The 101,093-nt window shown below is 28.6% G+C and overlaps 6 protein-coding genes and 1 pseudogene across 11 annotated transcripts; 3 read left to right on the top strand and 4 right to left on the bottom strand.

Moving 5' to 3' along the window:
- Positions 1-1,814: 1,814 nt before the first annotated feature.
- Ggamma30A (guanine nucleotide-binding protein subunit gamma-e) lies at positions 1,815-21,079 on the top strand. The gene is made up of 3 exons (XM_089220143.1): positions 1,815-2,027; positions 8,708-8,987; positions 19,593-21,079. The coding sequence occupies exons 2-3, from the start codon at positions 8,875-8,877 to the stop codon at positions 19,696-19,698; spliced, it is 219 nt and encodes a 72-aa protein (XP_089076269.1). The 5' UTR covers positions 1,815-2,027; positions 8,708-8,874; the 3' UTR covers positions 19,699-21,079.
- Positions 21,080-29,592: 8,513 nt separating this feature from the next.
- LOC149058734 (uncharacterized) lies at positions 29,593-30,868 on the top strand (annotated as a pseudogene).
- Positions 30,869-42,039: 11,171 nt separating this feature from the next.
- On the bottom strand, positions 42,040-47,742 carry Rab40 (RAS oncogene family member Rab40). The gene is made up of 4 exons (XM_015512620.2): positions 46,675-47,742; positions 45,259-45,452; positions 42,953-43,175; positions 42,040-42,856 (listed from the first exon to the last, which is right to left on the bottom strand). Exons 1-4 carry the CDS (start codon positions 46,823-46,825, stop codon positions 42,540-42,542), a joined length of 885 nt encoding a protein of 294 aa, XP_015368106.2. The 5' UTR covers positions 46,826-47,742; the 3' UTR covers positions 42,040-42,539.
- A 1,137-nt stretch (positions 47,743-48,879) lies between these two features.
- On the top strand, positions 48,880-56,295 carry LOC107164715 (ADP/ATP translocase 4-like). Its single transcript, XM_015512639.2, has 7 exons — positions 48,880-49,098; positions 49,186-49,715; positions 52,954-53,076; positions 53,563-53,712; positions 55,212-55,479; positions 55,560-55,720; positions 55,797-56,295. Exons 5-7 carry the CDS (start codon positions 55,218-55,220, stop codon positions 56,070-56,072), a joined length of 699 nt encoding a protein of 232 aa, XP_015368125.1. The 5' UTR covers positions 48,880-49,098; positions 49,186-49,715; positions 52,954-53,076; positions 53,563-53,712; positions 55,212-55,217; the 3' UTR covers positions 56,073-56,295.
- Positions 56,296-58,308: 2,013 nt separating this feature from the next.
- LOC107164714 (plexin-A3-like) lies at positions 58,309-64,828 on the bottom strand. 3 transcript variants are annotated; one of them, XM_015512636.2, is made up of 4 exons: positions 64,622-64,828; positions 63,162-63,288; positions 62,667-62,755; positions 58,309-61,260 (listed from the first exon to the last, which is right to left on the bottom strand). In XM_015512636.2, exons 3-4 carry the CDS (start codon positions 62,742-62,744, stop codon positions 58,999-59,001), a joined length of 2,340 nt encoding a protein of 779 aa, XP_015368122.2. In that variant the 5' UTR covers positions 62,745-62,755; positions 63,162-63,288; positions 64,622-64,828; the 3' UTR covers positions 58,309-58,998. The 3 variants fall into 3 exon arrangements, with proteins under 3 accessions (XP_015368122.2, XP_015368121.2, XP_015368123.2); XM_015512635.2 differs by having other exon boundaries at positions 62,667-62,758; XM_015512637.2 differs by lacking the exon at positions 63,162-63,288 and having other exon boundaries at positions 62,667-62,758.
- A 10,085-nt stretch (positions 64,829-74,913) lies between these two features.
- LOC107164707 (uncharacterized) lies at positions 74,914-84,371 on the bottom strand. 4 transcript variants are annotated; one of them, XM_015512623.2, is made up of 4 exons: positions 84,198-84,371; positions 81,286-81,638; positions 77,148-77,252; positions 74,914-76,797 (listed from the first exon to the last, which is right to left on the bottom strand). In XM_015512623.2, the coding sequence occupies exons 2-4, from the start codon at positions 81,439-81,441 to the stop codon at positions 75,124-75,126; spliced, it is 1,935 nt and encodes a 644-aa protein (XP_015368109.2). In that variant the 5' UTR covers positions 81,442-81,638; positions 84,198-84,371; the 3' UTR covers positions 74,914-75,123. The 4 variants fall into 4 exon arrangements, with proteins under 4 accessions (XP_015368109.2, XP_015368108.2, XP_089076690.1 ...); XM_015512622.2 differs by having other exon boundaries at positions 74,914-76,803; positions 84,198-84,370; XM_089220564.1 differs by lacking the exon at positions 81,286-81,638 and having other exon boundaries at positions 84,198-84,370.
- Positions 84,372-90,561: 6,190 nt separating this feature from the next.
- On the bottom strand, positions 90,562-97,376 carry LOC107164706 (plexin-A1-like). Its single transcript, XM_015512621.2, has 3 exons — positions 97,022-97,376; positions 93,394-93,507; positions 90,562-92,800 (listed from the first exon to the last, which is right to left on the bottom strand). Exons 2-3 carry the CDS (start codon positions 93,478-93,480, stop codon positions 90,704-90,706), a joined length of 2,184 nt encoding a protein of 727 aa, XP_015368107.2. The 5' UTR covers positions 93,481-93,507; positions 97,022-97,376; the 3' UTR covers positions 90,562-90,703.
- Between the last annotated feature and the right edge of the window lie 3,717 nt (positions 97,377-101,093).

A 101,093-nucleotide genomic window follows, 5' to 3' on the forward strand; every position in this document is an offset into this window, starting at 1 on the left:
TAAGTTAGAATATTTAAATCAGTTGACGCCCTAATTTTATTATACGTACTATTGTAGTCAATTTCATAAACTACCTATTATAAATCACAAAACAATTCTAATATGTGTAGACTTGATTGACTAAGAGACAGTTCCTCAAATATTTTTCTAAAATTCTATCATAACTACTTTTTTAGTTACAACACATGGGAGGGTACTTAAGCTATAATAATTTAAATTGTTTTTCATATAGATTATGTTAGTAATTTTATACACAGAAACGTTGACATTTAAGTCAATATTTTGTATTGTTATATTATGTAAGTACCTAGGTACATACCTATATTTATCGATAGTTTTTATTTTTATTTGAAAAAATACTTTAAAGTTTAATATCATGTATTATAATAATATTATGCTATTATACCTAAATAAAAATACTAAATTATATAAAATACACGATTTATTGCTTGCATTTTATTAGCATTGTTTGTTATTTAACATCGATTTTTATTCTACTCGTATTAATGAAAATAATTTTATATACTTAATACATGGACCACCCAGGCGGCAAGATGAGGTATTGTCCCCAAGAATTTTAAATTTTTTTCCAAAGCATTATCTGTAACGCTCTAATTTAATACTACTTTTAAAATGTTGGTAAGCATAAGATACATAAAACAAAATCTTAATTTACTTTTAAAATTAATTTTCCCCTTCCCTAAGAAAATTATGAGACCGCACATAGGTTAATCAGTGGCCTACTTATGGAGGGGAGGTCCCAGGTTTAAACAGGGTTTTCTGATAATTGAACGATGTAGAAAGTTACGTTATTTTGGTGTGCGTTTCAAAATAAGATGAAACAAATAGATAAGCTTTATCATACAATTTTTAAAAATTTAAACCTTCCCAAAAAAAAAATATATACTTAATATAACATTATTCAAATAAACATTATTATATATTGAATGTATTACAATATTAATAATTTATTGTCTTATTTTAAAATAGATAAACTTCATGATATAAAAGGTCACAAATCAAAAATAAAATAATTATTTTAGTGTCAAAGGTATCAAGTCAATTCAAATTACAATATTTTGCTTAAATGTTAAAAGTGATTATATGAGTCCGACTAAATTTTATAAAGTATTTAAACATAATTATGTGGTAAAAATAATATTAATAAAGAAGGCAAAAATGAGTTTATTCTTTTTCCTAAAAAGTACCAATTTTTGACTTGGGCCCCTTCTCACTAAAATCGTCCGACATAATATGTGACATTACAGAACCTGAGAACGTGTTGCTTAGAACAACAAATTAAAAGAGTAGCATTACCTAAAATATGTGCGGGGCAAGACGGAAAAGAATGGCCTATAATTTCCGGTATGCGAAAAAAAACGGAGTAGTATGGGCGTATGGCTGGTCGTTGACGACCGCATATTGTTTATTAAATATGTTACACAATCATTGTCGAGTACCTACGACGACGGCGGCGACGACGACGACAAGGGTAGGGCTTCTCGTGTCAATATTCGATATTCCAAGTACAATAGTATGTATAATAGTAGTGCAAACGGTCGTATATTATATTATTATTGTAGAATAAGTCGTGAGGATAGTATCGACCGTCGTCGGTTGTTCGGCCGTTCGTTTCTTTTGTACGCTTTCCACCTCCGCTAGCCCGCACTCAATTATATATCATAAACAATACTTAATACCTACTTGGTGATTTTATTTTTTCTAATTGGATTTCGCTTGTGACGCATAAGTAAATAATAACAATACTGTCAGCATTACCTATTTATTTTTTTTCGATACAATACTCCGCAAACACCAAACCTACACGTATTGCACTCCAACACGGCAGTGGCAATACATGTCAATACATATTATTGCCATATAGGTACCGAAAACGTTGTGCGCCTCCGTTATAGGAAACATCGCAGACCGTCACACACCAAGTAGTCGCCATCGTCGTCGGATAACGCCGTTGTAAAGAATTTGTCGTGCTGAAGACTTACGACGGGTCAAATTTACGACTACAAGTAAACATAACAATATATATTACCTCTAATAGTGAATACTTCAATTTCTTTAACAATAATAACACATACCTACACAGTGCACATCATGTTTAGAGAAAAAGTATGGCATGATTATTTTTAGATCTAAATATATTTTTTCTCATCACTGGACAAATATACTAACCTAGTATATAGTAGTATGTTATAATATACCAATATGACATACAATGATTGTGGATTACTATTTTTTTAGATAACTACAATTTATGCTATTGCCTAAAGTAAAATACATATCTGAATTGAAATGCGTTGTTCATACAATTTTAGGGATGATATAATTATATAAGTTTATAGCTTAAAACGTTTTTTGGCATACAACAACGATAAAAACATTTTTTTAATTAAAATTAAAACGTACTTTATAATTATAATATAGGTACAAGTAATTTTATTATAAGTTTCGAACACCAATACCAAAAAAATTGATTTTAGATTAAGACAAAAACAAAATGTATCATTCATTCTCTGTGAAACTCGATATAATATATATAAGTACTTGATGGTTTAAAAAATAAGCTATAAGCTCACCTACTGAGTAAAATTCTTTTTAAATATCTTCCGGGTAATTAATTCCGATAAAATCTATATAGAATTTATAAAAAGTCCAAAGTATGCGTAAGTAACCTTCTTCAGAGTTGACGTTAATTGTAACGTATGATAGTGATTAACGATAGAATAATTATTTGTGGTAATTACCAAATTTATAGAATATTGATAATCATTGAAAGTTTGTTAATATCCAATATTTCTAACATAATTTAACTATAAGTACAATAAAATGTGTCTTCCGTTTCCAATAACAAAAGGAAACTTTCATCAGACAATATAAATATTATTTTAATAGGGTACAATTAAAATTATAGAGGGGGTATCAAATTAGCGTTACAAAAATGTAAAATTTATTAATACCTTAATTCGAAAAAAAAAATACTGTTCTACTATATAACATTGAGCCATTTTAAACAAACATTTGAGCTACACCTCTCTCATACTCTCAGCAAGTGGTTTTAAGAAATCAAAAATTAAATTCTTGGTTTTTTCTTACTAAAAATGGTGCTTACTTCCAAATGAATACGTATAAGTAATCATTTATCGAAGTATTTTATCTATCACTTTGATTACAGCCAGTTTTATCTCAGGTTATATAACAAAAGAAACAAAGAGATTACTAAAAAAAAGCTGGTAAGCTGTGCATGTCGCTTTGCTGTACAGTAGGTTACAAGTGGGTTACTGTAATGGATGTAATTGAATTTGAATCAAATGATATTATATCATTGTATACGAAAAACGATTCTGAACGGAGATGGTTTATCTGTCTAAGATAGATTATTAAAAATTTTCAAATCTTAGATTTAAAGGAAAATTTTTTATGAATTTCTGGCTTAAAATAATTTGAGAATTTTCGTGATTTTTACGTATGTTATCAAAATTCAAACTTTAAATGCTTATAAAAAAAAATTGTCTCCTATTTCTTTTATTTTTCAACTGCTATTGTAAAAATATGATAAGAGTCTTGTATAAAATTTTCAAATCTTAGATTTAAAAAGAAAAACTTTTATGAATTTCTATCTAAGATAGTTTAAACATTGCCGTAATTTTTACGTATTTAGTCAAAATTTGAACTTAAAATGCTTATAAAAAAATTACCTTTCTAATGTACCAGCTCAAGAACATTACCTTTCAGAAAAGATGCTACACTTGATACTTATAAGCAAGTTTAGAGGAAAAAATAGTTAACAGAATAAAAAAGAAAAAGAAAAAAAAATAAACATCATTGTAAAATCAATAAACTTTCTCCGCTCAGAATCTAAAAGGTTGTTGTATATCTAACTTTAAACTTTCAAAAGAAGTCTGTTTTATCTGTCCTATTGGCAGCAATATTCACATCCAGCTATCCAAGAATATTCCTTACTACCTAAACAATATTCTCGAAGTCAAAAATTAAGTTATTTTTATTTTCTTCATTATTTAATTAATAGTGTTTACCTAAGCTATTACCTGTTACTTATTACTTAATGTTCATTTCTAATAATTTAAAAAAAAAATCTATTTAGATATTATTATTTTAGGTTCTAAGTGGAAAGTAAATGTAAAATCAGTAAAACAATTATTAAGACATAATATCAACTTTAAATATTGACGAAATTGATAATTAAACGAAAAGTAACGGTTTTAGCTATTTGATTGTAATTCAAGAAGTATTAATTGACTTGAAACTTTCATCACTACGAATAATATTGATTAGGTAGCTGACTATAAGCCATATAAATTTCAAGATATTTAAATTAATTGTAAGTCATTTACCACAATATTTCATTTATAATTATTATTTATTATTATGTTATATGAGATGAGTTTTTGGAAAATATAAGTTAAACCTAATAATATAAATATGTAATATTTTATCCATTGTCCATAGAAATACGGTCAGACCGTCTATGTTCTGAATCGTTTTTCCTTGTACCCAGTTATTTATTTTTGAATACAAATTTAACTAATCCATAACATTAACATACCCATTGACTGATTGACTACCAGTAACTTTTGACATCTATGATATCATACAATAAAGTAATTTCCTCTTTTTTTGTGTTAATATTTTGGTTGTTTTCTCCAAATTAATGTGTACACAATATAAAACTGTATTAAAAAATGTCACCGTGACTGATTACTATTTGGTTATTAACTTATGAATACGGTTCTAATAATTTATTCATAATTTGTGTATAAAATGTTTTTGGAGCGTAATATTATTTTTTCGTTTACAAAAATTACTTCTTAATCTAACCAGCAGGTAAAAAAGTAGAATTTGCAAACAACAAATAATTTTTATTTTTCACTCATCTGTCATCAATCAGACCTTAGCGAAATCCAACAAAAAAGTGATTCATTTTATAAAGATTAATTTCATATATTTCCAATAATTTTACTGAGTAATTAATTTTTACAAGTTATATGTCTATTGTCATATATAACAAGCAAATACACATTTTTCAAACACAATAATTTTTCTTAATTTAAAATTTAAATGAACGGCTCTTTGATTTTTCTATAAATCATTAATTTAATAATTTCGGAAATACCACAATAAAGTATAATATTTTATATGAATAATATACAATCACATACGTTCAGACGTAATGCGTTTAATTTATTACTAAATTAATAAACCAGGGAAGTCACTTTGTTGTACAGTAGGTGCCGAGTGTATTTCTTCGTTACTCATTAGTAAGTCACTGCAGTGGCGCCCTATCATATACTCATGTCTTGTCAGTGACTGTCACTGGATTGCCAAGTCACATAAATCATCATATACTATAATTAATATGATTCTGAACAGGTCCTGCAAGTCCTCCAGCCTTAATTTCTAAGAACATTTTATTCTATATTTTTATTGTTGTAAGATATTTTTTTATTTTATTAATAACATAGGTTTAAATTCTTTTTGCGAAAAAAAAACATATATTATTTCACATAGAAAATTTTATATTATTTTACTTAATTCCCGTTATTAATTTATAAATTAATAGCGTATAAGATGTAAATACGTTTGTTGAATAAATAGCTGAAAGTTAATTTAAATATTTTGAAAATGTAATTGTGTTATCAATAGTATACGTATCAATAGATTATAAAATTCTTTATATTATTTTTGAAATTACAACAAAATAACTTGGACTAAGACATTTTTTTTTAAAATTATTATTTGTATTTTTGTAAATTTTACGTTTCAAAATTATAAAATCAGATAATTAATGTAATAATAGAATGTTTCAAGTTTCTATGAATAATAACAAAATAACAAAAATTGTTACTATCACAAAAAAAGATCAAAACTCTTTTGAAAATTAAGTAAAATAGTATTGCTGATATAAATGTTTAAAAGTGTAAATAATTATTTTAAATTATCAAGCCTCTATAATTATTATTAATTTTTGAATAGCGACAAAATAGATTTTGACTTAAACTCGTATTGTGTAAATATTCTTATTTTCCCGTTATCCCATTTTTTGTTGTTGTGGTTTTTACAATTATTTTTGAAATTCTATACTTTTGACCCCTCAAAGTACCAATTAGATATAACTTGCTACCTACTTGAAACCACCATCAAAATCGAAGCATTTTATTGCTCTTAACAGTGTCCAATGTCTTCCACAAACAAATGAAAAACATACATCGATGTTAACCCAATACATTCACGCGTCGTTCAAAATATAAAATAGTAATTTGAAAAATGGCATTACCTATTGGCTATTCCTCATGGTGTATAATAATGGTATAGTTTATTTTTATGTTTGTTTTCATATAATAATTTACTAAGCATTTATAGTTTTAAATGTACATTTAGAAAACATCACCTTCATCCATTAATCATTAGACACTCACACTCGGAATTTCAATCATAATACTTATAAAACATAAACCATTTGATATTTTTATGAAATATGTGTAGTCTCATATATTAAAATAAAATATAAAATTGATTTAAATTTAAATGTTTCATGTAATAAAATAAATTATAAAAATACATTTTAAAACTTCCTTCATTATTGATGTGGATATTAGTAACATAATAACTAGGTATAATATTAAAACTAAATTTTCAATGTTTTTAATAATTTTTAAATTTTTTTAATTTCAAACTATAAGTGCACCTAAAATAATTATTGAATATTATATATTATAGAATGCAGAAATACTACAAATTAGATTGAATGTATAAGATAATTTAGAAGACAGTAAAGATTTATATTGAGGTTACATTGCAAAAATTTAATATTAATTTTTCAATGCAAAAATAAATGAAGTCAAAACAGTAAAACACCATAACAAATGGTAAAATAATCATTTACTTCCGCAATCAATAATTTATTGATTCGCTTTTAACTAAATAGTTACGTAAATGAAAAGAATTTTGTATAAAAATTAATATGATTTTTAAGTAAATAATTTTTTTACATTTCATGTGTTTAAATCCTAAAAATTTTTTACTTTCAATTAATACGCCTATCTTTTTTTAAAATACTAAACAATGGTTATAAAATTTAACAAATCTAAAAAATGTGTCTAAAATTTACTTAAAACGATAGAAAGAATAAAATTATTATTTCTTAACACCATTTTTTTAATACGTGTACAATGAATATAAAAGTTAAACCTCTTGAAATAAGTAATAATTAAATTAAATTTATAATTTTATAAATATATTTACTACGATCGCGTGACTTATACTTTTTCATAAAAATTTTGAAATACATTAATTATACTAATGGTTCTCGCTAAATGTGCATGTGGTAAATAATACGTATCCAAATACAGACAGAATAATAGGGAAAACCAAAGTCGGATTGACTAAATTTACCGTTTCACTCGATTTCATTCGTATAATATTGTGTATACAAATCACAGACTCGCTGAACGATTAAATAATAAATTCAATTAATACTCAAATAAATTAATATTGCATTTAGCGAAAACGATATATAAACAACGTTGGATGGTAGAGGTCTGCTGCAGGTAGTCGAGTAAAAGTTTACATTTCAATAAAATAGGTATTCGTTTAAACCATTGGCGGTAGCTGAGGATTGATTTACACGCGTAACACGGGGCTATGCGCTTTTCAACCCGTGAAAAAACAAGAGAAAAAACCCACCGTCCACAAGGCTTATCCCTTTCGTATCGTAAATCGAGAAGAAGGAATACTAATACGATGAAAATAGAAATGTCAAAAAAAAAAAATAATTTTTGCTTTCTAAACGCCAAAAATCTTACGACTAACAATATAATAAAATAAATAGTAGGTAGATATAGTAACAGGTACCAGCTCGTAATACCTACATCGCACAATAAAATTTTTTTTCATTTATTTTATAAATTAATAATTTTTTCCAAAATCTAACTAAATATTTTTATAAAGTTCTTAATTTGCAATAAATATAAAATGTATAAAAATGAATAATCAAAGAATTTTTTGTTGATTGTCTGGTTGGTCTACGAAACAGATATTTTGTATAGTAAGCATAGTTTTGGCCTAGTTTTAGACCTTTATATGATATGATATTATAATATCCGGTTCCCTATCATACCCTGCATGGCTGTAGGTACTTACAAATATTATCATTACATACACATGAAATAACTTTTTTAATACGCCCGCGTCCACTTCCCGACGTGAGTATATACCTATCCGTGACCGTATAACGCGTATCAGCTATCTCATGTGACGACGGTCACGAGGGTTGTGTCAGGGGGTGGCGCCACCTTTCTGTAAACATAATATAATATATTATAATAATATACACATAGGTGTAAAACAGTGACGAGAAAACCGAGTTACCGGAGTGGCGGTGTTGCCGCGCGGTTTGTCAATGGATGGGTCGGAGGAGTGTGGGGCGCAGTGGCGGCGTTGTGGGTGCTCGTGGGCCACTGTGTTCGTTCACGCACACACACCGTGCTTGAGCACTGTCTGTCGCGCGCGTTTTCGGCTTTGATAATAATCGATATCATGCCGGGTGTGCTGCGGCGGGTAACGGCGCGGCACGAGCGTGATGGGGGAGAGCGTCGGTTGGGTGGGCGGGTCGGGCGTGTGTGTGTGTGTGTGTGTACGTGTACTAAGCCGTGTGCGCGTGCGTTTTTCGCAGACCCGACGAACGGACGGCGGACGAACGAACGAACGAACAAGCGGCGCTGGTCGACGGTAGCGGCGGCGTCTGCGACTACCGCGGTATAAGGTCACTGTATATACGTATATACTGCGGCGGCGGCGGCGGTGACTACGACATACGCGGGCGCCGGTGGCGGCGAAGTCATGGACCCCAGTGTGCTTTCAGCGATGGACCGGGACGCGCTCAAGAAACAGATCGAAAACATGCGCTACCAGTCCACAATGGACCGATGGCCCCTATCCAGGAGCATACAGGCGTGAGTACATTACTACCACCATAACGCATAGTAATATTATATTCTGTAGATTAATAGAATTGAAATTCACACGATGTGTTTTAACATCGTTAACTTGTAATATTACTGCAATAATAGTGTCTATAGTATATATATTATAACGACCATAGTGCGCGCGTCCGAATCGCACTGCACAACAAACGCGGCTGAACAACACATCATTTATTATAGTATTAAGTTTTGTCTTTCGCCGCTTATAATATTATTGTGTCTTGATCGTCGTCGTCGCGCGTCGTAGTCGATGGATCGCTCGATCAATTGAAAGCGATTTTGTGTAACAAATTTAATATTTATCTCATCGTCGTCAAGCGCAAGTTTAAAAAACTTTCTCTTACCCTTTGAACCTCATGTAGGTGCACGCAGATCGCAATAGTAATATAGGTACATATTTATGTATACTTGAGTGCATTTTATAGAATACTGTACCGCCCATGACAATATTGTTGTACTGAAACAAATTTGATAACATGTTTACTTGTTGTTACCGTCGACGCCTGTCGTTCCGGCCGTGACAAGTGTTCGGCGTCCATTCGAGACGGTTGACGCCGAGTATAATAGGTATATAGATATGACGGAGGCAGTGAGGCATACTTTTCGCGTGCCCCGTCACCAGCGACGACAGTGGCGACGGAAGCATTTTTTTTATTCAACCGCAGACGTTTTCCGTGATCGCCACGCTGTAACTAAAACACACACCGGCTACATAGGTGCCGGCTTTGCGATACATTTTAGTGTAATACGCGCTAAAAAAGTGTGCCCCTCGATATTGTATAAATTTTATTCTTCAAAATGCATTACAACAATTACGTACTTACACGTTGTTATTATGCAACGATTACGAGATAATTTTCTGTAGCCGGCACGATAGCTTACACGGACCCCCTCAGAATTTACTATACTCTTCAAGCATGTAATGTCGCATTCATATCTTCGGTTTTAACTATATTTGTTTAATAATTTTAATATATTATGTTAAGTACGATTTGAATTTACGTTTATAGAATATAATTATATACATACAACAATGATATGTATGGCAAATTATTTAATATTAGTATAATATAATGCACTGATTGTGTCACATATTTGGAGTGAGGGCGTCCTCTGAGGTGATATGATTCGGTCACCCCCTCATCCAACTACTTATAAAGAGTTTATACTACTTATAACATAATCTAAATATTACATAATATGATAAAATTATTGCATTTATCTTTTTTGCATATTGATCAGTTTCATCAACTTTTCTCTGACTTTCAAAAATCTTAAATACGACATTTAATTAGAATACTTGGAAAACGCTTATTTTTCCGAATAACGTCTTTCATGACAGTATAGCTATTTCTCATTTGTTTATATTCAAACATTTTGTTGATCTCCAGATAAACTAAATTTTAAATAAAATGCCAGCTCTAAACGTATAATATACACAAAATAAATAATAAGTACCTAGGTAGGTACTTAAAATATGTTGTTTACAATTGTAACTTGGTATCAAAATAAATTGTGAATTTTATTCATAGACATATCATGAAATTTTAATAAACAAAACCAATAATAGAATCTAGATTATGTATAATGTGTACAATATATTCAACAAACCTGACAAAAAATATTATTATTTCAATTGTCTATTGAATTGTTGAGTGTATAAACTGTTCTTAATTATCTAAGCAGGTAGGTAACATTAGTCGACACTATTATACAAATAATATTATGAGAATATCCATAAAAGCTTATAAATACCTTTTGAGATTTAAGATGATTGTACAGTTTATTTCAAAGTATTTTACTATTGTTAAATTTCTTGAAATATTCTAAATTAACAACATACTTACGACTTGTTCTCGTATTATAGTATTATTATACAACAAAAATGACTTGTTACTGTAGTGTAATTGTTATTATAGATACTAACTATAGTCCTTATACTCTGTATTATAAATTTTCTCATTCTGGTCTAACATAATAAGCAAGTTGTATAGGTAATAGATTGTCGAAGAATAAAGTATGATATGTAAATCAATACCAAAGAAAAATAATTTAAACGTGGAAAGTTTTTTTTCAAAACAGTTTTGGACGAAATTTTTGAATATTTGTTTTCTCTTCAAAAGGTATTACTCAATTTCTATTACCTTCGTCTATATATATTATACAGACTCTAGCTGTATAACCCGACTTTACCAGGAAAAAAATGAAAATATAAAATACAGTACATATATAGGTGTATCTTGTTTTAGTGTACCTCAGTTCATAAGCAAATCAGCGTCAATGTACCTCTTTTTGTGAAATAATTCGATCAAGATGGATGGTGGAGTGGATATGTTACTTGAAATATTTTCAAACGTGGTTAAAACTGTTTATTACATTTTCACGATAACTCTAACTTTTAAGAACGACCTCTATTTTTTTTCAAAACTGGATGAGTAGTTTTTAAGTATATAAAAATTCGTTTGCTAATAAGAAATTTTAAAAGATGTTATTAAAATACTTCTTTTCTCATTATCGTATCATTAATTATATTTTAATATATTGATATATTATTTCTGTAACATATCAAAAGAAAATAATGTTTAAAATAATTTCAAATTTCAAATAATCTATTACCATTCACTATCCATGACAAATACTAAATATATAAGAACTATTGCAACAATTACTAAACACTGTAATAATAATGTTTAATTTATTTGTTTAATAACTTATTAAATATTTGTTCATATAAAAACAGTATTTTTAAATTGTACACTTCTGGTAAATAATAATAATTGGGATAGGTATTCGTTAGATAACTATTAATTTTTTTATAATATGCCTATTTTATGTAAAATAGCTTAGTATTTAGTATGTTTCTACTCGAGTGTTTTATTTTTTTAAATTGCATATTTATTTAACTATTTAAATGTAATATGTATATTGTAATACAATGCGTAAATTGATAAGTAGATGTGTATGTCATAATATTTATGGGTACTTTTGGTGGTAATCGATTTAGATAAAAAAAATTGTATACATAAAAAATAACTAATGGTTCAGAAAATGTTCTTATGAGAATAGATAGTCATTAATTATTATTTTAACAAGTATCTAAACTTAGTACCTATATCGTGTAATACAGATACACTGCAATATTCAATTTTATAAATATATTATAATGCATAGACTAATGTTACCAACATCTTTGTACCCTATTCAGCTATATTTTATTTCCTATTAAGAAAAATAAATACACGTGTAACACATTAATAAATTATAGAAGCTTAAATTTAGGTTGGGTAGTTCCATATTTGTGGAATCAAATATTTCGAATCAACAAAATTCAAGCATTACAAATTATAATGTATAACAAATTTTAATAAACGTAATACGTATTTAATCTAGTTTATTTAGAAAATAGGTAGATAGGTACACTAGGTAATAATGTATTTTCCTAAAATTATCCTAAGTTACATTAATATTATTATTATTATTCAATAATTAACAATGAGGAGTAAATTAGTTTGTTTTAAAAATAAAGTATTAATATGGTTTAAAAACAAGTATTACTTGATTTGTTGTTAATTTTACTATACAAAGTCATCTAATGATTTTTAATTCTATAAAATAATTCTGTTATCTTTACTTAAACAGCATACAATATCTTGCTCAATAGTTAATATAGTAGGTAATAGCACAACGTGTGCTATATTATAGAATGTATGCCTTAAGATATCACAAGACTAGTAAGTTATTAATAGAGTGACACTCCAGTACTCTAGCCAAACCTTCACCCCCACCTGAGAAACACATGTTATTATTACCATAAAATATTTAACAAAAATAAAAATAATAATTTTTATATTTTGTACTTTTTTCATTTAATATTAAAACTATCAAGTGATTTAGCTATATTACGGTAAAACTATGTTCTATAAAAGTAATAGTGTACATATATTATAGGCTATAACATATTAGTTATCACATGTATTATATTATTATATTACGTGATATTATTTGCACAAGTAAGTGTAGTGTGACATGGCCATCAAGTAAAATACACTTTATAAACTGTTGATTAGCGGGATAATATTTAAACTTTTTTTTTTTTTGAAATATCACTTGAAATACGATAGGTATTCTTTTTAAAAGCAAAATATCAATATAATATTCACGACTCATATCATCGTAGTAGCATCGTAGTAGGTACCTACTTACTACATGCAATATTGCTTTGACTAAATTAACACTACAATTAATATTTTAATAATACTTTCTATTCGCCCTATTTGGCAAGTTAATAGAATCAGACTATTTAAAAAATTTTAAATGTATTTTTCAAGAGTAAAAGAAAATAATTAATTCAACTAATTTATAGTTTTTAAAGATCCATGTTTTAAAGTTACAGTTATTAAACTATGCAAATTGTATTAAATGAGATATGAAGAGTTTTTAGTTTAAAACTATTTATTTTCACAACTCGGTTTTATTAATATAATAAATTGATAATTGCTGTATAAGAATAAAATACTTAACGATTTGTTTATTTTATAAAAAAGGAAGTATGTTTAAAAGTAGTAACTATTTAAGATATGCTCCTATTTAATAACATTCCACTTGTTTAATCCATATATATTTTGATTCTTATACCAATTTACTGTATTCATAAATAAGTAATAATCCATAATAAATGTCTAAAATATTAGTATATAATGATATGATCAATCAATTTAAAAAAAAAGTTGATAATATCACAAAATGTCAGGAAAAAACGTTATGCCATTAATACATTTTCAAATCAATGTATTTAATATAGGTTAGGTAACTATAGGTTTATTAAATAGGTACAATATACGTTGAAAAATCTGTATACTAGGTGTTAGGTAATGTATTTAAAATGCTGTTAGTTTAATTAAAACTTCTCGATCTGTGTAATCTGTGCGCTAACTATTAATTAAAATTAAATATTAAATTTATTTAGTCTATATAACCTAAACGTGTAACACAATAATGTTTCATATTGAATTTTAAACATAGTAATAATAATTTCCGTGATAAAAAGCGTGTATATAAAGATGATGTAATGTTTATAATCTGATTATAAGAATAAAAAAAATATAATAAATCAGAATTCACAATAGTACCTAATTGCTAAATTTACATTAATTTATTGATCAAATTGTTCATGAAAATGTACGTTTTTTTATCCATATTTCTATAACCGACTGGGTAAGTTTATATTATAGTTTATCTAGCTATCTCTTTTAAGAATAAATTAAAATATTAAATAATCGTAGGCGTACCTATTATAAACAATAACAGTATATGACACGTCTAACTCTACGGATCCATGTGTGATGTATATAATGTATAAGTCATTATTTTAATTCAGGTTAATGTTAGTATAACGCTGGATATGTGTGATAAGTGATAATCACATATTATGTGTGTATGAATAAGACTCCGAGAAGCATCATTGTATTGTATATATATATATATAACAATGATTATGAAAGACTGTTCTTATATAATATGTACATTATGTAAGTATAATAATAAATAATAATAGGTATCTATATAATATCATAATAGCATATAATATACCCCCTGCGTAAGTATACTTACTCAGTGCAGCTATAAGTTATTACTGCTAAGTGCTAAAAACAGATAGGGGATACCATAAGTTGAAAATAAGGGAGGTGCGAGAGCTTAGATATTGCGCTACGTAATTTATTTCAGACCAACTTTATCAGTGGAATTATAATAATAAGATACGTAATATTGCTCGATTATCTTACGGGTGCTACGATTAAGAATAAAATCCAATGAAAATAAATAGCATAGCGTAAAGTCCGTTGTACTACAGTGATTTTCGACAACACGTCAGAGTGTGCATATATACATAAGGACACGTTGTTGTAGATATTTACAATGATAATGATTAAAAAATATATTACCTCGCAAACGGAGTATATAAATATAATATTATTATTATTTCGGTGATTTGGTCGACTTTACGCATACGTATATACATCTGAGTACTTGCGTAAATGATCATTGTCGTTATTTCGTATCAATACAACTATCACCATCATATTGAATTAATACAAAATTATGATAGATGATAGATATCTTCGCTATACAAACCGGTACCGGATGTCATTATTGAATGTTGTGGTAGTTTTGATTTTGATCTGCTAATCCATAAAAAGATTTACTCGCTGAATATAAACGCAATATACCTTATCAATAGATTTCCAGCATAATGTATATATTATAGGTACATATCACACATTAATATATTATCATTGTTCCCTTTTTATCGATAAATATAAGTATAATACAATGCAATATAAAATGTTCTACCCGATAGGGTTGATTTTTATAGTCTGTGTTATTGATACTATTGTATACTAACATGTATAATATCACTTTATTCGCCATCTTTATTTTGCGAGCTAAATACTTATAACTCTATTATAAAAATCAGAATAAGCAATATTACAAACAAACAACAAATTAAAAAAAAAAATTAGATAACATTTATTAATGTTTTAAATAAAATATTACACATTAGTGTTGTAATGCCTTGTCAAATACAATATTAATTGATTTCTCTTTTAATTTGTATACTTAAACCTGATTCGCCTGCTACGACTTTTACATCGTAATAATTCAACATTTATAATTAATTATTTGTAAATATATAGTAGCTTTATAGGTAACAAATAATCCAACTGTCTCACAGATTTGTCCCGGGTACTGTAGGTGTTTGCAGATTTCCCCTTTTCATTTTGAAATACAACATTACAATATTGACATCATTCTGTCACATCTCCAATATCTGAATATTCGCTCGTTTTTTTGCTAGCTATTTAAATTTTGTTTCTTTGACTTCTTCACGTTTTTTTCTGAATTTTTTTATAGTAATCTTTTTTCGTAAAAATTCAGTTTATGTCATATACATAAAAGTCATTGTCATTACATCTTAAAATTATCACTATTATTAGAAGCTGAACCTATGTCACCAAGGGTTAATTCCTGTTCACCACGGCTATGTTTTCATCGATTTTCCAAGGATGTGAGTTGGATTTAGAAAATTATACTTAGGTAACTAACTATATGCTCCGTAGAAATTTATTTAATTAAAAAAAAAAACTACTTGACAATAATATAAAAAGTTTCAGGGAAAAATAAGCATCACTTTTCAATATTAGTGGTTATATTTATAGAAAAAATAACTTGTGCGTGTGTATGCTGGCTTCTAATATAAGAAACCTCTGTGGAAAATTTCAAATACCTAGACCCAGCGGTTTGGTATATGCGTATATAATATGTTCAAGTTCAACTCTACATTCAATCAATAGTTTTCTTCTTTTGTAATATTATATCAATATTATAAATTATAACCTATATATAAGATTTCAAATCCTTAATATTAATTGTCTATAAATTAAGATGAATATCGTTGTTTTAATTGCTACCACAACAATTTTTTTAAATTGTACAGTCATAGAAGGATAAATTAAATAAATATTACTGGGGGTAGTCAAACAAAATATATACATTTGTTGTATTTATACGAACTACGAACCTATAATTAGTTTCATTATTATGTTTGCTTCGAAAAATTGTAATATTGATTTGAATTTATTATTTAGTCTAAATTATTAATAGTGAAGATAAAGTAAAATCTTAAATATAATTTATAGTTTAAATGTAAATTAAACATTTTTTTATCAAAACACTAAATATATCGAACTATTTTGCTATCGAAGGATCTGTAGAAATCCTGGATGTAATATAATCTATGCATGCATAAAATATTTTACATGGTAGATGAACATGGTTCATCGCATCTTATAATTAATTATTTGAACTATAAATGCTAATTGTTCAGAAAATATCAAATGAATGTACAAGTACCTACCTATATTATTCTAATAATCGTCTAATATAATAAAAAAACAACTAAATTCCACATTAATCATACAATTTGTGAATAATTAAGTATCACTCTACGTCCCTACCATTTTAGATTCTGAACGAAGTGATGAATGTATTGATTTTACAATTATGTGTTTTTTTTTGTGTGTGTGTGTGTGTCTATGTACAGCATAACTAGTCGAAATAATGTTTCGATTTCAAACTTTGGGGGTGGTTTCCGAGGTAAAAGTGAATATCCTTGGTGCATTATAAAAGTCAAAAGTAAACATTTTCCAACAGTTTTCAAAAAACTCGAGAAAAACAAAAAAAAATGACAGAAAAACTGGAATTTTTACGCAAAACCAGTTTTCGACCAAATCGAATTTTTTATATGGTTGTAATTCAAAAACTAATCACTGTAAATACTTGAAATTTTCACCAAATGTTTGGATGACCAAAAAAACTTGAAAATTTAATACAAGGTTCCTAATAAGTTGTTCTTATTGTAGCTAAAAAAAAATTAAAAATCGTTAGTCAGAATTTTTTTTATAAGCGGTTTATAGTTCAAATTTTTACGAAATCTGTCGGAAATGCAAAAATTTGCAAGTAATTTTGAAGTTGAAAAATCATAAAATTGTTTGTGTTTATAACTAAGGATTAAAAATACAACACTATGTTTTCCATACGTTTTCCATGAGTAGCTACAGAGAAAACTCGAAGCAGTATTATACGAAAAAATTTAAGTGCGTTTGAATTTTAAATTTTTACGAAATAGCGTAACGCTAACGATTTATCCTCAAACGATTTTAAATATTTGTTATTATTCAAAAAGTATAAGTCGTAGATACTTGAAAATTTTACTAGTAATTAAGATTGGCATTTTCTTAACATTATTTAATTTTCAAAATATTTTGACTTTTTTTGAGATATTTATAGACAACTGAAAATTTTTTTTTCCCTATCAAAATACTTGAAAATTTAATACAAAGTTTTTTATAAGTTATTCTTATAGCGATAAAAAAATTATAAGAACACATATGCACAATTTTTTTTATTAGCATTTGAAGTTCAAATATTGACAAAAATTCGTCAAAACCATGAATATTTGCAAATTATTTTGTAGTTCAAAATTCATAATATTGTTTGTATTTATATCGAAGGTTAAAAAATTAAACACTAAGTTTTACATAAGTTTTGCTTCAAATAGCTATAGGGAAAATTTGAAGCGTCATTATTGGAAAAATGTTTTGAGCGTTTGAGTTTTACATTTTTATGAAATCAGGTATATGTATTTTATTTATGATAATGTAAGGTATTATGAGTTATGATAACTACATGCAATGTTTTTGGAAAAATTGATTAACCATGTCTTATTCAAAATGCGTCCTATTTGAAAAATAATATATTTGTTTCATAATAGAATATATAACAATATTTAAATATAATATATCCTAGACTGACAAATCATCTCCGTTCAGAATCGTTTTTCGTATACAATGATACCTATCATTGCATTTAAATCTAACCTACCCTAGTCAGAGGTGCACCCCACCACCTAATGTACAGCAGAGCGACATCCACTTACCCGCTTTTTTAAAATACAGAAGCACATTTCAAAGTGTATATATTTTTTTTCTAACACTATGTCTCTTTGTCACTCACTTTCACTGTACCTATAGGCTATATCTATACTTACAAATTGCAGATTGTAAAAGCAAAACACTTAATTTTAAATAGTTAAATTGTATACAAAAATAATTACGAATCGTATTACATAAAATCCTATGTTTATAGACATTATTCATGAGATATTACAAAGTATGCATTGTCACATTGATATTATGGACGAAACGTATATACAGCATTTTAACGGTCTATTAAATCATAATTTATTCTGTCAGTGCATCGGTCAGTTTGTTTTTTACCACACCCAGATAGCTGAATAGAAAATCATTGAGTATTTAAGTTAAGTTCAGTTTGTTGGTATTTAAAAATAATGGTACACACATTTTTAATAAAATAATATTTTTACGTGCACTATAGTACTTACCTTTGTATCAATGCAGAATAATATTTTCACTACATTGATATTTTCATTTGTTTCAATCTTACTAGTTATTATCGATTACCAAACAATGTATTATCGATGTCTGGATAAAAAAAATTTCAGTCGTATCTATGTAGATAGCCCTAGATATTTTATTGTTGAAATAATGGTTTATAGATTCTATGTACAACTTACATATAAATAGGAAATAAAATTAGGAAGGTATTTATCATTGAGTTATTGTGCTGTTTATTAAATACCTACAAATTTAAGATTATAAAAGAAAGTAATCTAGGTGTAATATGAGTAGGTATAAATGGTGAACTGGTGAATGACGGCAAAAAATTTTTAGTGAAAACAAAAGTCAAACTGAGAAAATATGATTGAAAAATATATCTGTGTACAAATTCACCAAACCACATTAAATACTTAAACATAACATACGCGTGTTGTTGTCTAACTGTATAAGTAAAGACGTTCAAAGTCATCATATGCGATGAAAACTGTTGTGACATATTTTTATTTTTAAATTTCTAGGTAGTAAATATCTACCTAGTAAATAATAATATTATAAATATTGGAATTAAATTTATTTTGTTTATTTTAATTGTTCGCAGAATGAGAGAGTTCGTTGAGGAAAACGAAAAAACCGATCCATTAATCCATGCTCCAGATAAAAAGAACAACCCTTGGGCGGAAAAAGGGAAGTGTGTAATAATGTGAACATTTTTTTTTACACACTCAACTCGGCGTTGCCGCCGCCACCCACCACGCCGTGCCACGCTGCCCTGTCGGCATTGAATCCGGTCAAACTTACATTTTCTTTACATTTTATTAACGCAATCATTTATTTTTTATTTGATGAAAAATATAAATAATAATTGTAACATTTCCAATATCGTGTATTTTTTCGTTTTATTTTGAATTATAAAAATACATTTTTAATAAAAACTAAAAAAAAAAATATAACATAAAAACGAGTATTTTAAGGGTAATTATATAAGCTCAATAAAATATAAAAATAATAGTCTTGATTTCAAAATATATGATAATTTATTTAACTAGGTAGGTCAATAATAATATGTAGGTAGGACGCGTGCGCGCCTTAACGTTATCAATTTCTGTGTGAGTACTTAAAAGATAAATACGTCTTCGTCTTCGTCTTATTTATTTGTTTGTTTCTTTTTCTTAATTTTTAGATTATTTCTTATACTATATGATTTTTATCTTTAGTCACATTATTATTCTAGTCACTGTAATTAAGCCCATCTCAGGTATATTATTTATATCTCGTATACCTATATATTATTATAATAATTATAAATATTTATAAACATTAAATACTATATTATACATGTATTATACTTTTATTAATAAAATAATTTATAGCCAAGCATCAACAATCATTGTATAATGTCGGCCACTTTTTTTTGTAATCAATATTGCAATAAACCTGTAAGGCCCACCGAGGTTACTATACTAATAATATTATATTATAATATACACAATTAATGTTTTATCCGAAATATATCCTAATCCCTCCCCCATCCGAGCTTAATTATATGAAATTTCGCGTCGTGACGTTTCTATAAGATTTTATACATTTTTTTTTAAAGATAAGCCTGTCTAATATTTGTATAAATTAGAGTGTTAAAAAAAATTTTTAGATTACTGTAATTATTTTTCTTTTTATATAGTAGATTTTTCTGGTAATATTTATGGGCACCAATTACGTTGTAAGTTTAATATTTATTATCTATAACAAAAACGTTGTTTTATTTTTTGTTGTCACTATATATATTACATTAAAGTATTATGTCATTCGTAACACGTACATATGTTATATACATAATGTATTATATTATACATGTAGCGATGATTGAATGAATCAATGTATAATATATATATTTATATAATATACAAACATAGCAGAGTGATCGTAATACTACCATATTGTTATGTATTCGTGGGAAATAAAAACAACAACGATTCAGCATTTGATTTGATTTTTAGAAAACATTATTTCGATTTTACTATTATTATAATATTGTATTGTCAAAAATGTCTGTAAATATAAATATAAAATATAGATGTTTTTGATCGATTTTCGATTTTTAATTTTGTTTTGTCATCGCTGTTATTTTCGTGTTTTAAGTATTCCATCGTGTTAACCTGCACACACTTTTGTTGATAAAACGCATGCTTACAGGGCACGATGGATTTTCAACAGGTACGCACATACAACCATCGCGCATTGCACTGCACCTATTATAATCAATAGCCTTATCATATAAATTACTAAACTAAATTTCCAAGTCAATTTTTTTAATTTTAAAATATCTTTATTCGACTTGAACTACTTATTTATATACCTAATAAAAAAATTTATTTTTGCAAAAAACTAAACTAAATATATTTATTTATCACAATTATCTTACAGTTTTTTTTTGAAGGAAGACGTTTCGAGGATAACTTTTAAATTTTGAGAGAATTTTGTATTTTGTTACTGTCATCGCGGTTTGAAACAGTAAAAATACTTCTATTTTAAACTTTAAAAAGGAATTCTGGTTTAAAAATTAGATATAATTGTTACTTTGAGGAATTAAAAACTCAATAGTACATGTAGATATGATCTTTTCAAAATAATCTGGAAAAACTAAAACAACAAATTATTTAACATAGGTAAGCATCGTATTACAAATAGCGAAAAATATAAAATCATTGAATTAAAATTGAATTTGACACATTCAATACAGTGACCTACTCAGCGTAGAGGTACCCACTATTGAAATTTTGTATATACAGCAAAATTACTGTTCTGGTTTTTTATATTATTTCAGTCATGGTGAAAAATGTTTAAAAAAAAAAGATATTTTTTATCGAAATGTAGTACCTATACATATGTATATACACTTAGAAAATTATAATATTCTATCAATTTAAATCAATCGTCCAACTTACCTATGATCATCACGTACGTTTTTACATTTTATGTAAGAGTTTCTTCATTTATTGTCGTTGTTCACTTCACTTTAAGTATCACATATTCACATCACGTCTGAGTTTCATAATATATTATATACGATGTTTTATAATAATTGTATTTTTACGTTGATTGACGCGCGTTATACGTAGTACGGTAAGGGCCAGTTGTACCGTCTCTGATTAAAGTTAACCGGAGTTTAATCGGCCGAATTTGCACGGTTAAATATCTGTTATCAGCTGATTAAGCGTAATCGAAGTTTAACCGTAGACGGTACAACTGGCCCTAAGTATAGTATACCTAGTGCAAATGAGATAGCAATTCGATACAATCAAATACCTAATTGTTTCTATCGAAAGTTATTTAATTTAAGTATGAGAAGCCTAGATTTTTGAAAGATTGCATATGGACAAGTGACCATGTGATCTTCAACTTTTTAATTGTTAATGTCAGTTGCTTGTTTACCAAGGGAAATGATTAATGAAGGTACATAATTTTCTATAATTGAAAACAGGAATACTGTAATAGATATTATCATTGATTAAATTAACTTATGTACCTACCTAATATATTTTTAAGAAAAAATATTTTGCAAATTATCGGGATTTAGTCGAATTTCGTAGATATTTAAGCTTTAGATTCTACAAAAAAAAAAAAAATGTTTATGAATATTATTTTATTTTTAAATCGCTATAAAAACAACTTGTTTGAAAATTCGTGTTAAATTTTAAAATGTTTGATATAAAAATATAGTGTTTATTTTATATCAATAATATGATATGATGAACTTTATTTTCCAAAAACATTGTAAATAAATTAATTACAATGTAATATCGTATAAAAATTAATATTATTTATTTATAATCGCCTCCAAATTCACAACATATAATCACCAAATCACCTCATGACCAGAAATGATCGCTATATATCAATATAAATTGCGAATTATGTAGAGTGGATTCCACAGTCAAATACATATTAATTGAATGTTTAAAGTTTGACAACTCAAGAAACAAATATCATATAGGTACCACAACTACTATAAAAAGTCTTATATAACTCGACCAATAATAAATAATAACATCAGAAACTTCTCAAAGGTATTCAAGTTATATGTATAATCTAGTATAAGCATAAACTATAATGTAAACATTGTAAACGGTATGCAAATACAATGTAAATTATCAATTAACAACTAATGACCTATTATAGCCGATGTAACTAATACTATAAAATCGAGAAAAAAAGTGAATACTTTTTATTAACTTATAATAATAACGACGTACAGGTGCTGCAAATATAAACATAAACTAATAGTGCTTATACCATACAGGAAACTGAATGGGTGTGAATTGTTAGACTACAACCAAAATTACATTTTTTTTTTATTTATATAAGAACCGAAAAACTTCCAGAAAAAAATCATAAATTTTAGTATTTTACAATGGTAGGTTATTTTTATCAATAACATACATTGTATTGGTTAAATTAAAGAGATGGTTCAACCATTTTCAAATAATGTAAAATAATTTTAGACTGTGCACATCGGTGTTGTACGATTGAGAACGATTGTCGGCAGTTCAAACTTCAAAGAAGCAGTATTTTGTACCTTAAAATCAAACGATTGAGAACGATTTTTCGAGCGACGTTGTCATTTATCTTAACTTTTAGTTATAATTTTTAGGGCTGGGATTTTGATCCAAGGGCATATTTTTTTTTGGTATTTTGAAATGTTGTTGATTAAAACTGACTCTTTTTTGCATTTCTTGATAAAATTCACCTTAAATTTGTTTATAAAATGGACGAACATTTTTGCGATTACATAAGACTTGGCATGTTTGCTTTTGATTTTTTTTTAAATTTTAATTAACTGCAAAATAAAAATATAAATATGTTGTAAATAAATATTAATTTTTTAAATTTTGATCTTAAAAAAATGCCATAAGCTGGCAAAAAATTAGTGATAAATGTATAGATTTTACAATGATGTGTGATGTGTTTATTTTTATTTATCAAATTTAATTCCACGTAAGTTTATTCTGTAACCAAAAACTCAAAGAAATATAGTAATTTATATCTATTGTATAATTTATTTATATTTTATATTTTTAATTAATGTGGCAACGTTGCATAAAAGTTATCAGGTAAGAACGTTCTCAATCGTGTTCTAATTTGCTCTCATATAGCTGGGGATTAACTACCTGGCTCTGGCTACCTATATAATGAACGTAATCATTAAAATTAAATATATGAATTACTATATTGATATTATACATGAATAGTACCTATATGTATCTATCCTAATGAAGTACCTAATGAATAATAATTCATTATGAATCTGGTAAGTTACAAAAATGTCTATCATTTTAACCACGGTATACTATAAATTTAAATTATAAACATCAATCTCCACCCCAGTGGATCAAAATCCATTATTAGGTATTCAAAAAATCAATTAAGGGCCACCCGACGAAGGATTAATAATGACCTATACTTTAAGTCGAACAAAAGCTACCACATTAAACATAATATCTTATTAAAATCGGTTGAGTAGTTTCATTAGCATTGGTATTTTTTTATTATATCATGTTATCTGACTTAAATGAAAATATAAACAGCATAATATTTATAAATACATCACTAGGTACCCAAAAATATATTATCTGCGTTACAATTAAAATATTCATTTGACAATTTAACGCCTGCACGGACCGTTACGTTATTTCTATAGTATACCTATATTGTTATACACAAAATATAGTGAACGAGTTAATTATTATTGCTTATTGAAAACTACAATTGTCTGGGTTTCAAGATGAAGACAAAATCATTTATAGCGCTAGGAGCAATAGCCGGTATAGGATTGGTATGGATGAGCAGGCGATTTTTGAATAAAAAAGCAAGAGAACTTTTAAAGGTACACATAAGACATAATTATGCCGAATATGTCAGCATAATTGAAAAGATAAATTAATTTTTTACAAACGTAGAAGTTAAATACATTTATACACGAAATTAGGTTTTATAAAATATTGTGACTTAAACTTTTAGAACGAACAAGATCTAGTAAACGTACAGAGTACTTCGGCTGCTCAACTAACTCCATACTTGGTCCGCAACCTCATAACGACTGATAGAGTAATATGAATATAATTAATTAATATGTCTTTTAAATATATACGCAATTAGGTTTTATGAAATATTGTGACTTAAACCTTTAGAACGATCAAGATCTAGTAAATGTACAGAGTACTTCAGCTGCTCAACTAACGATAGACAACGTCCGCGACATTCCAACGACTGACAGAGTAAGATTAATATGTCTTTTAAATATATACGCTATTAGGTATTATAAAATATTGTGACTTAAACCTTTAGAACGACCAAGATCTAGTAAATGTACAGAGTACTTTAACTGCTCAGCCTGCAAATATAGACGGCGGCATATCAACAAATGATGATTATGTAAGATGATTAATTAATGTCTTTTAAATATATACGCAATTAGGTTTTATAAAATATTGTGACTTAAACCTTTAGAACGATCAAGATCTTAATAATTACTGGATAAAATTTTAAGACATTTTATTAAAAAAAATTGATAATCTTAAGCATTCATGTGTTAAGAGGACGCCACATGGACAATTGTTGCCTTCGTCTTACACACATACATTTCAATTACTTAGAAATTTTTAACTTTTAATATATTTTAGTTGAGTTTGATTTTATATTGCAAAATATGCTTGTATTGGCAACATTTATGTTCATTAAATTATACAGTTTAATGCTCATTTTTACACTAGATATAATAGTAAATATTATAACTTAAACCCTTTACTTTTAGGTGATGAACCACTTTGAATACAAATTGAAGTACCGACCAATTCTCTTTTTATATTAAATTTATCCATATATCAACTACACAGTCAGCTTAATAGCGATTTCTCCGCCAGTGATAATGGTGGATGTGTGTCATCAATGGTCAATCTATTGATGCACAAAGTAATATTTTTATATTGTAGATATTGACAATTATTTTAATATAAACTATAATTTAATTTCAATATTATATTTAATTTAAGTTTCACTTAGATGTGATGTATGATTTTTATATGATCACTTTAATATGTACAATAATAATATAAACGATTTTCTATCGAAAAATTAATGTCGAGATTATCTTAATCTAAAAAACAAAAAATGTCTATTTAAGAAAAGAAAAAAGGATTATTTACGACAAATATTGGTTGGATTAATAATAGTATTGATATTTAAAATCGTTAAAACAATAATCACTAATCACTTTTATCGTTGCTTTTTTATGTAGGTTCTTCAAAAAAGGACGCCAAAAATATGCTTGCCAACTGGGCATTGAAACATTTTTGCGAAAATGAAAGTTATAACGGCGCACATACACACGAGCGCGTAAAAAGGTCTTTTTCAAGACCAACAGTGTGTACGAAACCACACGTTGACAATTTAATTTCACACTTTTGTCAGGGAAACTTGATTGACGAAGGTGGTTTGTAAAGAAATAAGTTACAAGAGGCTAATGAGGGGAAAACGCACGCACCAATCAAGTAACCCGCACCACTGCAAAAGTGCGACATTCTCTCGTCACTCTTAATAAACTCAACCAACCGGCACCGGAATTCCCCATAAATGCATTATACCTATATAACGGTGCAGCTACAAAACTTAAATCAGTCTTCATCCTAACCCTCAACTGGCTCAACTGTCAAAACATAATAGTACAATCAGGTGCCACCAGCGGCATACCTGAAGCGTATCCCGATTGTTATATATTATTATATTATTGTCACCAAGTGACATATATAACGGCCATTTTACGACCGATCCACTTAACTGCAGACTTGCTGCACGACGTTATCGTTTCTGATGCCCAACCACGACGACAGCCAGTTGTCAACCAGTTGCACACCAGCGACACACAACCCTGAAGTCGACTCAATGACCATCCGACGAATACCCCGCGCCGATTAGGACTAGTCTCCGTGGAACCAAAATTGTCCTTTTCAGGACAACCTCTATATTGTTTAGGTCACACTTATCCGAATGAGCTCACTGAACGGATGCCACTTTCATAAGCGGCTCCGACGTGATCAGATCTCGTTCCCCACCCAATTTATGTACATACTACATAGCTAGTATTTTTTATTATATGTTGTAACAATGTAACACGTTGTTCCCATGTTTGTTCAAGGTTTCGAAGACCGCTACGCCATCGGTCCCCGATTCCTCATTTTTGTATATAATATTATATTTACACAGAAATAAAAGGATTATTATTTACCAAATACCAACGGGTTGATTTTTACGAGACAGCAACGCATTTAGCGTGCGTGTCGTATCATAGTTTTAAATTAATATTATTGATTATTATAAGGTATTAACAGCATATAACAATTCAATTTAATTAGATAAAATAGATACTTTGGTGAATGATATAAATACATGTAACCAGGCTGTGCCGTTAAGATTTGGCGCCCAGGGCAAAATTAAACCGTTAATACGGTAAGTACGGTACATAAAAAAGCTTTTGTTGCACGAGGTAATTTTTTATATTGTAACATAATACTTATATTAACAACTAATATTTTAATACTTTTTTACATTCCTTTAAATATTTCATATAATGTAAACTCAGATAAAATGTTTATAAAATAATCAGTTATTATTGGTATTAATTTATACTTTACAGCACCAACAAAAAAAGAGGCAAAGGTAAAAATCAGCATTATGGCCCTAAATTATTTTTATGGGTATGATTATTTACGATATTTATTAATTTCTATCTTTTTCATCAATAAATACATAGCATTATTTAATTTCAGCTATGACCATTTCCTTGGAGGACAAGAAAGATGGACATCGCCAAAATTATTAAAGAGAATTCGTTGAAGAACATAAACAATATTAAATTAACCAATTGTTTAATTTATTTTTACACCTATTATCCGTCATACCTACCCAGTGACTTAGGCACTCAATGTATAAGTTATCACTCAATACCTTTATTATTTTCATATTATAATAGTCTAATTTTTGTCATATAATATATTATATTTCCAAATTATATACACTATACTTACATAATTGTTATATTGAAAATATAATATATATATGGCTAAAATTAGACTATAATATGAAAATAATAATGATATTGATTGATTACTTATTCATCGAGTTCTTATATCATTGAGTTGTGACGGTAATCTGTGTAAAAAGCAATGATCGGATTGGTTAGTTAAATGTTTTTATACATATTGTTACTGTTTGAAATAAATAATATAGTTAACATAATAACAAATAAATATTTACATTAAAAGAACTATATAATAAAGCTTCATTAATAAAAACTTTCATTAACAAAAAAGATTTTAAAACGTATAATATTTACAACACTAGAGGTGAAGATAATGGTAATTTGCTTATTAATAAACCTAATACAACACTAATGCAGAATTATTATATAACTAGAAGTATACGATTATTTAACCAGCTTCCCTTGGACATTAAATTAATAGGGAATAGGTACATTTTATTTTAAACTAAAGCTCCGTGTGCTATTTATGCAATATTTTGATTATCGTCTTCGTTTATTTACATTTTATCTTTATGTTAAGTCTAATTATTTTGTTACTTCTTATATTTTATGTTATTAATTGTATTGTTTATTACTATTATCATAATACCCACGGGTCTGTGTTGATTAATTGTGCACTTGGAACGCTGTTTTTAAATCGTTGGATTGAGCTCCTCTACTTAATTTTTCCCAATTCGAGCACTGCTATTATGTTATTATGTTATAAGACTAATTATATTATTACTGTTAAAAGCATGATTAACTATCTTAATTAACTAATTTTTATATTATATTCAGTAGGTACAGGAATATTAGTTAGTATATAATTGTTAATTGAACAGTAAATTATGTTTTTTTTTAGTTACTTAAACTCCCTACTCTCAACACAAGCTTTTGCTTATAGAGAGTAGGTATCAACTTAAAATGTATGTAAATGCTTTCTATATTATACATATATAGTTGAATAAAAAATAAATAAAAAATATAATATTATTATCTCCCTAATTCTCATGATGTAAGCGTGGGTTACTAAAATTTGCGTGTGGCCAAGGACAAATTTCCCAGTTGACCTTCCCTAGGGTCGGTCCTGGCTAGATATAGATATTATATAGATATTGATCATGAAATCATGAAATCATTTCGGTTCAATTATGTCAGTACAACGATTCTTTAAGCTAAAAATGATAAAATGGGCTCGCGTCATAAGTTTTTGGTCGAAATTACACCAAGACCAAGCTTTAAATGTTTTAAATATTGAAACAAAACAAAAAGAACATTTATTACTATTAAATAATGAAAAAGAAAATATTATTATTTTGTCATGTTACAAAATTGTTGACTCCAGTAGATGATACTGTTTATATGGATAGGACATTTGATTATTGTACTCACTTTTTTATGCATATGTTTACTATGCATGGCTTCCAAAACGGCAACTATTTTCCACTCATATTTTGCTTATTACGAAATAAACTAACATCTTCCCTATGTTTTTGCACTTCGTTATATTTATCAAAAATGCAAAGATATGAATTTGATTTTTTCCCCTGAAAATGTGACTAATATTGATTATGAAAAAGCTATTTTAAATACTAAAGTTTGGCCAAAAAGTAATATAATTTGTTGTAGATTTCATTTGACTAATTGATGGTGGAAGAAAATATAATATTTTGGTTTATCAAATAAATATAAACAAACAAATTCCGAAATCGGTAAATGGTTACGACACATATATTTTGGTATTTTGTTTCTTGATGCGCAGGAAGTCTCAGATTGTTTTACATGCGATTTTACGATGAGTGATCGTCCTGTCAATAAACTATTAACAAAATACTTCGGCTATTAAGCTATTTAGTATAGATATAATTATATAGGAGACGATTGAACTTACCCTCCATCACTGTGGGCTGCATTATCAGCAAGTTTAATTATTAGGATGACGAAAGCGTGTGAATTATTTCACTCTGTATTCAAAGATCATTTTTATAAACGAACACCAGTTTACACCACTAGTCACTACATAATATATTACCATGGATTACTGCACTTATAGAAAATATTCAAACTAATGTCTATGTTACTTTAAAGAGTATTTATGAATGTAAAACACCTTGTTAGTTATACTAAGTGATCTAAGTGAAACACCAAGAAAAAATATGAATGATAAACGTAAATGAAATGAAGAATTAATTTCAAAATACCAACGAGATGAAATCACTAATCAGTAGATATGAATTTGTAAAACTGATATCAAACCATTATGCCATTTCAGACCTGACTATTTTATGTAATACTATAAAGTTTTTTTTTATAAAATATTTGTAGTCATGTATCCAGTGGATACTATCCACGAATAATTTAATCCAGGTTTGAAAAAAATCGGACAAATATTGAAAGACTTACGGATGGGTACACCATAGTGTACCTTGGGATTTAGTGGAAAGAAAAAATATTTTTAATTTTCACTTAACAAAAAATTAGTGATAAATGTATTGATTTTACAATGATGTGTGATGTGTTTATTTTTATTTATCAAATTTAATTCCACGTAAGTTTATTCTGTAACCAAAAACTCAAAGATATATAGTAATATTGATATCTATTATTATATATATTGTAAATTTTATATTTTTAATTAATTTGGCAACGTTGCATAAAAGTTAGCAGGTAAAAACGTTCTCAATTGTGTTATTAAAAAAGGTACACCCGATAAGGACCGTTCTCAATCGTGTTCTACCCGTGCACCTGTCACAAGATGTTCGTGTGAAGTTGTAAATGATCCTTTTGAAAATATAGTATTGTGAATACAAAGCTACAGTCTACAATTAATTAAAAACTACTGAGTAATGAATGTAGGTACAGGTGCATCATATACCCATGTATCAGTTGAACAAAAACGGTTGATAATCAGTACAACTATGATAAAAAGTACCTAATAATATATAACAGGTACCTTTAATTGAATAGTTTGAAGTTTAAATAATTTTAAATGACTAACATTTCACATAATTTTTGTTTAACATTAATTAAAATACATTTTACTTTTTTGTTTACTTATATATTGTTTATACAATTTTTTGAGGCTGTGTGAGGAAAAGTGCGTTGTCAAAAAAAATGGTAGCTATGTCTGTACGTACGTCTATATACATTTTTCAATGACTGAATATGTACATGTAGGTACGTTATACACATATTCAATGAAAATATTGAAAAGTTAAGATGGCAATCTACATCAATAATACTTTCCAATAAAAAATTAACCACTGGTATGTATGTTATAGAATATACTATATAATATACATTTTATATTCCTCATAGAATTTAAGTGAGCATGATTATTATTTTTAATTAAATTAGATATGTTCGCCAACGCGCACGAAGTACGAATAATAAATATAAGTACCTACTATAATTTAATAGGTAACCATAGGTACTCGTATATAGCGGTTAAAATGGTTAAGTGGTTATTATATTGCATACGATGTTATGAAGGCTGATATTCATAAATAAGAAAAAGTTTTAAGTTTAGGTCGTAAAATATTACAACAGAGACGGATGGCTGCTGAAATTTACAGCTACACTAAATATATAACTTAATGTGGGTGTTGAAATTGCAATGTCCCGTTAAATAAAAAAAATGTATAGAAATAAATATGTATATGTATATTATATTTATAATACTATAATACTAATATAATATCGTTCAAACGGTACCTATGTATAAATATGACATATGTTAGTTAATTGTTACATCTAATAATACTATGTAAATAATACTTAAATGCACCTACTTTATTATGATGACTACAACTCGTTTGCTACAAGAGAACGCACACCGTTTACTTTTCCTATTCCTGTTCCTGTTCCAAAAAAAGTTTAGTATATTCACCATATTTTTGGTGACAACCAAAGTTTTTTGTAACTGAAGTTTTACCATCCATAAAAACACAAAATATTACAATCGTATACAACTGAATAAATACGCTTTAAAAAACTGCAACGATTTCTATGACATTTGCATTTGATACGTGTGACAACTGACAGATGGTGTTTGAGGATAAATACATATTTTATATTAACAGTGATGGAAAACGCCACCGTTTATGCTTTTATTGTTTTGTGATGCAACGTTAAAAAATTAAATCCACAAGTCGTTGCAAGGTAGATAAAAATGTATTGAAAACATCAATTTCAGTTGAAAATAAAATAAAGCATCTACACAATTTACACTATTAGAAATTGTGATATATGAAATCCACTAACTGGATACACACTAAAAACTAAGAAGGCTCAATTTTTATCATTATCTATGAAGTTAGTCTCCGCTATAATTATAATAATATGCGTATACTCCATAATATACACTGATTAAATTAAATCTACCAAATGTCCAAATTTAATCTTGATCATATGATATACGGAATTTATGGCATTATAATAAATTGATTACTAAGTTTATTAGATCATCCAGCATTCCAATAGTGATATTATACAGAGCCAGTTTAAAGGGAGGTCTCCGGAAATGATGAAATTGTCCGGAGGCGTCAAAATTATCTCAGATCAAATAAATAAAAAAATTAACTTTTCTTTGTAAAGAAGAAGATTAAAATTATTATACATTTTATTATTATTATTATTTTGATTTTTTTTTTTTATGATTCATATATAATATAGGTAGGTACCTACACTTTTTTGTTCTACCTATATTAAGTAATTTTGAATCAAGAAAAATAAATGTTATTAACTAAGTTGTAAGTACCTATAATTACTAAATATTCGTTGGTTTTAACTAGTACCTACCTACAACGTAGCATAGCCACATGGACTACTTGGACTAATTAAAGCGTAAATTTTCAATTTTATTTTTAAATAATTGACTTATTTTTGTTAATGTTATGCGTCGTTTCACGCTGATGGACGTGTTATCATTAAAAAAAAAATAATATATTTTAGCTATTTCAACTAACTTTTCAAAATATTTAGCAACATGTATTATGAATTAAATTCATATAACGCTTTGAAAATCTATTTATATGTTTTCCCTAGATAGTCAACGACACTTTAACGGCTTATCAACTATAATATTTTGTCCATGTTTTGGACAATACTCCATCAATTTTCAAGTAGTAACTGCAGATAGGAAAAAGAAAGGAGAAAGGACTGAAATATATTTCACCTAGAAGATAATTATTATCCCTTTATAGTTTATAAAATATAGTTTTAACGTATATACATTTGCCTATTATGGCGTGTTGTACCTACGCAAAATGCACAATAAGTACCTACCTTATGATAATACTATCCAAAATTATAATAATCGAAAAGTAAATACCATTATTATAATACATCATTAATGCACAATAATAGCAATTATTTTTTACTGTCTAAGCTGTATATACAATAATACATTATAAATAGGTACCTATGGTTAATTTAGATTTGGATTTTTGGATTCATTGTGAACTGCTTAATGAGGAACATTATTGTATTCAAATTACAAATCTTGTTTATACAAATTGAACACATTGTAAATTTTAAACATAAAACAGTAATTATGATGAATGTTATAAAAATTCAAGCTTAAAATTCTTATAAAATAAAAACGTAAAATTGTCATTAAAATTTGAATCCCAATAACTATAAAAAAAAAATGAATGTGACCGTTCAGTAGATATTCGTTTTAAATATTATAAATATAAAAATAAATCTTTTTATGAATTTCCAACTAAAAATAATTTGCACATTTTATTAGAATTTCAACTTCAGACATTCGTAATAATTGTTGTGAATTTACACTCAATTTTTTTTTTAATTGCACTAATAAAATCTTATACGGAATCTTGTGTACGATTTTCTGTTTTTTAAAGCTTTAGGAAATTCCTGATTATCGATAATATCTAATTGAAAAAAAATCCTATAGATAAACGTCGCATGCTCATAAGTGGATTCTAAAAGTCGAAATATTTTGAACATTTTATCGTGTATAAAAGTTAACATTATATATATATATATATATATATATATATATATAGACAAGTAATGTATAGAAAAAAACTCGTATTGCGTAACTGTGAATTTGTAGTTTAAAATTCACGTCACAGCACACAATATATTAATCGACTAAAATTATCAACAATATTTGTTTCCCTCCGCTTTTATATAAGGAAAATATAATATTATAAGATTTCAATAATTTTGTTTCTAACAACTATAATAGAGTAATATTGATAATCTATTAAATCGCAGATGGTAACGAATAAAGTATTTAAATAAAGGTATTTGATTTCCAAATACAAACACGTAGAAAATAATATTTAAATATATTTACTTAAGTTTAAGATTTTTTTGGTTAACTTTTCGTGGGCAATCGCACATTGTACAAGCATGTGTAGTGTATTCCATTATTCTGTTGAAATAGATAAAACTACAAATACACGCTTAGTACGTAAAAAGATAAATATTATTTTATTTTATTTGTGGAAAATTTTAATTTTATTCAATAAATCAAAAGTTGTTCAACAAAGTATGTACTCAATGTCATTATGCACATACTTTTTAGTGCAACTGCATATTATATACAAAAACATTTTTTTTAATACTTAATATCCGAAAAAAAATCTATAATTAATGTCATAAGACTTTTTAAAATTTGAAAAAATTCAGAATTATTGTGAAACAGATATATGACTCAAAGAGTGTACAAAAATATTTAAGATTAAGAATGAAAAAGATAGAAAAATAATAAGTATATGAGGAAATGATAATAAAAAAAAAACCATCCAGACAAGACACTGTGGTGTAAAAGTTCCGGGAAGTGGTAGGTACGTGATGACAAGGTGTGCAGTGTATAAAGCAACATAAGACAACATAAAAGCTACACTATAGCGAGGGCCTTTATAGTCACCTCCATACGTTATCGTGGTCGATTTCGTGTGTAGACGAGTACTGTTAGTTACTGGTGAGTTGCAGGGCACTCTGATAGTATAGGGCCCGCTGATTCACCAGATGGTCTCTCGTGCTGACTGACATGCGAACGCACAACGCTGGCAATCAAGATCACGTCACACCACGGGAGGAGGAGGGGGGTCAGAGAACGTATTTGGGTAGCTTACCGCCAGAAGCCGTATAAAAGTGTTCTTTCAAATACTATTCACCACGTTGCCGCTGTCTTGTCCAAGTGTTCTTCAGCTGAGGAGAAGGGAGTGGGAAAACTGCGGATTTCATTCCTTTCGGCAGCAACCGCATATAATATAGTAACAAACGTTTCACGCCTCTGCACGCGGCGGCAAGATATGCCTCGGCCGATCACGCAAATATTTGCTCGTTACTTGGGTTGTCACAGGATCGATCCTTTAGCCTGTCCAGTTTCGTATCGTCCTTTCCTGCTTCTTGCTTGCCCTCAGTTGGCACGTCTTCTTAAGTTCTTAGTCGTCTACAACGTCACCACCGGTCAGTACTATACGGTACAACCCTGCAGAGTGCAGACATCTCGGAAGACGCCAGTACTGTTTAAGTGCCTTCCAGCACGCTGCGGATGTTAACAACATTTGCCTCGATGACCTCAATCACGTCTTCATCATCATCTTCGGTGTTAAGAATCAATCGTTTCTCTTTGCCTTGTTGAAAATTACCATCCAATTATCCGGGTATAGTGCAGAACATTTGATTCTATAGGGTCTCGATCACTAATTCGTGGACAGTGGCCATTGATTTTGACGTGTATGTCAGACTTTAAATTTCAAATAAGTTTAAAATGCACTTAACAGTTTATTCGAAAAATTCAAACATTTATCAGACAATGGATATAGGTACAACGACGTTTATTATACGAGTCAGCGATAAGTAGTCGGTCATCATGTATAAAATAACTAGAGTTAGGATTTCAGGCTTGTCTATTTTTCCAAAAACCATTACTATTGATAAATAGCAAAAATACGCGTGGCTACAATATTACATTATAGTAAAATATTTTAAAAATACCAGCAAGAACGACAAAACACCGGATTGGATACGACCCTCGACATCGCATTGGGTTTCAATGCTGTGAAGAACAAAAAGATGATTCTTTTTTGAAGTCAACAGGCCTATTTAATTTAATATTATTTAATGATTCACAATTGTTTCCTCCTTATTTTGTTTTTAAATACTAAGAAACCATTTAACCATACTGTTATTGTAACCCCTTAAAAAAAAATGCTGTTAAAATCTTAAATCTTACAAACATACCATTACTGTAACTAATGACCATGTATAGCTGCCAAGTTTTTATTTGATCAATAAAAAATAAATAAAAATATTTTAACAAAATTTTTCATTTCGATTTTTACTACACTCCAGTGAATACTTTCAGGTGAAATCCTTTAGATTCTGAGCGAACGATGAATCGCATTGATCTTATAATAATGTGTATGTTTTTTTTGTGTGCATATGTTCAATAAGTTTTGTTAAGGGAGATCATCAAATCGGATTTAATTGGATCCCATTAAGTGGTCAATATTAAAAATTCTTACCTAAATAACGATAATAAATACCACACGAAATTATTGATATATTATCTATCTATAATAGTATGATAGATAGACGAAAGGTAGTTAATTTGTTTAAATAAAAACAGGCAATGGGTAAGCGCAAGCGGCTACACACGACAAAAATATAACTAATAAAACAAATAAAAATAATAAAAATAAACATGTAATAAATAATACAATATAATATGATTTAATGATTCATATATATATTTTATAGATACATAATATTATATAATGGGATCTTATCTATGGCTATACTCTATTCCCAATAACATTTGAAAAGTCTAAATTTTTAACAAAATAATAAATATATCAGACATATTTTTGTATTTATTTTTATATATTTTTACTCATTAGTTACTTAAATCTATATACCATACATAAGTTTAAGTTAAAAAATACCAAGTTTTGGATTACAAAACAAATAACCCGATAGTGAACTCGGATAAAAAGTGAATATACATATAGATTAATATTTAATTCATCTTATGAATTTCATAAATTAATTTTAGAATTATTAGTCAAAACGAACGATCTATAAAATAAACTATAAAAACCTAAACTTTATTTAGTTGAGCTTTATTCCCGTTATCCCATTCTTTTATAACCGGATTAATAAAATAAAATAATAAAATCGTTGCGTCATAAACTCATAAAGTCATAACATTAGGTAGGTATGAATAATGAATATATATACGAACCTGCTTAACATAATATTGAGCGCATGTAAATTCCACCGATTACGACCTTTTTTCATGTACATTTCACTAGTTCATTTTTTTTTACCAGATTAAAAATGTAAATTCCACGGATTTAATTTAACTTACCACACGGCCAACTTCAGAGGCTGCCCCGTTTTCAAAAGTGCTCAAAAAAAAACCCAAGACTCCTAAATGCTTCTCCGACCATAGTTCCGACGCCAAACCCTCAATCCAGACCAAAATTATACGCTGAAGCCAACCGGATTCAAGATTTTTCCTCGGATAATTATCTAACTTTATCACTAACCTCAATTCTCTTATCAGTCCTCTAATTACTCTCCTCTCTTCAGTTCTTCACACATTAATCACCAAAACTTCTTTATCTCCATAGCTATTTCTGTAAAATTTTTCCTTATAACATGATTGTTATGTTATTTCATTATGTATCTAAATAGTGTATACCTTATCTAAATTAATTGCTTTCTTATTATGTATAATGTACAATATTTTATTTATAATATGTATGATATATAATTGTTGAGCTGTAATAGTTAGTTTCCGACTAAAAGCTAATTAATAAAAAAAAAAAATTAACTTAATTTTTAAAAAAATGTACAATTAACCGTACTAATCTTTAGTTTTCAAAATCAATAACGATATTTTTCTGGATGAAAAATAAAACCACATGTTTCGTTGATAATTAAAACCTAAAATATACTAGGTATATAAGATTACTGTAAGACACAAAAGAATGTGATGACTATTATTTTATCCCGGTATTATAAAAATCTGCAAAAAAATGTTTCACGTAATATGGATATGTAAATTATGTAAATGTTTCATCCATAGACCATAATCCACACCGTATATTATATGTATATACTATTTCTGCTTTATACCTGTTTATACCTACAAAGTACACAAATCTGCGAAATTTATTTTACACGAGATTATGAGGAGAAAAAAAATAACTCTTTCTTCCCTATATTATAATATTGAACAAAATGCTCTTTCGACATGCCCTATATTGAGTTTCATTTAAAAAATTACGAATGTCAAAAGAATTATTTTTGCTACTATATAACCTTTCTTCCAGCATTATAAAAATAATTATTTTATAACTGACATCTAGAACGTATTTCACTGTTATTTCTGTGCAATAAATTTTCATCAAGACAGTGTAAGTTTAATAATAATTTTCCTTGACGCCTCAAAATTATTTCGTGTTATCTTTCATTTTGTTCCACTACTTGCTACTTCCCGTTGAACTGTCGAAGTTTATTATTTTATACCTTATTGTGTCCGTTGGAATGCGATTGTTCGTTCAATTCCGGAACCAATTGTTATTTGTTTTTAAAGTGGTAGAAAATTTTCTACTTCCACACGGCACACGGTCACTTTTCTTCACTGTATTTTAAAATTGTTTGCTCATAATACTTAAATTTATTTAAACAAAGCAAAACTTTATACCATTTTCCCTGACTATTCCGTTCAATACATACATCTATAAATATCGATACATACACCTAACGGACAAAATAAAATTTACCTAGGTACAATATTATATCGAACGCATTCGCCTCTCGATAGTTTCTGTGTAGCTATACCTGTAGTATACCACTATAGGCGTAAGTAAGGGAGGGATTTAGGAGGTATAACCATCCGCTTCCCCCTCCAACGATTCTCAAACTTGTTTTTAAGCATATCTATTCTTTATTATTATAATAAGGCGTTAGCCCTCCTCCAAATCTTAAACTCTATTTGCACCAATGCGTTTAGATATCTCAAAAATAGTTGTTATTGATAGAGTTTACCATCAACTAAATTTCGTTTTTTTTCTTTTAATATTATTTTATCATATAAAGTCGGTGGTGTATTTCTTAAAATAAAAATCAAGAATATTTAAATGTTTATTAAATATTATTAAATGTTATATTTAATGTTTATTTAATTTGTATTTAAACCTACCCATTGTTTTCCAACAATTTTTGTCTACACGACGATGTTTTAAAATTATAAGAACACACATTTTTTTATAGTTATCCAATGTTCCTATATTCATATAAAGTTTCCCTAGTCACTTCAGAGTTTAGATATACTTATTACTCTATTAATTGGTTTGTTTTTGTTTTATATCAATATGAGTATTACGACAGTACCTTTATAAGTAACTGCAAAAGAGGTATAAAATAATATTATAGGTACAACCTATATAAAGGTTCTATTATATTATAAATTTATAATACGTATATTAAAGTATTACACTATTATGCACACAGTAATTGTTATTGTTTGTACAATGTAAGTAGGTAGGTATACCAATAATAATATAGGTAGCTAATAGCTATATGTTAAATCTTAATTATTATTGATAATCGTCTGACATGTTTTCTAAACTAGTAAATTTTGTTTGGTTAGTATCAATAATATTACAATAAGTAAAAACAATAGAGTTTACATTATATGTATTACTGCATAGGTATAATAAATGAGAAAATTAAGCAAAAAATGCTGAGCTATAATTATATATGTAATTCTTAATTTCATTATTTTATATTATGTACCTACCTGTGAATTGAGTATATAGGTACCTACCCAATATTTTAAATTTCAACAAAATAATAAAACTCCATTAAGCAAAAACCTAGATCCTATAAAAGTTATTGTTCGACGCACGATTCAAAAAGAAAAAACACTGACGTGTTGAACATATTTTTACGCCATCGCTGCTTATATACTGTTAAGTATCGAAATTAAACACGGAAAGGTTCGTTTTTAGTGTGCAGGCGTGCGTGTTTGTTATTGGGGACGTCGAGGGAAAATATGATTATGTAAATTTTATTTATTAAATAATAATATAGGACATAGGTACATGTATATCTAAACCTAGGTACAGTCGACTCTCAATAATGTAAGCCTCCAATAATTCGAAACATTTGGTAATTCGAAGTAAATGTTCGGTCTCTTGAAAATCACGCGGTAATTCGAATAAAAACAATACATTTAAGTACACTTGGTATTTTGGTAATTCAAAATTACATTTTGGGAAAACTGGACACTAACACGTGACAATTCGAAGAATAATCCGTTCAACGCTCAGTAATTTGAAGTACCTAGGTATATTCACCAATTTTAAAAAACCATGAAAAATGACTGTACTTAATCGACATGTGTAGTGCTTACCTACTTTTATCTATCTTTAAATTATTTTTTTATTTTTTATTTTTAAAAGAAATTTACAATCTATACCTTAGGCACAATGAGTAAATGTGAAACAGAATATATATAAGGTATCAAAACAATTAATATTAATAATAAAAACAGTTTACAATAAATTATATAGTACATGTTACGTTTGATGAGAGCAACCACCCATTAATGACACTCTCGCATATCTTTAAATAATAAAAAATAAATAAATAGAATAAAGATGTTTATTTTATCTTACAACAAAAATGTTATTAATTGTAAATTTATTATTATTACTTTTGAAACAAACAGCTAGGTATAGTTATTAGTATGCGAATAAAAAATTAATTATAAATAATTATTAATATGTTGTTCCTATCAAAGAAAATCATCTAAGTTAGTTTAACAAGTTAATGAAAACTGTTCATTTTTATTCGCACCGAATTTCATGAAACATATTATAAATTTAATCTTGGGTACCTACTTTTTTATAGCAATTAAAATAACGTAATAATATGTATAATATTTAATTAGTATTGATAATTAAAAGCTTTTAAAATACCTATTATTTTAAGTTATTTGTTAATAATCAAATAATCATTAAGACTTTAATAATAGTAGTATTTAGGTGTATAATTATTAAAATAATGTTCATTAAAGAACAATAACTAATAGGAATCTGGAAGTTGCAGTAAAAATAATTTTTTAACAAATCATGTATTATATTGCGTGTTGGAATCTTTTCTTATCGTTTCCATCACGATACCTTCTGTAGGTATGAATAAAATATGTGAGTGACACTGACACATCTAAAATTTTATGAGATATCACTATTTCTATCACCGAGATATTTGGTATGTACCAATTCTTATAGATATTAGTCCCCAAATGGTGGAAGTAAAGCATCTGCAATCGTATTTTATTAAAGTACAATGGTCAATTGTGCACAATATACTGTTCTCAATGGGTTGCTTAGCAAAACACACGAACCATTCGATGTTGACAGAAACCAGCGACCTTATAGTGACATTGGATATTTCATATGTAATTATCTGGTCGAGAAGTATGCGTTCCTTGATTTGGTTTTTAAATCTGCATATTATGTTGTAATGTCTAACTTTTGGATTTTGTAGCTTTTTAGAATTTTTGTTACTTTTAATATTATTGTGCCCAGGGATCTAGATGAGGGATATGTTTGAATCTTGATTATATTTATAATTGTACGTATGTAATATTAACCAGACAAATACTACATAGACATTATTACTTACTGTGAAACGGTCTGAGTTAAACTGAAATACATTAACAGCCATAATTTATGTAAATTAAATATAAATATAAAGACACAAGGCTAGAATTAGTTTTTATATTTTATAATGGTAATGAAATATATATTGATTGTTTGGATATTTTATTTAAATTTATATTTATGTTTTAGTCTTGTTAGATATATTATGTCATACTTACTTAAATTATTAAAGTGGCATCAAATACTGCACTACTTTTCGGGAATAGTACACGGGTAAATATTATGAAAATAATGTTAACAATAATGAATTATATATTATAGGAATGATGACTTCAATGTTTATTTATCAATGTTAAAAATATTAAAATAATTGTTGTCATAAATTTTCATAAACAATAATAAAATTAATCATATAAAATAATAGTAATAATAAAAAAAATCATTGAAAACAGTTACAAAAGAAAAAAAATAGTTAGAATTCACAAATGCAAAAATAAAATGACTAAAGATGCGAGTTACATACTTTTGTTATTTACACATATACCCCTTATAAATAAGAGGTTATAAACAACCACACAGTTTTACAATTATTGCTTCCGAATAATGATCAATAAAATAACATACTGATTTACACAATTTATCTTAATGGATATGTTAACTTAATTTTGAATCAAAAAAATGAATTGTCTTAACACAGATCAAATAAAAAAATTACATACTATGCATTGTTTAACATAAAATATACACTTACTAAACATTTTTAAATAAATTCAAATCAGTGGATTCGTTACTAATGTTATATTTTAAGTCATGATATTGTACAAGAGTTTCTTGTAATGTATGAAGTTGAAATGCTTAATGGTGTATTTTTCAAATGATGATGATGTGATACAGAGTGTGCAGGGTGACCATGTTGTCGTGATACTCCAGTATTGTTGGAAGGCAATTTAATTTTTTTGGATGCTGAAGCATTACGTGGCAATGACATAGATAAAGTTGAGAAACTAGTCAATGCATATGACTTTAAGTGTGACTTAATTGTTACAGGTAGAGGCAACTGGTTTATACCATACTGGGTAGTTCTTGCTACAATAGCACGGCAACACAACTCTTGGAGGCTTAATACTAAAGTTTAAAAAAAAAAATTATTAATTTTTAAATTCAAAACACAACATAAATTTGATGCATACCTATTATTTTAAATATTAAAATAAGATATACCTTTGTTTGATCGCAAAAGTCTTTCCATTCCATTTCTATGTAATGCTCGCCTCGCTAATTCACTAAAACTTTCTCTGATGTTAAAGTCACAGAGTGGACTGACCTCAAACAAAGTCATATGATGTTTTGAGGCATAGGATTCTGCTTCTTTGACACTAACTTGTCTTTTAAATGCCAAATGCAAGCGATTACCAACTAACACTTTTGGAACTCCAGGTGCATGCTATATAAATTTATTTAAAATTATCAAAATTGTAAATTTCATTGAATTTATAATATTTAAGTCTATAAGTCTAGAATCTGACTTAAATTTATACCAATGTTGTTTATTATTATTATGTATTATCTTTACCCTGTGAGGTTTATTTTATTACTTAACTCTTGAGCTGTAATAAATTTATAAATAAAAAAAAATCCATAATTTACTAAATTTGTATATTTATTAATTTTGCATAGCGTTATATTATAATATTACCTACATGAATTACTTTAATTTCTAAATTATTATTGTAGAGGGGAGTTTTTTAGTTTATGTTAATAATATTCATTTTTAAGTTACTATCTATCAATAAGTTTGAATATGCATGTTAGTAAATTATATGACTTATTTTATATCGACAGTATTATATTGTTTTTTTTTTTTTTTTTTTTAATACCTACAAGAATAGTAATTAATTAGGTAAAGCTTATCATATTTTAATTAATATTGTAGATTTAAAAAAAAAGATTTATTATAAATTTATCACTAACACTTTAATTAGATAACTCGACAATTTAAAAAATACAATTTGTTATTACACTATTGCTCAAAGAAATATATACAGTGAAACCTCTTTTAACGGACACCTCCAAATAACGGACGGAATTTTGGGAACGGTGAAATGTGTATGTATTTCTCCCTCTTAATAGCGGACACCTCCAAATTGCGGACAACGTTTAAGCGACAGAGAGTGTCCAGTGTTTAGAGGTTTCACTGTATTACTAGATATGTTAAATGAGATAGATATGTTGTTTTTAATATACTTAGATATTCTAAAATATTTAAATGTATAATTAAATGTTTTTATAGTTAATTATTGAATATACTAAAGGTGATAGTTAAAATCTAAACAAAATCAAACTTTAGAAACACAAAATTGTCTTTAATAAAAAACAATAGGACATAATATTTAATTGAATCATTGAGATAATTAAAAATCTACAATAGTATAGTAAAGAATGATCCAAGGAATCACCTTAATATAAATGTTTATCAACTTTAAAGTGCAGATTATAAATTTATGGGTATCGGGTACTCAATCAGTGGTGCAGAACATATTTTACAGCTAATTCATTTTAACTGTCTTTTTTTGGATGCGTTGGTGCTGGCTGGGTAAAATATTAAAGTATACTTCCTAGCCTTTCTGCAATAATTTTATTAAACACAAGAATGTCACTAAATTATTAATATATAATTAGTTAAGCCCATTCCTCGGTCGTAATAACAAATATAATAATTAAAATAGTCACTGATACTTGTAAAATGTTAGCAAATATAACCAACCAACTGCCAATTGAATTCAAACTCATGATATCAGTGTTAAATTAAATTATAGTCTTCAGTGTTGAAATTATAATATTCTAGCAACTATTTTTGTCAGGTACCAACATATTAACATTCAATAACATAGAACATAAGTAATAACTTTATTATAATCATCATCCGATTCTATTATGTCCTGTCGATACTTACAATAACAAATTTCTTCAAAGCAATTTGGATATTATTATGAATTATGATTATGATTGATCTTCCTATTTCAGCACTGCTAAAATAATAAATGGAAATTTGTCTAACGGCAACATGGCCTGTTTATAAAATATAATTATAAACTACAGAAATGAAATAAAAAGTATTAATAATAAGAGTATTATTACAGTTTCTGAAGGAAATTTTTTTTTAGCAATAGTAGGCTTTGTAATCTTTAATGATTAATGAATAATGCCAAGTAAACTTTTGAGTAATCATATATATAATTATCTGAACAACATATGAGTTCATCAGGTGTTTTCTAAGGAACTCTAGAAAGTTGTCATAAAATTAAGTCTGGGATAAAATGGCACCGTTGCTCTCCTCCCTTTTAAGTATTATATTTTAAAAGTATCTAACAAAAATATTATAATTTAACATATAATAGGTGAATTTTTTAATTATGATTCATTATTAGGTACCTACTTGATTTCCTAATTTTTGATAACATTTTTAATATGTACCTACCAGCATTAATTGTACAATTTGTATAAACAGGGATATTAACGATACATACCTCTTCAACTTCTTTTAACCATCTGTCTAATCCGTCAAATGACCATTTATTAGTTATGTCATAAACTAACAAAACACCTTGTGCTCCTCTTGAATAAGATCTGATTATTGTGCATAAACGCCCTTGACCTGATGCATCCCATAGTTGCAATTTTACTCGTTTACCATCCAAGAGAATAATTGTAGTTTTGTATGCTGTAAACAGAACAATTAAACTTAATAATATTAATGACTCTTACTTCCTTAAAATCCAGATTGTAAAAACAACATGAACAATGAACATACTGAACACTAAGGGAAGAACTTATAAAAATCTATTATCTTAATAATTTGATAGGAAATATCTTAATATATTTTTATTTCCTATCATTTTTAATCTACTATATTATTATTCATTGTTATTAATTTTTGAAAATATGTATAGGTAAAGATTGATTATCAAATTATATTTTTAAATGTTAGAGAATTTGATACATATAACTAGGTATCTGAACAAATTATATCTTATCTGCAAAAATCAATTTTAATTAACCTCTCCAGTTAAGTTTAAAATATTATAATTTTATACTTGTTACACTCTAAGCATATCATCTATAAGTTATTTATTCAATAATAATAAATAAAATAAGTACCTATGGATTTAAACAATAGATTGGAATGACTTTTATATTATTTTAGATTACCTACCTAGTTTTTTAATTAAATAAATAAATATTATGAGTATTATGTAGTATAATCTGGTTTAGTGTAACAAAATAACTCTAAGTAGTAATAAATGTACCTAAAGATATTATCAAAAATATGTTAAGAGGATGCTACATCTGCATTCACTGTCTCTCTCTTACTAACGTGTAACATGACAATTGGTATGAACTGAATAATCCTTTTAACTCTGTTGTGATTAATACTTGAATTTTGAACAAATCTACCTATTATAAAATTTAGAAGTAAGAGTATTATCTAGTAAACCTCATAGAGAGTTTTCTAGGAGTATCTATTATATAATTGAAGTATAAAAAAACCTTAAAGGTTCACTATAGTCAATTTTCTCTTATATTAAACATACCTGAGGTTAAATGGATTATTAAGAATGTACAATTTTCTATGTTATGTGTTTGTAAGGCAGAGATAACACATGCAGATGTAATGTTCTCTTAATAGGGAAGGTTATGTTCTACAGTTAGAAACAACCATTGTTTAAACAAAAATATAGGTAGACTAAGATTATCAAGGGTTAATAATAATAATAATCACCGAGGGGATCAATTATCTGCAGTAGCTGGTTATTTCAACAAAATGGTACCTAATATTATAATAAAAACTATGCACTTTATGTTAAATTATGGGTTTATATTATGTATAACAATTGGTTTGTCAGACACCACCATACAAAAGACCAATAGGTATACATCATTACCACTTCCGCTGCAATATGGTGACTCAGATGATCCGTCCTCGAGATCGTTGAGCATCTCTTGTTTGCCCACATCACTGTCACCGACCAAGAGGAACTTCAGTAGGTAATCATACTCTTTCTGCTGCGGACAACCGTCGGTGTCAAGCGACATGCCAAATTCGGTGAGTCGCGTACCCGTCAAGTCGTCATCGGCAGCGGATGTTTTATGGCCACCGGGATCCCTGGTACTTCGATCAGGTCGGAGCACGTGAGGTCAGGCAGACGGACGATAATAAAAACTTGATCGAACGCACACGTGACGTATCGCTTTTTAGTGGTCTAGAGATACGAGCACTATCTGAAGTGATGGATATCGCACACTGTACAGAACTACTAGAGTGAATACTACACCAAATAATAAGTGTGTTGTCACTTGTCAAAAACTCAAACCTTTTGTTATCCGCACTTCGTACATCAGCACAGCAGCCAGCAGTGAGCAGCTCACCAGCAGAGACAACACAGTGATAACACTAATCGATCCGTTTTGTGACCAGCTGGTTGCATGGTTGCGTGCTCGCGGCGCCGTAAAGACGTTGTGAAATCGCGCGAATGATATAAAAAAATAAAAAACAAAACGCGAAAAACCGTTCGTCCGTGGTCCGTTCTCCTGCAGTCATTGTCACTCAATCACAGAATAGGTACAATGACTCAATCAAGCCAATATAACCATATTATACTTATCTATGAATATAACTTATAAACCATCCGCCAGAACACCACACAGACAGATTGAAATGAAAACGGATTCGCGTATTTATTTCGATTTTTACGCTTTCGACGCACTCATATTGTATTTTTTTGGGTATTTTTTGATTTTTAGACATTTCTATTGCTACGATTTGGAAGACGATTTAGCTCAAACCGTAAAAAAAAATTCTGTACCATCAGTACCAGAGGGCTGTTTATCAAAAATTGGAAATTGTTCGGGAGAGTGTTTGTTCAATAGCTTAGTTTACAATGATTAGTAAGTCACGGTAAATGTTATTCGAAAATTTCTTGGAAGTTTTATGATGACCTTCTTAAAAGCTTAAACTTACGAGAAATAAACACCATAAAAATAATAAATATTTTGAGATTATGGCCTTATTGCATTTATAATTTTAATAATTAACCAATTATATTACCACATTTTCCTACCAATAAATAATTTCCGATGAAAATAATATTATTATTATTGTATGTTTCATTCATATTATTAGATTCTGAGCTGAGCATTAAATGTATTATTTTATAATAATTATATGTGTATTTATTTTTCATTTATTTGTTGATATATTATAAGATAAGTAGTTGAAATCAACGTTAAAAATGTCCTGTAGTTTTCCAAAGTGACGAAAAAACAAAATAATTAAGGAAAAATGAAATTTTTATGCAAAACCAATTTATTATCAAATCGATTTTGATTTTTTGGTTAAAAAAAAAAATAACAGTATATGCATGAAATGTTATTATACTACAAATTATAAATTATTATCATTGAAAAATGTATATATTTTATATAAATATTTATGTTAATTTTAAATATTTTAATATGACGTTAATGCTAGAGCCAATAATAACATTACGCGAAATTTATTGAGAAATATTTATAATTCTTTTAGTCATTTAGAACAATAAGCTTGTATTTTATTATGCCGTAATATTGTTGTCAAGTATCAACAAGTATGTTATTTAATATTTCGTTTTATTATTATTAACCATTTTTGTATCCACTATAAAATATCTCTAATAAAATCACGATACAATCGATTTATTTCATTAACGGAGAATAGCAAGTTTAATATATTATATAAGGTTACATAGATTGCGCTTCTTTAAAAATAAAAATCCAGACACCAAAACCTTGAAATTGAAAATTGTCGATACATTATGGCCCTCTTGTACCACAAAACAATGAGAATGAGTAACGAAATATAAATTAATTACTCAAATCTGGTGACAATACTTCATACTAACTGGTTTCCAGATTATCTCGGTCGTGTGTTGTGTCATCCTGATCATTTTCATTTGGGGGTCTTGGGTATCTAACCACCATTTAGGTGGCTATTGATTCTTCAAACAGTTCAAACCGGTGAGGCGCCGACTACACAAGTCTTTGGAATGATGATAATTCATAACTTTTTGATATGATTGATAAGACCACACCAGTTAGTACCGGGCAGTACAACTGCATCTACAACTACAGTACAACTGACCGAGTACTTCACTAGGCGTTGAGTGGAGGTTGAAGAGTATTGAGGTTTTTAGTTTCTATAGAAAAAATAAAATAGCTTAAAGCAGCCGCTGCCACTCGCATTAGTCGCACTGGATGTTGTTGTTGTTGTTGTAAATATTAATGGATGTTATGAAAGAGTGTCGTAACTCGTAAGAATTAGCTTTACTAGTGTACGTATTTTAGTTATTTTTTTTTTTATCATGTCATTGTTTTAGATAATAATATTATAATTTATATTATTTTACTATGATCGGCAGGCGGCAGTGACGACTATTGGTGGCGTACGTGTGTTTAGTTCTAATCTTAGTGGGAGAAACGGTTTTATAAATAACGACGACCTTGTGTACCGAATGTGTGTCGCACGAGTCGACATTCATTGAGCTGTTGAGCAACGGATTTTATTATAATTTATATTTTAATTATATTGAATGTAAAACGCTACTGCCATTTTCAAAACTCGTGTTTTCCGATCTTGAGCTCATTTATTACCTTTACTATTCCATCGCAAAAAACACGTTCCTGAAAATAATTAATACCAAGCCGGTGTGAAACATTAATCAACATCATAACAATAATAATATTGTAATTATATCACCTCAACCAGCGACTATTAGGTACCATTGTCTACAACCACTGCTCTGTGTCGAATAACAACTCAGAAATGTACCCGTTTGGGGGCATTTACTAAGAAATGGCCTGTAGCCAACTCCAGGACAACCGCATAGACATCCAAGTCAGCGCATTATCAAAAATCACTGGTTTACGTAAAGGCTAAATTACGGATTTAGTGAGTACCTATCCATAATCTGATTAATGATAATACAAGTTAAGTGTAAGGTACCTACAGGTAGTAAATATTAGGTAGGTACAAAGAGTTTGTGAATAATAAGATGACCACAAATTCCTGTTTACTTGATGGTTTTCATTTAAGCATTCACACATACTTAATAATTTTTAAATAAATAACCCTTTTCGTTGTAAGCATATAACTTAAAATCAGGTTTTTCTTGGATATTATTGATGTTCTTAATGCTTTAATTGGAATTTTAGTATAGGTTGGTACTTAATTATGTAAAGGGTTTTTGAATGTCAGTTCTGTTTGTTTTTAAAGGGTTTTTTAAAAACCAGTAATAATAAAAATATTTAGTTAACATACTTATTTACATATTACATAGCATACATATATATTTTATGTGACATACTATGTATTAACTTACTACCTGTGCATTATAAGAAATACATTTCATAGCCACTGTATTAAATTACATATTTGGAGGTCATTCATTGTCATTTTTCAACTTTAATTTCATAGTGTGTACACTTATTATTTAACTTAAAAAATATTTATAACTCTATCGTTGATTGTATGTTTATTTATAGTAAGTATGTAATCATTGAAGATGTAAAACCTGATATTTATATTTTATGTGGCTGTGACAAGGAAATAAATGCCTAAATATTATTTTACTTTCAAATTTGAAATTAAACTTTAAAATCTTAAATTAACCAATTTATTATTTATATTAGTTTCTGGGTTTACACTGTCAAGTTATAAGTAAATATTAACAATAAAATCAATCAACCTTATATTGCTCTAATTCACGATCAAGATACATGCCAATTACAAATTTAAAATTCCCAAAATCATATATCAAACTGAATTTTTTTTTGTGTTGGTATTTCTATAATAATTTCAAGATAAATAATTAATGTAATCGATAACATTTAGGTACTTACTATCTAATTTTAAGGAATACGTAAATAAGGAATAACATTTTAAAAAGAATAATTAGATAAATACTTATACTTAGTTATACCTAACTAATTAAAATATACCTCCAAGAATAAAGTAATAAGCACCTAATACAGATAAGTAAAATAAAAAAAATAAGTATGCTTGTTATGTAATGTGTATCCACTACCCAAAGTTTACTTATTACTTTTATGTTATACATAAAACAAATTGGCTTTATATAGTTAAGTGCTTTCTATAAATAAAAATAAATTATTTCATATAAAAGTATATAGGTAATAACTAATTGTATACTTGTTTATAAAATATTATGTACATATCTTATACAATAGTATACACAGATAGGGATGTTAGATCGAAAGAAAAGTATCGATACTTTTACTTGGTATTGAATCGAAAGAAAGTATTGATACCATCCAAGTATCGCAGCGGCGTAGCCAAGATTTTTTTTCGGTGGGGGGCTGATCAATTTTTTACACAGCAGTGCATTAAATACCTATTAGCACGGCCGAAGCTATAGAAAACTAACAAAATAAAGATGATAATTTAAAATTAGTAAAATACAATTTAAGACTTTTTGAGTGAATATTGTAGACCAGCGATTCTCAACCGGGGAGTCGCGACCCCCTTGGGGGTCGCCAACAATTTTTTTTAGGGTCGCCAATTCATGTGGGAAAAAATTGTTTCACTTAGAATCTTATAATTAATAGTAAGTGTTGAAATATATATATTTTTGTTTGGATAGTCCGATAGTCGATAAAAACGTACTATTTATTTATAATACAATGCAAGGCTAATTACAGATAAGATAACAATATATTATCTATTTATTTAAAATTATCGGTAAGTCGAATTAATTACTTTTTTTGTAAAATATATACATAAATAAATACAATAACAGTTTATTCAATTTTTTAATGCTTACTTTACAAAAGGGTCGTTAGACATATTGGTGACATTATAGGGGGTCGCGAACTCAAAAAGGTTGAGAACCGCTGTTGTAGACCATTGAAATAATTTTTAAATTTTATTAACATTTCGGGGGGGGGCTGCAGCCCCCTAAGCCCTCCCCCTGGCTACGCCACTGAAGTATCGAATAAAAACTATCAATATTTACTCATATCAATACAAAAAAAGGACTAAAAATTTAGCATGGTCACATTGGAACTCGTAAATAATATATAATCGTTCGTACATTACCCAGTATATTTTATATCTATAGGCTTTTACGGCCTTATTTTTAAACTCTAATTAAACATTTTAAATGCCCTTAACATTTAAAGTACACTAAAAATACAAACTTAATAGAATTTTCGTATTTTTTATACTTTTAAGTGGAATAAATTAAGTAAAAACTTAAGGTTACTCAAATGTCAATTTTACACTTATCACATCAATGATTTGTATGTTATCATAATATAATTAAAACTATTTTATTTATTTATTATATTACAAATTCATAAGTCAAATAATATAAAGTAAAAAATATACATATACATACAGTCAAATATTATAAATTGAAAAAAATAGCATAATTAAATATATAAAAAACAACCAATCATCAAACCAACATTCGTCAGGCAAGTCTCCCAATCATAGGCGCCAAGTACATGGGTGCTCGGGTGCTCGAGCACCCATTGAAAATATTCATTGGGTGCGGAGCACCCAATATAATTAAAATAGGTAAACCGTTATCACCACGTTCATTGTATGATATCAGTGGCTACAAAGAAAAACCACAGGATATAAAAATCTATTTCATCTATAATTCTGTGGCAAAACCTCGGAAGTCAAAATTAGAAGAAAAAAAATTGGGGGTGGGTACAACCCATTACTCCCTCCCCGCCAATGCTTGCGCCACTGTTGTTTTACATTGGTAAGAGCACCCAATAGCTTTTTGAAAACCTGGCGCCTATGCTCCCAATAACATCAGTTTACCTAAACGAGAACTAGATAAACGGTATCGGACCTGAGTTTTAGTAGCGCCAGCTTTTGAAAACAACCTTTCACAAGATACAGAAGTTACAATTCGATATGAGTATATTTCTTTCGATCCAAGTAAAGTATCGAAACACTTGTATTGATACCAAATAGTACTCATATCGAAAGAAAATATTGATACTGTACTCAGTCTCAGTGTACTCATATCGATAGTATCGCAACATCCCTATACACAGATATTTTCAATGGGAGAAAATCCAAACCTTCCCACTTGTGTTGTATATGTCATTTATCCTATAAAATTAATCTATATTTTTCTTATATTTTATAGAAGAAAGATAAAGAACGCTCTAGTCTCCATGAATTCGGTTTGGACGCAGTGTCCAGTGCTGTTGCCACAGCGATAGCACGATCAGTTGTTGCTCCATTTGATAGAGTTAAAATAATTTCTCAAGTAAGTTATGCTCTAATGAATTTCTTGAATTAATACAATTTATTTAATATTTCAAATGTGTAGTTAAAGTTTTAATGAGAATAGTGGAATATCACATACATGTCCTCAAAAATATTAGTCTCCACTCAACTAAACATTAAATACATCTAACCTCACTATAATTTAATGGCAAGTTGTTTAAAATTTTGAATTTTATACACTGAAATTTTCTGGTGCAGAAAAATTTTTAAAATTCTTTTAATCTTTCCAATCATTATTAGGTATAGTTTAGACATTAAATTCAATATAATTTGTATCTAGATACTTAATAAACTGTAATTATAACAATAATCTAATTTATTAATTATTATTTTCTAATTTTCAATATTTGAGCTACAAGAATATGATATGACATGTGATTTTATTACCCTTATTATGTTTACCTATATAAGTATTTAAAGCTATACACTGTTTTCAGTATCATATAAATGTTTTTAATTTATTTAGGTTCATTATACATCTATTGTTAATGGTCAAAATAATCAACATTATCATCCAGGAATCTTAACAACATTAAATCAAATTTATCGTGAACAAGGATTACGGGCACTATGGTTTGGAAATTTTACCAACATTTTAAGATTTGTTCCATCTCAGGTACTTATTATATCTTTATATTCTAAATATATTTTTAAGACTATTTAATTATTTTATAAATATCTAGCACAAATTAAATTAATATTTTGATTTTGTTTTAATTATTTTGATGGTTACAATGATTTTAGGCACAGGACACAGGTATATTATGAAGTAGCTTAATTTTTTTTTTTATCAAACTGTATAAATATGCATATTACTGTGGTAATTTAAAAATTAAATATTATTCAAATTATTGTTGCCAATTAACATTTAGTTAAATACTTAAAACCTAACATTTTGAACCAAAAAAAAAAATATATATAATATATATATACATTTGGAATTGATCTTACAATGATGTAAATAATGAAGTATTAAAAGAACAATATCATTACTGTATTTATTTTACTTGAATTAAAGTACAGCCAACCAGAAGTGACCTAACAATTTTTCATTCATGAGAAAATTTTAGGGATCTCCTCCAAAATTATTTGATACAATCATTAAGTATTAAAAATTTAAAAAAAAAATTATTTATTTTTGTAAATTATTTTCCTTAGATAAAAAAATAAATTTAGCGACTCAACAATAAATAAATTATTATTGAAGCATTTATTGTGTTGTGTCTCTTAAATTGCTATCCCAGAATAATGAGTGGTACTATACATACTACTATACAGAGTGCGGCATAAGTCGGTTCCCGCACATTTATTATTTGTTGTTTCTTTGTTGTGTAAATTAAGGAACCGACTTATGCTGTACCCTGTATATGGTGGTCTGTAGACACCATTGGTCAGCCGACTTTTTGCACTAGCATCACCCACTCACCCAAAAACTACCATGAGACCCAGGTCGCATAAAACTCTCATTATGTTTTAAAACCTAACAAAAAATGATCTTTAGTTGCATCTGTGTACTATTTTTAAATAGCATTACTCCAACAGCTAAAAAATTATGTATAAAAAATAAAAATGTATTCACATATCACATAATTCAATGAATAGTTATTGAATAACCACAACCCTTTTTATTTTTAAAACATCAGCAAATGGATCATTATAAATTATAATATGTACTTCAAAATGTAGAACTTCCGGATATGCTTAAAACAACCAGTAGGTATATTCATTGCTTACATCACAAGTTATTTGATTTACATTTTATTACAGCCTAAGAATTTTAGAATACAGACAACCTATTTCTAAGATTTAAATTAACTTTTTATATTTATATTTTGATCACCTGATTAAAATAAATTACAATTAAAGGCATTCACCTTAGTTAAATTATTGCATGTATAGGATTAAGTTTTACTATCCTTTAACAAGTGAAGTTATATTTACAATGGTTAATTAAACATCCTGTAGGTTTTAAAATAGCAATGCATTGATTTTCATTAAATATACTATAGTAGTCGTCAATATATATCGATGACATGGTTTAGTAAAGAAATTGTTTTACATATAATTTATTTGTTGATATATTAATTCATTTGGTTTGTTTTTTTATTTCAACAGGCGGTTATGTTTGGACTAAACACATTTTACCTAAAATTGCTTTTGAGCAATATTAAACATAAAGATGATGGATGGAGTCATACTACTTTGAGTCTTATATCTGGCGGATTATCTGGTGCAACCACATTATGCATGTTCTATCCACTTCTTTTCTGTCAAACTCATTTAGCTGCCCATGTTGGACCCTTGGTTGACCGTGAATATACTGGATTACTGGATTGTATACAAAAAACTGTTCATACAAATGGTGTTCGAGCTTTGTATACAGGTATTTAACCTTAATAATTGAATGTATTTAAATTTCTTTGCTGTACACACATAAATTATAATTATAACTTTTATGTTTAGGATTTGCTATTGCAGCTAATGGAATGGTCATAAACAAGGCTATTTACTTTGGAGCTTATTATAGTTTTAACAAAACTATTCTAGATCATAGTAATAGTCTAGTTTCTATTGATGAAAAAGATACAAAGTTACCATTTTGGATACGGTTTGGAACAGCACAGGTTAGATATTAATTATTAAATTAGTTTTAAATATGTAATATTACATTGGTAAAAATGTTCTATTTATTTTATGTAGGTTTCCACTTACTTGTCACAATTATTCAGCTATCCTCTTGACACAATTGGCAGAATGTTGATTGTCCAAACCGCACAAGAAGAAAAATTGTATCACAATGCCAGAGACTGTTTTACTAAACTATGGAAATCTCAGGGTTTATCAGGCTTATATCGAGGAATGTTGCCAAATATGATTCGATCAAGTGGTTCGGCTTTAATTCTTGTGCTGCACGATGAATTCAAATGGATACTGAGTAAAATGGGTTTATTTGGAGGAGACATTCAAGACGATTAAACAATAATATCCTTCCTTCTACCTACTACTTTTTCATGCAAATATATTTTTTTAAAAACTTAAAAATTGTATAATGTTTTATTGTTAGTTGACGCCATGCGATTCTAGTCAAGTATTTTTAACCTTGTTAGTATCTGCAACCAATTATTTGTGAATATCATGTACCATTAAATACTTGTTATGGATATTAAATTAATAATAATTGATTTTCTATATGGTTCAATTGTTAAAATTTTTACCTAAAATTATTTTTCCTTAAAACATTTAAACTAATTGGTTTTTAAAATAATTTAAAATATAAATCATAAATGCTATTGTAATACTATGAACAATGTCTTTCAGTGATAAAAATCATATTATTCAGTGTTAATTGCTTTATATCTATTTATTATTCAATAAATTCCTTATCTCGCTGACTGACAATGCAAAAAATTATAAACATGAAAATTCCACATAAAAGTTAGATTTTTCTTAGCAGTTTTAATTTTATTTTTATTTGTTATAAATGTGTATTTATATGAACTCATTTTTTGAATTTTGGTTTAAAATTTTTTGTATTATTATGATTTATTTGATGATTAAGTGATTGCTTGTAAGTTGTAGTGGCTTAAATAAAATGTATCCTTATCTGTGGGGCAATTTTTTTTAAATGTTTGGTTGAAGCTTTGTTTCTTTTAAGTGTAAAGTTAAATCTTACACTATGATTCAATTAAAATTCATCTTCATGATATGTGTTATTAAGAGGACGTTACGTACACATGCATTGGTCTCTGCCTTACAAATGTAGAACATAACAAAAACTTTACTTGTACGGGACAACTGTTCTCCCTCAGTATTTATTGTAGAATTATCAGAATTCCACGACAGATAGGTAAGAACTTATCTGTGTCATAGTTTCATTATTTTTTTGATAACATAAATAAAACTGAAATTTGTGCCATCAAAAAAATAACGACGCAAAGACAGATAAAGTTTTTATCTAGAATTTTGATAATTCTACTATAAATACTGAGGAAGAACAGTTGTCTCGTGCAAGTACAGTTTTTGCTATATTCTATGTCTGTAAGACAAAGACAATGCATCCGGTTGTAATGTCCTTTTAATAAAAATTTAGATTTAACAAGGTTAAAGTGAAAGTTAAAAGCTAAGTATGCATAAGAAGTTGGCTTTAACGCCTTTAACAAATAATATATTTTAAACAATAACAAAAGTGTGTTCAACGATAAAGACAAAACAAAATATTTAAACACTTGGCCTTAAATTTATTTTTAGATTATTTTTTTCTCCTTTAGTGTAAAATACCACACTAAGTGTTTTGTATTTGAATTGATTAATTGCATTTTTTTTTTCAATTATTGACAATATTTTTTGCACAATATAGAACAGGTTTGTTTTAAACTTGATTTTATTCAAACTATGGACATTTTTAGATATTGATTCAAATATCGAATGCTGAAATATTCCATATTCCTCGCGAAAAAATCCTTGAACAAATTTTTGGAGGAAATAAAAAATGTCAGAGGATTAGAAAAATATTCCTTGCTGTTGGTGACTACATAGAAATCATGATAGAACTTTGCACTTTTCATGTTCCTGTTTTCAGGAGGAGCAAATTCATTTCATCAGGTTTAAGTTCAACGTCTTTAAAATATCTGTTATTTAGGAAAAATGATAAATTGATAAATAAAAAACAGTTTATATCGAAAACAAGATCATAATATCAGTAGCACCGATCATCTAATTTATCTATGACATATATGGGGAGGAGCTCCGTAAAATACTGCATCTGCATCCAGAATTTATTTTTAAACGCAAAAATATACGATCAAACATTACATAACGATTTGTAGTTGCTTTGATTTGCATCAGATAGTTAAATTATAAAAATGGGCGGATGATGATTGATAGGCGGCTCTTAATGTGTAGGTACAAAATGTCATAGTAGGTATATTTTAAGCACTTCAGCGCCACTGCATAATATCATATATACTTAGGTACTCCATACATACGTAAATAATTATATTCAAATTGTAATATCATTAATTTTATTGCTGACACGAATACACGATGACTCACCATCATCGATAAATTGTCTTTTATCGACATTTATCTAGAACATTAAAGTAAATCGTGCAATAATGTATTTATAATCTATACTGTTTATAATATCTTAGTTCATGGCCTGTATAAACTTAAATAATTATATTAATTGACTTCTTTTCATAAAACACGCATGTCGTATCAACATCGTTTAATTTATCCATCATCAACAACAATTATTAAAAATTAAAATTAAAACATATTATGTACAACAATTGGACAATCTGTAGATTAACTTCTACATAATTATATAAACTGCGCAATCAGCCCGAAATATGAAGTATTGCATATTATTATTATATAATCAAAAATATTATTTACTTTTTACACACATATGAAAATCTATGATAATATTAATAGTATTATATAGAGCATACGTAATATACTATATCGTTATGTAATCATATTTATACAATGACGGGATCTACGTGATCCTTACATGCTGTAGCTTATACCTACGAATAAGATAATAATCATATAATCTTACATATACCTAAGTAGATACCTACACACATAATAATTATAATATTGATGTTTAATATTATATACCATATCATACCTATAGTAATATATTAAATACAAAAGATAGGCGATTTTTGCTACCTATTTAATATTTTCTATATCGTTGTCGACGAGATAGACGAGGATCATGCGAAGATATACCCATATAATATTATAATATAACATAACTCCATGCATCTTATATCTGCGTTACCTATAAATTACATACCTAAAATACTATAGAATCGTGGAAATAAGTGACCCATTTCATTATGAATGGCATGCATAATATTATGACGGTATTAAAATAATTAACAATGTTTTCCTATGATCTGTCTTTGGTCGGCGCCAGAGACGACTCGACGTCACCTTTGCAAGTGCTATCGGTTTGGGTTCCGGTTCCGGTTCCAATTTCGGAGCTGTTAAGGTGCTCGCACAACGACTTCATTTCCGTCTGCTGGTTAGAAATGGTTATGGCGATCTTCATGCAGTACACAATGGCTGCCACGATCGTGATGACCAGCGACACTAACGCAATGCCACCGAAAATTATGGTATTGATCCGCAGAGGGCTGCTGTACCGGCGCGTCTGCGGTTTCCTCTTGACCTCGTATACCAGGTTGCCAACGGTAACGATGATCTCGTCGTTAACTAGGGCCGCCGGCAATTCGTCTTCGTCGTCCTCGTAGTCTTCGATTTGGTCTTCGTCTGAATGACTGCCGTGGTCCTTGAAGGACAACCGTTTGGGCGGCCGGCACACTATGCGGTCAGGTTCCACGGACGTCACGTTGCACGGCACTCCGGTGTGGTGGAACAGTACTGTCAGGTCAGCATCGTGGTCGTAACCTTGGTCCATGTTCAGACCGTAGACGGTAACAGTCCGCCCATCTGTGTCGAAGTCGGTGTACACCGGATCCGGGTACACGGTGTAGTCAGGCGTACCGGTGGGCGGCTGTATCTTGACGATCGTGTCGTTGTAGTCGGCCTGGAACCCGAACTTCAGCGCGGTCACCTGGTGTGGTGCTGGCCGGTTGATGGTCGGCGCCGTGCACACCAAGTACGTGTTGTTTTTCACTACGCACCCGCCAGTGTACTGAATGCCATTGTACGACACGTGCACCAGTGGATTGCGGATGCACGCAAAGTTCTGGCCAAATACCGGAAGCTGAGTGCCACCGGACGCTATGCTCCGGAACGTCTGGCCACCATCCACAGCTGGTGTAGACGTGTACACGAATGGTGGGTCGTGTACGAACTTGCTCAGGTAGTGGTCAAACTCGATCCGTACCGCACTAGTGGCCGGGGCGTCGCTAGCACCTGTTATGCACGTCACCTCGTTCTGGCTCTGCGAAACCACCGCGCAAGTGATATTTTCCCGCAAGTACACACGAACAGTGCCAGCGTCCAAGAACCGGCCGCGGATCATGATCTTTGTGCCGCCGGTGGTTGGGCCACACGTCGGCCATACGCTCGTTATTACCGGCTCCACGAAGTAGAAACTCTGGTTGGACCGGAGCGTGAACGTGGGTAGCAACTTGTTCTCCTCCGACATGTACGTCACCTCTACCGGGCCTTGGTTCAGTGTACTTGTGTTGGTCGGCGGTATGGTGCACGTGACGGCCGTGCCGTCCATCAACACGGTGGGCAGCAAGCATCGGCTGTTGGCGACCTTGATCACGGTCACCTTGTTTTCGGCCAGCGTCCGGTGATTGCTGATGACGATCCGCACCGTCGTTCCACCGGCCCACGATCCGTACAGTGGTGAGATGGACTCGATCCGGACCGCGGGACATTGGATCAGCACGTCTTGGACCGGTGCTACGCGACTGGGGTCGGCCAGCCGGCGGACGTCGCATTGCTGGTACGACCCGGTGCACGGATTGCTCTTGGGGCACCACTGGCAGTAGTACCGGTACACGTCGTCGTCCCAAAGGCACACCTTGCACTCGTCACTTGGCCCCAAGTGGCTGTCGGTTACGCACGCGTTACGAGGCACCGTGAAGTCCAAGTAGTGGTCACTCTTGTCGTCAAAGGCCAACGGGACGCCTTTCACGGAAACTGCAAAATAAACCATCGACGACAACGACGAGTTCACAGACTCCAAGTAGTCAGACTCGCACGTGATCTGCCGCCCACCACTTTCAACTTTGCCATCGTACTTCATCTCGTTCAAGTGGCAGTACACCCCACCCCGTTCGAGCAGTGCCCTGAACGTACCGGTCGGGTCGTTCGACACTTTCACTTGCACCGTGCGGTTCGCCGTGTCCAAATTGGTCCGTTTCTGGTAGTTGACCTGGAACCGCGGACATGACCGTGCGTCGCTCACCGCCTTAGTTGGTGGATGATGGTGACCGTCGTCGCCCGGATCTTCGATCAGTTGTTTTTCCGTCGCCGCCGTGTCATTGCACGATTGCCGTACCAGCGACCAGCTGCAAGCGGGGGCAGCAGCTGTGCATTCTGCACATGTGTCGCGCGCCACACAATCCGCCGTCACATTCGGTCGCATAGTCACAGTGGTTTGTTCAGATACAGTCGTCGAAGGGGATTCGGCCGCTGCTATCATTCCACTGGCCATCATCATTGAAACCTGTATATTATAATAGTATATCAGTGACGCAACCTTATGTTGATTTTCGGTATTTATTAAATACCGAAAACTCAATAAATAAATACGTTAATAAATAGTATTTATTAACGTAAAAATCAAAAATCGATGTTATCATTAATATTATTTTTAATATTTTCGATTTAACGAACCCGTATTTTACACTATTATAATATGTCTTTAAGTTTTTGTTTATAATTTAGATATTTTTGAAGGTTTAGAATTCAATTTTTTTTTTATCTACTTGGTTGTTTTAGTTAAGTATATTAAACGTAAATAATAAAATTTGTTTTGATTGATTATATGAATGTATCTTGGAGAGAGGCAGGGCCGGGCCGAGGGCCTGGCAAGGCGGGCGTCTACCAGGGGCGCAAAATTTGATATAATTAAATTTGAAAATCTATAGGGAGGGAGGCGCTAATTTTTATTTTGCCAGAAGCGCCGCTATTGATCGGCTCAGCCTGGGGAGAGGTTTATGGATTAATAAATGTTCTGAAGGTGTACGTTTTTATTTAGTTGAACTTTTTTTTAAATATTTCGATTTTTAGCGTTTTTTATACCTAAACGTAGTAATTATAGATAAATCACCAAAGACAAAAGATCTAAATTCAAATATTGCATTATTTTATTTTTATTTTGGTACAATAGCTAGTTAGCATGTCTCGACAAATGTCAACGGGAAAATGTTACTGCATTATCATTTAAAATGCGGTTTATACTGTTCCTTCTCATATTAATATATAATATGTCAATAATGATGTCAGATTTGATAGTGTGATTAATAAAGTGAACAACAAATTACGTATGCTTTATTCTAAACTATCAATTATTTTATGTTCATCTAAGGCTAACCAAAAATTAACTATTAATATTTGGTGGTTCTTCTATAAAAAATTAAAGGTTTTATGTTTGTATTATGGCTGTAATTAAATATTTGTTTTAAATTAGTATGGAATTCTTCTCCAAATGTTCGTTTAATAAGTTTTTATTAAAAATATTTATTGACATAAATTATATATTTTTTGTCATTCAATTATTGATTTATGATCTACTCGTTTTATTATCTATATATATTATGTGTTTGACTAGTTATAAAAATTGGGCAATTATTACTTTTAATTAAAATATTATATTAAGTATTAGTAATTATATACAATTATTTTAATTTAGTTTAATTTAGATACATTGACATTTTTAAAGCTTGATTAGGTTTTCAGGCATTGCTTTTCATATAATGATTATTAAAAAAAATATATAAAAAAATATCGCATACAGAATTGCATATTGATATATAATAGGTAAACCTATAAAGCCAAAAGTGAAAAGACGTTCGTTTTTAGTTTTAACGTTCATAAATGTACTCTATAAATAATAATAGATATACGTACAATCACTATAGCCAGACATGGTCTATTCGTAAATAAATGGTTCCAAAAACGTTTTTTTGAACGTCTACCCACAAACATGTTTGTAAGTTCTTCTGAAATGAAACAATTATTTGATTAGACAGTAAATATTAAATGGAAATATTTTTGATTTAAATTTAAATTTATTCTTGTTTTCTTAGAGGTCTTAATTAAAAATTAATTAATATTACATTATTATATCACTATATTTCATGATTAATGTAAGCGTTTATTAATTTTAATGAAAACGATAATTTTTTAAAATATAAATATACATACAAATTATAAATAGTATTACATACCAATTATTTTGAAGTACGTACCTAGCTATAGTAGCTATTATAATATTAATATTGTATATTATAAAATTTAAATGAATCACTACTTGGTTTTTTACTCATAATATATGTATTATAATATGAGCCACCTACTGTATAGTTTTACAAAAATATACAATAAATTCAATCACATAAATACCTGTAGGTAACGAAGAAACGCTATAAGTATTCAATATTCAACTATTTAGCTACTGTAGTTGTCGCTTGTCTGCTACTACAACTTGCCATTCGTCAATAAAATCACTAAAATCATCAGGCACCCACGACTGAACCGATGACAAAAATCAAATGAAATATAATAATCAATTTTTAGAAGATAACTATATCAAGTATCAACTACTGTTGTATAATACTTGGTATAAACATGACACAATATTATAATTCATATTTGCATTTCAAATAATTTTGATATAAAAATAATTGGGATTATAATCGTAATATACGTTATCTTTAGTTTAAGCTAAATATAGATATATTTCTTATATCGCCTTATTATTGTATTTATTCTTATTAAGTACAGAGCATAATCGCTTTAAGACTGTGAGACCGTATCAATGTATCATATATTATAATATAAATATATTAAAATAATTGAAAAATATATTATTTTAAATTCAAACATATTATAGTATTGAATATGGACACACAAAAAACTATAATAGAATTGTTTCTTAAGTGTAAGGACTTCCTATCCATAGATAGATTGTATTTATGAACCGCCATTATTGGTTTTATACTTAAGTATAAAAATATAATAATCATTAGATATTATTTTCAACTATTGCTTCAGTTAATTTAAAGGAAGTTTCTGTAAATAATATATACAACATTGACCATAGTAATTTTTAATATAAAATGTAAATTTTTCATTTTTTAGCCCTCCCAGGAATTTCAGACGGCCCGTAAGCACTTCCCGTCGCCCACACTTTCCATGACCCTGGTACTGGATATACTGTAATTAGTATCTATTAGAATATAATATGTAAAAGTGACAGTTATAATTTAAAAATTAAAAATTAATTTAAAGACCTATATCGATTAAAGTTATTAAAACTTTGAGCTAATTAGTTTAAATTAAATTTACTTTTAACTTAACTTTTTTAACTATTAAACACATTAATGAGCGGCTTTAGACTAATCGTTTACTAAATATTACAAACATATACTATATTATATCAACTGCATATCTTGTAAAAACTATGGACGTCATGACGGGTGTACACGAATCGGCTTCCTGGCTTCTGTGGCAAATACGTGAATATGCGATAACTACTTGACAATATAGAGTTATGTAGCATTTGTTTTTTGGAATGTCACATTTTTAAAACAAAATGAGTGATTTATAATTTAAAATGTTCATGTTAATTGAATGATGAAATGTTCGTTTAACTCGGTAAGTCGATTAATTTTGAACGAAATGGGCGATGTAATTATATTTATTTTTTAAAAAATGTATGATATATTTGTTCAATTTATTACCTTCTTAAAACTTAAATTAAATGTGTACATATTACAATATTTTTATTACCAACATATCTTATTTTTAAAATTCTTTCAAAATACAATATGTATAAGAATGATTGACATAATTGTACTTACTTGTGGTTTGTGCCGTGCAAGTTGTCAGTAAAAAATTATTGTAACCGTACAATATTTATGTCTATGTGTGTAAATGTATATTATCACCAAGATTTTATTTTCAAAACACTTTAAAATTTAAAAAAAGCAATTATATTTAACTCGTTCTTCAAGCGTTCGAAACGTGTTGTATCTATTACAACTACTATTCAAGTAACTCAACCTTCGTCTGAAATGAATAATGTTCTTAAAGGGCTATTATATGTTTATCATATTTTTTATGATTATTAACTAATGGGCGTAGTCAGATTGTGTCAATAGTCGATGGTTAAACAATTAAATCTATAAAATTAGTAAAGTATAAAATACATTGTCGTCTAATATTAAAATAAACCTATAAAAAATATCTTCCTGGCTTGACACCATAGCCTATGGTCCATTGGTTATGAGTGTTATGACTTATTAAATACTTATATTAACTATTGAGGGACCAACTTTCCTTATACAAATCTAGAAACAATCCTAGGAATTGAAAAGGACATATTATTTAGCATAAAAAATGTCTCAACAACCATTTGAGCTGCTAGCTTGCATAAACTTTGCTATTAAAATTGCGTAAAATTGGAATTCCCCCCCTCCCTCAAACACCAGTGGAAATAAAATCCAACAAATTTGAAAAGTTACTCAAAAATTTCCAACAAATCGTTGAAAACTAGTTTAATATAAAGAAACATATTAGTATATGATCTTTACGGTAAAATATTAGGCTTATATTGGAAAATTAAAATTGATATTTTAAATTAAAATTATATGAGTGTTGTTATTATACAAATTTATTACAAATAACGAAAAATATAAAAGATGAAGTAAAATAAAAATTAATAAAATTATATAAAATAATTGTAAGTATTAATAAAACTAAGGCTCCTGCCAATAGTTATATTAAAAATATAAATCGGAGGTTAATTTTAAAGGTCTGCGTGTCGTTCTCTACTCTTATAATATCTGGAGAATAATACTAGATAATATATATGTTACGGGCAAAATATACAATTTGGGCATTTTATACAATGCCCGGGCGTTTAATACATTATCCGAACATTTTATACAATGCCCTTCGTATATTGGGCAATATAGATAATAATAACGGATGAGATGACTTAATGAAATATGATAAATCGTAAAACATAGTTAAAATAAAGTCTAATTATTATATGTCACTAGTTTGTTTGTTCTTATGGTATTTTTACAATGGAGATGTCCGCTTGTCCGCATATTATACGCGTGTACGTGACATAATATATTTTAACTATATTTACTGATTTATTAATTATATTAGGAAACAGTATATGCGACAATAAGTGATAATAAAATTGAAAAAACTTATTATATTTTCTAATAATATAAATACATTTCATTATTCATTAAATCATCTCATCCGTTATCTATATTGACCAATATACGAAGGGCATTGTATAAAATGCCCAAATTGTATATTACCTTCTTACAGGTGTTTCGGAGGGCTCTCGAGGTCGTGATTCGAGAATATAATCAAGTACACCGTACAATATAATTGTATGCAAAATATGCCTATAATTAAATTATCGCTATCAATATATAAAATATTATACTAATATCTTAACTGACTCACAGCTACCTGTGGTCTATGCTGTAAAAGTACTAGATGACACAAAGTAATTACTATTCAAAACACTCGAAACGAAATAATTAAATGCACTGATTGTTTCTCAACGTAATGAGTCCAGTCGTTGCTCGCAAGATTCGGTATTGGGAGGTTGTTACTGTCGTGGATGGTGCTCATACTTTTTTTATAGTGAGAGGAGACGACGTGGCCGGCTTGGCCAGAGTCGCAGATGGCCTCGTCAAAGGCCTCGTTTCCAAACACTTAGCGTTGTCTTTGGTGACAGAGACCATCATTGGACCTCCCCTTATCTCTGGTGGCACACGATATTTATTGCTCAAACATGTTACGCCAGATTGTCACAACTACGTATGAGTTCCTATTTGACCGAATAATGTAAATCGTTCCTTTCATCAGTGATTAATGGTGTTTTTTTTTTATTTTAACGGTTATCCGAGTGCGACAACTTGGCCGTTATTTATTTTATTGAATAGTGATGTACAATATATAAAAATATATGACTAATTATGACCATAGAATAACTATAGTATCGTGACGAGCGATAATCTTTTTATTTTGTACCTACTGTTAAGAAGTTTAATTTAATTCAAAAAACACAAATCCATATATTATCGCTCCTCTTAGAATCTAAAATTGAATAAAACAAAAATCTTACGCAAAACCAAATTTGTAATAAATACATTTTAATCTCAAAAACAAATAATTGTAGATACTTGAATTTGTTCAACTGTTATTTGTACAAGTATATATTGTATGCTGCAATATAAATAATATAAAATTTAAAATATATTATCTATTATAATCTGTTTTCCGATTTATGTATGATGAAATGTTTGCTTGTATACGTAATACGTATAATATGAGTAAAAATTATTAAAAATGTAAAAGGTTTCTTAAAAGTTGTTTATATCACAATTAAAATCTAAAAATAATAAGAAATATTTCCATTCGTTTATGAAATTAGATAATAACACGTAATAATATATTAAATAAATCTCCTCAAACATTTTTTGATATTATTATTGTAACTCGAATAATAGGTTCCTAAAATTTGCGTGCTTATGTTTATACTTTTTGAACGTATGAATAGACACATTTAGGTGGTCGCCTATCATAATATTGATCAGTTTCGGTGATGGACCTAACTGAAGCAATGATGACTGTGATGGGTTACAAATGATTGCGTGCGGTTCATGGAAGTGAAAAAGCAACAGAACGACAAGTTATTAGCGACCAGTTTAATAGACAACTCCTCAGCGCCGTAACCTTATAGTTCAGATAAAAGCCTTTTTATATAGTAACACTGCAGCAACCGTCTAACACAAAATCCATAAAAACTGGATCACACGGTCATGTAATGGTCGCTCACGTTGTCGAATCGCAATAACTTGTCATCGAACACGATCAATAAATAATTTGTGTGCGGTATCAACATCAACTGTTGGCACCTGGTATTGTACTGCGGTATTCGTGTCGATACACCGGAACAGAAGATTCGATCCGCCGTTCACCTTACCGTATAGTTATTGTTGTCCTGCCGACACTCGACGCTGCTGTTGGCCAACTAACGGGCCAAACCACTTCTCCCATGTCCGTAACCTTAACCGTCACCGTCTTGTTGTCACCCACTGCAGCGCTGACGCTATTTTCTACCGAAAACTTTGGACAGGACGATCCGTTGGTGACCACCTCCCAGCTCTGCTCTGGCGCCGTCGTATTGTCCACGCACATCTGTTCGGCGACGGACCAGCTGCACGCAGGCATCGTTATACTTCTGTACACGACGAACACGTCCATCGTTCCTTGCACGTACTTCCGTTTAAGGGCGTAATTCTGTTTATGGTTGTGATTCCCAACAAATCTGTCCCTGCGAGAATCTCGTGCACCTGCAACTGCAGGTTAAGTTAGGTTAGGTTTTATTGTATAGTATAATTTTTATACTTCTATTTGAATTTATACAATTTATTAACTTGTATATTCATTATCAATAATATTATGTTTCGATCTAGTAATATGTTTTAGCAACTGTAGGCATTATTAATAATCAGGGCTCGAGACTTGTAGCATTTGCATATTTTTTTGTAGTTTATGAAAAGATAGCAGAGTAAGCAATAAATCCATTTCAGACAAAAATGAACTCAATACCAAAAGTTTTTAGTGCATATTTTTGCATATTCTAGAGGTTTTGCTATTTTTTCGACTATTTTGCTATTTATTGCTAATTAATGTAAAAATCGAAAACTCAGTCCTGCAAAAATACATATTTCGGCCACTCATCAGTGATGACAGTTTTGGGATGTTATAAAACTCATTGTCGATTGAAAAAAATATTCCTAAAATATCCCAATGCAAGACAATATCGTGTTTATCGTATCTTTTATCTTAATGTTGTTTCTGTTATCGACTTCGACCATACTTGCTTATATACCCAATAATTATAGACTGTTCCAATCTACAACGACGTAATCGATTAGTATACGTCGACTTTTGATTGCGCTCGTATGTACGTTTTTATCCGTATAGTAAATTTGTGAATTTATAAATTTTTCTTTGTTCAGCTTTGTGTGTTTCATTAAAACATATTTTTTATACCATGCCAAAAGATAAATTATTACTAGCCCGACGGTTAAGAAGCTATGTACAAGAATTCGGTTCAGATACGTTTTCACACGATTCATCTATTCTTTTCTGCAAATACTGTGAAATTAAAGTAAATTGTGGAAAAAAATCCAATATAACACAACATCTTAAAACTGACAAACATAAAAAACCAATAAAACGTAAACAAGAAGAATCAGTAAAATTCGACACATACAAATTAATGAGAACAGGAAAGAGTTTTTAGTCATTATTTGTAGAAAATTATAACTGTAAAATTATATAAAAAATTTTCTTTAAATTTTAATAATTATAAATTCATAAATGTCTAAATAAAAATTTTTAATAAATAATTTTTAAAGCATATTTTCATATTTTTAGTGCATAATATTATAGCGCATATTTTACATTTTTTCGGTGCATATATAATAGCGCATATTTCATGATTTTTTAGTGCTATAAGTCTCGAGCCCTGTTAATAATATTGTTATTATCATACAGTTATTGCTGGTTAAATATACCTAATCTAAGTGGGTACGTTTAGGTATTTTCTATATCTTAGAATGGTGCCTATCTGGAAAATAACAACATTTTCCTATAGGACTTAGGTACTATGTATGCTTCTTAGTTTTTACACAGCCAAGGGTGGCTTCAGGGCAGGGACAGGGGCCACCCCTCCAGTTCGTATTTATAATAAAATGTATATTGCTAAAAAAAATTACAAACAAAAAAGCATATTATAGTTGTAATATCAAATATTATACAACACGCACAAATATGTAGATAGAACCATAGAGCATAATAGAGGTATTTTGTGAAATTATAACTTCCCCCCTCCCACAAAAAAACAAGGCTCTGTAGCCACCCCTGTGCACAGCGCAGTGTAATATTTGCATACTTGTTCTAGATGTGTAGTTACATGTTATCAGAAGCATTTTATTATAGAAATAATACTTAAATAGATTAAAAAATATATAAACAAAAGTTGGTATTAACTAAAATATTATGAACGTACTTTTGATATAAGAAATAGAAAAAAAGATTCATTGATAAATGCTTTCAGTGATGGCCAAACCTAGTACGACTACTAACACACATGTCTCTTTAGAAATGAGCGCTCTCCTGAAAATAAACACAATATTATAATATTTTTATGTGGCTTACAATATTTGTCACTATATTTATCATATTGACGACATTAAAATAATCGATAAATATTAAAATTATAATATTTAAATAGTATGGTGGATTATAACAGTTGGTTAAACACGAGAAAATTATATGAAATTTAATATTTCGTTATAATCCCATTTTCGACCAAAGTGAGGGTTACGACTTTTGGCCTTTTAACCATCGACATGATAACTCTTGAATTTTGAATCACAGCAAACACAATAATTTACCTATATAATATATACACAAGTGTAATACAGACACAATTTTTTTAGAATACCGAAATTATTTTTGTTTAAATTCCAGAATTAAATTAGTTTTGAATAAATAATACAACTATCTTGAGTGTTTGACAACAACAAAAGACAAAACAATGGTTATTGGATAAACATTGACACATTGTTAAGACTCGTAAACTGTAGCATTAAAATTGGCTCGTTGCCAACTGGTCTACTAGTGTATTCTTAATTAGGCTGTGTTTTAGACTAGCTATTTAGATAGTGGTGACCTTTAGTGAACTATAAAGTTTCGAGATGCTATAAATACGTAGGTGTTTTTATTTGTACCTAAATATTCTTTATAATTAGATTAATAACCTTTAATAGCAAAAAAAAAAATAAGCATTCTACCTTGCTATTATAATACATTATACATTTATTATTACATAATTTTAGGCTCTTTGAAGTTGTATAATATATAATATATCGAATGTGCAACAACGTTACAAATCGATAATTTTTTTCATATTTTTTAAAATAATTTATTAATTTCACAATTTTTATAGGTATTAATTTATATTACACAAAATAAATTTGTTTTGAAAATTAAAATCTAATATTTACTTCGCTAATTTCCTGAATCAAATACACGTAGTAAGTCTGCTCTCTCGTAGTTATATGCTCTTGCGACTTAAAGGATGTGCAACCAACTAATAACAAGTTGATCATAATAAATTCCTTTAGATGCCCGATTGTGTCTCGAATTGAGGTAGTCATATTTTATCCCAAATATAAGTATCCTGATTATGTCCAAACACACATTTGTTCACAAAATAACGTATGATTTATAAAATAGGCATGACAGGCAGGTATGTATAATTATAGGTAAAATAGAAATAAAGTTGTACGCAAACACATACGCATAACAAAACCAAATTCATAAAAGGCAAGAATGTTTACAATAAAACAAATTAGTCAGTGATATTAAAATACTCATAATTCATCAAAAATTATATATACAATAATAACTCATTACAGGATAAACATTTTTTATGATACAAATTAATATGGTATACTTAATATTTAAGTTAATAAATAGTCGAGTAAAAAAATAAATGGATTTTGGTGTCATAAATATATGTTTTTAATTTAGTATTTTTACACACTCAAAATAACATATTTATTTGTTTTAAACTTTACTAAATTTGGATTTGTTTAATATTTTGTAGATTCTGAACGAAGTGATAAATGTATTGATTTTACAATGATGTGTGTTTTTTTTTAGATGTTCCTTCAAGTAGCTATAGAGAAAACTCGAAGCATCATTATAGGAAAAATTTTAAGTGCGTTTGAATTTTAAATTTTTACGAAATAGTGTAACGATAACGATTTATCATCAAATGATTTTAAATATTTGTTATTATTCAAAAAGTATAAGTCGTGGATACTTGAACATTTTACCAGTTATTTAGATTGGCATTTTCTTTACATGATTTAATTTTCAAAATATTTTGACTTTTTTGGAGATATTTATAGACAACTAAAATTTTCAATTTTTCTGAAAATTGTTTTTTGATGTGTCGATAAAATTTTTTTGGCCCAATAAAAATACTTGAAAATTTAATACTAATTTTCTCATAAGTTATTCTTATAGTTCTTAAAAAATTATAAGAATACATAGGCACAATTTTTTTTTATTAGCATTTGAAGTTAAATATTTACAAAAATTCGTCAAAACCATGAATATTTGCAAGTAGGTAATTTTGAAGTTGAAAAATCATAAAAAATTGTGTGTTTATAACTAAGGATTAGAAATACAACACTAAGTTTTCCATAAATTTTCCTTCGAGTAGCTATAAAGAAAATTTGAAGCGTCATTATTGGAAAAATGTTTTGAGCGTTTGAGTTTTAAATTTTCATGAAATCAGGTATATGTATTTTATCTATGATAATGTAAGGTATTATGAGTTATGATAACTACATGCAATGTTTTTGGAAAAATTGATTAACCATGCTTTATTCAAAATGCGTCCTATTTGAAAAATAATATATTCGTTTCATAATAGAATATATGACAATATTTAAATAAAATATATCCTAGACTGACAAATCATACCGTTCAGAATCGTTTTTCGTATACAATGATACCTATCATTGCATTCAAATCTAAACTACCCTAGTCAGAGGTCCACCCCACCACCTAATGTATAGCAGAGCGACATCCACTTACCCGCTTTTTTATATACATATTATATATATAATGTATTAATGTGTATATTTGTGTGTTATCATGGTATCATACGCAATCGAGATATTTTCATTAAATTTTTATAGCCTTATAGGTAAACACTGAAAAAAGTATTTCCTAACTACTATGTACAGGTCGCAATTGGTACATGAAAAAAGTTAAAAGGTTACTTATAGGCACAATCGGGTAACGCTCAATAAATTATATTAATCTTATCAATATATTGTATCTTTCAAATAATATAGATATTACAAATATCTTGGATTTTTTAACAATAAAATTAGTAAACAATTACAATTAAAATGAATATAATCATCAGATTGTGTACTTGGTAATTTAAGTATTGAACTATTGAATGGATATATACTATACATAATTGATACAAATAAATATTTGTAAATTAATTATTTAGTATAATAAGACTTTAACCATTTTTTCATAATACATATAATAGAAATTCTTGATTATAATGTGTGAGTATCTATCCTTATTCTTCGTATTAAAAAGTAATAGCCATCATTACATTATATGATACCTACGTAAATGCATTCATTACAATAATATATCTAGCTAAGCTGTTCAGTTGTGTCACACGTGTTATTTGATTATACGAATGGATATATCGAAACACACACATTTTTACTACAAATCTTATTTTAATTTTTAATACAACGTTTCGCCAGCCAATAAAAACTGAAGAACTAAGACATTTAAAATTGAACATGTTTACCGCTAGGAACAAATTTCTAGTGATGTTATTGTATGTAAAAAAACTAATGAAAAATAAAAAATTCCAATAAATAATAACTGTTTTTGGAGTCAAAATATTAAAAAAACTAAATCTATGATGGATATTATTATTATTACATGAGTTTTTTCAGACATCTAAAGAGCTGCCGATTTGGTGATCATGTTAAAGCGTTTTTTAATTTAATTGTGCAGAAATTAAATTCTTAAAGAAATGTAGAAAATTTCTTTACAATAACTTAACAAAATAGTAGATATTATGGGTAAAAAGTGGTTAGACTGATTTCCAAAACACTATTCAATAATATTAATTTTTTTATGACAAAAATTACGAAAATAAAATATAATATGTGAAGGATATGTTATTGAACGTGCTTATTGTTCGTTCATGATTAGCATACGTTCCAAGTATAATACTATTTTTATAAAATTAAAATGATAATAATAATACAGATTCATAACATTATAATCATTACACCTGCTACTTGCTAGTGTTTCATATATAAATGTAAACCGCGAAACCGTCTTACCTTTTTTTCAATCAATATTGAAGTATTCAAAAATGTTTTAAAAATACGAAGCCGTAGGTACTGCTGTACTGTAATTTTCGAGTGTATGTAATAATTTAGTAAGTCACCGTTATAGATGTTTTAAATTTAAAATCAATGATAAATCATCACATACGAAAAACGGCTCTAACGGAGATGGCCTGTTTTTATTATCATGTAAATGTATTAAATATATTACTAAATTATTATAATAATTTGTTTAATTATTTAAAGTTAAATGGTATTAACTATTAATAGGCAATTGCTTACAATAAATCCTAATGTCTTAAAAATGTTAAGTTTCCACAAATAACATACCTATTTAAGTTACAAAAAAATGATTGAAATCGTATTTTTCATTAAAATTTATAATTTCGTCCAAATTTCAATTTACATAACATTTTTATAAGAACACCGTATGAATTTATCTATATTTGTTAATTTAATTTATATTTATGAATATTTTTTGAATTTTTTTTTTTATTACCTATAGAATGAAATATATAATATAAATTAAGGTGTTATATCGGTAATCTGTGTAACTACGGTTTAGTGTACTTCAGTTTAGATATTATATTTCTTGTAATTTTTCCGAAAGTGGTTCAAACTATACACACTTAAGATTTTCTGATATCTAAGAATAATCTCTGAAATTTACGTCAAAATCAGTTGAGTAGTTATGAGTCTATATTAAGCAAATAATATATAAGAACTATGTATTTAATAAACTCCCATGTTATATAATGATATAATTTCACTATTCGAGGTTACAAACACGACAATTTGATTCATGTTTTTACCACATCTGATCGAGGAGTAACCAATAGCAATCATAAATATTTTTTATCGCGTGAATCTTAAAATGGTGAGTACGTCTTTAAGATACACATTTTTGGAAAATCCTTACTTAGTGCATCATTAATCGCTGATATAATGCTGCTGTAAAAATTTCTAGTTCTAATAGCTAATCAAAGTTTAGACTCTAGTACTCTACGTAGAACTACAGTCACTCTGTCAGGACACGTTTGATTACTTATAAACAGATACATTTTATGCCATGAGAGATATATAGCTTATATTTATATAATGTAGTTAAAAAATTTAAATCGTAGACTAAATTCAACCACAAATAATATATATATTTAATGTTATAATAATATATTATTTATTTCACAACATAAAAGTGAATGACAGAATTTTGTATAGACATAGATTTATCAAAGAACAAGATATAAAAAAATTCTCAGATACGGAATATAATAAAATTATATACAATATTATAGTTAATAAATTAAAGGTCGCACCTATATATCCGTAGGTATATGAAACTAATGATGATCGTCACGTACCAACAACATATTTTCAGGTTTGTCGTTGTCATCGTAGTCGTTTGGATTTCGTTCGTCCAACGGTCGCATTTCTGCGAGCTGCTGGCGACCATATAAATACAATAGGTCATAGTCCTTCGAGGACTTAAAGAATATGAGCGCAACACATAGAACTGCAATGAAAGCAACGTAAGCGCTTATAGTGACCACACCTGGCAATAAATTTCTGGCAAATGAACTTTTGAAACGACTGAATTGTTGTTTCGATGGCATTACGGCGATCCTATTGTCACCTATCGTGACATTGACCTGTTTCGGAAGTAGGCCTAACTGGGGTGATTGCGACACCTTACAAATGATCTGCGTGTTGTCCATCGAAATGATCTGACAACTGCAAGAGAATGAGTTTTCAGTCACCAATACAATGGAAGCGTCCTCAGCGGCGAAACCTGGGTTCGGGTATAGACCATTTACGGTAACGTTGCAGCACCCGTCAAACACAAAGTCCGTGAAACTCGGATCCTGATAACGATGATAACCGATAACCTGTAATTTTAACTTGTCGTTTTTTCCGGTAGAGTTGATAAAGTAAAATCTGAGTGGTTCGATGTTAGCTGCAACTAGCGAATCGATATTGAGCTTAGGAGACCGGCAAACCATGAGCGTGTCGTTATGTACATCACAACCACTGCACGAATTTTTATTTCTGACGCAACACGTCACATTTTTCAAGCCACAAAAATGTTGACCCTTCACCCGGAACTTGGTGCCACCAGACACTATACCGCCGAACACTTGACCGTCGTCCACCGTCGGTTCGACCAGAAAACTGTTGTTGCCCGATTGGCTACCGAAATCGGCAAGCTGGTCTGATTGGAGTATAATTTTCGGCGTTACAGAATTATTAAATACGATTGGACCTTTGCCGGAACACATTTCATAGTCTCGCATGGTGCTGGTACTCAAATGAATGAGATTTGAAATATTCCGTACGTCACAGTACTGGTACGGTATAATGTCTTTGGATTCGGAGTTGTTTACCAAACACCAGCTACAATAAAACCTGTGCGTGCCATTGTTCCAATGACAATGAGGACAGTCTATTTTTGAATAATCGGTAGCCCACGGGTACATGGTCACGTAGTGGTCGCTTACATTGTCGAATCGCAATAACTTGTCATCGAACACGATCAATAAATAATTAGTGTGCGGTATCAACTGTTGGCACCTGGTATTGTACTGCGGTATTCGTGTCGATACACCGGAACAGAAGATTCGATCGCCGCCCACCTTGGCCGTATAGTTATTGTTGCCCAGCCGACACTCGACGCTGCTGTTGGCCAACAAACGGACCAAACCACCTCCCATGTCCGCGTCATTAACCTTAACCGTCACCGTCACCGTCTTGTTGTCACCCACTGCAGCGCTGACGCTATTTTCGACCGAAAACTTTGGACAGGAAGATCCGTTGGTGACCACCATCCAGCTCTGCTCTGCCACCTTCGTATTGTCCACGCACATCTGCTCGGCGACGGACCACCTGCACGCCGGCATCGTTACTTCTGTACACGACGAACACGTCCATCGTTCCTTGCACGTAGTTCTGTTTAAGGGCGTAATTTTGTTTATGGTAGTGATTCCCAACAAATCTGTCTCGGAGAGAACCTCGTGCACCTGCAACTGCAATTTTTAATTTAATGCAATTTAAAGGAAATCTATTAACACGATATTATCGTCCATCCTAGTAATATGAGTATATAAGTAACATGTAGGTACTTATTATTAATTATATTATTGTTATTTTGTAGACACGACTATGGATAAGATACGTTGTCCAAAATCAGTATGTTAAGAAACGTAATGTTATATTAATATAACAATAAGAACCTACCTATATAAATACAACTTCTTATGCAGCACATCATAATTAGTTGCACTAGTTGCATAGTTATTTATCGGCGGGAGTTTTTTTTTTAAGACAAAATGATCGTTACTTGATTATAATAAAAATATTATGTACGTACGATGGTGATTAAGAATACAAATTGATTCAATGATAAATTCTTCAATTTATGACCAAATTTAGAACGTCTGCTGACAAACATTGCACTTGAGCAATGTTCGTTTTTCTGAAAATAAATGATAATATAATATTCTATTAAATTTTAGATTTGAATAAATATAAATAAAATAAAAATGTAAAAATCTTATCATGGTGTACCAATATTTTTTCATTTCCGAGTTTATGCAATGTTGATTTTATATTATATAAGTTGGTACCTTAAATATTGGATAACAACAAAAAACTGTTTAATATTTGTTAAACATTTTAAGTGTATAATTTATATATTTTATTATTTTTCTTTTATGTTTATTTTTATAATTGTTATATTTTAAAAAATTTAATAGTTACAAACTACAAGTTACAATAAATTAATTATTTATATATTTATAACATTTGTTAGTTTTTCAAGTAAAAATAAAATATTAGCCTTTTTCAGGGTCTCTATTACTCTAATGAATAATGATACCTTGTGGCTTGTATGTTTTACCTTTTTGATAATGTAATTTAATTAAATAAAATTATTTTTAGGACATTCGTTAAAAACTTTGAAAAAGTCGGAAACCCCCTTTTATGGCTCGGTCTTAGATCCTGGTCTTTACGATAAAATATTTTGGACACACGTGTGTACTATTTTTTTTTTTTAGTTAGTATACAGTGATATATGTATACAATATAAACTATTTCTCAGAATTTTTACCATACTGGTATCACACATACATAACGAATTCGATAACTCGATCTTCAGATTGTGAACAGTATTCATCGTAAAAGGGGCCTCGGCGCCTCGCAGCAAAATATGTACTTTAAAAAAAAAATTTCGGTTCAAATAAATAAAATCATTGAATACTGAAAAAATACAAAGTATACTGATAACTGATAAGTGATTACTAAACGTGTATATGGTTAATCATACACCATAGAATTTAGTAGGTACAATTATTAATTTGAATAATAATATTGTCATATTGTCTTATTGCGATAAGCGGGCATGTGGCGGTGATGATGCACGTTAACTCGGAGTGTAGGCTATAATAATAGCTGGTATACTAAATTATAGAAATAGATTATATACTACGGTCTACGGCCCAAGAAAGAAATTATTTTTTTCATTTCATTCTAACGATTTCAATATAAGATTGGTGTACTGGTGTTATTGGGTGTTTGACCTTTGACGGTGTTTGGTGTCAGAAACAACTTCCAAGTTACTTAGGTAAGTAGTTTTACAATTATTTTGCATTGGAGGCAACATTAAATTGTGATTCGTATATAATCATTGTCGTCATTGGTGTTACGTTAATACTAGAAATTTAATATTAATCATTAAAACTAATGGTTTTGGACATATTTATATATTTCATCTACATAATATTTTAAATTTTAAAGAAAATTAAATGACCTTATAATTTAAAATTTTATAAAAAGTAGTTAGTAGTTTAGTGCAATCACGTAAGTTGTCATATTACTTTATTAAATATATCGTGAACGCGAAATCCCATATCGTGTATCGACAATCTTATTATACAGTGTTCGGAAATCGTTACGTTATATTATTATACCTATATTTATATTGTCGTGGACGCGATTGTCACTTATTATTATATATTATACATTTTATTCATATTTTTAATGGAGGCTTGACTATTTTTCTTGACTCGCATTTAATATTTTTATACCTCCATCGAGAATCACTACATATTATTATTATTATCGTTATTGGTGAAGACGTTTGCTCAAAATCGTAGTAGAAAAAAATCATCTTCATTGTAAATAAAATATTATTATTACTCTTTCCAAAATTATATATCAATAAATTATTAATTTACCATAAATATATATATATATATTTTTTTTTATTGCATACAAATAAACAGCCCAATGTTTAGAAATTTAAATTACAGATATAGGGCCTCCAAAAAAATTGTATCCACGGGCCTCAATGATCGTAGTTCCGCAACTGACCTATCACAAGTTATGGGTCAAGGGTCAAAGAGATTTTAACCAAATTAATAGTTTAAAGTTTTCCAACGACAGTAAATTGATACTTTTGGTTGTATGTTTTATTAATGCCATTATTTATTATGAATTTATGATTATTGAAGTTATGGTTATTCAGTGCTAGTTTTATATTTACAATAATGACATTATGAAATATAAATAATAAATAGTTCTATTTCCTAATTATATTCCAAACAATTTTAGCGATTTCTTTGATATCCAATAAAGAATTTTATTTTGAAATAATTTGTTATAAAACATTTGTTGAATCTTGGAGATGATCTAATTTAAAATATTATGTTTTGGTTTATGATATGTTTAAAATGTGTAATTGAATTTTTATATGTTAGTATTTTTATTTATGATATTTTTGTATTGTGTACACATTGCCAATTTAAAGTAGGGCTATTTGTATTTTATGTTTACAGTTTCCGGTAAATGAACCTATTTAAACACTTATTATTGTCGATATTGCCAATTAGCCATCAACACATTTGCTATTGATTAGATATCGATGATATACGAGTCATATAATATACACATATGTATATATAATTAATTTCGGTATAGATATTTGATATAATAATATGTATGTTCAATGTTTGGGTGTTTTCTGTGTTTTCGATATTATCAATATGTACGATATTTTCGGTATTCCGTTTTAAAAATTAATTTAAAGTATATTTAAGGGTACACAGTATACCGGTATACGGAATATCAACCTGAAATCTTGGAAATTCACCTGTATGTAATACCTTTTTCGGCGGGAGCCGTTTGGGAATTGACCTGTTCGTAACATCTTTTTCAACGGGAGCCGTTTGGGAAGCGACGAGATAGATTAATTAACAATTACATCGTTATTTTATATAAGTTGATAAACTAACTAAAATTAAAATAATTAAAAACCTAATGAATGAAATCTCAAATTTTAACATATATTTTTATGTTACCTACATGTAACAGCTGTAATTTAAAAGAGGCTTTTGTTATGATATTTACTAATTATTAATATTATGTGTCAAATTCGAGAACTGGTAGTAGGTTAATCAGGTACTCAATAAGGTACCTGATTGAAATTACTTTTCAACTCGCTGTCTAACACTAAGGTGTTAAAACATTCAATTTAAATGCCAACTAACTTAACAAAGTTACAAATTGAATTGATGGAAATATTGTTTGCGACGTACAGTTTATATTAATGATCAAAAAATACGTCTACATAAATTTTTACTTCTAGTGTTAGATATTATTTGCTATAACTAACGTTTTCTTTTTTCAATGAGGCTAGGATCAAATTTAAAAACTCTGGTAGATTACACTTACATGTAGGTACAATATATTTTAAATTATAGATATTTACTCTACGGCTAAGTTAGATTAGATACACTATACTCACACAGGTCTGTGGAGAGGGGTAGAAGTAGGAATTCTCACCAGGACTGGGCATTTTTAAAAGGGCCCGGAGAAACTTTGCTCATACGATTTTGAGTAAATAGGTACGTAAGTTTATTTAGATTTATTAGTTTATTTAGATTTAGATTTATGTTGTCAATTGTATTGATATAAAGTTTTAGCAAAAAAAAAAAACTAAAAATTTAAAATGCATATAAAAAGACCCAAAATATTTTAAGATGTATTCCATGCATATAAAATGCTAATACAAACATTTTGTGAAATTATAAAATATCTCTGAAATTGTTCTTTTTTGAATTAATTACAACAAAATAATAAAATAAATTTGTTGAAAACCGATCTTGCGTAAAAATTACTTTTTTCCTCAAGCTACCAACTAGATACATGTTTCTATCAAAAACTATCATAAAAGTTGAATATCAAACATTATTTATAATATCTATACATAATTTTAAAGTAAAATCTACAACACGCTCCTCTCCGCTCAGAATCTAAAATACAAAATAAACGTATCCTATTGTACAAGAGGTCGATTGGTATAATCGGTACCTATCTTAAAATAACATTAACTTCCAATATAACGTCGTATAAATTGTTAGCACTTCATTTCTCCTTTCTCCTCATGTATGTGGTCTATATACCGTAGATGGGCGCGCGTTACAACTTACAAACGTAAGTACAATACGTACCGGTGGCTGTTGTTGTTGCTTCAAACTCACGTGGTACACGCCGATTGTGTTGGCACGTATATGACCGGCTTCCGCATTACCACACCACGGTATGGAAGATGTCTGTAAATAGTCGCCAACAACGTGTTTAGACCTTAGATATGTCCCCGGCGACATAATATTATATCGATGTCTAAGGCGGTGATGATCTGAGGTACCAAGCAGCACCGAAGTTTCCCAAGTGTCACGAACGGTGGCCCTTCATGACGAAAAGTAATAGATCTATGCCTGTATCAGGCTGGTAGAACGAGAATACAATAATTTTCACAATGAACTCGTCAATATAATTCAAACCACGCGCATAACGACTAAAACTGCAGCACACACATCATCAGACGAATTTAAGTATTATAATATCATTAATAGATTCGTGCATCACGCTTGCCGATGTCAGACGACAATAATCAAAACAATAATATAATAGTATATAAGTAGGTACCTATTGGTGTTTATGTGCGTTTTGTATGACGTTATGTTGTATAATAAGTTTCTACAATACAAAATATATTTCACAGGAAATACTGACCTACTGACGACAAAACGATTTTGTTTTCTTCGATTCGGAAATTTGTAAACTTCTTAAGAAACCTATATAGATGCAAGAACCTACTAATAATTTATTGTTTTAATATTTTCATCCCCTCGGTGTTAATGGAAATATTTCGATGACAATAATAATTCCTTCGTTCCATTCGAACGTAGAATTTCCCAAATACCTGTATACGCATTATAGAGTGAGATTATTTTTATTTACTTATATATAATTAGTATGAATAATTACTTATAAATTATATTATCAAAATGTATATTACGCTTGTTTTCAATATTTATTTATTATTTATTAAATAAATAATAAAATTTATTTTTATTTTATACATGCCTATATGTAAAGGTGCCTAAAAATTGATTAATTTAATGTTTTGAACGGACTAATAATAAGACAGTGAGCCACTATATACATGGTCAATTTCTTATTTGGTATTTAATGAGTATTGGTGGTAAAGGGAAGGTACACTTAGGGTGAAAACGGGTACAGCCCAGTGATGTATATTATATGTATGGAGGACCACACTTTGATAAAAAGACTTTATAAACCTACAATTATGTACTGTAGTCACTCGATAATTCAAAATTCAAAGGGCCTAACTAAAAATTCGATTTATAGAGGTATTCGATTTACCGAGTGTTCGAATAATCAGGGTAAAAGAAATTAATTCAAATTAAAGAGAGCAAAACATTTTTATTTTATTTTCACCTGCTTCAACTGCAACGATCACTTTTTTTGTCGGCGATCGACAAACACTTATACTTTACGGAGTCCATTTTCCGACTGACTACGTTTTATTCCAATTCCAACAACTGTTTACCCATTACAGACGTTTATTTTAGTAAAATGGTACGATTTAAGTCTAAATTAGGTAGGTATAAAGTACCTACGATAATATACTTTAATCGCCATCGTTATTAGTTTCATTCATTACCTACGAGTACGTCAAATAGATTGTACATAATCTTTATAAATATGAACATACATATAATAGCGTTTAAGGAAATTCAAATTATAGAGGTTCTGAAAAAAAATTCTAATTGTAGAATGTGTTTCACTGTTCCGCCTATAGAAATTTCGAAATATCGAGTGACTAATGTATTTAACAGTAGTTGTTTTATTATAGGAAACATACAATATCATTTTATTTCGATTATTTGTAAGTTTATGTATATGTCTTATAAGAATAATTAAACCTATTACTTAAAAGTAAAAATATATACCTGAAATATATTATTATGTAGGCATGTATTAATATTACCACTAAACAAATGTTAGGTAATTCTATCAGAACGTTTGATTTTTGAAATATTTGAAATATTTTTTGAAGTTTCAATATCATTTAGAGTTTTTTATACTTATATTTATTTTACAATTTAGTTTTCTTGCTTATAGTACGTAATACAATGGTTAAAAAGTAATATGATTAATATTAAAATTAATCATATATAGTGTATAGCCTAGATTTGGTTTTGAAATTACAATTAGCTAATATAAATTGTTTTCTAAAAACGTAATGCAAAACTATTGAATATAATAGATAGTATACATATTGCAGTAGTAAACAAATTATAAATTAACAAGGTATAATTAAGTAGGTACATATGTCATAAATTCAATGTACCTAGATATTTATAAATGCATTATTTCAAATAAAATCAGATTACAATAAAATTAATTCCCTTCTGAATTGTTATTACACTTCTGCTAAAATGTTATATATTATTTTATTTCAAAAGATTATTCAAACACAAGAAACAATAAGTCGTTATAAAGAACTAAAATCCACAAACCACTAAACTTTTTATATTTTCTTAAAATTTTTCTATACTTTAATTTCAAAAAGAAAAGCTGCTGTATCAAAAAGAAATTTAAAAAAAAGTACAAATCCGAACAAGTACAAAATGTTCATGAATTATATATTTTTTAAACAATTATAATTTATAACAGATTTATTTTATTAAATATTACGGATAGGTCGTCTTACACGATATAATATAATATCCAATATATTTACATAAGACTTTATATAATTATATAGGTACTTATTGTAATGAATCAAAGTTCGGAAGATATTTTAGTTAAATAAATTACTTATCTAAATTAATATTTGGAAAATAATTTTACGTTGGAAAGAATAAATAAATTATAAATCATAATTATAAATTTATAACCAAAATATATTTTGAAACGACTAAATTTATTAGTATAGTCTTTAAATTTACTATATGTCTATAAAAAACTACGTATCATTTGGAGAATAAAAACTAGTTATAGAATTATTAATGTAATACATTGAGGAGTATAAAAAATGTTGCTATATTACCTTTTGTTATAGAGAAATTTGATTTCTTCAACTTATGAATAAGTTGCGAGTATAACAACAAGATTGTTTTTGTTATGGATCAAAATGCTATACACAAATGTGACGCATAATGTACAATTTGAGTAGATGAATCAACAGTATTTGGAATGAGCTGTAAAAACATACTGATTTTATTACTGGAGTGATAGGATATTCAATCATTGACCCAGCGATGACGTCTTTTTTAATTAAATTAATTTTTTCTTTTTGAAATATTGATTATTTTAATGATATTACAATGTAATTAAAATTTGGACCAAAAATACTAATTTATAATAAAATTATCAAAATTGTAATCAATTATAATAATTATATTTCAATATATTTTTATAGTTAAACAGTCTTATTTAATTTTATCGAAATCTACAATTTGTTTTATATACTTATGATTTAATAATTATAGTAATTATTTTAATTTCGAGTTTAAGAATAATATGTGTAACGTTAACGTTGTAAGGCAGCATGGTCATATAAAATATTATAGTAGTTTTGCGACGAAGATTTGGTATTCATTAAGACCAATATCCATGCATATATATACTATATACAATATATATATTTATATTATCATATACTAACGAGTAGCATATAATTAAATAATAAATATAGAGCTAAGTCGCGATAGTATTATAATGTAATCATTAAAATGATTGGAACGAAGAGCATAATATCTTTCAGTGTAGCTTTTACGATTTATTACAATCTAAGTACCTAAATAAAATAGAAGTAATGTTGCGCCCGGACTAAATTAATATTTATGTTCGTCAATATCATTATATTATTATTTGACTCACATTATTATAACATTTTTATATTTGTAAGTCAAAACGTTGCGTCATAGGCTCTAATATTATAGATACAAATATTATAATGGTATGTGAATAAAGAATAATATTATAATATTATTGATGACAGTGACTAGAAACCATTCAGCCATGTTTAAAAATCTTAACAGTCTGTAAAATAATCTAAAAGACAGTTTTGGGAGTTTAAATTTTTGCTTACATTGCATCATATAGATCGGTGACACATCTGCTAAGATTAATAGTCGGACAGTCCAATACTCTAATAGTTTAAAAATAAAAAAAAGCGGTTAAGTCGTGTTTGTCGCTCTGCTGTACAGTAGGTTACAAGTGGGTTACTGTAATGGATGGAATTAAATTTGAATCCAATGATATTATATCATTGTATACAAAAAACGATTCTGAGCGAAGACGGTTTATCTGTCTAGGATATATTATAGATTATTAAAAATTTTCAAATCTTAGATTTAAAAAGAAAAAATTTTATGAATTTCTAGTTTGAAATAATTTGCGAATTTTCGTGATTTTTACATATGTTGTCGAAATTCAAACTTTGAATGCTTGTAAAAAAAAAATTGTGACTACGCATTTCTTTTATTTTTCAATTTTTATTGTAAAAATATATTATGAGCCTTGTATTAAATTTTCAAATCTTAGATATAAAATGAAAATTTTTTATGAATTTCTAGCTTAAAATAATTTCTGTATTTTCGTGATTTTTACATAATATGTTGTCAAAACTCAAACTTTGAATGCTTAAAAAAAAATTGTGACTATATATTCCTTTTATTTTGCAACTGCTATTGTAAAAATATGTTAGGAGCCTTGTATTAAATTTTCAAATCTTAGAATTAAAAAGGAAAACTTTTATGAATTTCTATCTAAGATAATTTGAACATTACCGTAATTTTTACGTATTTAGTCAAAATTTGAACTTTAAATGCTTATAAAAAAAAATTGTGACTATATATTTCTTTTATTTTTCAATTGCTATTGTAAAAATATATAATGAGCCTTGTATTAAATTTTCAAATCTTAGATATAAAAGGAAAATTTTTTATGAATTTCTAGCATAAAATAATTTACGAATTTTCGTGATTTTTACATGATATGTTGTAAAAATTCAAACTTTGAATGCTTATAAAAAAAAATTGTGACTATGTATTTCTTTTATTTTTCAACTTATATTGTTACAATGTGTTAGAAGCCTTGTATTAAATTTTCAAGCTTTTATACCGAACAAATAAATTTTTATCGATATTTATAGAAAAAAAATCTAAAAAAGTTGAAAAATTAAAATGTCAGTAAACAGCTCAAAACAAATCTAAATATTTTGAAAATTTTATCAAATATATAAAAAGCCTATATAAAGATTCAGTCAAAATTTCAAGTATCTGCGGTAATTTGTTTTAGAGTTACACCAAAATAAGGAAATCGCTAAAAGTGAAAATCCAATGTTGTAAAAATTTAAATTTCAAATGCTCATAAAAATTTAATTTGAATTTCCGGTGGAATTTTTATTTGTGATAAAGATTGAAAAACTTGTACGGAATCTTGTATTAAATTTTTAAATCTTAGATTTAAAAAGGAAATTTTTTATGAATTTCTAGCTTAAAATAATTTGTGAATTTTCGTGATTTTTACGTATTTTGTAAAAATTCAAACTTTGAATGCTTATAAAAAAAAATTGTGACTATGAATTTATTTTATTTTTCAACTGCTATTGTATTATTGTAACAATATGTTAAGATCCTTGTATTAAATTTTCAAGCTTTTCTGCCTAACAAATACATTTTTATCGATATTAATTTTAAAAAAACTAATAATGATCGAAAAATTGAAATGCCTATGAATAGTTCAACTTAAGTCGAAATTTTTTGAAAATAGCATGGTGGATAGAATATACTTATATAAACATTAGGTGAAAATTGCATGTATCTATGGTCATTTGTTTTAAAGTTACATCAAAAACCAAAATCGATTTTGTCGAAAAATGAGTGTGCGTAAAATTTCCCGGTTTTCCCTTAATTTTTAGTTTGTTTTTCTCGATTATTTAGAAAAGTATTAAGAATTTTTTACTTTTGACCCCCCAAAGTACCAACTAGATTCACTTTCTGATCGAACGAGGTACTGAAGTCAAAAATCGAAGCATTTTTACTGCCCCAAAACGTGATGTCAGACACACAAAAAAAAAAAAAAAAAAAGAACACACATCATGGTAAAATCAATACATTCATCGCTCCGCTCAGAATCTAAAATTTATTATATATCTTAAAATACTCATAAATCACTTTGAAATTAAAACATTATAAAAAGCCTATATGAAATGGCCTAGATAACAATCTTAACAAAAATTTTATAAAAGGTAAATTTACACTAATTTTTAAATTAACAAAGCTAAATATAATCGGCTAAGCGTAAAATTTGCCGTGATATGCACTTTGTAAGACGGAAACAATAAATTTCCGTATGTAGCGTCCTCTTATAAACTATAATGTAAAACGTAATTATATATTATAGGTACCTCATGTGATTTTTCCACATCACGAGCCATGGAAACAAAGAACACTCAAACTACCTACCTATAGGTACCTACTATAGGCAGTAACATGAACGTGTAGGCTACTATTGACCATCAATTTCTCTGAGGTACCTATATGGCTATATCTATATGTAACAAAAATTAAATCAATAGTATACAATACCATATTTATGATGGGTTGTGCAGAAGGATTGTAAGTGTAAAAAATTACGACGAAATAATTTAAATTTTATAGTTTAATTTTTGTATAATTATATAGGTACGCGTTTTCGTTGCTTTTTTCGGGATTGGGACGTGTGGGTCTTACGTGTGTTAAGATTATTTTGCATTCTAGAAGCTCATTTTTTGCATTGTTACGACATTCCGTCAGTAAATATTTCACCGTAAGCGTTAGGTTTGCCGTAAATTTCACATAAAGGTGGATCTTCCATCAAAATTAAATTAAATATTATGTTAAATCTGTAGTTCTTGGTAGTCTTTCCTAACGGAAGCCAGGTGATAGGGGAATACCTAAAAAATATTTTTTCTTTATCACGATTTTTTTTTAAACATGTTTATAATATATTATGAAGTTATCTTGTTTTACTAAGAACAAATCTCAGTTTGTTAAATGCATTGTTGTTTTGATCTGGTAAAAAAAGTTACCAGTGTTTAATAGACCGTTAAAAAGTTTGGTTTGATGCTGAAGATAGATTGCGTAACACCTGCAAAAATTGTAGCCACCATGTTTACCACATAGGTATATTATATATTCATCACACATATAAATATATAATAATATAATCTTAGTATAAACGGTAGAAGAAGAGTGATGAGATCGTATGTGAGTCCTGTAAGAACGTCAAAAGAATTCTGGAAGCTATCAAATAAATAATAAAACAAAATATGATGTACTTACATAACCGTGAATAGACATTTCAAATTCCGAAAGGTCAGTGAAATAATGTTTTTTAGAAAAAGGTTAAAGAATATAACACTTTTGTTCATATTTTCAACAAGTTAGCACTGCGAAAATGCTGAATTCGTGGTTTCCAAGTGTTTTTTTTTTTAATATTATACAATGCAATCAACCACAATTCAATAGGTAGTAGGTACTTACACGTTTTAACAACCAATTATTTTTGTAGCCACTTTTGAATACTGGCTAGTATGAAATATGAATCTATATTAAATACTCATACATTTATATTTTAAAAATAGCTATAATATATATGAATTATTAAACTATTTATTTGTTCAACTTTATTAATATACTTTTAGCTATAGTAGCTATTAAAATATTTATATTAAGACTATAATTAAATGTGTTTAGAAGATTTTAGATTTCTAAACATACCTACGTCATATACCCCCGCTGTGTTCAACCGTCATGAACTATGAATTATGAATACTAATATTATCAAGGTTGGGCAAGATACTCAAAAAGGAGCGTTAAGATACTAGATACAAGATGCTTTCTTTGGAGTATCGCGATACTAGATACTCGAAGCTTGGCTTTGGAATATCGCGATGCGATACTAGATACTGATACATTTTAATAAAATTAGTCACTGGATTTTTAAAAATTATGGGGATGGGTACTTCATTAAGTAATAAGAATAACAAATAAAATAATAAAAACTGACACTTATTCAGTAATAATAATAAAACAAATCAATCGTGTTCATTACCTATACTTTATCGTGAAAGGTACACTCTAACGTAGTAACTATTAGGTATAGGTACATCATTATACAAAATTATGGATACCTAATAAGGTACAGATGTAAAGTCCAATTCAATATGCGTGTGTCTCAGATACAATATATATATATATATATTATATACAATATGCATCACATTATATAACTTTATTTTATGATTTATCGATACTGGGTTGAAAAATTATATCTAATAACCTACAATATTAAATAAAAATATTAATTTCTGGATCATTAATTATTATTATTCCTTATTAATTATTATTTTGATAATAAAACCAGAAATGTATTGTATCTTGTATCGCATCATAAATTATTTTATGTAATACTAGATACATTGACGTAGGCGCAACTAGAGACCAAACACTGGGGGTGCTAGAATTATGTAGATGAAACAGACCCGTGGGGGCTACGCCCCCCACACCCCAAATACCATACTTCAATTTTATAATTACTATAAGCGATCTTAAATGCATTATAAAAACATAAGCACACTAATATTTACCTCATAAATACATTAGGTATATTACCTATATTATTATTTAGGTGATTCAAATAATGACCTAGTATAAACAGATAAATAATATTTTTCTTTTATTAGAGGAATTGGAATATATTTCCAATATTTCTGAAGAAGTAATTTTATTGAGAACATCTCTTTCAATATTTAAACAACCTTACGTAAAACAAAAAAAAACTTTTTCATATAATTTTTCCATTTTTGGTGTTTTTGATCTGGGGGTGCTAAATTAAAGGCTGGGGGTGATTTTGACTAAAAATGTCTAACCTATTTACAACATTTATTTATATATAAATTTAAAATTACACTTTGTGATTTTTAGTAAAACTATTACGACTATGTTCTAAAATAGATAAGATGCTTATTTAATTATAATAACAAATAGTGAATATTTTTTGATTTTCTGAATTATCTGGATTTGAAGTTTAAACGTGGCTGCCGAGTCTGCTAACATATAACCATATGATGGAACCAACTTTATCTTTGGTTAATATGTTAAACGCAAAATAACATTACCTATTTAAAAAAACAATAGCTTAACGACAAAATTAGTTGTGTTGCAATGTTGCGCATCAATTAATACTAAAAATAGTGAATAAAAAAATAGTATTTTGAAAGTTAAAAGTTTATAAAAAGACAAAAAGTATATCTATGGAAGCATAAAAATACATTGAGAGCATACGGGGACGCAGAGTTAGTACATGGTAACATATAAGATACATTTCAAATAGCTAACATGTATGACTTAAAATCATAAAAATTAAAAAATATAAATCCTGCTTTATTAACTCATGATAACATCAATTAAAAGCTCAAAACAATTCACATAATAATATTATAACGTGCACATTATGTATGCGAGTAATAAAATAAATTTAATAAATTCGTCCAATTTGACATAATCAATGCCTACAGGTCTTTGGCTTCTTGCCGGTGCTCGAGTTCAATAAATAATCAGCGGAGTCATCTATTCCAGCGGTGATGTTTCGAAGTTCTCCTATATATCGCTTATCCATTTGTCGTTTGGAATTGTTAATTATTTTCTTTATGCAGAAAATCAGTGCAAATACGCATATTAATAGGGACGAAATACCACAGATGACGTATTGTGGACTCAGTAACCGAACGATCGCATAATACTGTTTGTGTCTCCTGTGAATTACAGTCCGCCTTTTGCCGATTGTTATCGCGATTTCTAGAACATCAGCAACTGACTTGTCAGACGGCGACTGGCATTCGATGGAATTCTCGGTGACGTTGGTCACAATGAACCTCTCGTCATCTTCCATCTCATCGTCATAGAATTTGACTTCGAGCATGTAGCTTCTATCAACTCGGTGATGCTGCAACAGGTCCGGAAACACGCCGTCTACTCGGACGACGGTTCGATCGTACACTTCGAAGTCTGTGTAAACCGGGTCGGGATAGAGCAAGTAACGGTACAATTCCGACTGTTGTGGCAAGTACACGACTTTACCAGCCAAATCTACACGAAACCCGAGTGGAAGACTCGTCATCTGAACCGGATCGTCAAGTTTCGGAGGCCAACAGACCATCAGGCTGGTGTTACGCAGCGCACAGTGGCCATAGTACCTTGTCTCGTTGTAGTCTATGTACATCTGATGGTTATTCGTGCACTGAAAACTACCCTGGACGGTCAACGGGATATCGCCAGATGTGACGCCTTCGAAGATTTGACCATCTAGGACGGTTGGATCGGAGACGAATGTGACTTTTTTACTATCTTTGTAGAACTTACCAAACCAACTTTCGAACGAGATTTGCAACTTTCCTGATATGGATCCTTCAGTTTTGGCGGTCGTCACGCAGCTGATGCGGTCGTGCGCGAGCTCAACGATATCGCATATCGCTTTCTCCTTCATATTATTAAAGAACACCTGCAAGTCGGTCGTTGTATTCAGATACTGGCCGAACAGTTCTATCCGACCTCCACCCGAAGCTGGCAAGCACGTCGGGCTAACGCTCATAAAGCTCGGTTCGACGAACCTGAATTTTCGCGCCGACTCCAGCCTTTCCACACTCTTCATCCACTCGTACTCAATAACCACCGGACCCTCGTTCACCACTCTATTTGTACGAATGTTGCAATTAACCGTCTGGCCATCGAACGTGGCAAGATTGTCACAACTCTTTCCGGCTACGGTCACTTTCATCAAATGGCCATTGGCCAAAATCCAGTGCAGGTTCTTGACCGTTATGGCGATGACCGTCGGCATTTCGCGACTAAAAAGAATTTCTTCTGGTTTGAAAGACTCGATCACCACGTCAGGACTTCTAACTCCTACCATCGATGGCGGCTCGGGGTCCTTCCATTTATCGTTGTTAATCTTGTTCCGTATGTCGCAACTGTTCAGTTGTTCACCTGTTATTTTGCAATCATCGTTTTTTAAACACCATTTGCAGTAATATTTTCTCGAATCGCTTTCCCAAAAACGGGTTGTACAATTTTCGTTCGGGCAGGTCCAACCGTGATAACTGATGTAATGGTCTCGAGGATCGTTGAATTGCAACCGTACATTATTGACAATGATTGAAAAATAAGAAATAAATAAAGGATTGGTTCCATTTATATTTTGTTTTTCGGGAAATATAATTTTGTTGTCCACCTGTTTACAAATAATCACTCCATTATTGACTGAGGCGTTATACGTTGCATTTTCTATTTCACAACAGATATTCGCACTTTCATAAAAAAAATTTTTTACACTTTTTACTACGATATTCGAGACTGTAACTTGTACCAAAGAACGATTATATGCCACAGCAAACTCTGGGCATGATTGTTTTGTATCAACTATGGACTCCCCTGATAGACTTTGATTTGAGTAAATACATATTTGTTTTTCGACCAGCCAACTGCAAATAGATACATCATTACATTGTGTGCATGACCTATAAATCATGCAGTTGTTTTCTTGACTTGATCTATCTTCCGTTAAATGTATACTGTTCGCGATAATTTCCACACTTGAAGTCAACTGAAAAAAAATATGTATACATGTATTATATACTTAATACATTTTATATACATGATGCAATATTTTCAAAATATATTGACTCATTTTAATCTATTTATTTACCTAACTTGAACCAATTACACCGTTGTATATGATACTTCAATACGAGTATTTACGTACCTAGTTAATAAGTAATAATAAGGAAAAAGATTTTATAACTACAACTATTATCCTTAGCGTTTTTGATAAGTTCAATACTATTACCTACTTTATATTTTTAATTAGTTATAATTGTTTTGAAATTCAGTGTTACTTCAATCAATCAAATATCAATATATTTATTCCAAATTAGATATAAATAGATGTTATGAAAATTATATATTATTGTATATAATATAAGATTAAAGATACGTGTTACAAGAGCATTAATAGTTATTATTATTATTATTAGGTAAATAAAAAACATAGCCACGCTCAAAACTTATTAACAAATTTACAAAAAAATTGTCTGAATGAAATTATATCATAAAATGTAAATAGCATTAATATACCATATTATAGTTATATAGAAGTAAATGATGAATTATAATTAAAGTTGTCAAAATGTAACCTACCAGTAAACTTGCGAATAAGAATCGGTTAATAGAGAAATGGTTCCAATTGTATTCCTGTGGAGTTATGTAACGTCTGAGGGCAAACATGATGGTATTGAAATTCTGTACGTTCTTCTGAAAATAAAATAAATAATTGTCTTAAGAAGTTTATATTTATTTTTATCGTAGTAGGTTATTATAATCAGGAAAAAGTTGTGTTATCAAAATTTTATTTCTATATAAAGTTTTATTTCAGCCATTTTTTATTTTATTATTTATTTTTTTGTAATAAGTATAACTATGAAACTTTGATATTGCACATTTAAATCTACTTAAAATGTACTACCTTTTTTAAATTGGCTAACATATTATGAAGTGTGTTGAGTTAGATTTGTCGAACACAGAGAAAATTGCAATTATTTTATTTTTAATAAACTTTATGTTACACGTGTAAGTTAAGGTACAATACACTCTTATTTTTATAAAGATATACTTTGTTACTTTATTCTTTGAAAGTTGATTCACACAGTGCCGGCGCAAGGTTTTGCGAGGCCCTGGGCAAATAAAAAATGTGGGGCCCTCATTCCTATCTCCTATCTTATACATTACATCCCCCCATTCTAAATTAATTATAGATTTAATTCAAAAGGTAATTTTGTCCATCGATTTAAAAATAAATAATTATTGTACAATAGTTAGGTATGTAAATAAAATCAAAACAATCAATGATAAATGTATTATAATATTATTTGCATAAAAAATAAACTTATCATCTTAATCATTATTATAAAAACTCAAAATACAAATACTATTTATAATTACTTTTACTAAATAATTTATAATAACAACCTACTGTAATAGGTAATAACTAAGTAATTACCTACTTTAATTTATAAAAGAAGTAAAAAATAAATAAATAATGTGCTGAACATTTTATAATATTTTAAATACATAATATATTGTTAAAGTAAAATATATTGTCAATAATTATAAATTATAATTCTTCAATTTTTCTAGCCTTAAACCAACAGTAGCCAAAGAACTAATACGTAGATTCGTTTCATGATTAGGAAAAAGCTTACAACAAAAACAATAGACGCGATCACACAAAACACTAGGTATATTATATATTAGCTACTGACGATCAATAAACTCACCATTAGACAATTTTCTTGAATAGAAACTATTGGAAAATTGTCTTTCCATTTTATCGATTAAACTATAATAGGATATTTTATGTTAATTTTTCTTTTTGGTCCAAGTTTGACTAAATCAACTCTAATATCGGAACTTATACAATCTGGCCAGTTATAAGGATCTATTAATCGGTATTTTTAACAGAATTTAAAATAGTTGTCGGATCTAGATTATGCGATATTGACTCTTTACTTTTTTCACTTGAAGGTGGTAAAACAATATCTAAATTTATACATTAAAAACATTTTCTACAACGGTTTGTGGTTAAGATTGGTCTTGTTTTTTTAATATTTGTTTATTATTAGAATTAGAAGTACTACTAGACTGTGGTAATTGAAGAAATCGCGACATTGACCCTCGTTGTTTTTTTACAAATTCTTCTTTTTTAATTCTTTTCCAGTGCCCAGAAGAATAGGAACGAAATTTATCGCGACCGTGACTGTCCATGATAAATTGAATAAGTAACTAAAAATAATGAAATTATTTTACTGATGGCTAAATGTCGATTATTCATAAGTCATAACCTCATAACCTATTTATTACTGACAAAATGTGAATCATTCATATTTTGTTAGTAATAAATAATAACATAAATTGTAACATTGCAGTCGTAAATACTCTTAATCATCGGCTACTTACATTTTTATTTTCTAAACTAACGAAATTATTAAATTATAGTTTTATAATTTGGACTATATTAATTAGTTTTTTACATTATTGCTCATGTATATATGTATATATATGTATATAATATACTTATAACTATCTGTCGTTTATTTAATTGGTTTCATTATACATTTAAATCATCTCCTAAATAAAAAGATTAGATAAATGTATGCAAGTTAGTTGTAAATAAAATGTCTTTAAGCTGAAATCCTGGAATAAAATTTAAAAAAAAAATCCAATTTCATAACAAAATGTATTAAATATTATGAAAATACTGTTAAATTAATAATCTTTTATAATTGAAATAGTAATTAATTGAATTAACTTTAAACTCAAGTATTAAATACCTATAGGATATAAATAATAAATATATATTTAAGATTTTAATGCAAATTCTTAATTTAAAATAAAAAAATCATAGAAGGATAATAATAATTATATAGGTACTTACTGTAGTATTAAAGTAATTTATTTAGTTTCCATATTATTATTGAAATAAAAACAATTTAGTTTTAATTTTTTCTCTTATTAGTGTACTTTTTCACTTTTTTTATATACAAATACTTTTTTTCAATATTTCGTTATAAATTATCAATTTGTTAAATAATTTAAATGCATTTATGGTGACATATATTTTTTAATAAGACAGAGCATTTTTAATAGGTACACATGGACATTGCAGATGTCGATACATTATACAGAATTACACTTTTTACTTTATTATCATTTATATAGACTTATAGATACAAATTAATCTTGTTAGTATTAGATAATGATTAATGCGAGTCAATTCAAAGACCCCTATTACTGTCACAATTTGTTCTTAATTTTTTTAAAACTAAAATAATTCAATTTAAAAAAGTGCGCGATGACTGGTGAAATACTATACGTGAATAAAGTGAAACATCTTTAGAGTTTCAAAAATTTCAAAAAAAGTTTATCATTCGTATCAAATAATCAAATGTCAAATGCCAAGTATTAAATTTGTATAGGAAAAATAAAACGAAATTTCCAACTGAAATTGAAATTTATTATTATTATACAAAGTTAAGACAAATGTATTATTATTTATTACCATAGGAACTTTAGTGTCACCTAACTGTCAAGTAAGCTGAGACCATGAATCCGACTTAAGCTACCACGCATAAAGAAGGTTCACTTCGAAATTTAGGTATTTACTTTATTTTATATTTAAAATACTTTTTTTAAATTTGTTTAAATTCTGAACCTTGCTTGTAAGTTATAACTATTTCCTTATTTATTTAATAGGTACTAATACTTTAAATAGTTTTAACAATTCAAAAATTATTACTGTTTGAATTTCTAGAAAAGGTTTTCTTTACACATTTATAATTCCTGAAAAAATATGGCAGTATATTATAAAAAAAGTTATTTTAAATTCACATATAAATAATATCATTGACTCTTTTACAATCATACAAATATTTTGTTCAATATATTGTTTTAACATCGTTACAAAAAATATTTATAATGGAGAAAATTACACTACTTAATTTTGATTTTAACCAATCCGATTGTATTCAATAAAATGTATACATGGCATATCTAAATATCTACTAACCACTGTAAAATGTGACTGTTAGATACTAAATACGAAAAAAGTGACTTTTTTCAATTCAGTTTATAGGGATAAGAGAAAAATATCTTAGAGGTGGAAAATACTAATTGGTCTATCCGTATTAGGGTAAGTAGGTCTATATGGCTTTACGAATAATAATATAATATTTAACTACCTATTCAATAACATACTTAAGCACCAACTCACTTTGTATTCGGAATACGACAGCGACAACTCTGGTGATGGTGGTGGTGGCCCGTCAATAGTGAAGCACCGTGTCGATGACGACGCTCGGATTTGGAAAACGATTGACTTCACTCTGCAACATATATGTCACTGCACCGCACTTCACGACAACTCGCCGATCGTAATATTATTATTTATTGTTTATTATTGACATTTTATTATTGAACCCGGCTGAACATCAGACTCATAACTGACCCCACTCATTCATCGGGCCGAGTATGAATCATCTAATACAATAATAATATCCATAATGAATCCATATTATGAAATTATTGTAATATATTAATATATTATAGACTATGTAGTTAGGAAACGTTAAAACGTCTCGTGAATAGTATGAATGAAAACATTATGGAGCCATACTCTTATTAATTTAATTATGTATAATCACTAATCACACATATATATTATAGAAATTAGAAACGAATACGCTTATTAAAAAACGATAGCAAAAAATTATCAATAAATTCGAAACGGACATGGGTTGAAATTTTATTATAACATACTTCACGCGCCGAACCTAGCGGATAGTAGTACCTAGTGACAGGTATATACTAGCTAACTGACTAGTAACTGCTAATTCAATAACAAGATAATGAAAAACTTCGAAGCACGGCGATAACACAAATATACAAAACATACCTACATACATCATCATAACAATAATAATTAATTCCGTATAAAAATAGAACATAGGTATCTGTTTTAGAAACACCAAGTTAGGTGACACGTATACCACCATCAATAAAGACATAATAAATACACATTTTCCCCAACTAATTTAATCCCAAAACATTTTTTTTTAGTCACTCCTATAAATAGTTCTTTTTTGTGAATATTTCTTGGCCTCTCCACTGGCCGACATAAGCTTAAAATTACAGTTAAAAAACAATTAATATATGTAGGTATAATACAAATATTATCGCAGTGCTAACGGAAATGTCGATAAAAAAGAACCTATGATAGACCATGCAATTATAATATGTTAGATACCCGATGAGGTTATTGGCTTGTTTAATAGTAAATATAATGTGGTGTTAAATCAGATTATACTAAAATATAGTTTATGTAATCTATGGTGTTAATGTTAAACACACAGTATATGTAAGTAGGTACCATAGGCGCAATTTGGGGGGGGGACTTGGAGGGGCTTAGCCCCTCCAATATTAAAATTAGCCCCTTCAAAAATTTATATTTAAATTGAAGTATTCAATCCTTCATTAATTATCCAATATACATAATACAATAACCGTCGTTTCAAAACAAAATTTTCAAAAGTTTAATTCTGGAAACATAAAACAAGCCAATGCAACAACATGATGTTAGACCTTAGTTACCCGCCTTATAACGAGAACAATAAAATTACTGTCTAGTGTCTTATTTGGCGTATGTATATAAACTAATAAACTGTTATCATTATCTTTAACAATTCCAATTAGCTCTGCAACATGTGAAAGATCATTCTCAGCAATGAGAAAGATTAAAAATTGGCTTCAAACATCTTTGAATCGAGATAGATTTACAAATTTGTCATTAATTTATATAGAACGTGATTTATCAAATGAATTGTCCAACGAAAAAATATTAGATACGTTTGCAATTTCTAACCGAAGGTTACAATTATAATAATATACTTAATAAATAAATATATATTACATTTATTTACCTAAATGTTGTTATTTTTTCATATAAATATTTTTAGCTTTATTAATAGATGCATTATAAGTGGATGAGAAAAAAATGAAATTGCCATCGAGTCCCCCACGGGTCTGTTTCATTTAAGTTTGTTAAGCCCCTCCTAGTTAAAAACTGAAATTGCACCTATGGTAGGTACCTATCTAGGCAGGATAATATGTCAGTACATAAACATAAAACTTAAGTAAAAACTAATTAAAAACTCGAGTTACACTAATAAAACAACATTTTTTTCGAAAACTAGTTTTCAATTTTTAATTTTGAACTCTTAAAAGCACCAACAAGACCAATCAGCTATCAAATACCTATACTACTCATCTCTTAGTTGAAAATCAAATCATTATTTTGATTATCAGCTAATAGCTAAAATTGTGTATACAAGTATAATATGCAACTACATAATAATAATAAAATTAAAACACTTAATTCTAAATTCAATACATCCATCGCTCGGAATCTAAAATTTGTTATATTTAGGCTATAATTCATAAAATAATTGGGAATAAATTTAGAAGTTTATACCACTTACACATAAAAATAAGTATTATACTATTATGATTCATATTGATATCATAAAAACATCAGAATTTAGAGACATTTTATTAGGAGAGAGAAAATAACAATGTTTTATGTAATATTTTTCGATCTATAATATGCCAGTAGGTATATTTAATATTTTTAGTTTATATTATATGGATAGTAATTTAAATACTTAACACATATTAAGCTGAAGTACAGAGCCTATTTATTTGTAGATGGCTTTTTATCATACATACTATTTTTTATACACATATTAATATATTAGGTAGGTATAATGATATTTCGTTCCATCTTAGACTTTTTGATTAAAATGTTTATACTTAAAAAAAAAAAAAAATACTTTATAAATTATTTCAAACATCATTTTATTTGCAACAATAACTATAATATTATAATATTATACCGGCATCGTTTAAGTCACTCGGGTTTATATCTGAGTGGAGTTTCCAATGATGATTTATTGTATAATTTGAGGAAACCAAATGTACCTATCATGTTTTCAAAAAATTAAAAACAAAGTCCAAAAGCAAAATTGTTTTTAAGATACATACCTTTACCCTTTAGAATAACATAATAATTCTAGGGTGATTTTTATTTTTGACAGCAAATTTACATTGAACCCTATATAATTAAAACCAAAACCAGCGCAGCAAAAGTATAAATATCTTAAAAACCTTAGTAGAAAGTAGAAAGTACATAATATCATAAGTAAACTTATATAGATATTATCTTGTAAGATCTCAATTATTAAACTGTGGAACAGTCTTTTTTACTTATAACAATACTAACCCAATTTTTTTTTAAATATTAATTTATATAATTTTTTTTCATTGATTACATTTTAATTGTTTTAACATAATTTTTATATATTTATATATATTATACAATAAATTATACAATTAGGTAGGCAATATAATTTATAACTGAGATCTAAGAGTTGCAAACAGAGTATTTTCAGCCGGCCCAATCCAAACATTTTATCTATTTCTAAAGATCCTCCTCATCACATTCATAGATTTAATTCTATATTCTATATCTAAATTATATAACTCGTATCCTGTACTCATTAGAAAACTCAATATTGGCATTTCTTTCTCTTTTTTTAGATAATTTTGTAAATATGTTTTATACTGATTCCCATCTCCTAAAACCATTGGGTTCATCATGAATGAATTGTCGCTTACCATTTTATCAATATGGATTAATTATCAAACGAGAAAGTAGTGTAATACTATAAATAAATAGCTTGGAGGTGATCGAGCTCCCAAGCAATTAAAATAAGTAAGAACATCATTGCAAAAGCTAACAAGAACTAACGGTTTACATACCAGGCAATTTTGAAATTAAAGGTAAATAATAATAAGAAGAAAATTGACAAGGTAGATCCAGAAACAGTAAATAATCCTATGACAAAAAAAACGCACTTACTTCTAACTTATTGACATCCATACGAATTTATTTATTTTTATTTATTTCGTATGGCTGGTATACAAATCAACACAGTTAAGGCCACAATATATATCGAATATAAATCATAACATGAGTATAAAATAAAAATAAAATAACTAAAATTAAAAATATAAATATAAAATGTAAATAATTAAATAAATAAGTAATAAAAGTAGGGGCACATGGTCATTATAGGAATTAACACCTATTTTACAAATTCATTTGAAAGCAGATGGCAATGTAAACCAAATAACCAACACAGAGAAATCAAAAACACTACCTCATACTAGCTAAACTTCATTGATTCAATCACAAAGATGTTTCATATTTATCTTAAGCATAGAAAAGA

The sequence above is a fragment of the Diuraphis noxia genome, unplaced genomic scaffold (genome assembly GCF_037042655.1).
Source record: "Diuraphis noxia isolate RWA-SAM2 unplaced genomic scaffold, SU_Dnox_SAM2 contig0002, whole genome shotgun sequence".
Lineage (NCBI taxonomy): Eukaryota > Metazoa > Arthropoda > Insecta > Hemiptera > Aphididae > Diuraphis > Diuraphis noxia.

Coding starts and splice junctions, on each gene's coding strand:
- Ggamma30A (XM_089220143.1), top strand. CDS start 8,875: ATGGACCCCAGTGTGCTTTCAGCGATGGACCGGGACGCGCTCAAGAAA. Junction 8,988..19,592: donor CTATCCAGGAGCATACAGGC/GTGAGTACATTA, acceptor AATTGTTCGCAG/AATGAGAGAGTTCGTTGAGG.
- Rab40 (XM_015512620.2), bottom strand. CDS start 46,825: ATGTCGCTTGACACCGACGGTTGTCCGCAGCAGAAAGAGTATGATTAC. Junction 45,453..46,674: donor ACCATATTGCAGCGGAAGTG/GTAATGATGTAT, acceptor TTCTGTTTACAG/CATACAAAACTACAATTATT. Junction 42,857..42,952: donor ACTTTTGCGATCAAACAAAG/GTATATCTTATT, acceptor TTTAAACTTTAG/TATTAAGCCTCCAAGAGTTG.
- LOC107164715 (XM_015512639.2), top strand. CDS start 55,218: ATGTTTGGACTAAACACATTTTACCTAAAATTGCTTTTGAGCAATATT. Junction 55,480..55,559: donor TGTTCGAGCTTTGTATACAG/GTATTTAACCTT, acceptor TTTTATGTTTAG/GATTTGCTATTGCAGCTAAT. Junction 55,721..55,796: donor TACGGTTTGGAACAGCACAG/GTTAGATATTAA, acceptor TATTTTATGTAG/GTTTCCACTTACTTGTCACA.
- LOC107164714 (XM_015512637.2), bottom strand. CDS start 62,744: ATGTTTGTGGGTAGACGTTCAAAAAAACGTTTTTGGAACCATTTATTT. Junction 61,261..62,666: donor CATGTCTGGCTATAGTGATT/GTACGTATATCT, acceptor TATAATATACAG/GTTTCAATGATGATGGCCAG.
- LOC107164707 (XM_015512622.2), bottom strand. CDS start 81,441: ATGTCGCCGGGGACATATCTAAGGTCTAAACACGTTGTTGGCGACTAT. Junction 77,253..81,285: donor AGCAACAACAACAGCCACCG/GTACGTATTGTA, acceptor ATTTATTTTCAG/AAAAACGAACATTGCTCAAG. Junction 76,804..77,147: donor TTGTATTCTTAATCACCATC/GTACGTACATAA, acceptor TAAAAATTGCAG/TTGCAGGTGCACGAGGTTCT.
- LOC107164706 (XM_015512621.2), bottom strand. CDS start 93,480: ATGTTTGCCCTCAGACGTTACATAACTCCACAGGAATACAATTGGAAC. Junction 92,801..93,393: donor TCTTATTCGCAAGTTTACTG/GTAGGTTACATT, acceptor ATTTTTTTTCAG/TTGACTTCAAGTGTGGAAAT.